At 37.9% G+C, this 144179-nt stretch overlaps 1 protein-coding gene across 2 annotated transcripts; it reads right to left on the bottom strand.

The window, feature by feature from the left end:
* Positions 1-57362: 57362 nt before the first annotated feature.
* Positions 57363-131515, bottom strand: ICOS (inducible T cell costimulator). 2 transcript variants are annotated; one of them, XM_066345376.1, is made up of 5 exons: positions 131384-131515; positions 64565-64894; positions 63730-63836; positions 61991-62075; positions 57363-59388 (listed from the first exon to the last, which is right to left on the bottom strand). In XM_066345376.1, exons 1-5 carry the CDS (start codon positions 131436-131438, stop codon positions 59348-59350), a joined length of 618 nt encoding a protein of 205 aa, XP_066201473.1. In that variant the 5' UTR covers positions 131439-131515; the 3' UTR covers positions 57363-59347. The 2 variants fall into 2 exon arrangements, with proteins under 2 accessions (XP_066201473.1, XP_066201472.1); XM_066345375.1 differs by lacking the exon at positions 131384-131515 and adding an exon at positions 77925-78005.
* Between the last annotated feature and the right edge of the window lie 12664 nt (positions 131516-144179).

Raw genomic sequence — 144179 nt, 5'->3', positions numbered from 1 at the left:
CTAATTAGAAAATTGACATTTTGAGCAATGGTTGTGAACCATGACATAAATATACCCACCATATGCCCCAGGCAGAGCAAGCCATAGATTGCAGAGGTCATTTCCAGTATGATGATTTTCAAATGTTTCTCAATATATCATTTACAAAGGTTAAGAACCTGCTACTGCGTATAATGCACAAGCAAAATCTACAGGTAGTAAAACCAAAGAATTAAGAATTCTAAAATTAAAGAATTAAAGGGGAATAGAACCTGCAGAGTTGTGACACTAGGAAGAGCCTTTGCTACAGAAGAGCTCCAAAAGTGAAGAAACTATTTTTATTTTATTTATACCTACATTCTACTCCCCTCCCCAAAAGACTTAAGACGTTTTTACAGTGAAAGGTCTGGAATTAACAAAATTATAAAACCACTGAGGCAAGGGCAGAAGAATAATGAAAGGGAGAAGTGAAGATAATTACAGACACTGGTTCTCATCTAGAGATATCACTTTCTGTGATTTTACTTGGGTCTGGGGTAATATTTAGAGAAGGACCACTCAAAGAAGGAGGAGGGATGGCCACTGTGCTGAATTTCCCCATTTTCCCCTCCTGATGCCCTTGCCACCCTCTCTACTCTGCCCCATACCCACAGAGGCTGACCTGTTGGTTTGTATCCACAGGTTCCCTGGCCCTCTGGTGTCTGGGTGCGCTCAGCCAGTGGAACCCTACCAGAGCATGAGAGGAAGAAGGGAAACTGAGGTCACAGTGTTTATGCTCCATTCCCTTCCTGTGAGGGTGCCTTGATTTGCATGAATCCCTAAGCTCAAGTTCACTACTTCTCCCAGAATAGCCTGTTTTATATGACTGTCTCCTTACAGGTTCTCTAATCATCTCTCTTCCCTTTGAGTATAAGAAAAGGATGCCACATTTAGCAAAGACAAATATAAGATGGTTGGTTATATTTGAATTTCAGATGAACAATGAACTTTTAAAAATAAGCATGCCCCATGCAATATTTGGGGTCATACTTACACTAAGAGACTATTCATTGCTTACATAAAATTCCAATTTAACAGGGCATTCTGTGTTTTATCTGGCAATCCTGTCCTAAGGGTACTGTCAGCTGCTAACCCCGGGTTTCAGCTGGTTTCCCTGTATCCCACCTATGCCTTTGGTGTGAATTCCTTTGTTGATAAACCATCCTTGAATTATTCTAATGTGAGGATACCATCTGTTTTCCCTCAGGATCCTGATACAGTCATAATACCCCTTGGTGTTTCCCTGTCAAGGTTATTTTCCCTCAACCGCTTCTCATCTGTTACTTCTTTCAGAGGATTTTTACAAGTGTTCTATGGCAGACAACCCAATGAGACTGAAAGAAGTTCTTTACTGTCCAGAAAATAGATGCTACAGAGGTGGCAATGCTGACATCTTAGCACAAGACTTAGATCTTTGTATCTTGGCTTAACTTTCCCTGAAAGTGGAGTCTGAGACAAAGGCTTGCTATAGAGAGTTTATTTCTGAGGGTGACCTCAGGAATCAGGAGTGAAAGGCAGGGTCAGAGAGACAGGACTGAGGGGAAGCCATGCGAGGAAGTGTTATTGACTATAAGCAATTGATGTTTTATCCTACCAAGACCTTCTGAAGATCTTCATGAATGTGACTCAGACCATCTATCCAGGAGTTCAAAGAGGGAAGCATTTATCAATGACCCTTGTCCCCTAATGTCCTCATGCACACCCTGCATCTCCAGATTAAATATATGAGAGGGAAGAGCCATTTCCTGAGATTTTCATGCTGCAACATCAGAGAGGTCTCAAGCCAAAAAAAGGGGATGAGGGAGAATGGTACATACCTAAAGTGAAGTGCTGTCCAATACTGCCCAGTGGCAACTTCCTGAAAATGCTCAATGCCTCCCACAGCACTGACTGAAGCCACAAGAATTTTGAAGAGTTAATTAAGGTCCCCCATGCCCATTAGAACCTACTTTTGCATGGAGGTGAGCTTCCAGTTTACCCAAACCAATGCCAAGATATTAATGAAGCCATTCAGAACCTAGTTCATTTGAGGAAACACGTCCTTGGTAAGAAGAGATCTCTAGAGGAGTTGCCACAGTTGGTAGCACCTGGAAGTCAGACACTGTCCAGCACAGGATGTGCTCAGGTGGAGATTAATTAGTTGAAAGGAACCAAACCAAGCTTCTCCTTGAGATCATACATGTGTGTTATGAATGATGGTGACAGTTCCTGCCTGGGGCCACCCATGGAGAGTTTCCAAGTGGATATATAAGGAAAATGTCTGGCTTCTCCAGTGCATCTGCAGTTAAAGGACAATTACTCCTGTTTAAGCACTACAGGGATTTCAAGAACTAGAATCTGTATTAGTCCTGAGCAACAGAATTATTACTTTGTATAGTTGCATAAGTGCTTTTGGGTTGAAACATGGCAGAGTCTACCCTGGCCAAGAAGTTCAGTTGGTTAGAGTGTTTTCCCCATATACCAAGGTTATGGGTTCAATCCCCAGTCAAGGCACATACAAAAATCAACCAATAACTGCATAAATAAGTAAAACAACAAATCAATGCATTTTTTTCTCTTTTTCTTTTTCCCTTCATCCATCTCTCTAAGAATCAATAAATAAATATTTATAAATAAAATAAAAACATGGCTGAGTCTGTTTTTGTTCTTTGGTGGGCATCTTACTCTGCCCACACAGCCAAGACTACCAATCTCAAGTATATTTACAGGACAAACATGAGTAGAATGAAGAATCATAACCAATTACCTGTCTTTTCCTTGTTTTTTTTTTTTTTTTTTTTTTTTGGTTTAGTTTTGGTAAAAACACTTATGAAAAGGAAGACTTGAACTCAATGTAAGCTATTAATCTTGCTCATCTTTGAACCCAAGCCATACTCCATGATCTGGTGTAATGAATGGAAAGGCTTTGTATTAACCAGGTAGGCAGAAAATTCAATGGTTAGATATGGGTATAATTTGAGAGCATTACCAAGATAATATACGTTATTCATAAATCACACTAAAACTCATAGAACCATCCAGTGGCTCCCAGTGGGGAAGAGTGTTCTAGTCTCATTCACTTTCTAGCTTGAGATGAAAGACTAACAGCAGATAATCTTCATAATCTAGCTCAGGATATAACTGCTCCCCATATAGTGAGCCAGAACTGGGCTTCTAATACACCACATAAGCTGTAAATTAGTTTGGATTACTGTCATCATGGGTATAGTTCAATTTTTTACGTTGTGGCAAGTAAAGAAATATGACCAGCATTTTCAATATTTTTCTTCTCCGTGGGACATGTACTAATGTGAAATATAGCCACAATAATTTCAAACTGATCCTCTGCTCCTGATAATTTAGCATTTCAAGCTTTATTTTTACCAAGATACAAAAAAGTCTTAAAAAATGAATAAGATGAACCATTGAAATTAAAAAGGGGAAGCATGGAGAATTGGGGATTAAAAAAATAAGATAATGATTCTTTTCTACTTCTTTTCACATACTTCCAGCATTCAGAGAAGTTGGAAAGTGTGTTAGCTATTAACCCACATGACCTCAAAGATTTGGAAAACATTAAGTCCCTGTGCTATCCTACACCATGTTCCAGAGCACAGAAGCTTTTGACCTATCAGTAGGATTGTGTTCATATCACACACATGGAAAGAGTCTTACTTCAATGGCTACAGCTAAATGACAAGACTACAATAGTTAAGACTGCATTTCATCTGCAGAAAATTTTGATTTGATCTCTTCTTTTTCACCAATATGTCAGCAGCAGATTTCCCCTCCAAAAACTGCTCATCCTGCAAGGTGTTTGAATAAATTATGAATGGGGGCACCTGCCTGGTCTAAGGACTGAATACACTCTGAGTGTGACCAGCAGTTCATATTATCTCAAGGCATCCCAGACATCATACTTTTTCCAAATGCTCTCAGATCATATATACCTTGGTGAGCAAACATAAATGTAAAATATTCAGATTATTTGCCCCTTTGTGATCTGTGCTGCTGTAATCTTTAATAAACCTAGAGATGAGCAATGATAAAAATGGAAGAAATGTTTACCAAACTGAAGACTGCAGTGAAAAAGGGAGAGAGAGCAACAAGCTGTGGATAAATTACCATCAAACAGAATTGGTGCTACAGTCAAAGATGTTTAGACTCATCAATAAGCAGTGTAGCTTGATAAATGCTAAAGGGAATTTAAGAGATTGGTGATGCTTTGGTTTACACCCAGTAAGAACAGAGTGCTGAGCTGAGAAACAACACTTGACTTCTTCCATCAAAGTGTCTGGTCCCAGGACCCAATGAGTCATAAGCGTGAGGTGCAAAGTTTGCAGCCATATTCTTCTCCTTCCTGCTGCATAGAAACCAAGAAAGGGTTAAGGTTTGGAGGATCACGAAGGAACTGGCAAGTAGAAATCCACTGGTGACTTCTGATCTATGCTACAACATGTACAGAGTTTGGAAGCCATCACTACTGTTCTTTTTATTGAATTTATTGGGGTGACACTGGTTAACAAAATTATATGGGTTTTTGTAAGGTCGGTGAATAATGGGGGATGGTCACATGGGGAACTCAGACCCGCGAACTTTGGCTAGGACCGCCCACAACCAAGCATGCCAAAGGAAGCTTTGCAGGAACCCTTTGGAAAAAAGCGACCGTCTACCAGCCAGTGGGATTTCACCATGTCATGTTAGCTCGACTTCCCTAGAGGGACCCCTTTAAATATCTCCCACGCGGTTTAATCCATGCAATTTCCCTGGCCTCCATCTTACCTCAGGGCCAGGGAACCTTTCTGGGCAGGATGTGCTGTACTCAATAAAGCTGTTTATTATTCCACACTTTGCGGCTCCGAGCCCTCTTCCTTCCTTCTCGGAGGGAAAAATACCTTACAGGTTTCAAGTGCACAATTCTACAGTACATCTCTGTACACTGTTTGTATGTTTATCACCCCAAGTCAGGTCTCCGTCCATCATCACTTGTCCCCCCGTACCCTCCTTTACCTCCTTCCATGCCCCCCCCACACTGGCAATTACCACACTGTTCTCTGTGTCTGTGAGTTTTTCCCCTGTTTTTTTCTTTCTTGCTCAATCCCTCCACCTCTCCATTAGCTCCTCCCCCACACACAGCAACTGTCAGCCTAGTCTCTATCTGTGAGTCTGTCTCTATTTTGCTTGTTAATTCATTTTGTTCATTAGATTCTACATATGAGTGAAATCATATGGCATTTGTCTTTCTCTGACTGGCTTATTTCAGTTAACACAATGTCCCTCAGGTCTATCCATGCTGTCACAAAAGGTAAGATTTGCCTCTTTTTTATGGCTGAGTAGTATTCCATTGTGTAAAGGTACCACAGCTTTTTTATTCACTCTTCTATTGATGGGCACTTGGGCTGCTTCTACATCTTGGTTATTGTAAATAATGATGCAATAAACATAAGATGTATGCATTATTTCAAATTAGTGTTTCGGGTTTCTTTGGATAAATTCCCAGAAGTGGATTAGCTAGATCATAAAGCAGTTTAATTTTTAGAGGTAAATCCATACTACTGTTCTTATGATGAGAAAAAAATTGTACAAATTGAAAATCAATGGGGTTTTTTGGACCTAACAGGAAACTTGGGTTGCAGGGAAAACTGCCATCTTGAAATCTGGAGAATTGGGAGTATCCTAAGAAACACAGCCAAGATCTGCTGAATCAGCCAAAAACAGAAGCTGCTGGAACCGTAAGTTGGTAGAGACCTTTAAGTGGAAATTTTGATGAATTGTTAGAGACTGAGTGTGGAGTAACACGAGAGTAAAAATTCCTGGGGACATACTCAAACTAGCTTAAAGGAAAAGGAAAATTTATTGGTTTATGTAACTCAGAAGTTGGAGGTAGAACTTGTTTCAGAAATGACGGGGACTTAAATGTCAGCATTTACTCCAGTAAATGTTTGTCTTTCTTCTGTTATTTCTTTTCTTCTCTTTTTATCCCTCTCTCTCTTGCTCTGTTTCTCTTTCTAAGTCTCATTCTCTCTTTTTGCTGATGTTCTCCCTTAATTGAGTGATGAAAGTGGCCACTGTAACTCATCTTAGAATATTCTGATACGAAAACCCTAGCTGAAAGAGCAAGTTAATATCTCCCAGAGGCCAAATAAAAATCTCAGGAAAAGATTCTGATTAGCTTGTTTGGTCATCTGCTTATTTTTTGCACCAATCACTATTTCTAGGTGGAGGAATGTAATGACTACTCATCCATGAGGCCAGAGACTACTGTGAACAATAGCTCCATTGACACCTCATGGAATAGGCAAGGGAACTTACTTCATGAAAACCAAGGAAGTTGTTGCTAGAAAAAGGGTGAGGACACTCCAGATGACATGAACAACAAATACTCATGATACCCCACCCTTTGATTTCCCAGCATGCATGCTTAATTTTTATTGAATACATGCAATCCTAAAGGTGTTCTCACCTGAGAACTTAATTATTTTCCCAAATCCACATCCACATCCAGCATGTGTGGATCATACACATTGCTGACTAAATCCAGCTATGAAGTCTCACAGCAATGAAAGCTAAAGCTAAATAATGAAGTTAACCACCTCAATGTACCAAATATAAAAGAATAGATGCAGAACCAAAGCAATGGAAACTCTCATTTGGTAAATAGAGAAGAGAAAAAAAAACAAAAACAAATACTATATCCCATATCCTGCTAGACAGAAATCCTAAAAATGCATTGCCCAGGGCTAGAAAAATTCTATGGGAAACCAATCCCATCCCTAGTCTGCTTACAGTGAGGTTCTCCCTTGTCCAACAAACTCCATGAGTCCAGTGAGTTTAAACAAGAGTGTAAAGGGGTACTCTGGGGTCTCATTAGCAACCTAATTTCCAAGACCTGGTTAGGAGGGCATGTTTAGGGGGCTCAATCTTGGGCTTGAGCATCACAGTTCCCTTTCTTGATCTGGGGTTTCTCAGATAGGCTAACTTCTTAAAACCCTAGTAAGCTGTAAATAGAGTCAATTCTGGAGAAACTCGATTAGGTCAGAACCAGTGTCAGAAATGTTGGCCAGTAACATTGTAAATCTGAATCCTGACTTTCAGTTTCTATTTTACAGCAACAAATCTTGGTCCTTTGCCCATGCTTCCATCTCTCTCTTGTACGTGTCCACCTCAGTCTCTGCTGTAAGACTATGAGACAATAAATTGGGATAGTGAGGCAGAACTTATTTAATCTTGGCCCTGAGGCCATATCCCATTGGGATAAGGGGTGTAAGGGTGATTATTACTTTCATTTAGCAAGAGTGACACAAAACAGGTAGTATTTAGGAGAGGTTCCCATATTCTCTGGCCCTTCCTTGGTTCCAATACAATTTCCGGTCTTTTTGTGTAATAAATAGGGCAGATATTTTGGTATTTGCAATTCCACAAATATATGATTGTCCAACCTTTAGTGGTCTTGGCTTTCTGGCTATCAACAGATATAATTATCCTTTCACTGTTGTCAACCCACCAATCTGTCCCTTTCTCTCAGGGCAATAGTGAAGAGGACAAAAGTAACTAATACTCTTCATCATCCTGATATTTCTCTAGCAAATCCTCTGAGGCTCCAGGCTTGGTAGATTCTTAGTCTGAGTCTAAAATCTCAATGACAATAATGGGCCAGCTGCTCTGTTATTGTACAGCGAAGATTTGACCTTCGCCCTGGTTGGAAGGCTCACTACAGACCTCTACTTCACCTCAACTCAAGCATGTAATTCCACAACGTGGGGGTCTGTCACTGGCAATGCCCTGCTCCTAGATACCAATTTCTATGTTGGCCAAACCCACGTTGCTTGCAAGTGAAAGAATTCTAAGGCAAACTAGCTTAAATTTTTAAAAAAAATAATTAACTTTTAACATAGGTTGAGGAAGCTTCAGCCTTAATCAGGTCTGAGGAACAGAGAGGTTCTCAGGTCTCCACCTGTCAGCTCTCTTCTCTCTTCAAACTGGTCTTTCCTGGCAGAGGGTCCTCCTCTTGTGTGGTGAGGACAAGACTCTTGGCAACCCCAAGCCCACAGTTTTCTGGAGCAGATATCCCAGCAGAATGAAAAACCATCTTTCTCATAGCATCCAGTCTTGTGAAAGATCCCTGACTGACCCTGACTGGTCATATATCCACCTTACAAACTCATCCCTGTTTCTTGGTGAATCACTTACAAATAAAGGGCCCTCTCCATGGCTAGGCATTTGGTAAAAGGATGGGGACTTTTGACTGACAGCCGTACCACCACCACCACCACCACCACCCCCACATAGTCCCTAAAAGCAGAGTAGATCCTGTTGTTAGAAAGAGCAGCAAGGAGACACAGGGCAGACAAAAATGATACTGATTTTACTACACTGATTAACTGCCTGCCTGGGGCTGAGATTCCTAAACTCACACGCACACACTGACTTGATGGAGAACCTGAGACTTTAGGATCCACAAAGTATATCCACGCATTTCTTTTTAAATCCACCAAAAGAAAAAAATGGTTGTGTTACTCATAAATATGTCTGATGCAGGTTTGCACCAAACACCATCAGGAAGAGTGATGCCTCAGGGCACCAGAGCAGGACCTGGCAGTGTCTGGACATACCTCCACCACAGCCTCTTGCACATCCCGGGGGAGGCCTTCTCTCTTCTAGCTCTGTTGGTGGTAAAAACGCAGGGACGACACAGTGGCTAACACAGGGACTACTTTTTAGAGTGCTCCTGGAGCTCTGATGTTCAAAGCCTGATGTGCTGGTTGTGTTTGAGGGGCAGAGTTAAGGAGCCTGTACAAGATTTATGTTTCTGTGGGCAAGACTGGATTAAGCAGAATTATCACACTGGAGACGGTGTATCCAGAAGTATGGGTTTATTATAGCCAAAAGCACTTAAAGTTTGTAGAGGGTCCGACAGCACCGACTGCCAGATTCCGGAAGAAGTTGGGAGGTGATTAGAGATTGATCAAGACAAGTGGTTCAAGACTAATAACATGAATGATACTGAAATCTCAAGACCTGATATCACGAGTTTTCTGAAAACTTCTGGAGAATAGGCTGAACACTAAAAAGAATCTGGAGGCAAAATCAGGACAATGGATATGCATTGGAGTCATTTTCTAAGTGCCCAACTGCTTTATACTGTTAATTTCTATGTATATTTTATAGATTATGATTTTCAAACAAACCTGTATAATGGTTTAAGATGTTTTGCCTCAAGGCTGTTTTATTGCTTATTTTTATATAATTGATACCCCAAATTACATAGAAGCAACTATCTTTAAAACACAAGGGCTTTTATAGAACACTTACTCCAGCGGTTTTTACTTTTTTTTTTTTTCTTATCACTGAAATGTTTTTTTGTTGTTCCCAAATATAATATCACAAGAAATTCCAATCTGTAAGACAATGTCATTCACCCAACAAATATCTATGTTCCAGATAATGGGCTCAGGACTAAAATGTCAGGAATCAAATTTCATTCTCAGTGCAGCCTGGAATGTCCCAGAAGCCCCTGCTGAGGTCCCTGCTGAGCCTGTCACCTCTCTCAGCAGCACTAGGTTTCCCCCTAGGGTCAGTCCTCAGTTTGTAGAATCCCTGATCTAGGTTCATTCCTCATTCAACATGAGGACCCTGAGGTCAGAGAGCAAAGCATTCTAGTATTATTTTACCACTTAAGTATCAAAAGGTTAAATTGCATCCATGATTTCCCCCTTGCTTTAGATTAAAAAAAAAGTCACAAGTTGCCCACCTTCCTCATAAAAAAAAACAACAAAACTATTCCTCCTATGTTTGCCTTCAGAATTATTTTGCTCCAAGCAGAGAAACACAATCTCTTTTGATTCTTTTTCATTACTCCCTTTATACTGTCATTTTGCCTCTTAAAGAAAATCTGTGTGGGAGGATGAGAGTAGAGTTAAACTGGTAGAATTAAGAAAACAAATAATGGTCCCTGTGGTATAGTGTGACTTAAGGTGAAGAGCAGGAGTCTACATGGATCACCAGAGCATCAAGGAGGGCAGAGCGCTATTCATTAGGGAGGATTTGTAGAGGCCATGGGAAGACTGAGAGAAATTTGTATAATAAAGATATTTTCCTGAACACACATTTTCTTCATGGATAGTCTCTGTCTTGCCACCGTTGCTATCAAAGAACCAAAATTGTTAGTCAAACTTGAGACCAATCAATGGCATTAAAATGGAATATGATATAATTCAAAATACATTAACTGAGTACCTACCACATGACAGGTACCATGACACAGACTGAGAGTCTAAAGGACTAAGAGTTACAGCCTTGCCTCTCAGGAGCTATCTATCTGAAGATGTAGGAAGACTCATATGCAAACAAACATAACATTGAATCATTCATTGACCACTATGTGCTTACTTATACTTACTCTGAGCCAGGCATGGGGCTGGGCAATGAGAAAGAAATCCAGGCCAGCAATACAGGAACATTCCTCCAACTCTTGGCATATGTAGTATGTGGGAGAGGCAGCCAGTCAAGTAATCACTCCAACAATTGTAGAATTTCTTGTTACAGGGCTATGAAGGTGAGACCCAGGAAACTGTAAGAGCTAAAATGGGGCATTTCACCTAGTCAGAGAATTCAGAGAAGATTCAGAGAAGGCTCTCTTCATCTGAGATCTGAAGGAAAACTAGAGTTTGACTAGGCAATGAGGGGAGAAGAGAGCCTTCTAGGCAAAAGAAAATTCTCAGTCAAGTTCAGGGATCAGTGGGAGAGAGTAGAGTGCAAAATTAGGGAAGTGGGATGGAACCTATGGAGGAACTTGTAAGCCACACAGAAGGGTTTTGTCTTTCTCCTAAGGGTAATGGGGAGCCATAAAGGCTTTTTTTTTTAAGTGAGAGGAGAGGAAGCAGAGACTGACTCCCACATGCCGCTGACTAGGATTCTCCTGGCAAGTGCACTAGGAGGCAATGCTCTGCCCATCTGGGCCCTTGCTCCGTTGCAACTAGAGCCATTTTTTAGCACCTGAGGCAGAGGCCATGGAGCCATCCTCAGTTCCTGGAGCCAACTTGCTCTAATTGAGCCATGGCTGCAGGAGGAAAGGAAGAGAAAGTAAGAGAGAGAGAAGGGGGAAGGGGAAACATGGAGAAACAGATGGGTGCTTCTCCTGTATGCCCTGACTGGGAATCAAACCTGGAACATCCACACACCAGCTGATGCTCTACCACTGAGCTAACCAGCCAGGGCCCATAAAGGCATTCTATGTAAGAAGGGCTATAGGCACAGAGATATTGTCATTAATTCCTCCTGAGTAGTAGGGAAGTCTGAAAAAGCTACTAAGAATATAAACCACTTGGGCTGGACCCTGTCAAAGAAGTGTGTGTTTTTCCAGCTCATATAAGTGGGCAAAGCCATCTCAGAGAATGACAATGGTATGAGAAGAGGAAAGGGGGAAATAGAACGTGGCTGTGTTAGGGAAACATGGGATGGGACATTGACATTCTGTTTGTGAAAGCAAATGGTGGTGGGGAGGGGCCGAAGGGTTGTTGAGGGAGGTGTTAGAGATGATGTCAATAAAACAAACAGGGAGTTGAAGCATATGTCAGAAATATGGAGAAGAGAAGGAGGCCCAGGTGTGCAGAAAAAGACAAAGCCAGTTGGCCCAAAGAAGCATTGAACTGGAGTCTTGGTTTTCTTATACTTGCCAAGAATTTTCTTCTCTCCCCCCTCTAAGTAGCCAGCTAGATGAAATTGCCTCTAATATTAATACTATCAGAATTAGATGATTACACTCTGAGAATCTGGCTCTAGCTCTGGACAGGAGTGTCCTCAGAAGGCCAGTTCCCAGCAAGCTTCACTTTCTTCTCTCAGACCTTGTGCCTTGATCACAATATTTTTTTCCCCCAATTCCTTATCTAGGGTTCTCTTGATCCAATGTCATGTGGACTCTGCCTTCTTACTTTCATTCTCGAGTTTCCTTTTCTGAGTTTCTGTTCCTTCAGCTTAACTTCCCAAATTTCTTGCTTGTCATTTTCTTAGTGCCGAAACTGATCCATTTACCTCTGCTCTTTGGACAGTCTGAGAACTGTAGCACCTGAAACATTTTAGACATGAATTGTCACCACATGTCAGTCCCCCAACATCCAGTCACTAACTGAGTCAAACAAACAGAAAGCAGATGATGACATACATTTTTTTTTCCATCAGCTTCGTGGTTCTGGGAAACTGAATTAGGCTGACTAGTTTCTTTTTCAAATAAAATGGGGCCCTGTTAGGGTTTCAAGAGATAATGTATGTGACATGCTTAACCCAGTGGCTAACCCATGGCAAGTGCTCATTGAAGGATTGTTACTATTAAATATTTTGGTAGTGAATATATATATATGCACACTACTTTTATTTTTTATTTTTCAGGAATTATTGTATGGCAACTAGTTAATAAGCTAAACAAGAAGTAAATGACTTAGATCAGATGTCAGCCAACTTTTTCTGTAAAGGGCCAGAAAGTATTTTAAGCTTTGGAAGCAACATACTCTCTCACAACTATGTACTTAAAGCTCCCTTTGTAAAACAAAATCAGTCATAGGAAATAGTAAATAAATAAGTGTGGCCGTGTTTCAATAAAACATTAGTTACAGAAACAGTTGCCAGGCCAGTGGGCCATAAATTGCTGACCTCTGATGTGCATGGTTGCTTGTGTAACAATATTAACTAATGACCTAATGAGTTTATTAATTTGACAAATAGTCATTAAAAACATATTATGCTGACACACAATGGTAAGATAAAGAAATAAATTTCCTAATTCATAGAGATAACAGCTAAGTGGAAGAGATGGACATTAATCAAATAAGCACACATATAAAGTTACAAATGTGATTAGAACTATTAAGAAAAGATATATGATGCTATTAGACTATTTGACAAAGAGATATTTATTTGTTTACTTGTATGTCTTGTGAAGGTTGGTTAGAGAAGTTTCTCTAAGGAAATATTGCTTGAGATAAGAGCTGTGTGACCAAAACACATGTAACACATGGATTAAAACATGACTGAGGTCCTAACCCGGTATCTCAGTTGGTTAGAGGGTTGACCTGACATGCCAAAGTTGTGGGTTCAATTCCTAATCAAATAAGAAGGAATTCTTCTAAGACATATAAGAAGCAACTAATGAATGCATAAATAAATAAGTGGAACAATAAATTACTGTTTCTCCCTCTCTTTCTCTCTCTCTCAAAAAAATATACTACATAAATAAGAAGTTTTAAAAGAGACATGACTGGGAAGCCCTGGTAAAGATTATGATCTTTAGCCTAAAACCAATGGCAAGCCAATAACTAGCTTTAAAGTATGATTGAATTTGCATATTGAAAATACACCTCTCTCCGGCTAAGGTGTTGCAAATGGAGTGGAGGGGACATAAAACATTTCAATGAAAGACATTTCCAATAATGGCTAGATCATTCTTTTGAAAGAGGGAGAATGTGTAATTTGATGATTGGCAAGTAAAATTGCTTTTCATCATCGTGGAAAAGACATTTAAACTCTTTCTGGTCTATGAAAAATAAAGAAAATATTGAATATTTGTATCTTATCAGTGCCAACCTTTGATCCTCTCAATGTTTCTCTTTCAGCAGCAAAATGCAGCTACATTTGCATAAAACTTTAGTCACACACAGTTCTGGTGACCTACTGACTCAACTTGTTTTTCAACTTGACTTATTTTCCATACGTGAAATATTTTGGCTCAGAGAGCAGAGAGGTTATAATAAAACATATCTCTCATTGCTTGACCTAAAAAGCCATTAATCAAAACTCTTTGTAAATAAATTAAATATTTTCAAAGGTAAAAAAAATTCATAGTCCAATTGTTGGTTCAGTTATAAAATGAGGTTTAAAAAATAATATTTTAGGCTCCTTGAATTATCCATGTTCTTTCTAATGGTACAGAAAAACTCTTACAAGGTTTAAAACAGTAGTTCTAAACTGGTTGTGGTCCCCCACATCCCTCCTCCCCCGCAGCCTCCACAAGGGAATATTTGACAATGTTTGGAAACATTTTTGATTGTCACAGCTGGAAAGGGGAGGTTGCTACTGGCATCTAGTGTGGAGAGGTCAAGGATGCTGTTAAACACCCCACAGTATAGCTCTTTACAACAAAGAGTCACCCAAACCAGAATGTTAATAGGGTTAATAAAGTGAAGAAACCCTGGTCTGGAATAATGTTAATCTACCAAGCTTTCGATTCTGTTTGCTCCAGGTCATTCTATAAAGTCTTTCTTCCTTCCTTTCTTTATTTTATTTTTCTCCTCCACCTCCATCATCTTGCTGATTTACCTAGTGTCCATAATTTAAAATAAGATTCCTCAGCTTTTACAGAAGTTACAAAACCTTTCATGGGAGCAGGTCACTTCCACCCTGTTATATAGACCCTGTAATCCAATAATGATTGACTCGGCTCCTGTCACAGCAGCTTGCATCCTCAGTATGTCAATTATCTCTCACTAGGACTCACTCAGCTTCCTGCGTCCATTCCTGTGCGCCCTCCTCCACCAAGGAGCCTTTTAAACATTCAGTTTAATCTTGTTTTTCTCCTGTTTACACACACACACACACACACACACACACACACACACACACACACACACACACACACAAATTCAATGAGTTCCCAAGAGGAAGTTTAAACATTTTATCCGTCTGCAAAACCCTGCATAATCTCTCTCTCGGCTTCACCACTGCCCAGGTTTTTAGTTTCATCTTCTGCCACCCCTCTCCCCAGTCCAGCCACACCCCTCAGTCCAGCCACACTGAATTCCCTTAGCTTTGAGTAGACTTCGCTCTGGTCTGTCTCACAGGCTCTTCCCTCCAGCTGAAATGTTGTTCCCTTTATTTGCCTAACTTCTACTTATCCAAGTCCCAACTTAATTATAATTATAACTGGAAATCTTCGCTGACACCCAGACTAGAACCTCAAGAATATTTAATTATTTATGTATTATCTTGTGCTTAATGTTAATGTTGGCCCTCTCCACCAGACTATACAGCAAACCATGAGTGGCTGTTCAAAAAGAACCTTGCATTTGGGGCTGTTTCTAAAACATTTGATCTTTTATTTATAACCACATGCCATGAACCTAATGTTTTCTCTAAGAAAAATACTTAACTTGGGAAAAATTAGCAGATAATCCTGGCATCTCACTGTAATATCACACAACATGACACATGTATTCATTTCAATATAGGGTCATTCTGCCTCTAATATCAGCTTGGAGACTTTATTAGCCACCCTTTACGCCTCATCATGTGTTCTTCTACACTCTTTACTGTAGTCATTGTGGCAGCAAGCAGGTGGTATAACCTTACCTTAGCTGCTTACATATCTCTGGCTTTCAGCCCTAGGACTGATGTATCGTGGGACACTTGGAGGACCCTGCCTGAGCTTATGCATGTACCACTTAGAAGTACAAGAGATTCAGCACCTTCTAGGGCAAATCTTAACAATGGTTGATGAAGTTAGTGTCCTCCCACAAGCCCTACTGTCCTGAGCAGACTATTCAGAATAAATTCTATCTTCTTCAAAAAGTCCTGTTGTATCAAACCCCAGCTGCCTGCAATGATGGTCAAGTCAGTAATGCATCCTTAAATTGACTTTCCCCTTTCCCTCTTTCTCAATCCAAATAAACTCCCTGCACAAACACCCTTGTCCTGGGCTCTCACTTTGTGAGGAACTAACATACTACTTCTTTGAAAGTCATAACATTGAATGCCTTTGATAATAAAAATAATAGTAGCTGCTAATATTTATTAAGCCAAGTGCTTAATATGAGTCAAATTCTGTGCTAAACATTTATTCTTCATTCTTTCCTAATTTTTACAACAACTCTGGTTTATCTTCAGATCATATAAATCTTTGCCTTTTTTTTTTTTACAACAACAACAAAAACATATAAGGTTGGTACCTCCACTATCCATTATGGTGGTTATAATCTTTGACCCTCAAATCCATCTTTTCCCTTCTCTGCCTTCGGAGGTGGATCCACATGGAATGCCTCCACTAGCTCCCTTGATCTCTGGCTTCTAGTTGGGTTTGGCCAGTTGGAAGCAAGAGCAAGAGACCTGAAGAGTGTGTGGGCAGTAAGGTTTCCAGCTGTCTCTCTCCCATGTTACAACAGGTTGACCGCATCTCTCTCTTAAAGTCACAAATCATGTCAGGTAACTTCTGCATGGAGCTTGCTTGCAGGCTCCTTGTTTTTGCTACTTCTGGAAATTGCCTCATCACTTGTTGCCTTTCCTTAATTCTGCCCACACTTGTAAATAGCCTTTGATTAAATGCTCTTTAAATTACCCAGTCTGTGTGTGCCATCAGTTCCTTCTGCCAGGGCCCTGCCAGATAATCTCTTATAGTTAAGGAAACTGAGGCTCAGAGTAGTCAAGTAACCCACTCATTTCATACCAGTAAACAATAACCAAAAAATGAAATGAATAGTTGAAGTTTCACATGCTTTGGCAGCAGTAGGGAGCATTTCTGATATCCCTCCAAACTTGAAAAAGTCAAATTCGTTGTTGTTCATGCTCGGTCTGCTGGTCACATGCACATTTAATCTGTCTGCATTTTTATCAGGCTGTCGCTCTTCAGTGCTGTGTCCTCATTTTGTAGGTGTATCATCGGGTGTTTTTTTTTAATAATACATGCAAATTTTGTAAAAATATATATTATTTTCTATCTTGTTTTGATCATCTTGACACCACATTTTCCTGTTACACAAACATTTTAAACTGTGGTTTGTCCTCAAAGACCATGCCAATTGAGAGGAAATGTGTCTGTGAGTTGTCTGAGTTATACATGGCCATTTTTGATGAAGTCTGCAATTCTAACAGCTGTGTCCTAAATTAAGAAGAAGATGGGCATTTCTCCAGAGATGAACCAATTCATCAAGAACTCATCTTGCACATAATATAAAACTTTAATAATTCAGCTCCCCTGGGGGGTCTGGCCAGGCTGAAACATGTTGTTTAAAGAAATGCAGTTTGATGGCTTTGAAAATACAAACAAGAACTTTAACTAGGTAAATAGAATGTGGCCAAGCATAGTCCTTAGGAAATCTGCTTGAATGAATAGCTAAGAAAGATTTGATTGGTGTATCAATTATTTCTATGGGAGTGGATGTTTTGATGATGCTTGAGGGTACTTAAAAAGTTTGTTCTCATAAGTAATTTAAACATTCCTCTTGAAATGCTGTTTGCGCTATTAATTTATTTAGCAAATTAATCACAGAATCATAACATTTTAGAACTGAAAGAGGCCTCAGAGAAAATCTAGTGCAACTCTCCTTTTGCATACAGTTTCTTGGATTATTCTTAGCTCCATGCACACAGAACAAGGGCCAGCCCTCCACATGACCCCTCAGGCCAGCTCCTCCTGAGACACTAGCCCACAGCTGGGTGTCCAGCCCAATTGACTCCTTCTTGCTTGCAAAGGGAGATCAAATCATGGCATTAGTGATGTTATACAATACTTCTTTCACTGGTTCCCAAAACAGGGCCTTTGTTCTGGTCGACTTTTTTTTTTTTTGCCAGAACTCAGTGCCTCCAATCCTATGTCCCATACTTCCCAGTCACTTTCACTATGAAAGACGTAGGAGGACTGGTTTCTCAGTGTCCTGCCTTGCCAACTTCTAATCCTTCGAAAACCGTTCTTCATCCTTCGGAAATGGCTTTAGATAAGGTCATTAATAACAGGGCTCAATAACAATATGCTTTGACCTTGGTAGCATATGGAATGGTAGATAACTCCTTTCTTTTTTTTTTTTCATTTTTTAAAAAATATTTTATTTATTGATTTTTAGAAAGAGAGAAGAGAGAAAGAGAGAGAGAGAGAGAGAGAGAGAGAGAAGGGGGAAGAGCAGGAAGCATCAATTCCCATATGTGCCTTGACCAGGCAAGCCCAAGGTTTCAAACCGGCAACCTCAGTGTTCCAGGTTGACGCTTTATCCAACTGCGCCCCCACAGGTCAGGCCAATAACTCCTTTCTTGAAGCTCTTCTCCACTGGCTTCTATCACAGTGGCTTCTTCTACTTCACCCTCACTACTCTGACCATTCTTTCCCAGTCTCTCTTGTTGGCTTTCTGGTTGTTGTCATATTCTCTTATTCTATCGTTCAGTTCATGAGGAACTAGAGTCATTCCACAACTTTCTCAACTTCCTGTAGATTCTTTACTCTTAGATTTAAGTCCCTGGCCCAGATCTGTTTCCTGCACTTCTAATTGCCTACTGAACCCCTTCTGAAGTGTGATAGGCCCTCCAAACTCAACAGATACAAAACAGAGCTATCCTTCCCCCAAAGATGATCCCCACTCATTTTTTCTGTCTGTGAATAATAATATCATTCACATAAGTGCCCAAACCAGAAATATGGGTGTTATTAGATCATCCTATCAGTAGTTTTCCATTGCTCTTAAGATAAAATCCAACTATTCAGTATAATTTGTAAGGGAGATGTGTGGTCACTGCCTATTGCAACAACTTCATCTCTTACAGCTCCTTATCAGTTCTTACATCTGCTCCAGTCAAACAATCCTTTCCAAAACCCTCAGACTAACATTGACTTGTATTCCAAGTCAGTTGAAAAATTATCTCCTCTAATGCCCTGGATGGATGGCTTAGTTGGTTAGAGCATTGTCCTGAAGAACAGAGGTTGCTGGTTTGATACCCAGTCAGGGCACATACAGGAACAGCTCCATGTTCCTGTCTCTCCCTCTCTCTTTCGGTCTCCTCTTTCCTCTCTCTCTCTCTCAAAAAAAAAAAAAAAAAAAGAAAGGGGAAAAAACCTCCTCTAAAAAGCTTTTACTCAGCAATAATCCCCTCTTTTGACAATGCAGTCACTCCTGTGTGCCTCCTCTATGACATTAAGCCATGCATAGCCCAATGCTTGTGAATAAGGTTATTGTCATCGAGAATAGGAAGGAAAAAAAAGTTCCAAGTCACAAAGAAGAAATTAAAGTTGCCTCAATTAGGGTAAACTAAGTAACTAGCTGTGAAAATGGGACATTTTCAGAACTTTTTCCTCTCTCAGATGTCCTTACTTAGGCTACCTCTCAAAAATGAAGTGACTCTGTAGCTCTGTTTGTGCAACAACTTCTCTGCAGCTGCTGAATTCTGGAGACAAACATCTTCGAGGGCTGCTGATCACAACCTGTGAGCAGGGAGTGGAGGGGGGAAAGATGTAGATAGGGGGAGAATAAAGATGCATGTTTCCCTATCTGGTCTCTTTAATCTTTTAAGGCTAGACATGGGGTGGGTGGGGGAAGGAACAAGCTGAAAAACAGAAGGTGCCAAAAAAATCACAGGTAAAAAAGATTTCACAGAACCATCAGCCCAGTTAAGGGTGAAGGCTGGTGTAGTAAGATGGAGAAAGGGATATGTCTGTCCATTTTGTCTACTTACAGCTAGATAGAGTTGTTCTTGTGTCCACGCTGTCTAGCTAAAGATCCAGAAATCAATAACATTTCCAAGTTTTTCAAAGTCATCCCAGTCTATGCTTTCTTTTTCTCACCTTACCTCCAAGACCTGCAGTGACCATGGTTGCTGAAATCAGAATTCTACAGCAATAGCAAAAAAAGCACTCATACGGTGGTCAGTCCTCACACCCTTACCATGTAGACGTGTTTGTTTATTGTATGTTCTATCCTTCAGTGTTTAAACATGTCACACATTTTTATCTAACTTATCTGAACTTTTATGTAAAACTTGATGTAATCAAGTTTCTTGAACCCAAATGTACCTGATATGTGGTTTCTGGGTTAGGAAATATAAATATAAGAAAATTCTAAAATCTAAATTAGGGAAGCAAAGTCTTAACTATCATGTCTCCCAGATGGAGTGTTTTATAAATTTCTTGTATTAAGCAGCAGGATGAGTGATTTACAATCAAATCAACAAAAGCTGGTGGCTTCTTTGTAATTTTACTGAGGAAAAAGGAGGCGGTTCCGCACACAATTAACATCGTCTGATTGAACTGAGAGTTTCTGAATGATTAAACAGCCAGAACTTGACTAAGCCAGAAACCATGTGGTCTCTAACAGAACACCTTCTAAAGAAAAACAACATAAATTTCCAAATGAAATAAATAGATGATTTCTGTAACTTCATAACCAGGACGACATCTCCATTTGCCTTTAGTTCTAGATAAAGTCCCTGAATGTAGGCCACTCTAGCAAGGGGGTAAAATGGGTTTTCAAAGACTTCCTTTTATTTTATTTTATTTTTTTTTTGAGGGCAGGACTTGTGTCTTTAAAAAGAAAACAAATTTATTGGGGTAGCATTGTTTAATAAAATTATATAGGTTTCAAGTGTACAATTCTATAATACATTATCTTTATATTTCATTGTGTGACTTCTTGGAAAGAGAAAATTATCTACTGAAACTGAACCCTCAAATTTATTTTAATAATGTCTCCATTTCAGTTAGGTGAATGGTGGTGAGGGGAGTGAGGTTTGAGTTGCCTGGTTTGCTAGTTATTTAAATGGTTTTGACTTGATATATTCTTCTAATGAGAAAGAAAAGAACACAATTCTCACTAAGGAAAAGGGTACTAACATTTTATGGAGTCTGTCACAGGCTAGACACAGAGGGGAAGGTTCTTCCATATACACTCCCATTTTAGAAATAATAATTCTATTGGCACAGTCATCATTGATTGAAAAGTTCCCATGTGCCAATAAGTGCTAAATGTTTTACACAGATCACTTCCTTTTTAAGGTTTTAGAGATTTAGCCATGTTGTAGCACATATCACTACTTCATTTGTTTTTGTTATCTTAAGATAAAACTAATTCAATCATATGAAAGATAACTGCTGTAACCATGGAATATCCTCTCCTATGGTAATATGATTTCTCCTCGATAGATAATGATTTCCCCACACTCTCTGCAGCCCTCATGTGAAGACAACCCATACTGTAATTTTTAGGACACACAGCACTGTGAATCTTCCATTACTTTGTGTGTGTGTGTGTGTGTGTGTGTGTGTGTATGTGATAGAGACAGAGAGACAGAGAGAGGGACAGATAGGGACAGACAGGCAGGAAGGCAGAGAGATGAGAAGCATCAATTCTTTGTTGTGGCTCCTCAGTCTCTTTAGTTGATTATTGATTGTTTTCTCATACGTGTTTTGATCGAGTAACTACAGCAGAGAGAGTGATCCCTTGTTCAAACCAGTGAACTTGAGGTCAAGCCCGCAATCATGGAGTCATGTCTATGATCCCATGCTCAGGCCAGCGGCCTGGCGCTCAAACTTGTGAGCCCTGCTAGAGCCATATGAGTCTGTGCTCAAGCTGGTGACCTCAGGGTTTCGAACCTGGGTTCTCCTCATTCCAGTCCAATGCTCTATCCACTGCGCTACAGCCTCGTCAGGCTCCTCCATTACTTTCATTTGCAGCTCTCCAGCCAATTGGCTTGGGAATATAACATCCATTTATATATATATATATATATATATATATATATATATATATATATATATATATATATATATATATATTCAATTTTCAGAGAGGAGAGAGAGGGGGGAGAAACAAGGAAGGAGAGAAAGAGAGAGAGAGAGAGAGAGAAGGGGAAGGAGCAGGAAGCATCAACTCCCACATGTGCCTTGACCAGGCAAGCCCAGGGTTTTGAACCAGCAACCTCAGTGTTCCAAGTCGATGTTTTATCCCACTGCGCCCACCATAGGTCAGGCACCATCCATTTATAAATCAAAGGAAAAAGACCCAAAGATTCCAGTCCTGTCTCAGCTCATGTGAGAAGACAGATGAGATTAGGAGAAACTGGTTTGTTTAAAGTCTGCTGGTCCTTGTGTCTTTATCACTATGCCAATTACTTGTTTTACTGCTCCAGGATTTGGGCTTCCATTAATTCTTTCTTTTGATTCTTTTATGCCCATTACCTGATCTTAATGGTAAAGAAATTTAAGTAGAGTGACCAGAATGAGATTATGCACACCATTTCTACCTAGCATTTGGATTTTTTCCATTGGTTTATTAGATAATATAAGAGAGAGAGACTGTCAGTATTGGAAGCAACCTTGGTTAGCATGCTTTTTTTTAAGAGGCCTTTCCAGATCACACAGCCAGTTAGTAGCGGAGCTGAGGTTAGAGCTCTGAGGACAGAGTATTTTTCTTGGTGAACAAAAAAGGTAACACAAGCTGGACCTGTGGTGGTGCAGTGGATAAGGTGTTGACCTGGAATGCTAAGGTTGCTGGTTAGAGGTCCCAGGCTTGCCTGATCAAGGTACATATGGGAATTGATGCTTCCTGCTCCTCCCCACTTCTCTATCTCCTCTCTAAAAAAAAAAAAAAAAAGAATAAAAAATGGTAACACAAATGTATATCAGCATCAAAAGATCTAGCTGTGAATCTTCACTCTAACACTTACTAGCTGTGAGACTTAGCATAAGTTACTTAACTCCTTAGCCATTTCCTCATAGAGATATAAACGTTAAATGAGATAACATAACAAACACTGTACTTGTGCATGATCTAAGTGCTTGATAAATGTCAATTGCTTTTCCAGGTCATGACTCTTTTGTGTTTGAACCTTAAGAAGTCTCTTCCAGGTGGTTAACAAAACCCATGGTTCTCCATTGCCTCTTCCATTTTCAAAGCAAAGAGACTGGTTAGAAACCTGGCTCCCTAGGGTAGTGCCTTTTGGTGAGTTATGATTGGAATGCCAGTTGTCACAATTTCAAAACAGAGTCTGGGGCAGTGTTTTTGATGGACACTGTGTTTCCTTCAGTCTCAAAGATGTTTTAATTTGAGTCCTGAAGCCAGTACTCATCTCAATCCTTGTTATGGTCATCCCAACCAAAGAATCTCTGGCAGACTCTTAGAAAGTGTTTTGCATAGAAAGTAAAAGTTTATTGTTCCCACTTTGTGGTTCCCAAGGGTGAGAATGAACCCAGAATGTAGTCAGAGCTTCCTCTTAAGCTCTAAGCACATTATACTATCAAATACAACCCACTACTTATAATTGAATCATATTATGTATTATGTACAATTTTTTCCAACTGTGAAATATTATCTTAATTTTAATTAGCATGCTTACTCTTCAAAATCTAACTGAAAACTTTCCATGCTATCCAAATGTGTTAGCTAAAAAAACCACATAGCTGTTTGGAGTAATGCTTGTTTCAAACTTCCTTTTTTTTCATAGGTTATTGGCCCAGGATATTTTTACATTCTGTTATTTTCTATATTTGCAACTTCCCATAAATGGGTCTAATAGTTTTGAAACAATTTTCTTCATTTCACAATCTTTTGCCTCATATTGGTAGATCTTGCTCTTCTCAAGGTTGTCCCAGATCCCACCCACACCCACAAGAATTCACCTTCTCAATACATTTATTCCAGACAATAGGAAGAAAAAATTATCAAGACACATCCCTTGACAATTAATTATTCAACTTTTGAGGGAGGCTACGTAAAAACTGAACAATACTCTGTCACTTTATAGGTGACTCATGAAAACTACTTAAAATTCCTAAGTTTCTGTTTCCCCCTCCAAAATGGAGATAGTATAAACACCCATTATAATGTGGTTTTGAATACTAAAAGTAATAATGACTACAATGGGCTTGGTAGAGAGTGTCTAGCACGTATAAGTAATCAGCTATTGTTGACTAGTAGTGTTGTTGTCATCAGACAATAAGGAATACAAAGATACTTAAGACACATTGCCCATAAGTAACAATAACAAGCTAGGCTTTGAAAGATGAAGTGCACTGAGAATGGTAGTGAAAGGGCAAGAACATTCTAGGTAGGAGAAACAATAATAAGCAACGTATGGAAACAGGAATGTTCAAATGTTCAGAAAATCATGAATGACAGGTGAAGTAGTGAATTCATGCCAATGTAGGTCAGAGCCAGATTAAGACCAGCATTGAGTTAAATGTACACTGTGGGGATTTGAGCTTTTAAGATGCACAGCTGTTGGAATTTCCCGTAGTGGTGCCATATTGGGGAGAAACTCAAACAGAAAGTGAATACCTTGTTAAAATTATCTAAATGTAAGGTAAATTGCAGAGATTTGAGTGACTATCTGGAGATAGAAAGGGAAACCACATCTGAAAGACACTTAGAGCGAAGACTGATGTCCTGAGTTAATGGGCAAGGACAAAGAGGAGTGGGGGTGTTATACAAGGAAAAGGGAGACAGACATAGTTTGAGGTTTTACTTCCAGGAGGTAAGGGGATTAGGGTATAGTATCCTTAATGAAATATGGTCATTCATTTAGCCACTTATTCAATAATATTAATTATGTACTCTATGTCAGACCCTGTGCCAGGTCATTGGGATTCAGAGTTGAATACAGCAGTCTTTCAGTCCTTGCCTTCCAGGAAATAACAGGCTAGTCAGAAGGGGAAACTAGCTTGGGAAAGAAAGATGAATGTTTACTCATAAATTGAGAGATCTGAAAAAAACTTAAATGTCATCTAGAGTACTCCTCATGCTGCCCCACCTGAAACAAACTGTGAAGTGAAGAAAACTAAAGTCCAAAGAGAGTAAAATTCACACCTTTACTTACTTTCAGAGCCAGCCCAGAACTTCTTTCTTTCTTTTTGATTTTTAAGGGGAAGTGGTTGGTGAGAGAAAGCGGGAAGGTGGGGTGCTAACCCAGCTGGTGACCGCCATGCTTATGTGAGTCCAAAGGAGAGTTGGACCTCTATCTGGACTTGAGCTTGGTCTGTGGAAGGGTCATGGGGATATGTGGGAATGGGAAGATGGGGAATACATGAGATCTTTTCCAGCTTTACTCTCCCAGACCTTCCTTCTAACAAGTTAGACTGGAGAACGCAGGTGTTTGTAGGAGTGTGTCATGCGGCTTCCTTAGGATTTCTTCTGTAGCTCTCACCCTGAGTATCTGAAGGAGCTAGAAGAGGGACTCAAGGGAGAGCTACAGGCCATCGGAGAAGTTTAGATGCACCACTGATTGCGGGAGTTTTTTCTGCATGTTAGTAGATGGCTGAGCCCAATAGAATGAAAGGCCTCAACAGATGACCTGCCTGTATCATTTCAAAGAACCAGTGCTAAGTACCCTTAACTAGCCCTAAACCCAGAGTGAGACCCTCCCAGCCAGGGAGAGTACAGGTGTCTACATGCAGCTTTGAGGCTACCAAGAGAGCATGCTTCAAATGTGAAGGCAGGACATAGGGACTTTGGCCTTCACACTGCCCCTCACTAGCTGGCGTGTGAGGACCACCAACCTCATAAGGGGAGCCTCGGCTCACCTTCTGTAAAATAACATCTCAAATGTCAGTCCTTTCTAGTAATTTCTCAGCCATCCTTTGAACAAGATGGAAGCTCACAAGGCCTTTAATTTGACCCTTATAGTTATGAACTCAGTTCTGCAGAAACAGGAAGGGGAAGTAGGAGTTCCTTTTCTTTTATGGCTGAATTGTATTCCATTATATATAATAAATAAATAATTTATTGTTTTATTTATATTTTTATATTATTTAATTTATACATATAAATTATATATAATCATATTGTTTTATTTATATTTTTATATTATATATATATATATCTTATTTATCTATTTATCCATAAGTGAACACAGATCATTTCCATGCATTGACTATTGTAAATAATTCTGAAATTAACATGTGGATGCATATGTATTTTTGAGACAGTAATTTCATGTCCTTCAAATAAATACCCAGAAGTAGAATTGCTGTATCATATGGTAGTTTTATTTTTTTAATTTTTAAAGAAACCTCCATACTGTTTTACACAGTGGCTGCACCAAGTTATAATCCCACCAATAGTATACAAGGGTTCCCTTTTCTCCAGATCCTAGTCAACACTTATTATTTCTTGTCTTTTTGATAATAAGCAGCCTAGCAGGTGTAAGGTGGTATCTCACTGTGGTTTGACTTGCATTTCCCTGATAATTAGTGATGTTGAGCACCTTCTCATGTATCTATTGGCTACTTGTATGTCTTCCTTGGGAAAATATTCAGATCCTCTTCCCATTTTTAATTGAGTTTTTTCTACTGAGTTTATAAATTCTTAATGTATTTTAGATATTAACCTCTTATCAGATGTACAATTTGCCAGTATTTTCTCCCATTTCATAGGTTATTTTTTATTTTCTGGATGTTTTCTGTTCAAAAGCTTTTTTTTTTTTTTTTTGCATTTTTTCTGAAGCTGGAAACAGGGAGGCAGTCAGACTCCCACATGCGCCCGACCGGGATCCACCCGGCATGCCCACCAGGGGGCGATGCTCTGCCCATCCGGGGCATCGCTCTGTCGCGACCAGAGCCACTCTAGGGCCTAGGGCAGAGGCCAAGAAGCCATCCCCAGCACCCGGGCCATCTTTTGCTCCAACGGAGCCTCGGCTGTGGGAGGGGAAGAGAGAGACAGAGAGGAAGGAGAGGGGGAGGGGTGGAGAAGCAGATGGGTGCCTCTCCTGTGTGCCCTGGCCGGGAATCGAATCCGAGACTTCCGCACGCCAGGCCGACGCTCTACCACCGAGGCAACCGGCCAGGGCCTCAAAAGCTTTTTAATTTGATATGTTCCCATTTGTTTACTTTTGATTCTGTTGTCTTTGCTTTTGGAGTCAAATCCAAAAATATCATTGGCAAGATCAATGCCAAGGAACTTACTTGCTATGTTTTCCTCTAGAAATACATTGTTTCAAATCTTATTTGCAAGTCTTTCATCCATTTTGAGTTGGTTTTTGTGTATGGTGTAAGATAGTTGCACAATTTCATTCTTTTGTGGCTGTTCAGTTTTCCAACATCATTTATTGAAAAGATTATCCTTTCCCCAGTCTATATTCTTGCACCCTTGTCATAAATTAATTGACTATATAAACAGGTTTATTTCTGGGTTCTTTATTTTATTCCATTGACCTATATATCTATTTTTATGTTAAGACCATATTGTTTTGATTGCTAGAGCTTTGTAATATAGTTTGAAATCAGTAAGCATGGTGCCTCCAGCTTTGCTCTTCTTTCTCAAGATTGCTTTGGCTATTCAGGGTCTTTTTGTAGTTTCATATAAATTCTGGGATTGGTTGATCCATAGTTGTGAAAAGTGTCACTGGATTCTTGATAAAGATTTCATTGAATTCGTAGATTGTTTTGGGTAGCATGGATCTTTTAACAATATTAATTATTCTAATAAATTAGTATAGAATATCTTTGCATTTATTTGTGTCTTCTTCAGTTTTTTTCATAAATGTCTTATACTTTTTTAGTGTATTGTTATTTTACTTCCTTGGTTAAATTTATTTCTAAGTACTTTATTCTTTGTGATTCAATTGTAAATGATAATGTTTTCTTAATTTTATTTCTTATTGTTCTTTTTCTTAAGAGAGAAAAGTGAGCTGGAGCTTTTTTATTTTATTTATTTATTTATTTATTTATTTATTTATTTATTTTTACAGAGATAGAAATAGATAGGGACAGACAGACAGGAACGGAGAGAAATGAGAAGCATCAATCATCAGTTTTTCCCTGCAACACCTGACTTGTTCATTGATTGCTTTCTCATATGTCCCTTGACCATGGGCCTTCAGCAGACTGAGTAACCCCTTGGTCAAGCCAGCAACCTTGGGTCCAGGCTGGTGAGCTTTTTGCTCAAACCAGATGAGCCCGCGCTCAAGCTGGCGACCTCAGGGTCTCGAACCTGGGTCCTCTGCATCCCAGTTCGACACCCTATCCACTGCGCCACCACCTGGTCAGGCTCTTATTGTTTTTTATAGTGTTAGAAATATAATTTTAATGAAACTGAATTTATTGATTTATTCTAATAGTTTTTTGGTGGAGTCTTTAGAGTTTTCTACATATAATATGATGTCACCTACAATTAGAGACAGTTTTACTTCTTCCTTTCTAATTTGGATGCTTTTTATTTCTTTTTCTTGCTTAATTGATCTGGTTGGTACTTCTAGTACTATTTTGAATAAAAGTGGCCAGAGAGGACAGCCTGTCTTATTTCTGATCTTATAGGGAAAGCTTTTGACTTTTCACCATAGAGCATGATGTTAGCTGCGGGCTTGTGATACACACGGCCTTTATTATGTTGAGGTGTGTTTCCTTTGTACCCATTTGTTGAGAGCTTTTATCATGAATGGATGTTAAATTTGTCAAATGCTTTTTCTCTATGGAGATGACTTTTATTCTTCATTGTGTTAATGTAGTGTATCACATTAATTGATTTGTGGATGTTGAACTATTCTAGAATCCCTATAATAAATACCCATTTAATTGTGGTGTATGATCTTTTAAATGTATTATTAAATTCAGTTTGCTAATATTCGTTGAGGAGTTTTGCATGTATGTTCATCAGTTGTGTTGGCCTGTGATTTTCTTTGCTGGTGATGTCCTTGTCTGGTTTTAGTATCAGCATACCGCTGGTCTTGGAAAATGAGTTTGGATGTTTGACCTCCTCTTCTATTTTTTTTTTTTTTTTTTTGGAAGAGTTTGAGAAAGACTGGCATTAATTCTTCTTTAACTATTTAGTAGAATCACCAGTAAAATCCCCTGGTCCTGGACCTTTGTTGATTGGGAAGTGTCTGATTACTGATTTCAATCACCTTATTAGTAATCAGTCTGTTCAAATTTTGTTTCTTCATAAATCTGTCTTGGTAGGTTGTAGGTTTCTAGGAATATCTATTTCTTCTAATATGTCAACGTTTTTGGCATGTAATTGCTCTTATAATCCTCTGTTTTTGTGGTATCAGTTATAATTTCTCCTCTCTCTGATTTTATTTATTTAAATCCACTCTCTTTTTTCTTGATGCATCTAAAGGTTTGTCTATTTTGTTTATCTTTCCAGAAAAAGGTCTCAAGATTCTTTGATGTTTTCTTTAATTTTTGTATTTTATTTATTTCCATTCTGATCTTTGTTATTCCCTCCTTCTCCTAACTTTGATTTTTCTTTTTCTAGTTCTTTGAGTTAAGAAGTTAGGTTGTTTATCTGAGATACTTTTTTGTTTCTTTTTTTAGGCATTTCTTGCTATAAACTTTCTCATATAACTACATTTTCTGCATTCTATAATTTTTGGTATGTCGGATTTTCATTTTTATTTGTCTCAAGTTATTTATGAATTTCTCTTTTGAAAGATTCCTTTGTTGACCCATTGGTTATTTAGTAGCATATTGTTTAATCTGCACATATTTGAATTTTCCGGTTTTCTTCTTATAATATATGTGGCTGGAAACCATAATTGATATGATTTTAATTTTTCCAAATTTATTAAGACCTGTCTTGAGGCCTATCATACAATTTTTCCTGGAGACTGTTCCATAAAAAATTGAGAAGAATGTGTATATTCTGTTGCTTTTGGATGCAAATGTTCTGTAATTGTCTTTTAAGTACATATGTTATAATGTATCATATAAATCTAATGTTTCCTTATTGATTTTTCTGGCTGGATGATCTACTCACTGGTAAAAGTGGAATATTTAAATTCCCTACTATTACTATATTGTTGTCTATTTCTTCCTCTAGGTCCTATGTATATTTTATATATTTAGGTGCTCTTCCATTGTGTGCATAAGTATTTACAAATGTTATATCCTCTTGTTAGATAGCCTAGAACTCTTTATGTCATATCATGCCACCATCTCTCCACACAGAGCCCACATTGTTGGGATCACGTTTTACACTCAATCATCCATTGCCTTATAACATCAGTCACAGGGTATCAAACAAAAGAATGAAAACCCATGTCAAACTGTGAAACAAAGTAAACTATTGTCAATTCACTTCTCATAGGCCAGTGAAGTTTTACCCCAAAAGATTTTAAGTTACTTCCAAGCACCATGCATTCAATGTCTATGGGAATAAGGATATCATTTACAATCCAGATATAAGCCTGCCTCTCCTCTTCCTTCACTAGCTATATCCAAACATTCTTGAACTCTTATCACTCTGATTCTTCAATATTGCTCAAATTGATCATTTTATATATTTATACCACTTCCACTATTACCTTAGTTCAAGCCTTCCCTGAAGCTATCTTCAAACTTTTTTCCTCCCTTACCCCAATCCATATTTTTCACTCTGTCATCACAGAACCATACATGTTGCTCCTCTCCTTAAAAATCATTACTATTTCATAGCCCTGGCTAGTTGACTCAGTGGTAGAGCATCAGGCTGGTATGTGGATGTCTTGGGTTCGATTCCCAGTCAGGACATACAGGAGAGGCAACCATTGGCTTCTCCACCCCTCTCCCCTTTCTCTCTCTCTCTATCTTCCCCTTGGCTTGACTGGTTCAAACTAACCAGCTGGGGTGCTGAGGATGGCAAGTGGAACCTTCACTTCGGGCACTAAAAATAGCTCAGTTGTGACCATGGTCCCAGATGGGCAGAGCATCAGCCCTAGCCAGGGATTGTGGGGTATATTCTGGTTGGGGCACATGCAGACATAGTCTCTCTGTCTCCCCTCTTCTCACTTGGAAAAGAAGAAAAAGAAAAAGATAATTATTAATATTTCTTCATTTACTACAAGATAAGGTTCAATCTCTTTAGGATGACCAGAACTTATTTTCCTTCCAGTAGTTTCTTGCTACTTTTTTACAGGTACTCCACACTTCTACAAAAAAAACACCCACCATTATCCAAACGTCCCAAGAGTTTCATCTCCCTGTGTCTTTGCAGATTCTGTACATTCTGCCTCTTCTCTCCTCTTGCCACCTGAACTCCATCTTTCAATACCCACTTCAAAATTTACTTCCCCTGAGTATAGACATCTATTCCTTATATTTATTTATAACACATACCATGACAAAAAAGAAGGTATAATGTCACAAAGACACAAACTATATAGCAAAATAAAATTTATTGTAAAATTTAGCAAATGATAGAAAAATGAGATGAAGACAGGAGTGTTGTTAGAACATAAAATACTTCTGAAAAGATTCTATGAATTTGCTAGCCCTTCACTGTCATTTACTTAAGCCCCCTGAGGCTTTTATATGTGTATGTGTTTTATCCTTCCTCTAGACCTGGGGTCTCAAACTCGCGGCCCGCAGTAAACTGCATGTACGATTGTGCTTGTTGTACTGATTTTTTTTTGTTTTCAACTGCAGTGAGAAAAGTGTTGCGTAACAGTTGCCTTTTGTAGACCTAGTGCGCCCGCCAAACGGCTGTGATCTTGCTCTGCGGCCCACATGCTGAGTTGAGTTTGAGACCCCTGCTCTAGACCATGAGTTTTTAACCATAAAATATTTATCTTTTCTGTACCTCCAATGCCTCAAATAACGTCTAGCACTTATAAAGCACTTAATAAATGGTTATTGGACAAATAAGCAGATGAATGTTTTCATAGATATCATACTCGTTTTTATACTCCCTTTCAGTACTAAGTAATTTATATATAATATATGAAGTGATAGAAAGAAGTTCAGACAAAAAATATGCAAGTACTTGGAAATATAGTCATCCCTTTTAGGAAAAATAGATTAATCTTTGGAAATAGGTTGAGAATAAAGAATAAAAAACTTATAAGAAAGAAATGGAAAAAGAAGACAGTGAAAAGAGAAGGGAGAGCATCACATAGAAAAGAGTAAGCAGTAGGGTGTTAGGGAAGATAGGAAGAGTGATGAGTCAATAGATATAAATTTTCAAGAGAAGCAAAATCTTATTGAGCTTAATACACTTTGCATTACTGTGACCTTCATATAGTAGGTGCTGAATAAACATTGTTAAACCAGAAGTTGGGCAGAGAAACTTTAAAGTCCCAAGTCAGGAGCACAGCAGGATGATTGACTTCCTTGTCCTCAGGTCTAGTTTGGGCCTTCATATAAACACACCGACCTATTATTTGCTACGTTTATGTTTACATCAGCTTTAATTTATTTCTTGCGACCTGTGCCTCCAGACCATAGAGCTTTCAGAAGCAACCTCTCTATCTACATTTACCTATCCTGGTTGTTAACTCTTTGGGGAATAGGTATTGCTTCCTGATCCTATTTGATTTCTGCAGCTGCCTGACATTCTTGACTAGGATGCAACCTTATGGGTGAGCTGTCCAATCCTGGGTGGTCCCATTTTAATCTGTGCCTGTGTGTATGCCAACCTGTGCAGTACATGGTTCAGTGGCTCTCAACTCCTTCTCCCTGTCCAGCTTTGACCTCTCTTAGATGTGACAGACTTACCAATTAGAATGCTCTTTATCTCTTGGACCAAGTGTTTGGATGTACTATGGAGGATTATGTTACTTTGATTATTTTCCAATGTAGCTTCATTTAAAATCACTATGAATTCTTAAAAGGCTTCCAGCTGGTGACAAAAGACAATGAGTACTTTGAAACACTCTTTATAAAATCTCTACCATGTTTTGTGAGAAATTATACCTAAATGTTTCTGATTTCAAAATAGCTCACTTGTAATCGCTATTTAAGCCCAAGAAGTATTTCAATCTCACTTATAACATTTTGAAATAGTGTTTTTCCACTTTTAAATGTCATAAAAAAGCTGTATCACATATATTCTTATACTAAGAATTAAGTTGTGGCTAATTCAAACATATTCCCATGTTGGGCTTGCCATAAATAAAACTGCTCCTTTTAGGCAAAGTCACTCCTTTCTATCTATTTTCATGGGGACAGTCCCTTTCTCTCCACCCAAATTTCAAGGAAATAAATAAATAAAAAGGCACAATATAAAAAAAATTAGAATGGGAAAGGGGGACTCCCAAATTTAAGTAAAAATTTATACACACTGCCTCTTTCCTAAGCAAGTTGTCAAAGGGTAAAAGATGGAGATAAAATGTATTCTGTGAGTAGGGTGATTTTCACAGTGACTTTGGGAACATTAGTAGTTTTCCAAAAATTTGAGAAGTAAATTGTACAATTCCTGACTATGCACCTTAAGTACAAGATTTTACCAAAAAAAATGTTTTAAATATAAATTTATCTTGTGAATGTAATATATGGTACTTTTGAATACAAGGACTATTCTCTGAACCACGGGAAGAAAATGGAGAGTGGAAGTGCAAGCTTTCAGCAATGAACTAAAACAATGCAGATGCTAATGACCCTTAAAATCACCACCGGGAAAGATTTTAAGAAGTGCTAAAATTCAAAGTGCTGGAGATAGAACTAAAGATTTTTAAATTCTAGAACAGTAAAATTGGAAAGGTAGAAGAGACACCAGGAGCTATTTGTAAACCGGTAAAATGAAACCTAGAGTGTGTCCGACTGTTGGTGAGATGACTGAGTGTGTGACGATAAGGGCACACACAAAAGGCAGCAGGCTCTGAGCCGTAAGACAAATGGTGGGTGAATGTTAAAATAAAATGGTATTGGGTATAATTGTGCTGCAAATACACAGTGGCCTTGCCTGCATGGACCCTAAGCTTCAGTCTGGGCTCCCCTATGGCACACTCCTCGCTCCTTCTCCATGAATATGAAGAATTTGTCAACAATGAAAATTATATATATATTTATTATCATATATATTTATTTATATAATCATATATAATTTATATATGTACATAATTATATATATAAACTGGAAAATTCAAAGCTAGTGAAATCTGTGGGAAAATGCAGAGGAGTGAGGTGTGAAAGTCAAAAAGCTCATGATGATTATGAGAATAGAAAATTGACTAATTTTAGACAGATTGTTAGTAAAAAGTGTATAATCACAGTAATAAATATTTTTAAGCATGCATTTAAAACATATCCTAATCTATTTCTTAAAAATAAAGTTTTAAAGATTCATGTTAATCCAACCTACAGCAACAATAAATACTACCTGTTTATAAAAGCAAATTACACTATGAAAAAAAATGCTTAGCAAGAGCTTCTGCTTTGTTCTTTGTGGGGGTGGCAGAGTTTCTAGATTATAGGCACCAAATTTCAGTCCCATTATGTCTCTGAGCACCATGTGTTGCTTTTGCTGTATCTCTCAGTAAAAATGGCTCTCAAATGGCCCCCATAATCAGCTGTAGTGCAAGGTGCTTTTCAAGAGCACAGCGGGCTGAGTTTGTGGTGGGTGGAGTGCTTGAAATTGTAATAGTCGGTATCTTCAGGCACCAGAGTTTGCTGTTGATAACGAAGATAATAAAAAGAGGGGAAAACCCAAAAACTTCAAATAAACCTAAGCATCAAAAGCTTCAAAATTCAGAAGCTGGTAATTTGAGCTAAGGTTCTTTGTGGGCTGAACTTGACTTAATGTCTCAACCCTGCTTTATTAATAATGCATTAAAAAAAAAGAAATAGAAACCATCTTTTGGAAATCAGATAAAGGAAAACATTAGGTGCATTTGGCCTAAAGAAGAAAAAGTAGGAAAGAGGTAAGTTAATGATCTTCAAGGACATAACATGATATCATGAAAGGGTAGGTGGACTTGTCCTAACAGCTATTCATTAATAGTGTGAGCTATTTTTATTAACAACATAAAGAAATTGGTTTAAATTTCAACATATAAGAAGCACATTCTAGTGAGAATTATTAAAAAATAACTACATAGGAAATATCTATCTCAATATTTTTTAAATGAAGTAGAAGACAGGAGAATAGATAATACTTCTTTTCAAGGTCATGTGTCTGAGCACATCAAAGTTCATCTCACATGTTATTGTGATGTCTTTAAGATTATTTAGAAGAAAAACTATTGTATTTGTTTTGTGTTTCCAAATTCACACTAATGTGTTTTACACAAGGAAGTGAGAAAAACTACCTGTGGCTACAATCTTCTCTTGCTGAACCTACAGCAGCAGAGGATGAGGAGCTTGGAAGAATGGTAGAAAGAATACATGAGAGCGCTCAGGATCCAAGAAAGTCATCTCAGACTCAAGGAAACACATGACCATTGAGTCAGGCAGACATCAGGCACTCATCTTCCCCATAACTCAAGCTGCCCCTCAGAGGACTAGGACTTCTGGGAACACAAATTATAAGGTGAAGATAGCAGCTGCCAACTCTGGCTGTCTTATGGCATGTCATCTGAGCCCATTTGTGGGGCCCCTGCCAACTTTTCTTGTAGAATCTTAAGTCAAGATAGGAAACATGGTTTCTAGAGTTTATTCCTTACCACATTGGCCAAAATATATTTTTCAAGTATATTTCCTCTTTCCCTGAAGCTATCAGGCTCTCTAAAACTTGGGAAGAATAATGACAATGGATGAAAAATCTCAACTATAATTTCTCTAGAACACAACCAGAGAAACCTGTAAATCAAGCAAAAAAGAGAGGATGCCATCTTGACAGTCTCAAAATAGAAAATCGAGACAGGTTATCGAGAGAATTTTAAGGCCTAGGCTGGATAATTTTAAGTCAGGGCTTCTAAGGCAGGAAGCTAGTTGAGATTGAGCTGTGTTTATGACAAAATAAGTTGTGTGTGGATACAGCGGGACATACATACTAAAATGGATCTGAATGAGCAGGTTGTTAGTAGTAGCCATGAAGTTACAGATTGGGCCCTCTGTGAAACAGGCTCTAAGGGCAGTTTACTATCTAGAATGATTATTAAGGAGTACCCTTGAAATAAACACCTGCAATAAAGAAGGAAGAACCTGGGTTGACCGGGGAGAAAAGTCAAGCTGTGATGCAGGTTTCACCGTCCAGTCAGTCCCCACAGGGAGCTCTATACATTTTAAATGGCTCAACAGCAACGTCTCACATTGGGCCCACGTTATTGGATATAGGCTGAAAGGAAGTAATGGGGAAGGCAGCTCTCTGCAGCTGAGGCAACCTCTGAAAGGAATGACGGATAAAAGCTTTTTACTGATACCATTCTCCAGCAGCGAGGGCAGAAGTCTTTCCTTGAAGAGGGATCTGGACAGTGTGGCACACAGTATCATCACCCATGAGCATATATTCCCCGAACAAGTAACCATTAGTATTATTGCTTGGTCTCAGCACTGTATAGCATAGGAATAAGAAAATATATCTGGTCCCATGATTGTTTAAAGCTGGGACAAGGAATTAGGACAGTTTCATTTTTCAAAACAGGTTTTGCTTCTCTCCTCCCCACACAAAATTTACCAGGATCTCAGACAGGGAGGTGCCCTTCCTTTACGTACAGTTGGGTTCTCCATCTCATCGGTCTTCTTCCGCCTTTCTCCACGTATGTGTTACATGTGTATTCCCTTATTCTGTGCATATCCATTGTCCCTCCCCACTGATAACTTCTCTATCTATAATCTTCCTCAAGTTTTCCTTAGTAAAAAAATAAAATTTTAATTTATTTAGCTTGTAAATTTTTTTATAATCATCCATATTCTATTCACCATGAAATGTCTTCACTGCCAAAAGAAAATAAAAAAGGTGGATTTGGGGCTCAGAAATGATAGTTTATTACCAACACTGGTGTCAAAATCTCCTTAATCCAGGATCAGCAAACAATGGCCTGTCGGTTGGATGCTTTAGTAAATAAAGTTTAATTGGAACACAGCCTTTTTTTGTTTACATATTCTCTCTGAATGCCTTCATGCTACAATGGCCTAGTTGAATAGTTGCCATGGAGATGGAATGGTCCACAAAGCCTAAAACACGTATCTGGCTCTTTACAGAAAAAGTTGGCCAACCCCTACACTAAACTCCCAAAGGTGAAGAACCCCATTATTGTGATAATTCCAGTTCCTTCACCCTCAGTAGAGAATCATCTGTCAAGTTACAGCTCTGTATATTACCACTCCTCCTTGCTTCTGTTGCCTCAGCCATTATCTCCCTTCTAGGTCATCCGCTTTCATCTCTTCGGTCTACTTACATACTGCTACTGCATTACTTTTTGGAAAACTCATCTCTGGAAACATTTTGCCTTGTTCAAATACTTCCCCTGACTTCTTCATTTGCTAAAATAATTCAATCTAAAGTCATTAGTGTGTTTTGCCCCAAACTGTATTTTCTGGGCTTGTATCCCATCACTTTAATACACACTTGTCTCAACAAACCCTACTCTTTACTGTCTTTGTGATTTTGCACTGATGATTCTGGTTTAAGAGAATCTATAAAAACAACATCTGTACTCCCCTCCATCTTACGCCCAAATTAAAAACCAAATGAGTAACAGACTCTTAATTAGAGTCAAGAAGATAAAGATCAAAATGTTCAAAATAGTACCACAAAAGCTAGGAGGAGTATGTAGTTAATTTACGCAATAAAAGGGTCAACTGATACTCTGTACTATGCTACCATCCATTCACAATCCTTAGGAAAGCCCTTGGAGTGAAAAATTTGGGACTGCAAAATAAAACAGTACCCAGGGTTTCTGCCTCATATTGATCCAAAATGGAGAAAAAATATTAGAATGTAACACCCCAGTGCTTGTAACTTTGTAATAAATTAGCTCCATCAAATATCAATGTGGAAGAATAGATGTCTCCTACCATCAGAAGGGGTGGAGTAAGAAAAAAGATGGGTAAAAGACAAGGGTGGTAGTTAAGGACTCTCACAATTAAAAGAAAAAAAATGCTTGGAAAAGGGTGGAAATTCCCCCAAACATTTCCCATGTTTTATCTTATCCTTTGGAATTCAACATGAATTATATTAACCAAAACAGTGGCCATCCTCTAAAAGGGAGTAGATCAGTGGTTCATCTGTTTCCACCTTCCTAAATACCACCTACTGTTCCTTTGGTATCCTCCCACGGAAGCTTCAAAATACTCCCAGACAGTACACTTACTAGATTAATTCCAAATCTACACTGTGTTCAAAGTGAAGATTTTGCTCCCTATTCAATTTCACACTGCCCAATATAGCTCACCAAAGGTTAGGCATTATAATTAAGTGGCAACCCTAATATATTCCACTAACACATTTACAACAACATAAGAATGTCCAAAATTTACATATAAACTCTCTCCCATTGTGAAATTTCTAAAATTAATATAAATTCAAACATTAAATTATCTTGCAAGTTCATGTCCTAATAATTTAATGTGCATAAAATTTAATATCCTTAATTCTTACTCCCCAAGGTCTTATTTTACTTAAGCTCAGCTAAAGTTCTTAGTGTCAGATACCTGGTAGAATCTGAGTTCTTTCAACCAGACTGCCGTGGATTTTTATCACTGAAGTAAGTGTGATTTCTTATATTCTCCAACATCTATAAAAATCCAACAACATACCTAGGTCATCACAGCAGGCAGTACTATACTCACAAAATATAAAACAGGACAAATCCCAGCCTCTTGAAAGTTTATCTCAGGTGAAATTGTTTCTTGAACACGATACTTACACTAGACCTACATTAACGTGGCCAAAGACCACAGCAGTGAATCGTGGCACTGAGGGAAGAAGAAGAGAGAGGAGATCTCCGTTTTCATCTCGCCAGGATGTCAGTCAGCTGATGTCAGTTATCTAAAGTTCACGACTATGAAATTAAACCCCATTGGGAGAAATTTTTCATAAGAGATTAATTTCTCCTAAGAGGTTAATGCTACGTTTGAGGGAAAATCCAAGAGCATACTGCCTTTTTTTCCTCAGAAAGAGGTGCTGGAGACATCATAGCCTTCTTAAAAAGTGTCAAAATGTACAGTGGTTACGGCACCTGTAACAAGATTTTCCATTTCCCCTTCAAGTCTCGTACTTCTGGTTCTCAGGTGACATACCTAGTGTGATATCTATTTAGACCATCATGATCTCACCTATTTCCGAGCAAGCCTTACCACTCCTATGACGCAATGGCTGCTACTCCTACCTCTTGTAGTAGAATTGCTTGGGCCTGTGAAACCTTTTTCCTAGAAAAGATACTACCTTACTCACTACATTTTTTTCTGTTGGAGTCTCACTCTCAGTGGATCTCTGAACTGAAGCTTCTACTGTTTCAGAATATTTTCCTCCTGGGCTCTGGTGAAAGCTGGTTTTTCTGCCCTGTAGCCTCAAAACACTACTGTCTTCCCTCAGATTTTGAATATCCTAGACTTTGAGTAGAATTTCATTCTGTTTAATTCTTTTTTCAGTCATAGGACCTGTCTCTGGGGGTTCATTTCTCTCTTCTGATCTACAATTTTTTTCCTCAAAAAGCTCAGTTGTGATTCTAACAATAAAACCTAATGCTTAAATGGATCATTTTCTTATTTATCACAAGTAAGGATACAATGATTTTTGGACTTGAACACCACCAGTTAAGGGACATTCTGGCTGTTCTCAGTTTTTAGTTATTAGGAATAATGTTGCTATGAACATCTGCATAAAGGTTTTTTTTGTAAAAATACATATTTTCACTTCTTTCTGGGAAGATTTCTACTAGAAGAATTGCTAGGTCATATGGTAAGAATATGCTAAATTTACAATAAATTGCCAAACTATTCTCTAAAGTGGTGTTGCCATTTTGTACTCTCATTAGCAATGAGTGAGAGTTCCAGTTGCTCTATATCTGGCCCTCTTTAATTTTAGCCATACCAGTGAGTGGGTAGTGCCATCTTGTTATGGTTTTTATTTGTATTGTCCTGATAAATAGTGGTGCCGAAAAGATTTTTCATTGTGTTTGTTATATATGTTTCATAGATCCAAACTACAGTCGGCCCAGAGCCTGAAAATGGACCTTATGCTGACAAGTAGTTAGCTAAGTGGATGGCACTGGTTGGAATTGAGGGGTCACAGCAAAATACAGATTCTGATAAGTTTGGCGTAGGGGTTTGAAACTCCAATGACTGATAGTAACTATGTCTCTTATGCAGAATACTTACCAGAAGGAATCTTAAAGGCAAAGGTTAATGCTGTCAAGTTATTTTCTTGCTGGAGTAATGATGAGGTAATTACCTAACTCTCAGGATTTTGCAAAATGATGATTAGTACAGCTACAAATAAACTAAAAGAATTTAGTAGGAAACAAAAAGATAGAGTCTGAGTCCCAAAAGTCAGAGATCTAACCCTCATTTCCACTGACCCTTCATTATTTTATTTTAATAATTTTATTTAGAAAATTAAATTTAACAGGGTAACAATGATCAATACAGTACATAGGTTTCAGATAAATGTTTCTATGACCATATCTTCTCATGTGTGGTGAAACCTGGCAGAGGAAGAAGGTTATATCAGTGTCTCAGGGGTCAGGGGTGGAGTGAAGTGTTAGAACACTGGAGGACAGATGAGGTTTGGAGGTAAGGATGAGTCTTGATGAAGAGGAAGGAAAATGAAAAGGAAACTGCAATAGATAAACCTCTTCCATAGAAGGATCCTCCTTTGCACACTGCCTACCCAGACTCTTCTTTATACTCTTCCACCTTCCTCTATGGGAGGAAGAAGATGGACATTAAGAGGAGAGAATGAATGTTTATGGAGAGGATATAGGATATGTCAAGTTGGGGTTGGGTAAAATAAAACAAGTGGGAAAAAAGAAAAACAATGGTGTCAAAAATAAGAGGTACATTTTTTGGTCTGTTTCTGACACTCACTAAGATTTTAATCATGAGAAATCATTTTACTTTTTTGGACTATCTGTAAAGTTGAACTATGGATCATTGGAGGCTCTGTGTTTGGAGAAGAGCCTGTGTAGATTCTATGGTTGTTTTGTTGAATAAGTATTTTCTGTGATAAGATTTGATACCTTAGACCTTGCATTCACTCACATAAAATGGATTATTCTTAGACATTTGAAAATCTGGACAGTTGGATTTCGGCAACATTTTTCTGAAATACAAAATTCAACATGAATTAATTGTTCCTTTAGGATGAAAGAGTGGGTGGTTAGGCAGCACAGAGAAGGGTTGGTAGGCATTTTGATTGTTTTAAATCACTCCTTTGCTCCTCACATACCAATGGAATTTATTCTCAAAGCACGGTTTTGGGAAATGTTAGGCTGGATCCAAGCTTCAACTGGAAAGCAGGCAGTGGTTCTCATATTTTTCATGTTCATTCACTTGGGTTTCTTTATGTTAAAAGAGGAATGCTTCCCAGAAATAACCATTTTTCTTGACTGTTGCTAGGAAATAAATTCAGACCCTACAGCATTTAATATATGCCATGGGATGAAGGAAAATAGAAGATACCCAACCCTGGTTTCCATTAAAGGGAAAACTCTGACCCAAAATGATTTAATTAAGTCTAGCCCACTTTCCTCATAAATAAAGTGAACAGCCATTAAAAGCTTATGTCAACTTCTTTTAAGATTCTGGCAGGTCCTTCCAGATAAAGCATGAAAATAACTTTATTTCACAGTGATGGGGACCCAGAGGTGCACAGCACAGGACAGGGTCCTGGCTCAGTGAGGCAATTGAATATTTTCTAACATAGTTTCAAACTGTTCTGACTCCTGAGCAAAGAAATCTTCTTCAGGAATGTGCTTAGTATCATGGACCAATCAGCAAACAACTAATAGAGTCTGCAGTTGCCTTCAATAGACATAATGAAAAGGAAACTGGAATTGATAAAGTTGAGTTCACTATTGGGTACAAAATTAAAGCCTATGCTGACTTATTCACTCTCCACCTTAGCATGTGCTCTGTTAAGAGTAATAAATGTCAGTAAGGCATGCAATGGGCTGAAGTCTAAACCTAATCATGATTTAGATCATGGCCTAGTGGCCAAAGAAAAAAATTCTAAAAGAGGTAACAATTGAAGCTTTGTCAAGGAAGGGTGTGGAGTTTGAGAAAGAAAGAATTAGAGCAAAGGGTGGACAATCCTAAGTATAAGGACATAGATTAGGAGTGGAAGAAAAAATTCTAGGGGATTCCCACTTTCCCCCAAAACTATGATGGTTAGGGGACTGTGATAAGCTAAATAATGGTACAGGGGCTGCTCAGGTTATGACACAGTTTCGTTCCTACAACAATGATGTAACCTGAATTTTGATGTAAGTCAAAACACACCCTAGCCTAACACAAATGGAACACTTGCACTCTTAACAGTCCAAAATGGCTTAGGTAAGCATACTGGGGGGTGCCAACACCCTCATTTATATGCTGCGTTACTGCGTATTCTTCTGCTGCATGCAACCCAACTAGTTCGTCCACATAGTCTGTAAGTACAACGCTAACAGCATAAACCAAAACACTCATGTTTCAATTATTTAAAATTTTGTAGGAGTGAGCGTCACAAACTTGAAACATTGTATGTTGAGACTGTTGTAACACGAGGATCCTCTGTATGTGAAAAAGACACAAGGGGAATCCAAGATAGCTACAGAGTAAGTGAAAGCCACACACACCTTCCGGCACCAATCTGGATTTACAGCTAAATTATTGAGCAGTCAAACTGAATGACCAACTGAAGGACAGCTAAACAGGAGTATTATATGCAAGGATTTATAGAAGAAGCTACACAGAGACTGGTAAGGTGGAGATGCAGAGAGAGCTAGCTCCTGTACCCAGGTTTGGTGGCTGAAAAGCTGGGGGGATATCTTGGCAGAAGAATCCTTCCTGAAAAGCATGGGGTCTCAACCCCATGCTGGGACCCTCAAATCATATCACCAGAGCTAGGAAGAAGAGCCTGAATAACATCTGGCAGTGAAAATCAGTGGTGACTCTGTCTGCTGGAAAGAGAAAGGAGTCTTCTAGAATCCCAGGTGCTCTCCTAAAGGTCAATGCACAGAAGCTCGCTCTTGAACACTCACTCAGAAACCTGGTAGAAGGAAAGTGACTCAGGACATATTGAAGCCATAGAAAAGATCTGGGTGGCGTGGCTCAGGAAAGAGATCTGAAAGATCAACTACTGAGGTCTGGTCCTGAGACAACATGCCACACCACCATCAGGCACCATCCTCCAGATTAGAAATGCCTATTTTTTGCAGCACCAGCTGGGGCAGAGCACTAGTCCAGTCCTTCAGATTCTGGTTATACAACCTGACCAAGCTTGAGTTCGGTAGAAAGGACTGTTGGCTGCACCCAACGGGGATCTGGGGTATATTCTTTTTCTGGATAAGATATAGGCAGACACTCAGACAGTCATTGAATTGCATAGCTTTGGAATGGGAGATGGGATGCAATCTTTCCCCCTGCCCACAGGTTAGGCAGGTGCCATCCCCAATGGAAGACTCCCTTGTCCGGGTCTCTGGCAGAGCAGCTGAGGAGCTGGGGGAGGCGAGCAGTTTGTTGCTTTCTGTGGGTCTGTGCCACCCTCAGCAGAGGGCTGCCTGGGTTTGCATTCCAAAGTCCCACTGGCCCCATCCATTATTGTGGGTTCTGCAGAAGGAAAGGGGCACAGCTCAGAGCTGGGACCATTGGTACAACCTCCTTGAAGCTTCCTATCAGGGCTTCTGGCAGGAGCAGCGGAGGAACTAGGGGAATATCTGTAGCTTTCTCCCCACCTACAAACCTACACCACCCCTACTGGAAGGCTGCCAAAATTTGCACTTTCAAATCCTGCTGGGCTTAATTCTGCAGGGAGAAGAGGATGGATCAAAGAACTCGAACCTTCAGTGAGCAATTGAGAAGCAATGGGGAAATGTACAGCTCTCTCCCAACCTAAGGGCCAGTGTCACCCCCAGCAGAGCTCTCAGAGCTGGGATATGCAAAGTGCATCCCCCTCAGAGGCTTTAGTCTGGGGAATGACAGGAGCAGCTACAGAGCTAAGGGGAGGATTTGCCCCCTACCACCGCCCAACTGGTGCCAGCCCCAACAAAAAGATTCTTTATATATTTTTTAATTAAACTTTTAAATTTATTCTGTTAACATGGATTCAACTGTCCTACTCAATATAATGCCTTCAATGCCCAAAAACAAGCCCCCTATTTTATGTCCTTGGACCCCCTACTTTTGGCTCCCTCCCTCATTCCCTCTGGGATTTGCTGTTCTGTATCTATGTGTTAGTTATATAATTTCACTAATCCCTTCACCTTTTCGGATCCCATCCCCTCATCCCCCTTCCCTCTGACAGCTGTCTGTTCCTTTGCTCCCTGTGACTCACCTCTGCCTCTATTCTGTTCCTCAGTTCACCATGTTCATTAGATTCCATATATAAGTGAGATCATATGATATTTGTCTTTTTCTGCCTGACTTATTTGACTTGGCATAATAATCTCCAGGTCCATCCATGCCATTTCAAAAGGTAAGATTTCCTTCTTTTTCAGGGTCAAGTAATATTCTATTGTATATATAATATATGCACCAAGCTTTTTTATCCACTTATCCACTGATAGACACTTGGGCTATTTCCAGGTCTTTGTTATTGTAAACAATTCTGCAATCAACAAGGAAATCCATATTTTTTTTTGAATTAGGTTTGGGATTCTTAGGATATACAGGATATATTTCTAAAAGTGAGATACATAGGTTAAAAGGCAGTTCCATTTTTAACTTTTTGACAAAAAATGAAATTGAAACAGTTATCAAGCCATAAGAAATGATGACAGAGTGACATCTACGACAACATGGATGGACCTTGAGAACATTATATTGAATGAAATAAGTAAATCAGTAAAAGCTAAGAAGTGTATAATTTCACATGTAGGTGGGATATAAAACTGAGACTCATGGACATATATAAAAATGAAGTGGTTACCATAAGGAAGGGGATCTGGGGGAGAGGGATGAGGAAGGGGTGGGAGAGAAGGGTGTAAAAAAGGACAAATATAAGGTGATATAAAATGATTTGACTTTGAATGATGAGTATACAACATAAACAACAGTTCAAATGCTATAAAAATGTTTACCTAAAACCTATGTGCTTTTATTGATCAATGTCACCCTATTAAAATTAATTTTCTAAATAAAATTTAAAAATCAAAAGAAAAATTATCAAATAACTCACAGAAGACAAAAGTCCTGGACTGGAAGGATTCAAAGGCAAATTTTACCAAACATTCAAAGAGGACCTAACAGCTATCCTTCTCAAGCTATTCCAAAAATTTCAAGAGGAAGGAAGACTTCCAAGCTCATTTTATGAGGCAAGAATTATCCTCATTCCAAAACCAGGTAAAGATACTACAAAGAAAGAAACTACAGTGTTACCTTGAGATACAAGCAGACCAACATACGACTTTTTAAGATACGAGCAGACCAACATACGATTTTTTTAAGATATGAGCTGTGACTTGGTCCATATTTTTGTTCGAGATCTGAGCAAAATTCCAAAATACGAGTCGTGATTCGGGAAGCTGCCACTAATTGGCGCGTTGGCACACAGGTTCAGTATAGACAGCACATCACCAGCATCTCATTCTTTCTCACGTGTTACCTGCAGAATCAAGTAGAATCTCATGCGCTGTACTTATTCTTGCATCATTTTTGCATTTTTTACTAATTTATTTTGTGTGCTATCATGGGGCTAAAGAAAGTGAGTATAAAGGACAGTGGTGAGAAGAAGAAGAGAATGATGTCGATAGAAGTAAAGCAAAAAATAATAGAAAAACATGAGCATAGTGTACGAGTGATTGAACTGGTAAGGCTGTATGACCACAATACATCTACAATTTATACCATCCTTAACCAAAAAGATGCCATCAAAAGTGCAAATCCAGCAAAAGGAACCACAATTCTGTCCCAGTTAAGGACAAATATCCATGAAGAAATGGAGAAGCTTCTTCTGGTATGGGTGAAAGAGAAAGAACTGGCATGAGATACAGGGATGGAGACTGTAATATGCAAAAAGGCACATATTATTTACAGTGACTTGAAGAAGAAAGAACCATTAACCTCAAAAGAGGCAGCAGAAGATAAGTTTAAAGCAAGTCACGGCTGGTTTGTAAATTTTAAGAAGAGATCTGGCATCCACTCGGTGGTGAGGCATGGTGAAGCTGCGAGTTGATGTTAAGGCAGCTGAGGAGTACATCGCACATTTTGCTGTGCATATCCCAAAGGAAGGCTACATCCCCCAACAAGTGTTCAACTGTGATGAAACAAGATTGTTTTGGGGAAAAATGCCCCAAAGGACTTTCATCACCGCAGAGGAGAAGAAGCTGCCAGGCCATAAACCCATGAAGGACTGTCTGACCCTTGCATTGTGTACAAATGTTAGCAGTGACTGTAAAGTAAAGCTACTGCTAGTGTATCATTCCGAAAATCCTAGAGCCTTTAAGACTCACAAGATTCTTAAAGAAAAACTGAAGGTTATGTGGCATGCCAATGCTAGGGCATGGGTTACGCCGCAGTTTTTTATTGAATAGGTAAATCTTGTCTTTGGTCCTGCAGTGAAGAAATATCTTTAAGAAAATAAACTCCCAATGAAAGCATTACTAATCCTTGAAAATGCTCCAGCCCACCCACCTGCTCTTGAAGATGACATTCTTGATAAGTTCAAATTCATGAAAGTCCTCTACCTCCCACCCAACATGACTTCAATCTTGCAACCTATAGATCAGCAGGTCACTTCCAACCTTAAAAAGCTTTACACAAAGCACTTGTTCTGCCGCTGCTTTGAGGTGACTGAGAATACAAATCTCCAAGCTCCGAGAGTTTTGGAAAAATCACTACAACATCGTGATATGTTTATGCATTATTGACTTGGCATGGCAAGAGGTTACAAGAAGAACCTTGAACTCAGCATGGAAAAAGTTATGATGTTGTTGCAGACAGATACTTTTAAGGATTTGAACCAGAGACTGAGACCAAGGTAGAAGCATTGGAGGAGATTGTGTCCTTCGGAAAGTCAATGGGTCTGGAGGTAGACGAGGGTGATGTAAATGAGCTCATTGAGGAACATGAGGAGAAACTCTCAACTGAGGAGTTGAAAGAGCTACAGATGATGCAACATACAGAGCTTCTGCAAGAGATTAGTAGTGACGAGGATGTAGAGTCAGAGGAAGTGATTTCTACAAGTGAAATTAAAGACTTACTGGCAATGTGGGAGAAGCTTTCAAGTTTCATTGAAAAAAAACACCCAGAAAAATTTCAACTGGTCATGCTTCAGCACTTTTTAATGACAAACACTTGTTTGTCACATTTCTGTAACATTTTAAAAGGTAGACAAAGGCAAACCTCTTTGAATAGATTTTTATTCAAAAGTCCTGCAAGTGAAAGTGCTGAAAGTGCAGCCAAAAAGGCAAAAACAGGTGATGATTAAATGAAACATACCTAATTTTAAGCTTAGGTTAAGTTTAAAGTTAAGACAGTGGATTTTTTTTATAATTAAGTTTATGTGGTTTCATTTTAAGTAAAGAAATTGTAGTTTTAGTTTTGTTTAAAGTAAAGAAAATGCAGTTTTAGTTCACATTTAGTGTTAAGAAAGTGCAGTTTTAGTTTACATGTCTACAATGCCTGCATCCCTTCCTCTCTCCCTCCTCCTCTGCCATTCACCTCTGTTAGTCACACTCATCTGTCTCTAAGATAAGAATACAGTACTAAATAACACTTTTTTCTTTTATGTCATATATTTTTTTTATGCATTGGTAAAGTATACATGTGTGTTTCTTAATTAAAAACATGTCTTTTTTCATAATTTAGGATGGTTTGGGGGTGTTTCACAGGGCTGGAATGGATTAAATCTATTTCAGTTATTTGAAATGGGAGAAATTTGTGTGATATATGAGTTGACTGGCCTACGAGCTCAGTTATATGATGAATTAAACTCATATCTCAAGGTGCCACTATATATGCCAATATCCCTGATGAATATAGATGCTAAAATTCTCAACAAGTATTATCAAACCAGATCCAGCAATACACTGAAAAGATCATACCTTATGATCAAGTCGGATTTGTTCCAGGGAGGCAAAGCGGTACAATATTCACAAATCAATAAATGGGATTCATCACATAAACAAAATGAAGGAGAAAAATCACATGATTATATCAATAGATGCACAGAAAGCACCCATTAGTGATCAAAACTCTGAGCAGAGTGGGAATACAGAAAACCAACCTCAACAGAATAAATGCCATCTATGACAAACTGACAGCCAATATCATACTCATTGGGCAAATATATAAAAACAATGTCCTTAAGATCAGAAACAAGGCAGGGGTGCCCCCTTTTACCATTCTTTTTCAATATAGTTCTGGAAGTCCTAGACACAGCAATCAGACAAGAAGAAGAAATAAAAGGCATCCACATTGGAAAAGAAGAAATAAAACTGTCATTATTTGCTGATGACATGATACTGTACACAGAACACCCTAAAGTCTCTGTTAAAACACTACTAGATCTGATAAATGAATTAGGCTAGGTGGCAGGATATTAAATTAATATTCAGAAATCAGTGGCATTTTTATATACCAACCATAAACTGTCAGAAAGAGAAATTAAGGAAACAATCCCCTTCACTATACCAACAAAAAGAATTAAGTACCTAAGAATAAATTTAACCAAGGACATAAAAGACATGTTCTCAGAAAATCATAAGACATTGAAAAAAGAAATCAAGAAAGGTACAAACAATGGAAGCATAAACCATGTTCATGGATAGGAAGAATTAACATCATTCAAATGTCTATATTACCCAAAGCACTCTTTAGATTCAATGTAATTCCTATTAAAATACCAATGGCATACTTCACAGATCTAGAAAAAATATCCCCAAAATTTAAATGGAACCAAAAAATAGCTTCAGCAATCTTAAATAATAGACCCTGAATAGCTTCAGCAATCTTAAAAATGAGGAACAAAATGGGAAGTATTAAACTTCCTGATATCAACTTATACTACACAGCCATTATCATCAAAACAGCTTGGTATTGGCATAAGAACAGGCATACAGATCAATGGAACAGAACAGAGAACCCAGAAATAAACCCATGCCTTTATGATCAGCTGATGTTTGACAAAGGCATATAGAGTGAAGAGAGTCTCCTTAATAAACAGTGTTGGGAAAATTGTTTAGGTACATGCAAAAAAATTATCCTTACCTGTGGTAGCACAGTGGATAAAGCATCTATCTGGAATGCTGAAGTCGCCGGTTCAAAACCCTGGGCTTGCCTGGTCAAGGCACATACATATGAGAGTTGGTGCTTTCTGCTCTTCCCCCTTCTCTCTCTCTCTCTCTCTCTCTCTCTCTCTCTCTCTCTTTCTCTCTCTCTCCATCCCCTCTCAAAAATGAATTAAAAAAATGAAACTAGACCACCAACTCATACTATATACAGAAACAAACTAAAAATGGATAAAAGACTTAAATGTAAATCATGAAACTATAAAAATCTTGGACAAAAACATAGGCCGTAAAATCTCCGATATCTCTTGTAGCAATATTTTTGCTGATACATCTCCACAAGCAAGTCAAATAAAGGACAAAACAAACAAATCAAACTAAAAGGCTTTTGCACAACAAAGACACACAATGGAAGAACATATTCACCATATGTCTGATAAGGAGTCAGATGGCCAATAGGCATATGAAAAAATGTTGGTCACTACTCATTAGAGAAATGCAAATTATAACAATGAGATACTACTCAGACCTGTCAGAATGGTTCTCATTAACATATCAACATACAAGTGCTGGCAAGGGTGTGGAGAAAAGGAAACCTTCCTGTACTGCTGGTGCAGCTACTGTGGAAAAGAATATAGCCTTTCCAAAAAAAATTTAAAATGGAACTGCCTTTTGACCCACCTATCCCACTTTTGGGAATATATCCTAAGAATCTCAGAACACTAATTCAAAAGAAGATGTGCACACTTATGTTTATTGCAGCATTGTTTACAATAGCCAAGATCTGGAAATATCCCAAGTGTCCATCAGTGGACAAGTCAATAAAAAAGCTTGGTATACATACACAATGGAATACTATTTAACTGTGAAAAGGAAAGAAATCTTACATTTTGCAATGGCATGGGTGGACCTGGAGATTATTATGCTAAATCAAATAAGCCAGATAAGAAAGACAAACATCAGGCCCTGGCCGGTTGGCTCAGTGGTAGAGCGTCGGCCTGGCGTGCAAAAGTCCCCGGTTCGATTCCCAGCCAGGGCACACAGAAGAAGCGCCCATCTGCTTCTCCACCCCTCCCCCTCTCCTTCCTCTCTGTCTCTCTCTTCCCCTCCCTCAGCCAAGGCTCCATTGGAGCAAAGATAGTCCGGGCACTGGGGATGGCTCCTTGGCCTCTGCCTCAGGCACTGGAGTGGCTCTGGTCGCAACAGAGTGATGCCCCGGAGGGGCAAAGCATTGCCCCCTGGTGGGCAGAGCGTTGCCCCCTGGTGGGCGTGCCGGGTGGATCCCGGTCGGGCGCATGCGGGAGTCTGTCTGTCTCTCCCCGTTTCCAGCTTCAGAAAAATTAAAAAAAAAAGAAAAAAAAAAAAGAAAGAAAGACAAACATCAACAAGATGGTGATGGAGTAGGCGGACATACCAACTTCCACCTCCCAGAACTAAAGTGGATTACAAACTAATTTGAAAAACATCATCTGGGAAAACCAACTTTGGACTAAACTAAGAGGACTCTTCAACCAAGGAACACTGAAGAAGCCACACCGAGACTGGTAGGAAAAGCGGAAATGCGGAGAGGGCTGCCCAGCTCCCCAGAGCCAACGGAAGCCGGGAGAGACTCTTGTGGCAGGAAGTGAGTTTAGCAGAGAGAGGAGGGTCCTGAGTCCCAGGAACAAAGCCCCAGCCTGCAGCCTCAGAGCCTAGAAAAGGCATATGGACAGTATTTAGCTGGAAAGAAGCAGGATACTGTTTGTGAGAAAAAGACAGATTTCTCAGACCCAGGATTCTTCTTAAAGGGACCGCACAGAAAACCTCTCTCACAACCACTCACCCGGGGCTCCAGGGGACAGGGAGAGAGGAGAGGACTGGAGTAGCAGGAAGAGAGTGTAATCTAGGAGGCACAGGGAGAAGCATTTTGAGAGACAGCCACCCTAATCTCTGGGACAAGTCACTCCCCAAATCTGAAGTGAATATTTCCCCTGGAAACAGCAATACCAGCAAAGGGAAGCAGGACATCAGCCAAACAAGCTTTCCCGCAGCACTCAGAGCAGAGTCACTTAGAAGGAGGGAGCTTCCGGGACTACAGTAGTGAGTCTTAGGGTCTGAGTTGCAGTGCCCTCACCCACGCGGTGGCTGAGGGCTCGCCCGAGGGCTGGTGGTGGCGGGACATGAAAGCATGGTTCTGTCAGCAAGGGCAGAAGCCGGCTGGCCACCACAGAAGCCCAGGTGTGAGCTCAGTCTTGCCCAGCTGGGGACAAGAGGACATGCAAAAGAGGTCAAGCCCAGCTGCGGCCGCCTGCAATCCAGCCTGTGGGGGGGGGGGACCCCAGAAGGGGTGGAGACCTGCCCTTGAGCAAGGGGGCAGAAGCACAGCCCTGTCCAGCCCGCGGAACCACAGCTTGTGGCCTGATTGGGAGCCGGCTCCTCCCACAGGGGTGGAGCCAAGAGCCCAGAACAGGCAGAGTCCCACTACTGAGTGTGGGCACACACTCCTGCGCAGCCTGTGGAGCCAAGGCTTGCAGCCGTCCCATGAGTGGGCTCCTCCTGCAGGGGCGGGGCAAAAGCCCAGAATCAGGCAGAGACCCACAGCTGAGCAAATGTGCTCACCCCTGTCCTCAGGGTCGAGCATAATGACACCCATAGGGGTGGGGCCAAGGCCACCGAGGCTTGTACACCCAAGCACGTGATCGCAGCCACTGTCTTGAAGGAGAGGCAGAAAAAACAGCAACAGCCCCAGTGGGCAGGAACCGGCAACACCCATACCTGAATGCCCTAGGCAGTAACAGCAGAAGGGGTGGTGAGCCTGCAGACAGAACACACCTAAGGAACACAGAGGCTACACCCAGTGGACTCCAGTGGCCAAAACCTTCTTTTACATAGACAAAATCAGAAAGCAGAGAAATGCAACACAAATGAATCAAGAGAAATCCCGAGAAAAGGACCTGAATGAGTCAGATATAACCAAATTACCAGATGCAGAGTTTAAAATAATGATTGCTAGGATGCTCAAAGATTTCAGAACAACAATAGATGGTCATTATGAACACCTAAATAAAGAGATAGCAAATATAAAAAAGGACATTGAAATAATAAAAAAGAATCAGTCAAAAATGACAAATACAATATCAGAAATGAAGAACACAATGAAAGGAATAAAAGCAGGATGGATGAAGCTGAGAATCGAATCAGCGAGTTAGAGGACAAGATAAATGCACTAAAGCAGAGGAGAAAAAAGAAAAGAGACTCAAAAAGTCTGAGGAAACTCTAAGAGAGCTCTGTGACAACATGAAGAAAAATAACATCTGCATCATAGGGGTTCCTGAAGAAAAAGAGAAAGAACAAGGGATAGAGACTTGTTTAAACATATCATAGCTGAAAACTTCCCTCAATTAACTCAGGAAAACATCTCACAAGTTCAAGAAGTACAGAGAACTCCATTAAAAAGAAACCCAAAGAAATCTACACCAAGACACATCATAATTAAAATACCAAAGCTAAGTGATAAAGAGAAAATATTAAAAGCGGCTAGAGGAAAAAAGACTATCACCTACAAAGGAGCCCCCATAAGGATGACTTCCGACTTCTCAACAGAAACACTTGAGGCCAGAAGAGAATGGCAAGAAATATTCAAAGTAATGCAAAACAAGAACCTACAACCAAGACTGCTTTATCCAGCAAGGCTATTGTTTAAAATTGAAGGAGAAATAAAAAGCTTTCCAGACAAAAAAACCCCCTCAAAATTCACTACAACCAAACCAAGGCTGCAAGAAATGCTAAGGGGCCTGTTGTAAACAGATCAAAGGAGAAAAAGAATGTAGCAAAAGAGGAATACAGTTTTAAAGAATAAAATGGCAATAAACAATTACATATCAATAATAACCTTAAATGTAAATGGATTAAATGATCCAATCAAAAACATAGGGTAGCTGTGTGGATAAGAAAACAGGACCTATACATATGCTGTCTACAAGAAGCACACCTTAAAACAAAAGTTGCACATAGACTGAAGATAAAAGGATGGAAAAAAATATTTCACGCAAATGGAAATGAAAGGAAAGCTGGGGTAGCAATACTTATATCAGACAAAATGGACTTTAAAACAAAGACTTTAGTAAGAGATAAAGAAGGTCACTACATAATGATAAAGGGAGCAATCCAACAGGAAGATATACCCATTATAAATATCTACGCACCTAATATAGAAGCACCTAAATATATAAAGCAAACTTTGATGAATGTAAAGGGCGAGATCAACAGCAATACTATAATAGTAGGGGATTTCAATACCCCATTAACATCACTAGATAGATCCTCAAGAAAGAAAACAAAGAAATAGCAGACTTAAAGGACATCCTAGGTCAACTCGATTTAATAGATATCTTCAGAACCTTTCACCCTAAAGCAGCAGAATATACATTCTTTTCAAGTGCTCATGATACATTCTCTAGGATAGACTACATGTTAGGGCACAAAAGCTGTCTCAACAAATTTTAGAAGATTGAAACCATATCGAGCACTTTCTCTGATCACAATGGCATGAAACTAGAAATCAACCACAACAGAAAATCTGAAAAATACTCAAACACTTGGAAACTAAATAGCGTGTTATTAAATAACGAATGGGTTAACAATGAAATCAAAGAAGAAATTTTAAAATTCCTAGAAACAAACGATAATGAGAATACATCAACTCAAAATTTATGGGACACAGCAAAAGCAGTCCTCAGAGGGAAGTTCATAGCATTACAGGCATACCTCAAGAAGCTAGAAAAAGCTCAAATAAACAACTTGACCCTGCATCTAAAAGAACTAGAAAAAAGAACAGCAAGTAAAGCCCAGAGCTAGTAAAAGGAAGGAAATAATAAAGATCAGAGCAGAAATAAATGACATAGAGGCTAAAGAAACATTACAGAGCATCAGTGAAATCAGGAGCTGGTTGTTTGAAAAGGTAAACAAGATCAATGAACCTTTAACCAAACTCACCAAGAAAAAAAGAGAGAGGACTCAAATAAATAAAATTAGAAACGCGAGTGGAGAAATAACAACTGACACAACAGAAATACAAAATATTGTAAGAAAATATGATAAAGAACTGTACCCCAAAAAAGTAGACAACCTAGATGAAATGGACAAATTCCTTGAAACATATAATCTTCCAAAAATTAATCTGGAAGAATCAGAAAACCTAAACAGACTGATTACAACAAATGAGATAGAAACAGTTATCAAAAAACTCCCAACAAAGAAAAGCCCTGGGCCAGATGGCTTCACAAGTGAATTCTACCAAATATTCAAAGAAGAACTAACTCCTATCCTTCTTAAGCTATTTCAAAAAATTCAAGAGGAAGGAAGACTTCCAACCTTCTTTTATGAGGCGAGTATAATTCTGATTCCAAAACCAGGCAAAGACAACACAAAGAGAAAATTATAGGCCAATATCCCTGATGAATTTAGATGCTAAAATCCTCAACAAAATATTAGCAAACTGGATCCAGCAATATATGAAAAAAATCATACACCATATTCAAGTGGGATTTATTTTTGGGAGGCAAGGCTGGTACAATATTCGCAAATCAATCAATGTGATTCATCACATAAACAAAAAGAAGGACAAAAACCACATGATAATTTCAATAGATGCAGAAAAAGCATTTGATAAAATCTAGCACCCATTCATGATCAAAACTCTCAGCAAAGTGGGAATACAGGGAACATACTTCAACATGATAAAGACCATCTATGACAAACCCACAGCCAACATCATACTCAATGGGCAAAAATTAAAAGCAATCCCCTTAAGATCAGGAACAAGGCAGGGGTGCCCCCTTTCACCACTCTTATTTAACATAGCCCTAGAAGTCCTAGCCACAGCAATCAGACAAGAAGAAGAAATAAAAGGCATTCAAGTTGGAAAAGAAGAAGTAAAACTATCATTATTTGCAGATGATATGATATTGTATATAGAAAACCCTAAAGTCTCAGCCAAAAAACTACTAGACATGATAAATGAATTCAGCAAGGTGGCAGGATATAAAATTAATACTCAGAAATCAGAGGCATTTTTATATACTAACAATGAACTGTCAGAAAGAGAAATTAAGAAAGCAATCCCCTTTACCATTGCAACCAAAAAAATAAAGTACCTAGGAGTAAATTTAACCTGGGAGATTAAAGACTGGTACTCGGAAAATTATAAAACATTGATAAAAGAAATCAGGGAAGATACAAACAAGTGGAAGCATATACCGTGCTCATGGTTAGGAAGAATAAACATCATTAAAATGTCTATATTACCCAAAGCAATTTATAAATTCAATGCAATACCTATTAAAATACCAATGACTTACTTCAAAAATATAGAACACATATTCGAAAACTTTATATGGAACCAAAAGAGAACACGAATAGCCTCAGCAATCTTGAAAAGGAAGAATCAAGTGGGAGGTATCACACTTCCGGATATCAAGTTATACTACAAGGCCATTGTACTCAAAACAGCCTGGTACTGGCATAAAAACAGGCATATAGATCAATGGAACAGAACAGAGAACCCACAAATAAACCCACAGCTCTATGGACAACTGATATTTGACAAAGGAGGTAAGAGTATACAATGGAGTAAAGATAGCCTCTTTAATAAATGGTGTTGGGAAAATTGGACAGCTATCTTCAAAAAAAATGAAACTAGACCACCAATTTACACCATTCACAAAAATAAACTCAAAATGGTTAAGAGACTTAAATGTAAGCCGTGAAACCATAAGCATCTTAGAAGAAAACATAGGCAGTAATCTCTCCGACATCTCTCGCAGCAATATATTTGCAGATTTATCTCCAGGGGCAAGTGAAATAAAAGACAGGATAAACAAATGGGACTATATCAATCTAAACAGCTTTTGCACAGCTAAAGACAATAAGAACAGAATAAAAAGAGAATATATTTGACAATATGTCTGATAAGGAGTTAATAACCAAAATTTATAAAGAACTTGAAAAACTCAATACCAGGAAGATAAACAATCCAATCAAAAAATGGGCAAAAGAAATGAATAGACACTTCTCCAAAGAGGACATACAGATGGCCAATAGGCATATGAAAAAATGCTCAACCTCACTAATCATTAGAGAAATGCAAATTAAAACCACAATAAGATATCACCTCATGCCAGTTAGAATGGCCCTCATCAATAAAACAACACAGAATAAGTGCTGGCTAGGATGTGGAGAAAAGGGAACCTTCTTGCACTGCTGGTGGGAATGCAGACTGGTGCAGCCACTGTGGAAAACAGTATGGAGATTCCTCAAAAAATTAAAAATTAAACTGCCTTTTGACCCAGCTATACCACTTTTAGGAATATACCCCAAGAATACCATAGCACTGTTTCAAAAAAAGAAATACATCCCCATGTTTATGGCAGCATTGTTCACAATAGCAAAGATCTGGAAACAGCCCAAGTGTCCGTCAGTGGACAAGTGGATTAAAAAGCTTTGGTACATATATACTATGGAATACTACTCAGCCATAAGAAATGATGACATCGGATCCTTTACAACAACATGGATGGACCTTGATAACATTATACTGAGAGAAATAAGTAAATCAGAAAAAACTAAGAACTGTATGATTCTATACAGAGGTGGGACATAAAAATGAGACTCAGAGACATGGACAAGAGTGCGGGGGTTACGAAGGGGGAGGATATTGAGAGGGTTGGGGGAGGGGAGGGGCACAAAGAAAACCAGTTAGAAGGTGACGGAAGACAATTGGACTTTGGGTGATGGGAATGCAGCATAATCAAATGTCAAAATAACCTAGAGATGTTTTCTCTGAACATATGTACCCTGATTTATCAATGTCACCCCATTAAAATTAATAGAAAAAAGATAGACAAAGATCATATGACCTCACTTATATGTGGAACCTAATGAACAAAGTGAACTGAGGAACAGAATAGAGGCAGAGCAGGGCCGCAGGGAGCAGAGGGACAGCTGTCAGAGGGAAGGGGGATGTGGGGATTGGATCAGAGAAGGTGAAGGGATTAGTGAAATTATACACATAACACACAGATACAGGTAACAGGACAACAAATCCCAGAGGAAAGGTAGGGAAGGAGTCATGGGGAGGGAGGTAAAGGTGGTGTAATGGGGGGCACGTTGTTGGGTGGTGAGGGTGTAATATTTAATGGGACATTTGAATCCATGTTAAGACAATGAATTTAAATTTTTAATTAAAATATTAAAAAATATATATCATGGGGACATCTGGCAAAACTTGAATGCAGTTTTAGAATCAGATGGTAGCAATGTATCACTGTTAACTTTTTGATATTGATGGATTGTGGTTATGAAGGAGGAAAGTGTTCTTTCTTATAGGAAATACATAGGATTTAGAGGTTATAAGACAATAGGTCAGAAACTTACTCAGGAAAAGAACAGTCATTTAGCTATACTTCCAATTTTGAAAATAAGTTTGTGGTTGTTTCAAAAATTTTTTATAAAAGAAGAAAACAGAAGAAAGGAAGGAAGAATAATGAAGGAAGGAAGGGAGAGGGAGGGAGGGAGGGAGGGAGGGAGGGAGGAAGGAAAATGAAAATAGTGACTTTTCTAAGCATTGCAACTGACTTCAAGGACAATGGCAAAGTCGCTAAAGTAATCATTTCCCTCCCCCAAGAAAACACTGAAAGGTATTTTAAGTTGCTGAATATTAAATGTTTATTATTTTGCTTCCTACTACTGCTGAAATCCATTTTGTAAGTAGCTTCTCTTAAAACCAGTTTTATTTCACAGAAATGGTATCTTTCAATCATTTACTTTGAAATGTCCCAGGATGAGGATTGTTCAGAGCCCAGCTTGCACAATCAGGACACAGGAAGGGTCTCCCTCCCCCACTCCGAGCCCTGACCAAGAAAGCTGCAAATAACTCAGGGAACACTTCTGCAAAGCCAGACGGGTTGTTTCAATCAGCTGAAAACAGAGAACACTATACTTGATTCAAATTACAAATTCAGTATTGTACTGTACGCATCCAGCATTACACATGCTTAAAATAATATAAACATGCATAATGACACACCGGGTTTTACTTTCAAAAAAGTAAACTCTAAGCAGGCAACTACAGATTTTAAAATTACTAAATAACCCCATTTCACCTAAAGTTAAAAATGTTGTTGAATACACATTGGCTGTTTCAGAAGTCTTTGGCATGCACAAAAGAAGTAGAGAAAATATCCAGGCTACAAATAATCATGTTACATGTATTTAAGAATCTTTCCAACCAAATCGTATTCAAAGGAAAACTATCTTGAAGGGCCGGGCCAGTTTCCAGACTGAACGGTTTCTACGAGAGGCAATCATGCTGATGCTCCCTGACACAGCTGTGCTTCTTCATCGATCCTGGAAGTACAACTGCAGGCTGATTCTCTTTGGTCCCCAGGGTGACTTCAGCCTCTGGAGGCAAGAGCACCTGGCGGTCCCTAACTCAGGGGAGTTTCTCAGCTGTTGGAATTCCACTCAGGTCTGGATGGCTGCTCCAGGCTGATAAGGGTCATTTCAACCTGCCGAGCAGGGAGGCAGGACAGCTATAGTTTGGCAGTGACCTCCAGAAACTGCAGTTTTGATGCTGAATAGATCATTGGCTCTATCCCAGGAAAATACTTGACAGTCATACATGGTTTTATTTGTTCATTTGTAATTGTAATATGATCTACAAAAATAGCCTACCTTGTAACTAATAGCACCTTGAAAACATAGATAATGGTAGAAAACAGGATCATAAGATAAAGTCACTTTTCATTCTGGCCATTACGCTACCACTAATACCAACAAGCCAAGAAAGTACACTATTTTAACTGAATTTGGAAAAAAGAAAAGGTGTCTTTTTTTGGAGCAAAATATTCTTGTAGGAAGAATATAGGTAAATCATATTCATTGGGCTATGAATATAAATGTATAATATATTATATGTAACCTATATTATTTGTGTATTTTACTGAGCGGTAGAGGAGAAAATGTGGACATAGCTCCCTACTCAGAGTGTCTGTCAAATAGTCATGTAGAAATATTATATATTAAAAGTAAAATTAGGACTAGAAGGCATCTAAACTCTTGGGGGAGTGGTGAACTGGGGTTCAGAAGTTGGAGAATATACTCTGTACTAATGTATTAGTACACTATATTTACACGTTGACACCTTGGGAATAAAATAGCTACAGTTTTGAAGTATCTCCTTCTACTGTCTGATTTAAAAAGGAATGCTCATCCTACAAGAAGAGGTAGTTAGTCTGTTACTAAAATGCGAACAGTTGCCGGCCCTTGGCTGCCCATTTGTTTTGTAGATTTAGTACCCTTGGCATATTTTTAAAAATGTTTGTAGATATGTTTGTTTTACTGGTGGGTGCATTGCTAGAAGCAGATGTGAAGACAGTGATTCCATCCCAGCGTGGTCTATTTGTCGAGCACGCATAAGCCGGGTTTTCTATAAAGCTAATTGCAAGAGGATGTTTGTTTTGATAGAACGCAACAGTCCTGAGGCAGTCTGTTAACACCCCTGTTGACTGGTAGAGTCACTGGTCCAGACTGAACAAAACACCAGTAAATGATGTACGTAGTCAGATTGAGCCAGACTCTCCATGGTCCAGGAAATGAGGAAATCTTGCACTTCAAGTAGGGAGGAGATGGCCAACGTGGTTCATGCCCGGGTGCCTGAGAGTCCCAAGTTACGAGTAACATCTGCAACAAAAAATTCAGCATAAATTTTTTAAAAGCTCTTCATGTGCCAGTTCCCTTCAACAAGCTTTCTCCTTTTCTCTGCCTCTTATAAACACATGTGTGTGCATACATGCACAGTACTCCCCATTCAAACTTCTTTATCCATCAAGACCCAGCACCGGTTCTGCATTTTCCATAGTTTTAATCAGCTAACTTTCAACTCTTAGAGCAGATGTTATTTGAACTTTACATGTCACAATTGAGTATGCTTGACACGGTCATGTGACTGTACCCTCCATGCAAACATATCACCTCTGAAAACAAGGACTGTCTTGGGTCTTCCCTCCCTCTACCCAACACACATTACTCAGCACAGTGTGATTTGTGATTCGCATAATAATCATTCAATATTTGACAGAGGTTCTGAGTCAGTCTGCTTGGAATTGTGTATGTGTAATGCCTTCAGAGTATAGAGAAGAAAGATCCTGGCTCCTCTCAAGAAGCTTACACTCTGGACATTTTCACAATTATTTGTTTAAATTTAATTGCAAGATATAAGCCAGGTTTGGTAGGCTAGGCATGATTTCAGAGCCGCAACTGTGGTAGACAATCCTACTCAGGCTGACTATTCTAACGCAATAACACATTTCCATCAGACATTTATCTGCTTTTCTGCCTCAGAGCTTACTCTGAAGACTTGTGAGTCTGCTCATTCCAAGTCCAGGGCGCACAACTCAGGGACCAGGGAGATTAATGTGCCCTCCAAACCAGTGGGGATGGGAGTCAGTGAATAAATGCCCCACTTACGGGAAACATCTGGACACCCTTCAGAGGTCTTATGGCCTCTAGCTGAGATCTCAGTAACACAACTTTCATTTGATTTTCCTCCCTACCTGCCTCACTCTCTCTGCTCCTTGACCCCCTCTGTGGGGGCAGCTTCCACTTAAACTACTTGCACCCAAGTCTCTGTTTCAAGGTCTGTTTTCAGGGTTCCAAACCAAGACAGGCACATTATTATGAGCACAAATATTGGGAGAAATGTTTACTTTTGTTTTTCATTAACAAAGTTATATGAAAGACAAGCTTTTTGCTCATATCAAAGCTATGGTATTCAATTTCTAGGAAACAAAGTCATTGAACATCAATTTCTTGCATCTAAAAAAAATGAGATGGACTAAAGGAGGATTCAGCTCCCTTCCCATGTGTTAATTCTAGGATGAGAGATGTTTTGTGTGTTCCTTTTTTTTTCTGACAGAGACAGAGAGTCAGAGAGAGGGACAGATAGGGACAGACAGACAAGAAGGAAGAGAGTTGAGAAGCATCAATTCTTTATTGTGGCAAATTTGTTGTTCATTGATTCCTCTCTCATATGTGCCTTGACTGGGGCGCTACATCAGACTGAGTGACCCCTGGTTTGAGCCAGCGACCTTGGGCTCAAGCTACTGAGCCTTGCTCAAACCAGATGAGCCTGCGTTCAGGGTCTCGAACCTGGGTTTTCTGTGTCCCAGTCTGACGCTCTATCCACTGCACCACCGCCGGTCAGGCTGTGTTTCTTTAATATAAGTTCTTCACCACTGAGTTGTGGCAAAAGTGTAATAGCTTCTGTCTCATTATGTATCTTAAATCATTGCTACCTCAAAAGCATAAAAATTATGCATTTTCCATAATAGATGCTTTAAACTTTCTGAATGCTACTCAAGTTAATGACAGTCAAGTTGACAACACTTATTCTGAATGAAAAAGGTCAAATACCACCTAACTGGCCTTCTGTGGACATCTGAGTTCTTTAAACCTGCAGATTTTAACAATATCCTCACCAATTCCCCTTCTTCCTCTGGGTAACGCCAGCCCAGAACTCTCTTCCAAATCCCAGTAAAAAAAAACCCTCCATATATCGATATTAACTGATAGTCTGTAAACCTCATTGAATGACTTAATAAATTTTTTAACAAGAAAGTCTTAGACTCATCCTAATTTTTATTTATTTATTTATTTATTTATTTATCTATTTATTTATTTTGTGGCAGAGACAGAGAGAGTCAGAGAGAGGGACAGAGAGGGACAGACAGACAGGAAGAAAGAGAGATGAGAAACATAAATTCTTCATTGCGGTTCCTTAGTTGTTCATTGATTGATTTCTCATATGTGCCTTGATTAGGGGCTGCAGCAGATTGAGTAACCCTTTGCTCAAGCCTGCGACCTTGGGTTCAAGCTGGTGAGCCTTGCTCAAACCAGATGAGCTCGTGCTCAAGCTGGCAACCTCAGGGTCTCAAACCCGGGTCCTCCACATCCCAGTCTGACACTCTATTGACTGTGCCACTGCCTGGTCAGGCTCATCTCAATTTTTAAAATAACAATTAGAATATTTCCTCGACACAATAGTGATTTATAAACTTTGTTCATTATTACAAACTTTTGTTCATTTTTAATAGCAGTTTTAAAACTTGTTTTCAATGCACTGTAGAAAATGTAAATTCAGTTAAAATAAAAATTTACTTTTTCATGGAAAATACTAAACTTCAGACTTAGAAGCATTTTCCCTTCCTTTAAAGTCATAAATTAAAAGTCCAAGCTTACTGGGAAGCATGCTCTTCCTTTCCCAAACCCATCGATGTTGCTATACCTGTGAATCCAGGCTTCTTAGCCGTGTTCACTGCTGCCATGAACATGTATTCACTATTAGGGTCATGCACACTGGATTTATATTTCTGAAAGAAAAAGTCAGAACATGGTTTGTCATTTGTTCTCCATCTCCGTCCCTGTCTTTTTGTTGTTGTTGTTCTCTTGTTTATTAGTTTATTGTTTTCTATTCTTTATTGAAGTGGTGTATGTGAGAACTATATAATGGGGCTTAGGTTCCTGACTTTAAGCTAAGTAGAAAAACAATATGAAAAGGGCTTGAGGTCTTACTAGTTGGCTCAGTGGTAGTGCATTGGTCCAGTGTGTGGATATCCTTAGTTTGATTCCCGGTCAGGCCACACAGGAGAAGCGCCATCTGCTTCTCCACCCCTACCCCTCTTGCTTCTCTCTTTCTCTCTCTCTCTCTCTCCTCTTCCTGCAGCCATGGCTCAATTGGAGTGAGTTGGCCCCATACTCTAAAGATGGTTCCATAGCCTTGCCTTAGGCACTAAGAAGAGCTTGGTTGCTGAGCAATAGAGTAACACCACAGATGTGTAGATTGCCCCTTAGTAAGTTTGCCAGGTGGATTCTGGTTGAGACACATGTGGATGTGTGTCTCTCTGCCTCCCCTCCAAGAAAGAAAGAAAGAAAGAGAAAGAAAGAAAGAAAGAAAGAAAGAAAGAAGGGGAGGGAGGGAGGAAGGGAGGGAGGGAGGGAGAAAGAAAGGGCTTTAAATAAAAAGAGCTTTCTGCTAAACTAACTTCCTCACTTTTGCCTTTATTGTTTTTCCCATGATTAGGATCATGGGACCTATCTCACTGTCTTACTTCTTCATCTCTCTTTTCATATTCCATTCTGGCACAAATATACACACTGTCTGGCCAGTGATCACACTATGGATACACTTGAGTGTTAGCATACTTTCCTAATATGCAGGATGGTTTAAGTTTTTTGAGAACTTGTAGTGTAAAAGACCAAAAAGAAAATACTTCCAGCAAAGAAAGATTTTTGTTGTTGCCATTATTGTTGGTTGTTATCTTTCTGCATTCCTTTCCAGTTGTTTTCTTTATAAGCAAGGAGTCCTAATAATCTACCATCCAAAGAAACTGGCCATGGACTTCTCAGCTATTCCTGGTACCTTATAAGACTCTTTTCCTGATTATCTTTTAACTGACCAATTGAGTGAAACATAATTGTTTCATCTTTTCCTGACTCTTAGGATGCTTAGAATCAAACATGCAACACACATTAAATAATTTGTTAAAGTCAGAAGCATCTATTTTTATGTTTTTATCTGGGGAATAGAACTGGCAACCTGTGCTTTCTGGGACAATACCCCAACCAACTTCATTATCTGGCCAGGGCTTTTTTTTTTTTTTTTTTTTTTTTTTTTTTTTTTTTTTTTTTTAGAGAGAGACAGAGAGAGGAAAGGAGAGAGGGGGGAGGAGGAAAGAAAACACCCATTTGTTATTCCACTTTGTCGTCCATTCATTGGTTGCCTCCCTTGTGTGATTCCTGACCAGGGATCAAATCCATCAAATTATTTTTTAAATGAAGCAACTGAAAAATAAATAAGCTTCTGGTCCAAGTTAGTGGTTTAACTAGTAGGTATATCTTGAGAAATAGAAATTGCCTACCTGTTGATCAACTTATCTTGGCAAGAGCAACATGTACTTTGATAAGTGAATAATCACTGATACCCCTCTGTTAGAGCAGATACAAGAAAGGATAGACATTGCTCACCTTTTTGGTAAACCAGCATAAAAATATGCATGCAAAACTGTAGATTGCAACAAAAGCTGCACATCCTACGGGTAACCAGAACTTCAGTTGGCAACAAAGCTGTGATTCTGGGTTAGAAAAGAAGATCTGTTAAGAAAAAATTCTGAAAATCAAATATCTTTCGTCGTTGCTGAATTACAAGTTCTTTTACCAAATTTAAAAGAGTTATTTAATCAAATGAGCTTGTCTTCATTACTACCATGATATCCAATCAGCAGTAAATAGATCATGTTAATATAGCAAAGATCCAAAAACTAAAATCTAAAAGACTTTATGCACATATATGTTTACAAATTTGGTTAATAAAAAATGACGTTTTGTCTATATTTTGCAAAAGAATAAGTGAAAAAAGTAATGACATAAAATATCATTTTCAACACTCTCAATGCATTCCATAAACCCAGCATAATCAAAACCTTGAGCCTTAAATGAAAAGAAGTAATAACATTAAACTATGGGGTTAGGTATTTGTTTATATTTTTCCTGATTTTGAATGGCATATGTGTTTTAAAGACAACCTGTTTCTAACTCAGCAGTCCACATGATTAAATTTCATATTACTGATTAAAACTACTTATTCATAATAAATTAAAAAAAACAGAAATAAACATAAAATAAAAGACAACACAAAACAAATAATAAATCATTCCTTGCATATTTTCATTATAAGTGATTGCTATCAGTTGCACCTAAATGAACTCCAACACAAAAGATAACTTGTTTGTTTTCATTAGTGAGAAAAATTCTCAAAATGCATATGTACACTTACATCCAGAAGATGAAAACAATATCTTACCACGAACATGCAAATATTCTTTGTGAAGAATCTCTTGAAAAGGAGGAGGATCAAATATTAATAGTTTGCAGTAGTAATAGCTGTCAAGAGAACTGTCCAAGTTATTCATAAAAAGAGAGACACTGTAATTGGATAGCTGACAGAATTTCTGATTCTGAGTGGACGCTGCGTTTCCATTTCCATCTGTTTTACTGACATCACAGATTACTTGCGTTCCTTTCAGCAACTGCATTTTAAATTGCCGGACACTCTCAGGGCATTTGCATAAAATTTGTACACCTCCATTGTGAAATGTAAACATCTCAAAGGAGGTGGAAACATTGATTTCTCCTGGATAAAAAGAAAAAAGCCAAAGTGATACTTTATAAATATGTTGCCCTAATAATTATATCTAAATACAAAAGTAATCTCTTCGTACAATCACTTCTATTGCACCCAAATGAAAGAACTTTACAACAAAAAAGGAACATAACAATAGTGAAAACTATACCTAAGCAGAAACTTGCTTGTCATACATGAATATATAATATGCAATATGTTAGATAATATATTTATGAAGTATGAATCAGATATGGTTTCTGCCCTTTGGCAACTTCTGTATTGGAAACGGATGGTGAAAAAATAAAAATGTAGTAATGCGCCATAATTTGTGCAAAGAATGGAGTACTAATCAAATAAAGGTGGTGGGATCGGTTCTAATTTTGACCAGAGAATCAGAAAATGCCACTTTGAGGAAACAACTTTAATATTGAAATTGACGGAGGATTAGCATTCACTCAAACATGGAGAGGTTAGGGGAGAGAGTTGGAAAATACTGGAGTCAAGAAAAAAAAATTTAAAGTGCAAATAGCTTAAACTAAAAATAAGTGATTGTATTTAAATATATATTTACATTATACCCCCCTGCTAGAGCGTAAAAAAAAAACAGATGAGTCTTCAAATGCTAGAAATGTTTCTACTCTGAACCCTCATCCATTGAAAACTAAATCAAGGTCTGATGAGAAAGGCCCCAGAATTTTGCTGTTTCTTTTATTTTATTTTTTTAACTTGAAGCTAGAGGTTGGAAGCCAAGGTTGTTTTGGTGAGCTACATAAGGATCACAGAAGTAAGGCGTGGCTACAGATTCTGAGTTATTACACTATAAATTCAAAATGGTTTTTTCTTTTCTTTTTATTTAAATTTTTTATTATTTATTTATTTGTTTATTTTGAAAGAAAGAGAGAGAAGAGGGGATAGAGAGTGACAGGCAGACAGAAAGGGAGTGAAATGAGAAGCAGCCAGCGACCTTAAACTTCAAGTCAGCAACCATAATGTCATGTCTGTGATCCCTCACTTGAGCCAGCGACCCTGCACTCAAGCCAGCGGCCCTCTGCTCAAGCTGGTGAGACCACGCTCAAGCTGGATGAGCCCACACTCAAGCCCACAACCTTGGGGTTTCAAACCTGAGTCCTCAGCATCCCAGGGTGATGCTCTATCTACTGTGCCACTGCCTGGTCAGGTCTTTTTTTTCTTTTCTTTTCTTATGTGAGAAAGTTTTATGCTGAAATTGTTTGGAAAATTTTCATCACAACAGTTTTTTTACTTGTTTTAAAATATCTGTCTTTATTCTGAAATATTTGTGTATTTTTGCTTTTTATCATTTAGATTTATACTTGTTTTATGTAGGAAGCATACTATTTTGTGTTCCTCTATTCTCACTTAATATTGCATCATAAACCTTCCATTTTGACATGGACATCATAATTATCCTTTTTAATGATTGTGTAAAAAGCCATAATATTACTCTATTGTAATCTGTTAATGCATTCTACTAATGTTGAATATTGGGGGTTTTAATATTTTACTTTTATGTAAATATTACAACATTTAGTAAAAATGTTTAAACATTGCTAGGACACTGTATTGCCATATTGCTGAAAGAACTACTCCAATTTATGATGTAACCAACATTATGCGGAAAATTCATTTACCACAACTCTACTTGCACTATTTGCCTTAATTTTATTTAATATTGCCACAGTTAATTATTTTTCTTGATATCTGTAGGCTTCAATTTATATCTTTCATATTACTAAGAAATAGATTTTCAACTTGAAGTTTCTTGTGAATATACACTCAAGTATTCTGGTTATCAGTTATGGTAGTACAGATTATCCAAACTAATTCCCACACCCAAACAACTAAAATGCTGAGTAAAATATCTGAAAATATTATTTAAAATATTATAAAGCTGACACAAAGAGAAGAAATTACTACATCAAATTTGAAGATCCAGAACCCAGAGAGATAAGCAGAGTTTAGGAGCTGCTTTTACTTTGATAGCAAATGCTGTTGTCCCAGATTCAAGCTTTTGTTTCCACATTTCAACTCCCAGAGTTTGAAAAGTGATTAATCTAGTAGAAGACTCTTTCCTCAATAAGCTGTGATCCTAAAAGGTTACATTCTTGGAGTACAGGTAAACCAGTCTTCATGCAGATTATAATCTGCCTTTGAATCACTTTAAGCGTTCACAAAACTTCAATTCTTATATTTGTTTAAGATTATTTTGGATTATTATCACCCCCTAACCTTTTGCAAACACAAATATAAATTATTTCAGGAAGAAAAGACTTATATTCTAGGCAAATCATATCTACAAATAATTTTTAAATACAGTGACCAGCACACCATAAAAAATAATCAGATACAAATAAAACAAGATAGCAATAGAATTAACAAACTACAGAAACAAACCTAAAATAATCATGTTTTTGAATTATCAGATTCACAAAATATAACAATTGAGTTTACTATGTTGAAGAAAACCAAAAACAAACTTTTAATATCCAGATCATAGAACACTTGAAAACAATCAATTAATTTGAAAAAGAACCAACTAGAACTGGCAAAAACTACACTAACTCAGATTAAAAACTCAATGGAAAGGTTAAGAGAATTAGAACTAAAGAGAGAGTTGATGAACTGGAAAATAGATTAGAAAAATTATTCAGAGTGCAGTCATAATCCACATATTCAAGAATCCCAACAAATCACAAGCAGATGTTTTTAAAATATTTACATTGACTGACCAGGTGATGGTGCAGTGGATAGAGTGTTGGCCTGGGACACTGAGGACCCAGGCTGGAAACCCCAAGGTTGCTGGCTTGAGTTTGGGATCATAGACACAACCCCACGATCTCTGGCTTGAGCTCAAAGATCACTGGCTTGAAGCCCAAGGTCACCAATTTAAGCCCAAGGTTGCTGGCTTGAGCAAGGGGTCACAGGCTTGGCTGGAACCCCCCAGTCAAAACACATAAGAGAAAGCAATTAGTGACAAACTAGGGCACTGCAACAAAGAATTGATGTCTTTCATCTCTCTTCCTTCTGTTTTTCCCTGTCTGTTTATCTTTCTTGTGTGCATGTGCACATGCACTAAAAAAGTAAAAATAAAAAATAAAATATTTACATCTACATATAACATAATGAAAACTCTAAAAGCAGCAGGAATAAGAAAAACACTGATTTCCTTCCAAGGAGGTAATTAGATTATTAGACTTATAGATTAGTCTATTAGATTGACAGGTGATGTTGCAATATCAATAATAAAAGCCATGGTACAGCGGAATCATGTATCTTCGATGTGCTGAAAGAAACTACCAGTCAACCTAGAACATACGGTCTAAAACAGTGATTTTCAAGCAGTGTGCTGCAAGAAATTTTAAAACATGCAATTCAGTCAGAGGCACTGGCCTCTTTTTCCTTAGATTGTCAAATAAAAAAAATTACAACAATCAGTATAACAATAGCTAATTACAACAGTCAGTATAACAATAGCTATCCAGTATGAATGAATCAAAATAATACCTATTTTTTTGTTAGCTCAGCAAAAAAATATATATATTTTGTGTATGCCACAGAATTTTACTAATTCACTTATGTGTGCCATCAGATGAAAATGTTGAAAATCACTGGTATAAGACAATCAAAGTATTTGTGTAACTTGAAACTTGGATAAATGAAGTATGCATGTTGTGATGACTAAAAGAATAGATGGAGACAGAATATATGACCTAAATGAATACCACAAAGTTCAATCTGAAGGGGTTGAGGAGTTGGAATAGTTGAAATCAGGAAGGCCAACACAGGCAATGGAAAGGCTTCTGTGTGCTGACAATGTTTTACTTCTTGACCTGTAGTAATTGTAGTAATGAGGTAGTGCTCTTTATTATTATTCTTTAACAGAACATTTATGATTGTTACCTTTCCTTTATAGATGTTTTGTTCTAGAATTTAAAAGTTTTAAAAGTATAGAGAAAATAATGCTTGTTTTATCTTTTCAATAGAGGGAATAATACAAACAAAGGGGAAAGAACCAATAGCATGAGAATAGACAAAGTCTGTGTTATGAAAATGAAAGGTGTTTGACTTAGGGACTTATTTGAGTAAATTACGTTGTACTACTACATTGTGTTGATGCTTATGTCTCTACTGTCTGTTGTAGAAGGTAAAATCAGGGAGCAGGTTCTCAAGTCCTTTAGAAATTATCGGAGTAAATTACCCATGGACTTGAGAATGGTAACAAGTGAACCACAAAGACTCTTGGAGTAAAAGTTTCTGTGGTCACTATGTGTACAAACAGACATAAAAGTGTTGCTTTCTATTTCTGAAGATGATTTTGTCATCAACTTCTTCCCCTTTTGTATCAACAGAATGACTTATAACCCAACACAAGATGAAATGCAATGGTTGGTGGTACCGGATGGTAGAAGTCCGATGCAGTGGCTCACAAGGAAACCAGAAGCAAATTCTAGCTCTGGCATTAGCAAGCCTCTGTGACTAAAGTACCTTTCTGGACTTCAGTCTCTTCATCTGTGGAATAAGGAAGTGAGACAAAACATCTTAATGTTCTTTCTAACACTTGCTCTTTATGGATCCAGGACCAGAGCATACCCATATGAGACATTTACAAATAACCAAGAGAGTTATTACTTTGTTATTGGATCTTCCAAAGAAGAAATCATTTTCCCATATACCTTTTTCTGTCCCTGCATCTTACTGGACTGTTCCAGGGATTCAAGAAAAATAAAAATGAATGAAACTATCTTATTTTCCATTAAAGTATTTAGGTAGGTATAGAAAGCCTACCTAAGGTTTTCTTGAGTGACAGTGCCAAGGGTGTGTGCCATCAACATCAGAAGAATAAGTGGAAATCCCAAAGTGTCATTGCTACTGGACATTCTTAATTTTTCATTTCATCATAGTTAATCTAAAAACCACCTAGGTTACCCATTTATTATCAAATGTCATAATAAGAAGCCTGACTTCAGTTTCCACATATACAATGCTTAAGCTCTCCATTCAGAAAACTACTTGGCAAATCTAAGTCTTCAAATTGAATAATTTCAACTAAAGGAACCAGGGATGGTATTGAATCAATTGTTTCATAATTACTTTAGCATCTATAGACTAGATATGCTCAAATACCTAATCATAAGTTCTCCTTAATCTTTGGTGATATTTGAAAAACGGTATCAAATTGAGATTATACCCATAACCATGACTAAAGCATTTAATAGATAGACTAAATTTAAGAAAAATCTGTACATTAATTTCATAAAAAGTACAGAAACAGAATCTTTTCTCCACCCTTCCTGGTTGTTCTTAACTCCAAAGCTAATATTCAACTGGGAGTACTGATAGGATAGCACCATTTTTATAAGTAGAGTCTGTTTTAACCAGTTGGGTGTCAAATTTTTTTGGTCAGTTCCTCTGCCATACCATTAGTTAAAAATTGTGAGGGTCCCCTTCACCAATCTGTTTATTCTTGTTCTTTCTTCCCTTTTATCACTCTTAAAATTTCTTCACACATCACCTCTTAATATAAAGCCATTCCCCCAAATATCCTCTCCCAAACTGTCTATGTTCCTCACTCTCTGCAACACAACATCTCTATCTCTACTGCACATAAATTCTTACATACATTGTCCATGTTTCAGACATCCTGTATACACTCCCATACTCTCATACACATTTCCTATCACATAATTCAAACTTTCCCCAGCATCATGCACAGTCATACCTGGTAAACTTAGAAATCATACATTGATCTGATTCTTTCGTGTACAGACAACTGATGGCTTAGACAGTTTAGATTTGTTGTCTATAAGGTCTCACATAACCTCTTGGGTACATGAAAGATTTGGGGTTTGATCTAAGGTTGGGATGCCACTAGCAACAACCAAGGGAAGTGCAATAGAAGCAGGCAACCACATGAAGCTAGACAATAGTCACCTCAGACTGAGTCTTCCTGGACTACTGTTAAAATCTGTCTACAGAAAGAAAGTCTAATTTCCTGTACCTCTGTCTTATGCCCAGGAAAACATATTCACTTTTTCTCCATCTAAAGTATGATTGTCCAAATCAGCATCCTCTCTCTGGGATTACAAAAGTATACTAACTCTCTGATATCACTCTTGCCCATTTACCATCCAATCTCTTCAAAGCAACCAGAATGATTTTTTAACACACACAATCGGCTAGTGCCATTGTCCTGCTTATAAGATATCTAAGGTTTTCCCATTTCACTTACAATAAAATCTAAGTCCCTACCCTGGTTTCCATGACCTGCGTAACATACTCTTTTTCTCTAAAATTATTTATACCAGTCATTCACTACATTGCAGTCACATTGCTCCTCCTCTTCCTCAAACACAAGAAGCTGGTCCCCCAAGCTTTGAAACTGTTGCCTGGAATGTTCTCTCTGATCTTCACATGCTTCTTACTACTGCAGCAACCACTGACCACTCAACCCAAAGTGTACCCCAAGTCACTTTCTAGCGTATTACCTGAGGGAAAGTATTTATCATTGCCTGAAATCATCTGGTTAATTCATTCATTTGCTTGCCTGGTTACCCCACCATAATGTAATCTTTAAAATCAGGGACTTTCTTTATCTTATCATGGATTTATCCCAAAGTATCTATAAGAGTATCTGGTAGGTAATAGATCACCATAAAAATTTCTTGGGTGGATGGATGAAGAATGGATGGATGAATGGACAAATAAATATGTAGATATTCATAAATCTGGAGAGATTAAACATTGAATATAGAATGTAAGAAACAAAGGGCTCTCAATAAACTCAAAAACATTGGTACGCAAAGACACATGCACCCCCACGCTCATCACGGCATTATTCACAATGGCCAAAACAGGGAAGCAAGCGAAGTATCCCTGATAGAGGACTAGATAAAGAAGATGTGGTACATATATACAATGGAATACTACTCAACCATAAGAAATGATGATATATTGTGATGCACAACAACATGGATAGAACTTAAGAAAATCAGGAAAAGCTAAAAACCATATAATTTCTCACATAGGTGGGATATAAAACTGAGACTCATGGATATAGATAAAAATGAAGTAGTTGCCATGGGAAAAGGATTGGTGAGGAAGGGACTGGAGAAAGACAAATATATGGTGACGGAAAATTATTTGACTTTGGGTGATGGGTACACAACATAATCAACAGTTCAAATTCTATAGAAATGTTTACCTGAAACCTATGTAATCTTATTGATCAATGTCACCCTGTTAAATTTAATTTTATAAATGAAATGATCTATTTAAGCTTCATTTTAAATTTACGCTTATCAATCTAAACTGAGGCCAAAAAAGTGAGTAGCTTGCCCAGGATTATAGCTCATCTGTAGGGTGGGACATGATCCCAAGGTTAGCTACACCATGTAGCCTTTCTTCTGGAAACAAGGACATGAAAATATACACTCAAGCATAAAACACACCTTCTCAACTAAGATGTCAGATTTTAATTTAAATTGTCTCTCTGAGCTTCAAAGAAACAGGTTATTTACCTATAAACATTCCCCAGGTTCTTAAAAATTTGTTTACATGGTTAATGATTCTTCTAGTTCTTTTATGTTTATAGAGGGAAGGTTAGGTTTAAATCTCGTTGATTATTTGATCTCCAGATTGCATAATCATTAAATTTTTCCAATGTACAGGGGTCCTGGGACCAATAACTGTTCTAATGCACCTAGATGTTTCATAACCACAGCATGTTAGTAATTTTTTATATAAACATCATACTATATCTTTTAGCATTTACATTATTAAAAACACAAATAATCAATATATTCTCTTGAACCCTGGTGATGAGTCTTAAAATCTGAATATTCTTAGTTTTTGTTTTGATATCATATCTGTTTACTTCTTGTTGATACTCTCAGATTTTAAGTACTCTAGAGTAGCAATTTTGAACCTTTTTTCATCTCATGGTACTAAATTAATTGCTAAAATTCTATATAGCACACCAAAAAATATTTTTGCCAGTCTGACAAAAAACAAAACAAAAACTGGTTTAATTTTGGTTCATTCACACCAGACAGCTACTGTTGTATTAGTTATTACCTTTTTTATTTGACAATCTAAGGGAAAAGAGGTGAGTGCCCTTGAGTAAATAGATAGATAATACATGTTTTAAAATTTCCTATGGCACACCAGTTGAAAATTGCTGCTCTAGAGCACAGTTACTATATCTTTTTAATCATATGAACTGCTATGTCTAAAGGGTACAATCTTCAACATAGAGGTTCAAATCTGTTAACTATGGTTTTTATAATATTACTGTTGATATCAGTAGACTAATGTTTTCAAGAGAAAAATCAGAATCTTTATATATAGGTAATTTCTTTAGGTTTCCAAATTTTTCATCTTCATTTTTTAGGAGCTGTTAAGAAAATCTCTGAAGAAAATTGTATTCACCTGAGAGTTACACTATGGTTCAAAAGTTTATTTGCTCATTTATTATTTTAAGATATAAACTATTTCATTTCTTGAGCCATAAGATGGTCTTACTAGAACCCATACTGTCAGCACTCTTTGTAAGCAGTTGTATTATCCCCAGTTGAAAAACTTTTGACAAAAACATTCAGAAAATACACACAATACAAGCAATGTGAGACAAATCAGCAATCTGACTTTATTCTTCTTAGCTCAGACTTCTAACCACAATCCTCCCAAAGGTGTCAGAGTAATAGAAAGATAAAATCTCCTGAGGTCACAATTATTGATAGTGCTTATTAAAAACATTTTCTGTAATCAGACAATGATAAGCTTTAGATGAGCATTATACATGAATGTGACATAAGAGACAAAGTACTAAAAAATACAATGTTTATTTTAGATATTTGTAACCTTTGCTCTTTTACTAAGAAATTCTAAAAATGTGCTTTCTATCACTTTTTTTTACCTTTCAAAAAAGCATTGTCATTTCTTATGAATCTACTAGCTAAAATTTTATATATATGCACCATTTCTATATTTGCATTATTAAGCAAAGGTATCTGTAATATAAAGAAATGATTAAAATTGGTAGAAAGAGTAGGAAAAATATTTTTATAAATATTTTATTTATTCATTTTTGAGAGGAGAGAGAAAGAGAAGAAAGAACGAACTGGGGAGGAGAGGCAGCATCAACTCCCACATGTGCCTTGACCAGGTAAACCCAGGGTTTCAAACTGGTGACCTCAGCATTCCACGTCAACATTTTATCCACTGTGCCGCCACAGGTCAGGCACAGTCTAAATTCTTAACATTTGCAGAAAAGAAAGACAAAAGTGTGAAAAAGAAAGTGAAGAGAAAAATTTTAAAAACTAAAGGAGTGCACACTCTCTCATACACACAATGTGTGAGTTGTTTATACTCTCCAAGCAACCCTGTAGCAGAGAATTAAAAAATCCTTGGCACCTCAAGTTAAATGAAAGATTCATTTTCCTCTGTTAAAAACCCTTTTTCTTTGAGAAAATGGAAAAATTCAAGAAATGTTATAAAACTTTGTAGCAAATATTTATAAAGTAATTAATCTGTAAACAAGTTAATTCTTTAATTATTTCCACTTTACTATTGCCATTGATTTGAAATTGTCCTACTAGAGATATCACATGAGATTAAACAGACCCAACTCTCTTCCAGGAAGGAGAGGGAATTTTATCAGTATCCATAAATATTCACATTACTTTCTATCCTTCAGCTGCTGTGTAAAGCGCTTTGGGCACACAGAGCAGATGTTCAGTGGGTGAACTTGTTTATAATTAAGGGTCCAGCTCTTATTTCTACCTAAGAGACCCATACCTTTCTCTCAAACCCACCTCTTCCCTTGGCTCCAGGCAATATTTCCAATTTCCTTTCAGCATCTCTATCTGGAAATCCCCTGACACATCAAGAATAACATTTCCAAACTGAATTCAATATTCACTTACAAACCTAAACCTCTTAAGGGAGTCATTAGTTTGACTCGCATCTCAGAGTTTTCCTCATTTCTTCTTTGACACTCCTGATCCAATTGGTCACCAGGTCCAATTTATTCTACATCAAGGGAATCTCTTGAATTCAATTATTTTTCTCCACTCTTACTGCCAATCCAGATCTTTTCATGTCTCCCTTCATCTGTGAAAGCATCTTCTTCTGTCCTTTCCAACAGCAGTCTTTCCCCTCTGAGTCCCTCCAATTTGCTCCCCAAATTGTACTTCTAAAAAAAATTACACTTCCCAGTTTAAAAATATACATTACATTGTTGTTTATGAGGTAAAAAAAAAAATCAAGTTTTTGGCATGACACAAAATTCTTTGAAAATCTTATAGACTATATATTCAAGTCACATTGAATTTTTTGGCCATTCCTTCTACATTCTTAATCTTATTTCCAAAGGCTAGACTTTTTTACCCCTTTATCTGCCTAGAAACCCTCCTTTATTCTTTAAGAATCATTTTGTATTGGTCTTGAGCACCTGCCCCCCAACAAATACTACAATCTCTATTGTCTCAATAGTACTTTGCTTACAGTAATATACTTATAATGTAAATACACTTAGAGCATAATTATTTTGTTTATCTTTCTCATTTGACTATGAGCTTCATAAGAATAAGGATGGCATCATGGTCCCCTAAATAATCCCAGGATCTAGAATATATTAGAAGCTCAATAATATTAAATAAATGAGTACATAGAAGAATATAAAGGTTGAACATGGCTGGTAAATGTCCTGCAAAAGGCTAAGAAAAAGAGCAAAAAAAGGCAGGGTAAGGAATCCTATTTACTGGAGATTGGAGAATACTTGTTTCCCAGTCCAAAGACAAAGACTCATACTGAATGATTCCCAGCCAATTTTCTGGAGCCTAACAGGTCTAGAAATTATATCTATAAATATCTAAGCTTTCAATAAGCAAAGCTAAGGTGAGAATTCAGGTCCTTCTTACATACTTACATTCTGTTTCTACCAAGAAATGAGAACATGCTGCTAGTAATTTAAAAACTATAATATTCCATTTCATCTGAGGGAATTATTAACAGCAATGGCAAGTTAAGAAAACCATTTTGTTCACTAATGGTAAAAAATAAGAGACTCCAGATCTCATAAGACATTAATAAGTACTCCTAGAAATAAGGAGGGGGAAAAAAGAAAAAGATATAATTTATTAAACTAATGGAAGAAAAATATCCTTGAACTAAAAAAAAAAAAAAAAAGAAATGTCAGGTTGCAGATTGAAAAGGCTTACCTAATCCCAAACAACGCTAATAAAAATAATCACAGAAACAGGAAATCCGGTTGCAGTTCCTGAATTCCAATAAAATAGGTAGCTCACAAGATTCTAGAGAGTCTTTAAAACTGCTTACAAAGGGATGAGAATGGGATTAGCATGGACCTCTCCACGACAACCCTACTAGCCAGCAGACAGTGAGTGAATAGTCACAAACTATTAAAAGAATAATGAGAATCAAATCAGCAATTTGGAATATAAGAAAGCAAAAAACACTTAATCAGAACAGCAAAAAGAAAAAAGAATCCAAAAAAATTAAATATAATGTAAGGAGCCTCTGGGACAACTTCAAGCATACCAACATTTGCATCATGGGTGTACTGGAAGGAGAAGAGAGAGAACAAAAAAATTAAAAACCTATTTTAAAAAATAATGACAGAAAACCTTCCTTAACCTGGGGAAGGAAATAGACATACAAGTCCAGGAAGCACAGAGAGTTCCAAACAGGATGAACCCAAAGAGGCCCATACTATGACACATCATAATTAAAATAAAAGAGGTTAAAGCCAAAGAATTTTAAAAGCAGAAAGAGAATAGCAGTTAGTTACCAAACAAAGAATCTTCCATGAGACTGACAACTGATTTCCCAACAGAAACACTTCAGGCCAGAAGGGAGAGGCAAGAAATATTCAAAGTGATGAAAAGCAAGGATTTACAACCAACATTACCTAGCAAAACAATTATTTAGAATTGAAGGACATATAAAGAGCTTCAGAGACAAGAAAAAGCTAAAGGAGTTCATCACCACCAAACCAGTATTGTATAAAATTTAAAAGGGTCTTCTTTAAGAAGAAGAAAAAAGCAGATGCAAAATATGAACAATAAAATGGCAATAAATACATATCTATCCACAACTGAATCTAGAAAATAAAATAAGTAAGTAGAACATAAAGAAACTCATAGATACAGAGAACATTTTGACTGTTGCCAAATGGGCGGGGGGTTAGAGGGGCAGGTAAAGAAGGTGAAGGGATTAAGAAATACAAATTGATTGTTAGAGGATAATCATGGAGATGTAAAGTACAACGTAGGGAATATAGTTAATAATACTCTAATAACCATATGGTGTCAGATGGGTAAGACATTTATTAGGTACAGCTCTCTTAGTAAATTATATACTGTCTAATGACTGTGTTGTACACCTGAAACTAATATAATAATGAATGTCAACTGTAATTGAAAATAAAAAATGATTAAATAATTTAAATGGTAAATAAAAAAAAGATTGCGGTCCAAGAATCCATCCCCATAAAAGGTGTTTAGTCACCCACTAGAGTAAAAGAAAGATATCTTACTCATGCTAGAATTTAGAGTTTGTAACTGAAGAAAATAATGGAAATCTTCAGATCATTGGATCAGAATATAGATCATAAGACAGGAAAACATAGCAAGAGGAATATTGTCACTGTTGACGCAAGTCCTTTTGCCTTTCATCTTTCTCTAAGAATAGTAAGTCACTCTTCTAGTTTAACCATTAAAAGATAACTTCAAGCCGGTAATTTAAAATTTTAATGGTCTGATAAAACATTTTTCTTTATCTTAAAACATAGAATCAAACGAAGCAGTACAAACTCCATGCCATCAACAGTGACATGGGTGACAAACGCCCTCCGCCATCCGTGTACCTGGGCGCTTCTACAATTGTTCTTATTTAAAAAGAAAACAAAAACCTTGTTTGGTGCCAGATTTTCTACCTTTGATTTCTTTCTACTCTTCTCTTGAATTACAACTTAATAAGAAATATTCAATAGACCACTTACCTGTTAGAACTTCAACCTGGAAGCAGAAGAGAAAAAAATACCAAAGGTCTAACTTCATCTTTGCCCAGAATAGATAAAATCCTCTCCTTCAGTGTTGAAAAAAAAAATGACAGCAAAATTCATGTTCCCAGCTGTTTTCTACTTGCTGGAAAGGAAGTGGTTTTGTGGGGGTTGACATAATGTCACACTATCAAGGCAAAGAGGTGTCTTTTAATTGGTGACAAGTGGCTATATGAGAGCCATTATTGCCAATGGGGATGAAGCATAATTCAAGGATTGTTGATGATTTTGAAGACAGAGGAAAACTCTACCCTCATTCTGGTTCATCAAACGGAAAGTAACACTGCCTCTTTTCAGAACCATACTACTTCTCTTTTTGTTTTCTTTGTATTTTCCCAAAGTGAGAAGCCAGGGAGGCAGGGGGCAGGGCACAGTTAGCAGACAGACAGACTCCCGCATGTGCCCGACTGGGTCCACTCGGCATTCCCACCAAGAGGCGATGCTCTGCCCATCTGGGCTGTTGCTCAGCTGCAATCAGAGCCATTCTAGCACCTGAGGTGGAGGCCATGGAGCCATCCTCAGTGTCGGGGCCAACTTTGCTCCAATGGAACCTTGGCTATGGGAAGAGAAGAGAGAGATAGAGAGAAAGGACAGGAGGAAGAGTGGAGAAGCAGATGGGCACTTCTCCTGTGTGCCCTGGCGGGGAATCAAACCCGGGACTTCCACACACTGGGCCAATGCTCGACCACTGAGTCAACTGGCCAGGACCCTCCTACTTTTCTAAATCAGTAGTTATTGCAGATAATAGGATCTAAAAATAATCACATGATAAATAATATATTTTGATATACAGTGTGTCCATGAAGTCATGGTGCACTTTTGACCGGTCACAGGAAAGCAACAAAAGATGATAGAAATGTGAAATCTGCACCAAATAAAAGGAAAACCCTCCCAGTTTCTGTAGGATGATGTGGCAGCATGTGCGCATGCGCAGATGATAACGTAACACCGTGTATACAGCGGAGCAGCCCACGGCCATGCGAGTTGAGATGTGGACGGTACAGAAGAAAGTTCAGTGTGTTCTGTGGCTCGCTAAATTTGAATTCGTGACCAAAGTGCAACGTGAATATCTGCGCGTTTATAACAGAGTGCCACCACATAGGAATAACATTACTCGGTGGGATAAGCAGTTGAAGGAAACCGGCAGTTTGGTGGAGAAACCCCATTCTGGTAGGCCATCAGTCAGTGACGAGTCTGTAGAGGCTATACGGGATAGCTACCTAAGGAGCCCTAAAAAATCTGTGCATGAGCCCACATCGAACTGCACTGAATAGGTATGAAACTGGGAGAGTTTTCCTTTTATTTGGTGCAGATTTCACATTTCTATCATCTTTTGTTGCTTTCCTGTGACCGGTCAAAAGTGCACCATGACTTTATGGGCACACTGTACTGTATTTCTCTTATGCTATTTGAGAAAAGGAAAGTCTTTGAAATAGGACAAGAAATAAAATCATTACAGAAATTTAAGAGAAGTTATCTGAAAGAGGAGCAACATGATAATCTGAGAAATAATATTTACATGGCAGTCATTGTTGATTATAATTCTCCAAATGATGGAGTCAGTTTTAATCCATGTAAGCCCTGCTCTGCATATTTTGGAGAGTCTGAAAAACCAGAGACTCTGCATTTATAGCCTCAGATGAAAGTTGAAAAGTTTACCCCTGATTTCTCTGCCTCTACAGGGAGATAGATAAACAATAACAACAATAATAATAGCAATATAAATAATTATATTTATATGTACAAAATGTTTTATATAAAATAATACATGTTAATGCAAAAAAGTATAAAATTAAATGTAAATAGTATATATTTAATATGTATAAAATATAATATGAATATAGCTAATATTTTTATGTTTTCACATGTGTTTCCATGGATTAGTTGTATATACAGTGTGGGACAAAAGTAGATTTACAGTTGTTCATATGAAAAATAATACAATAACTAATAAACAATAATACAAGAATAAGCTGTTTTGCATACTCACAACTGTAAATCCACTTTTGCTACACCCTGTGTATTTATATTATGTTTTATACATGTATTACTCTATTTAACCTTCTTAACTATCCTAGGAGATGGGAACTACTAGTCATTCATTTTACAGATAAGTAAAACTGAGGCACAAGAGTATAAAGTACTTGTCTCAAGCTCTGTAAGTGGCAAGGCTGGGACTTGGCGAGTCTGGCTGTAGAGGCCTCACTCCTAACCAAGCAGGTGAAACCATTAGTGCCACGAGTTCTGAGAATACCATCCAGAGGTCTGAACAGTTTCCAGAAGGCTGAATCCAGGCTTGTTTTCTGAGGAGTGACAGAGAAGGAGCAACTCTCAGCCTGCAGTGGTGACATCCAAGTGAAGTTGAAGCAGTTGGATAGGGCAACCAAGGTGTCAGTCCAAAACGTGCAGATTCTAAAGTAGAATCCAGGTGTTGGGCTATGGAATAGAACAAGTAAGGATGCAAAGGGAAAGTAGGAGGCTGATTCTGCAATGATTTCCTTAAGATGCTAAGGTTTACCCAGGCACAATTTTTTAGGGCTCATGGGCCTCAGTAGTAGATATGAGAAAGCTATTTGCGATGCTGAGTCAGCCCCAGCTGTAAAGATTGATCCTCCAGGATCTCTTGGAACCTGCTACACTGATTCTTTCCTTTCCCTTCCACTCTCTCCCCTGGACAGCACCAAGAGGAAGTGCTTCCAGATACATTGTCACTGCCTTGGAGTCCTTTTCCAGCAAAGATACAAGCAGTGGAAAATAATTGACTTTTTTTAACCTTTTTGTGGCCTAGCTCTGGAATGAAATATTGTATGGAGAGTTTCTACTTAATTTGATGAAAGCTGCCACAGATTCTAGAGCTCAGGTGCAATGATGCAGAGGGAAATAGGGTAGGCCTCTAATCATGAACATTTATTGAGCACATACTATGTGCCAGACACTCTGCTTCATGTGAATTATCTCATTCAGTTCTCACAGCTACTCTCTGAGGTATACCCCATTATTATTCCCGTTTTACAGATGAAGAAACTGATAGCTACAGAGACTAAGTAATTTGCCCAGGATCACACAGCCATTAATTGATTGAGCCAGGTCAGACCCAGACAAGGAAACTGGATTCCACGCTCTTAATTACCACACCACACTCTCACATCAGTCTGTATTTATTTAGACAAAAATTACTAGTAACATAATTTTTTGGCCTCATATTTTAGTTGAAGAAGGGTACTTTTAGATCCTAGATGAAGTTTCAAAGCACTTAAATAAAAAAGAGATTTCCTAATAAAATTTAAGTGTGGTGTTTCTATCTCAAGAGGAGAAAAGTGCACAACAATAAATACAATTACTTATGATTTAAAATATTTAGAACACTTTTCATGTGCCTACAAAATAAACTGAGCAAAAATTTCCACTCACCGCACAGGAAGCAATCATGTTTGCTTTTATGTTATTTTTTTTTTTCATTCCATGACTTAAGAAGGTTTTGATTTGTGTGTGCAGATGCCTGGGGCAAAGGCGGGGAATGGAAAGTCTGTTACATTAAAAGTGAAATGTTTATTATTACTTGTCTTCTGGGCACCAGAGTTCATTGATGTTGAGTTCTTGCTTTTCTGAAGTTCCACAGGTAAATACCTTTCTTACACTCTGCTTGAAACTTACTGAAAGCTACATTTGATGTTTAGGGGCCCACACACCAAGGCCTCTGAGTCCAAACAATGAGGTTAAAAAGTACCCCCAAAGTATCTATGTGCCCCTGAACTCGGCTTGCCAATTTGATAGACAAACCTGGAAAGAGAAGGGTTCTTCTTTATCAAAATTGTCTCTCCTCATTCATTCCCTTTATTGTTGCGTGGCAACACCATCCAGTCGCTTAGCCAGGAATCTGTGTGTCAGCCCTCTCTGCTCTGCATTAACTCAATAATAAGCCCTTTTCTTCTTCCTGCTGTCTGCCACATTTTCTTCCCCTTCTCTTGCCAGGGTCACTGCCTACAGTATCTCTCTCCTGGTCTTTCTGTCCCCACTCTTGCTCCATTTCAATCTGCCTCCACACCACAACCAGAGTAAATAATCTTTGCAAAATGTAAATCTAATTCATCTGGCCTCCACTGTTTCACTTCTTGTCAATCAAAGATAAGGCCCAAACCCCTTTACGTTAGACCTCCAATTCAGCTCCATCTCTTGACACATTTGTTTCTTCTTCCTCCTGCACTGGAAACATCAGCCATATGGAATGATGCTGCCTCCTCCAAATTCCCCAAGCTAATGCTTCCTCCAACTGTCAGGAGTCCTCTCCCATCTCATTGCCTCTCCTTACCACTCTTAGTCTCTTTTCTTCTGCAGAAATCCTACCATTCTTCAGATCTCTGCTTACATGTGTATCAATTCATCACACACACACAAAAAGCCTTTCCTGTTCCATTCACACATGACCAACCACTTCCATAACTAGTGTCCATTAGGTAGTTTTTCTGCATCTTCTTAAAGCCCTTATGCAGCCGCCATTCTGTAATAGAATTCATCCTGCTACTGTAATGGCCTGTTTGCACTCTTACAGCCCCCCCACTGCATTGTGAACATCATCAGAACAAGGACTGAAGATGCCTTCTTTGCAGCAATACCTGCAATAGCCAACACAGTGCCTGCTCCCTAACTATGTCTTCAATGAATGAGTGTTTGAAGAATCATTGACTTTCAAAGGAACTATATTATCTCAGGAACAACTAACACTGCTCCTTCAATCATAATGCATAATGTGAGGAGAGAAAATTATCAAGATGTTTTAGTATTTCACATTGAAATTAATTCAATAACTATAATAATTATCCTCATTTATCTCTTATTTGATCACTTTCCATCCTAATCATCAAATCAAAAGAACATTCTGTTTCAACAGCCAAATCATATTTTCTCATTTAAAAGTTATTAATTAATTTATTAAGCCTAGAAAACTAATTGCACGTTTCCATGAATGGTAAATAAATCACAGTATAAGATATGACTCTAAAGTAATATGATTGATTATTTTTAACATAAATATCCCAACTTGGTCATGTTGGCAGCAAAGCTTTCATTCTGATGATGATGCCATTGTTCAGCATCATAAAGCACCTCACTGGACCCCATTTTCCCTTCATCCTCTACAGGGTTCTGGATCCCTCAGTTATATCTTTTTTTTTTTAGGTGAGAGGAGGGGATAGTGAGGCAGACTCCCGTATGCACCCTGACCAGGATCCACCCAGCAACCCCATTTAAGGCCAATGCTCTAGTACTGAGCTATTTTTAGCACCTCAGGCTGATACGCTCCAATGGAGCTATCCTCAGTGACCAGGGCCACGCTTGAACCAGTCAAGCCACTGGTTGTGGGAGGGGAAGAGGAAGAGAAGGGAAAGTGAAAGGGAGGGAGAAGCAGATGGTTACTTCTCTTGTGTACTCTGACTGGGAATTGAACCCAGGATATCTGCATACGGGGCCAACACTCTATTCACTGAGCCACCGTCCAGGGCCCCCTCAGTCCTGCTTTTGTTCCTGGACTGCCTGCCATCCAAAGCTCCTTCCCTTATTTATGAACATGAGAGTATTTCTGCAATCATTAACACATACAAACACATTTCCTCATATCCTATAACCCCTGCCATCTACATTTCTCTTTTCTTTCTTAGTAAAGACAAGTTCACACTTAGCTTCGACCCCTTGATGCTTCTAAGATGATCCTCAACCCACTGTAGATGAATTTCTAACTCTATCATACCCCTGAAACTGCTTCCCCAAAGCCCACCCATGAACTCCACATTGCCAGGTCTCACCACCACTCTCTAGCCTTCCCTTCCTTGACCTTTGTAACTCATTTGATGCTATACTTACTGTATGTTGAAACAGTACCACCCATTCCTGACTGACTTACCAGAACTAAGGGCCATTCTGCATATTTTAGGTTGCTTTACATGCTTCTACTCTGATTTCTTCTATGTTAAATTTTAGATCTAAGTCTCAGAAGAAAATCTTTATCCTCTTAATTTTAAACAACACTTCATTGAAACCCCTCTGTGGTCCCTAGGTATGGTCAGAATTATTGCTCTCTTCTTTTTTACTCACATCTCAGTTGCCTTCCAGCTTGGGTTTTTCTGCCAGTTGTAATCCCTCTCTTCCCCTAAATGTTAATGTTATATTGCCCAGAACTGGAGCTCTTATTCTCAGCTTCCTTCATTCTGTCTACTCCTCCTGAGTGATCAAGTAGATAATGTCCCTTGTTAGTTAAAAAAATTAAGTGGGCTAAAATACCAACACTATTTTTCTTCTGTGATCTTAATCTGATACTAAAAGCTATTTCAAAAATATTTGAACCATAATTACATTGTTAAAGTGAGTACCTAATTCTTCCAAAAGACTAAAACTCAAACACTTACAGATATTCAAGGGCCAACCAGTTGGAAAAAATGAAAGAAGTAGACCTGGTATAAAGCAATAAGGAGTAGTAAAAATTGAGGCAAATTAAAAAAACACAAAAATTAGAAGAAGCAGCCACTTAGATTCTATGTACAGTGCCACAAGGGAATGTGAGTCCAATATAGACATATCTTCTGATTTTTTTCCAAATAAATATGAAAGTCTAGCCTTTGTGGATATATTCTAATGTTTAAATTTTTCAACTTATTTAAAACATTTTTATTAATTTTAATGGGATGACATTGATAAATCAGGGTACATATGTTCAGAGAAAACATCTCCAGATTATTTTGACATTTGATTATGTTGCATTCCCATCACCCAAAGTCAAATTGTCTTCTGTCACCTTCTATCTGGTTTTCTTTGTGCCCCTCCCCTCCCCCCACCCTTTTCCTCTTCTTCCTCTCCCCCCCCCATTACCATTACATTCTTGTCCATGTCTCTGAGTCTCATTTTTATGTCCCATCTATGTATAGAATCATATAGTTCTTAGTTTTTTCTGATTTACTTATTTCACTCAGTATAATGTTATCAAAGTCCATCCAGGTTATTGTAAATGATCCTATGTCATCATTTCTTATGGCTGAGTAGTATTTCATAGTAAAGACAGCTTCTTTAATAAATGGTGTTGGAAAAATTGGACCTGCAACTAAATGAAACTAGACCACCAACTTACTCCATTCACAAAAATAAACTCAAAATGTATAAAAGACTTAAATGTAAACCGTGAAACCATAAGCATCTTAGAAGAAAACATAGGCAGTAAGCTCTCCGACCTCTCTCACAGCAATATATTTGCTGATTTATCTCCACGGGCAAGGATAAACAAAGGGGACTATATCAAAACATTTTAAGTACAGTGTGAGCCAACACTATAAGAAGCAAACAAAACACATCTGAAGATCCAGTTTGGCCCATGGACTGTCGATTTTTAACCTCTGCTTCAAAGGATAACACGCATTTGAAAGTACCTACACATATATATGCATATAAATTCAGGAAATCCTTGTTCTAGACTTGTCTGTATCATTTACTAGTGGGGTGGCCCTGAGCAAAACCAGGGCCTTTTCTGGCAGTTTATTCATTTGTAACCTCAGAGGATTCTTGCGCAGACCCAAAGGTAATGAATGGATAGGAAAGGTCTTAAGAACTATTACATGATACCAAAAAAAAAAAAATCTGGCTCTTATAATCAAATTTTGACTTAAAATTTTATGACTTTTAAATAATTTTTGATATTTTAAAAATATCTCATTACATTTCAACTTATCTTGAATTTTTATACATGGGATTAAGATTGGTAAACATTTTGAAAAAAAAAACAAAAAAACATGACAATAGCTTCACTGACCTTTGTGGATGCCTATTCAGTGTAAGATTTTAATAACCTCTTAGAGTAATTAATGTATTTTTAGAAAAATAAAATGATCACTCTCCAAGTCTATTTAATGCATTCCATTTCAAAACTGGTCTTTTGTTTCTTTTTTTCTTTCTTTGCAAGCAACTTAAGGGCAAAGGTAGCATCTTCTCCAATTTCTGTTTAGTACCTAGATGCCCTTCACCCAAGTGTCTCAGATCAGCTAGAAGACAGTACTGGAATTCAGTAGATATTACAGAGATTAAGTTAAATTATATTAGGTTTCTTGGGTGAGCTTTTTGCGAACGGATGACACCTACTGGTATAAACTGATAATGTGCGTTTTCTTTTCAAGATGAAAAAGAATTGTTCATTTTTTTAAGCCAAGAGAAAACACAAGAGAAAGAAAACTACATCCAGCAGAGTCCAATGCTGTCAAAAGCATAATTACCAGAAGTATCCATCAAGGGTTTTATAAAATCATGAGAAAATGTTCAAGATACAGTAAGTGGAAAAAAGCAAGTTATATGTATTACATGTATGTGAGCTTAATGTTTAAATTTTTATAGAAAAATTTACAAGCAGGCATATATAATACCATACATAAAAACTATAATAGACAAAATTCAAAGGGGAGGCACCAGAAATTAATTTGCTAGTATTACAAATTATGTTTCCATTTTGTATTTCTGCACTTTTGAATTTTTTCCTATGACCAAGTATCATTCTCATAACAAGAATAAACAAACACAGTGTGTGCTTGTGTTTGTGTGTGTGTGTGTGTGACAGTTCTTTCTTCCCTAAAGATTTTATTAAATTACCTTATACAGGAGAAAGCAGGATACCTAAAACACAAAGGACAAAAGTGATTAAAACGCTTAATAGTGAGCTTGAAATTTTGCCTGGCAAGACCTCCAATTTGTTTTTCTTTTTCAAAAATATCCATTGTTACCTAATTGTTTTTCCACTTACACCTGAGAATCATTGTCATATTTTTACAAGTTCTCCCTGTCCAACTTTCACACCTCAAATTCCACTGATATTTGATTCAATACTGTATTGAGTGCCCAGAACTTTGTTACTACTTCACAAGTCTAGGAGCATCTTACAGCCCAGTAGTTCTTAGCTTTCATAAACCACTTTATTTAAAAGTCAAATGAAAGTTAAACAGATATAAAACTAATTTTATACTTTTATCAATGTTCACCTTTATTTCTTAATCACTATCTCATGCTTTGAAGAAGCTTTGGTGACTATAAAAAATTAACATGTCACAAGAGTTTTCCCCATTCTCTAGTGCTGAACCATTTGAAGAAAGAGGCAAGGATCTCATAATGGCTAGTGGGATTTGACAGAAAATTATATGAGCAATAAGAACTAAGGCACATGGATAGCTGTGTAGGACTCATGATGAGTCAAGAAAAAAATAAGAGATGGCTTAAAAGTTTGAAGAAGAAGATAGAGCAGAACCTTGACAATTAAAGTAGATTAAAAGAGTATAAAGGACTGTATAAGTTAACTCACATTTGTATGGCATGATAGAGTTTACATAATATCTACACATACATTGTGTTAAAAACCAATGACTTTCACAGAACAGGTAGAAATGGAAACCTGTATTAAAGAGAAGTTAAATGCTTTACCTAAATTAGCTAGTCCAGAACTCATACATACTTGTTTATAGATTAGTGCTCTTATAAAGGTCTGGATAGAAAGAGAGAGAGAAAAAAAAACATGCTAGGCTTATAGAAGTTTGTTCTGGAAGCTTGGTTCTATTTCACTCTCTGAGTTTACATTTTCCTATGCCAAAAGAAGGCAACTTTAAATAATCTTGTTCTCAACCTCTTCAGATTATAGAACATTAAATTGTCCAACCTTTTTTTAAAATTTTTTTTTATTAATTTTAATGGGGTGACATTGATCAGTCAGGGTACATAGGTTTAGAGAAAACATCTCCAGGTTATTTTGACATTTGATTATGTTGCATACCCATCACTCAAAGTCAAATTGTCTTCCTTCACCTTCTATCGGGTTTTCTTTGTGCCCTTCCCCTCCCCCCACCCCTCCCTTTCTCCCCCCCTATAACCCCCACACTCTGTCCATGTCCCTGAGTCTCATTTTTATGTCCCACCTCTGTATGGAATCATATAGTTCTTAGTTTTTTCTGATTTACTTATTTCACTCAGTATAATGTTATCAAGGTCCATCCATGTTGTTGTAAATGATCCAATGTCATCATTTCTTATGGCTGAGTAGTATTCCATAGTGTATAGGTACCACATCTTCTTTATCCAGTCATCTATTGAAGGGCTTTTGGGTTGTTTCCATGTCTTGGCCACTGTGAACAATGCTGCAATGAACATGGGGCTGCATGTGTCTTTACATAACAATGTTTTTGAGTTTTGGAGGTATATACCTAGTAGAAGGATTGCTGAGTCATATGGTAGTTCTATTTTTAATTTTTTTAATTTTTTTAAAATTTTATTTATTCATTTTAGAGAGGAGAGAGAAAGGAAGAGAGAGAGGGGGAGAGAGAGAGAGAGGAGAGGAGAGAGACAAAGAGAGAAGGTGGGGAGGAGCTGAAAGCATCAACTCCCATATGTGCCTTGACCAGGCAAGCCCAGGGTTTTGAACCGGCGACCTCAGAATTTCCAGGTTGATGCTTTATCCACTGGGCCACCACAGGTCAGGCTATTTTTAGTTTTTTGAGGAACCACCATACTATCTTCCATAATGGTTGTACTACTTTACATTCCCACCAACAGTGGATGAGGGTTCCTTTTTCTCCACAACCTCTCCAACACTTATTATTACCTGTCTTATTGATAATAGCTAATCTAACAGGTGTGAGGTGGTATCTCATTGTAGTTTTGATTTGTATTTCTCTAATAGCTAGTGAAGATGAACATCTTTTCATATATCTGTTGGTCATTTGTGTTTCTTCCTGAGAGAAGCATCTGTTCATGTCCTCTTCCCATTTTTTTATTGGATTGTTTGCTTCTTTGTTAAGTTGAGTTTTATGAGTTCTTTGTATATTTTGGATATTAGGCCCTTATCTGAGCTGTTGTTTGAAAATATCAACTCCCATTTAGTTGGCTGTCTGTTTATTTTGTTGTCAGTTTCTCTTGCTGTGCAAAAACTTCTTAGTCTAATGTGGTCCCATTCATTTATCTTTGTCTTCACTTCCCTTGCCTTTGGAGTCAAATTTATAAAATTCACTTTATAACCAAGGTCCATGAGTTTAGTACCTATGTTTTTGTGTATGTCATTTATTGTTTCAGGTCTTGTATTTAGATCTTTGATCCATTTTGAATTAATTTTAGTACAAGGGGACAAACTATAGTCAAGTTTCATTCTTTAGCATGTGGCTTTCCAGTTTTCCCAGCACCATTTGTTGAAGAGGCTTTCTTTTCTCCACTGTGTGTTGTTGGCCCCTTTATCAAAAATTACTTGACCATATACATGTGGTTTTATTTCTGGGCTTTCTATTGGTCTGAGTGTCTATTTTTCTGTCAATATTTTTTCCATTTCATTATATCTTTTTCAATTTCCCTTAACAATGCTTTGTAGTTTTCATTATATAGGTCCTTTACATTCTTTGTTATGTTTATTCCTAGGTATTTTATTTTTTTGGTTGCAACCATGAGGGGGATTATTTTTTAGCTCATTTTCTGATGTTTTATTGTTGGCATATAGGAAGACAATGGACTTTTGTATATTAATTTTGTATTCTGTGACCTTACTGTATTAGTTTATTGTTTCTAGTAGTCTTTTTGTGGAGTCTTTGGGGTTTTCGATGTATAGGATCATATCATCTGCAAAAAGTGAAACCTTTACTTCTTCTTTCCCAATATAAATGCCTTTTATTTCTTTCTCTTATCTGATTGCTCTGGCTAGAACTTCCAGCATTACGTTGAATAAGAGTGGAGAGAGTGGACAACCTTGTCTTGTTGATGATTTTAGGGGAAAAGTCCTCAGTTTTATGCCATTTAATATGATGTTAGCTGATAGTTTATCATAGATGGCCTTTACTATGTTGAGATTTTTTTCCTTCTATACCTATTTTGTTGAGTGTTTTAAACATAAAATGATGTTGTATTTTATCAAATGCCTTTTCTGCATGTATTGATAAGATCATATGGTTTTTGTCCTTTGTTTTGTTAATATGATGTATTACATTAACTGTTTTACGTATGTTGAACCATCCTTGAGATTCTGGGATGAATCCCACTTGATCATGATGAATTATTTTTTTAATGTGTGGTTGAATTCAATTTGCTAGTATTTTATTTAGTATTTTAGCATCTGTATTCATTAGAGATATTGGTCTGTAGTTTTCTTTTTTTGTGTTGTCCTTGCCAGGTTTTGGTATGAGGGTTATGTTATTGTCCAACCTCTTTGATGTTAGCTTTTCGTAAGTTATTTAATATAAAAATATAAACAAAGTTTTGGCAGGTGCTATTATAAAGCCATGGAAATTAATGTCACATTTTATTACTAAAACCTCATCTTAAGTTCTTAGAATTATTTTGTGACAATTTTACTAGGTTTATTTTCAAGATACTGTGAAGCCCAACCTGCATCTCCAGCCCAGGTAATGAGTAGTTACCTCAAGTGGCATATTGAATCAAAATCCTCAAGGGACAGAATGCATGTAGAGTGAGGACTATGAGGAAATTGTCTATTATACTAAGGGTAGTCCAGAAGAGTATTTTTAAATATTGGTTTGCCATATATTATAAAGTTATAATAATTACATAATTTTGTACTGTCACAAAAATAGACAATTCAAAGAAAAAGGATATATATTCAGAGCTAAGTACCTATACATATAGGAATTTAATGTTTGATAAAGGCAATGTACTAGATATGGTTCGGTTGCAGATAACAGAAACCATTCTGTTTAGTTTAACCCAAGCAGGCTTTGTTACCAGAGATTACAAAATTTCAGAAGGACTGGAGAAGCAGATTCTGGGCTGAGCATGCAGAAATAATTCCTAGTCCCTAGACTTACATGGTTTTTCTATCATGATCCTAAAGGTTGCCAAGGCCACTGTTGGAGGCTGCCATATCAGGAATATACTGACTTTAAGACATCCTACCTCTGCCATAATTTGTGCTAGTAAAATAGATGATTTCCCCTTTTCTTCCATTATGTGATCCCAAAAGTAAATGTTGTTGGTTGTACCAAAATTACATCTGAACCATAGCTGCAAGAGATCCCAGAAGAGTAGTTATCAGATTTACTCTAAAATATAAGAAGGTTCACTTGGAGGTTGAAATAAAATTTGAGCAAGCCAATTTTCAGTATCTACCAAACAGCATTTCACATCAGCTAGGAAGGAAAAGTTTTTGAAAAAAATGGTGCCAGAATATTTGGATAGCTAAGTGGGAAAAAATTGTTTAAATCTACACCTTACAAAATACATAAAAATAAACTGCATATGAATTTGAGTTAAATTGTACAATTCACATTAATAATAAAAGAATAAAAAATTATATTCTAACTATAAAAATAATTTCATAAAAACATTAATGGATTGTATCAAAATAAAATTTTCTACACATGAAAATAAGGATCCTAATTCAAACAGATTAGAAACAATAATTATAAGAGGCAAATAATTTTTTTCATATGTAAAATGCTTAGGCAAATTGATTAAAACAAAACTATTAATACTTGATAGATAGGCAAAGCATTTGCATATAGAATTGACAAAAGAGGGAAAATGTAAAAAGATGTCCATAAAACAGTAATAAATCAAAAGAAAAATGGGGTCAAAATATTAACATAAAAAAACCCTAAAGACAAAAAGTCATTTTATTTTATTTTGTGTGTGTGTGTGACAGAGACAGAGAGAGGGGCAGACAGGAAGGAAGAGAGATGAGAAGCATCAATTCTTTGTTGTGGCACTTGAGTTGTTCACTGATTGCTTTGTTATATGTGCTTTGACGGGGGAGGGAGGTGCTACAGCAGACTGAGTGATCCCCTTGCTCAAGCCAGTGACCTTGGGCTCAAGCTGGTGAGCCTTGCTCAAACCAGATGAGCCTACACTCTAGCCGGCAACCTCGGGGTCTTGAACCTGGGTCCTCCAAGTCCCAGTCCAACACTCTATCCACTGCGCCACCACCTGGTCAGGCTGAAAAGTCATTTTATTTTGATGAAAAGTACAATTCACAATGAAACTCTAGTGGCCATAAAACTTCACATTTACAGGGGTCCTTGGGTAATGCAGTCTTGACATACAACGTTTCAAGTTTACAACACTCACTCCCATAAAAACTTAAAAAATATTGAGATATGAGTTTTTCAGCTTATGCCATCAGCATCGTACTTATGTGCTATGCAGGCAAATTAGTTTGGTTGTGCACAGTAGAATAATAGCAGTAATGTGACATGTGTGTTTTTTTTATGTTCTAGATTATAATTTTATAACTGTGTTAGGATAGCTAAGTGACAGGCTAGGATGTGTTTCAACTTACACCAATATTTGGGCTACATCGCTGTCATGGGAAAAAAAACTGTGTCATAACCCAAGGACTCCTTATAAATACCACTGAAATATAGAAAATAAAAACTACCAGAAATACATGAAAAATTGACAGAAACACATTAGTAACAGATTATTTCTGGACTTGAAGAGTTAAATCAGAAAAATTTTAAAGATAATATTTGAATAACAAAATTATAGAAATTAATTTATTGAATATATATTAAATTTTTTGTCTATTAGAGAATATATCTGTTTTTTAACACATCTAGAACATTTATAAAATGACTGTGTACTAAGACTCAAAGAAACTTTCAATGTAAATCAAAGGCAGCTAATATATACTTTCTTTGATTACTATGCAATAAAATTAAAAATTAGTAAGAAAGTGTTAAAACATGACTTAAAATTTTCAAAAATCACTTTAATTACTTTGGTCAAAGAGTAAAAGTAAATTTCAGTTATAGACTAGTTGGGGGAAATGATAATAAAATAAAACTTATCAAAACATGTTAGATGTGGCTAAAGCTATAATTAGGCTAAAATGTATTCATGTAACTTTAGTTTTTTATTATAAAAAATGAAATAATGCTAATGAATTAACCATTTAAATCAAGAGATACAGAGAAAAAACTAAACAAGCTTTTAAAACACAGAAACATAGAATTAATATATATTTTAAATAAAAAAATAGATAATTAAGAAAGAGAAACTATAATAAATTGAAAGTTGTTTTTGTTTTTTAAAAATATTAATTTGAGCCCTGGCCGGTTGGCTCAGCGGTAGAGTGTCGGCCTAGTGTGCGGAGGACCCGGGTTCGATTCCCGGCCAGGGCACACAGGAGAAGCGCCCATTTGCTTCTCCACCCCTCCACCGCGCTTTCCTCTCTGTCTCTCTCTTCCCCTCCCGCAGCTGAGGCTCCGTTGGAGCAAAGATGGCCCAGGCGCTGGGGATGGGTCTGTGGCCTCTGCCTCAGGCGCTAGAGTGGCTCTGGTCGCAACATGGCGATGCCCAGGATGGGCAGAGCATCGCCCCTGGTGGGCGTGCCGGGTGGATCCCGGTCGGGCACATGCGGGAGTCTGTCTGACTGTCTCTCCCTGTTTCCAGCTTCAGAAAAGATAAAAAACAAACAAACAAACAAACAAAAAAATATTAATTTGAGCATGCTTAACTATAGGAATCACCTAAAATTTTAAGGAAGCATGACTCTTGCTATTATCCAATATTTAGAAATATATTTAAAAGAAATAGTGCTATACATTTTTAAAAAGAAGAAAAACAATAATCAGATATTTGTTGTGATATGATTGATTACCAAGAAAGTCTAAGAGAATGAACTAGACTGTATGATAATTAAAAAAGTTTAGTAAGGCAGCCAACAACAAAATAAATATAGTAAAAATTATAGTTTTTTCATATGTCAGGGGAAAAATGAATAGTTAGAAAACTATAAGAAGAAAATAACAATAAGTATGTATAATCTTTATGAAGAAAGTTATGACTTGCTAAGGGACTTACAAAAATATTTAAATAAATGGAAAAGCACACCAATGCCTCTGGAAGACTCAATGTTATAAAAGTATTAATTCTTTCCAAATTAACTTATAAATGAAATGTTTTTCTAACCAAAATACCAATTGGATTTTTCATGTTTGAGATTCCAACCAAATGATCCAAGAGTTCTTTTGAAAGGATAAAGTTAAGAATATCCTAGACAATTAATGGACTGGAATGTGAAGTGACAAGCGGGTTGAGCATTAAGAATAGGTATAAGCATTAGTTAAACCAAATACAAAATCTAGGCATAAATCCAAATAACATAAGAACTTAGTAAAATGATAGATACACAGAGTTTCAAGTCAGTGGGGGAAATTTGCATTTCTCAGTAAATAAGGAATTAGTAATAACTAGCCTACTATTTAGGGAAAAAACTTAAGTTACAGTACTACATTATTAACAGAAAAATAAATTGATGATTCTAAATTAAATGTAAAAATAAAATTATAAAATAATTTGAAGAAAATGGATAAACTCCATCATAGTTATTTCTCAGACATTTATTTCTCTGTATCATCTATTTGTGTGTGTGTGTGTGTGTGTGTGTGTGTGTGTGTGTGTGTGTGTGTGAGGGGGGGACAGAAAGAGAGACAGAGAGAGGGACAGATAGGAACAGACAGACAGGAAGGGAGAGAAATGAGAAGCATCAATTCTTCATTGCAGCATCTTAGTTGTTCATTATTTGCTTTCGCATATGTGCTTTGACTGGGGTGAGACTAGATCAGAGGGAGTGACCTCTTGCTCAAGCCAGTGACATTGACCTCAAGTCAGTGACCTTGAACTTCAAGTCAGTAACCTTTGTGTTCAAGTCAGCAACCATAGAGTCATGTCTATGATCCCACACTCAAGCCAGCGACTCTATGCCCAAGCTGGTGAGCCCATGCTCAAGCCAGATGAGCTTGCACTCAAGCTGGTGATTTTGGGGTTTTGAACCTGGGTCCTCTGCATCCCAATCCAACACTCTATCCACTGTGCCACTGCCTGGTCAGCCTGTATGATATATTTTTAATCAATATTCATGAGTTAGAAAAAATAATAAAGACATTTTTGTAAAAATATATAGATAACTAATTGCCTGATAACAGTGTAAAGAAATTACCCTAAACCAAAAACAAAGGAAAAATAAAACATAGTGGAGAAAACTAGATAAATTAAATTTATAAAAACTCACAAGTTTTCGTGCATCAAAAAATCTAAAATTAGACATCAGAGTAATGATGGCGTGAGAGATAGTTCTGACCTCTCCCCTTGAAATTTCAACAAATTGAACAACTATAATGCCGTGAAGAAACCTCTTCTGGGCTCACAGGCATGTCTGAAAGATCCATGCACCAAATTGACTGAAGGTGGGACAGGTTGAAAAGGGGGGTGAAAAATAAAATGTACTTGCAATTGGCTCTGGAGAGGAGAGAAGCAGGAGTGACCTGATAGTTTTCCTTTTTCTTGCTGGAATGAGAAAGGGAGACTCCTATTGCTTAAGTTTTGTTTTCCAGAAAACAGAGAGTAAAACCAAAAGTGCCTGGGCCTCCTTTAGCCAGGAGGATGTGGAAAAATTGAGGGGAAGTGGTGGAGGTGCTAAAATAAGGCAGCGCGCTGTCAAGTGCCAAGTCAAGGCCGAGTTCCCACAGCCTGCCTGTGGCCTTCACTCTGCCCTCAAAATTTAGCCTGTGTTCTGCCTGCAGTGCTTGACCTACACTGTGTCCATAGCAGGGCTCTCTGCACAGTGTCAAGGAAGAACAAGGTGTGCCCCCCCACCTTCCCAGACCCTGTTTCCTTCCCCTCATGGATACGAAGAGTGGCAGTGGCAGACCCCACAACTGATTCTCCAGGGCCACTCTGTCCCCTGACAAGCAGAGGTGTTTCGTATCTGATCCCTTGGTCTGTTGAGACATGAGGAGGAGCACCCAGAGACTGGAAATCACCATTGCTAGAGCCGTAAAGCCACAAAGCTATAAAATCACAAAGCTATAAAGCTGAAGCTGTAAAGCCCTCACAACATGCCCTACCCACCAATACAACTGCAGCCCTGCCTGAGTGATTAGGACAGAACATAGTAATAGAGTTCTGCTCAAGAACTTCACAGAGACAAAACTTATAGTACAGTGACACCTATTGGAAAAAAAAGTAACCTCTCAAAACTGAAAAAAAATTTTTTTACTCATTTATCTTTCCATTTTTTGTTCTCTTTTTCCCATCTGAATTCCATTATCTTTAATATTTATATATTTATTATAAATTTTTGTGTTTTGTTTTTTATTCTTTTTTTACTCTTTTTTCTTCCTTTTTCTTCTTTTATATATGAATTTTATTTTCTTCAAGTTTTATATTTTTATTCATTTTTTTGGTATTTTGTCTGATTTTGATTTATTCCTATTATTTTTATTCTTTTTTTCTTGGTCTTTGTTCTTTGTTTTCTGTGTTTTTTTTCTTTTCTACCAATCATTATTTTTAGAATTTTTATTTTTTCACTGTATTGTTTTAATTTTTATTTTTAAATTTTTAGTTTGTCCTTAAAAATACCACCCTCAAATGCTCTCAAGAAAGAAGAAATCAAATACCATAGATACACAAGACAGAGGCATAGTTCAGAAAGAAAATGAAAAATCTCCAGGAAAAAAATCTCAATCACATGAAAACCTTGGAGTTAAATGACAGAGAAATCAAAATTGAAATTCTAAAAAAATACTCAATGAGATGCAAGGAAACACTGATAGGCAATTTAATGAGCTCAAGAAACAAATTAATGAACAAAAACAGTACTTCACCAAAGAGATTGAAACTTTAAAAAAGAATCAAACAAAGATTAAGAACGCAGTATATAAACTGAAAAATGAAGTAGCAAGCTTAGCTAGTAGAACAGAGAAGAGAATCAGTGATATCAAAGACAGGCAACTAGAGATGCTACAGAGAGAAGAAAAAAGGCTAGTGAATTAAAAAAAAATGAGAGAGCTCTACAAGAATTTTCTGACTCCATCAAAAAAATCAGTGTAAGAACAATGGGTATATCAGAAAAAGAAGAAAGGGAGAAGAGAATAGAGACCCTATTCAAACAAATACTTGAGAAGAACTTCCCAAACCTATGGAAAGAGTTAGCATCTCAAACCCAAAAAACAAACAGAATGCCAAGTTACCTCAACTCAAATAGACCTAATCCAAGGCACATCATAATAAAATTGTCACAAATCAATGACAAAGAAAAAATCCTCAAAACATCTAGGGAAAAGAAGAATATAACATATAAAGAAAGGCCCATTAGGTTATCACTGAACTTTTTGCAGAAACTCTACAAGCTAGAAGAGAGTAGACCCAAACATTTAAAGTACTGAAAGAGAGGAATTATCAGCCAAGAATACTATATCCAGCAAAGCTACCCTTCAAATATGAAGGAGAAATAAAAAATTTTATAGACATAGAGAAGCTAAGGGAATTTATCACCAGAAAACCCCCCAATCCAGGAAATACTTAAGGGGTTATTTAACCAGATACAAAAAAAAAAAAAAAAAAAAAAAAAAAAAAAACAAATCAAAACTACAAGTAAAAGCTCCAACAAGGTCACAATAAAAACAAGGATAATCTGTGACAGCAATAACATAAAAAGGGAGATGATAAAGATCAGCTGTACCAAAGGAGGATGGAGTGCAGAAGCACTTATAAGACAATGGACTCTTGTAAATATGACAATTATTCTCTTAATAACCTAATGAAAAAGCCACTACTGAAACACATAGCTTGAAAAAATAAGAAAAGGAGAAAGAAGTGTGGAATACCACCAAACAAAACACCAGACAGAAACAAACAAACAAACAAACAAAAACCCCAGAAGAACCAAACAAGACACAGAGCTACCAGAAAGCAAAACATAAAATGTCTATAGGAAATCCTCAAGTGTCAAAAATTACCCTAAGTGTAAATGGATTGAACTCACCAATATAAAGTCACAGAGTTGCAGACTGGATCAAAAAGCAAAACCATATCATATGCTGCCTTCAAGAGATACATCTATGCTTCAAGGACAAAAGTAGACTCAAAGTGAAAGGTTGGAAAATGATTCTCCAAGCAAATAATACCCAAAGAAAAGCAGGTGTAGCCATACTCATAGCTCACAATGCTGACTTCAAGACAACAAAGGTAACCAGAGACAAAGACGGACATTTCATAATGATAAAGGGGACATTCATCAAGAAGACATAACATTCTTAATATGTAGGCACCAAACCAGGGAGCATCAAAATATATAAGACATTTAACTAATCCAAAAATGGAAACAGACAAAAACATAATTATACTTGGAGATCTCAACACACCATTGAAAGTCTAGATCAATCATCCAAACAGAAAATCAATAAAAAAAATATTGGCCTTAAATGACACACAGGACCAAATGGACATAATAAACATTTATAGGACATTTCATCCCAGAACTTCATATTATACATTTTTCTCCAGTGTACATGGAACATTCTCAAGAATAGACCATATGTTGGGCCACAAAATGAACATCAACAAATTCAGGAAGATTGAAATTATATCAAGCATATTCTCTGACCATAATTTTTTAAAATTAGAACTCAATTATAAAAAGAAAATAAAGAAACCCACAAAAACATGGAAATTAAACAATATACTTCTAAAAAAAAATGACTGGGTCAAAGAAAAAATAAAAGCAGAGATCAAAAGATATTTACAGACAAATGAAAATGACAACATAATATATCAAAATTCTGGGATACAGCAAAAGCAGTAATAAGAAGAGAGTTTATGTCATTACAGGCATATAAAGAAACAAGAGAGATCCCAAGTAAACAAATTAACATCACATCTTAAGGAACTAGAAAAAGAAGAACAAAGGCAACCCAAAGTTAGCATAAGAGAAAGGAAATAATAAAAATTAGAGCAGAACTAAATTAAGTAGAAAGCAGAAAAACTATAGGAAAAATTAATACAGCAAAGAGCTGGTTTTTTTGAAAAAATTAGTAGAATTGACAAACCCCTGGCTAGACTTACTAAGAAAAAAAGAGAAAGGACTCATATAAAAAAATTTGAAATGAAAAAGGAAAAATTGCCACATATCATAGATATACAAAGAATCATAGTAGAATACTATGAAAAATTATATGCCACCAAATTCAACAATCTAGAAGAAATGGGTAAATTCCTAGAACTATACAATCTTCCTAGACGAGTCATGAAGAAGTGGAAAACCTAAACAGACCCATAAGCAGGGAGGAAATAGAAACAACTATCAAAACTTCCCCAAAAATAAAAGTCTAGGACCAGATGGCTGCACTAGTGAATTCATAAAAGACATTTATAAAAGATTTGGTTTCTATCCTTCTCAAAGTGTTCCAAAAAATAGAAGAAGACACAATACTTTTTAACACATTTTATGAACCCAACATAACTCTCATACCAAAACCTGGCAAGGACAATACAAAAAAGAAAACTACAGACCAATATCTCTAATGAATATAGATACAAAAATCCTAAACAAAATATTAGCAAATAAAATACAACAACACATTAAAAAAGTAATACATCACAATCAAGTGGGATTTGTTCCAGGAGCATAGGCTGGTTCAACATATGTAAATCAATTAATATAAAATGTCATATTAACAAAACAAAGAACAAAAATCATATGATCCTATCAATAGATGTTGAGAAGTCATTTGATAAGATACATCATCCCTTTATGTTTAAAACACCCCATAATTGCCAGACCCTTGGTGGCGCAGTGGATAAAGCGTCAACCTAGAATGCTGAGTTCGCCAATTCAAAACCCTGCACTTGTCTGGTCAAGGCACATATGGGAGTTGATGCTTCCTGCTCCTCCCCCTTCTCTCTCTCTCTTTCACTCTCCTCTCTAAAAAATGAATAAGAAAATAAATAAAGATAATATTTTTTTAAAAAACACTCAATAAAATGGACATAGAAGAAAAATATCTCAACATAATAAAGGCCAAATATGACAAATCATCATACTAAATGGTGAAAAACTGAAAGCTTTACCTTTAAATCAAGAACCAGACAAAGCTGCCCACTCTCTCCACTCCTATTCAATATAGTGCTGGAACTTTTAGCCAGAGCAATCAGGCAAGAGAAAGAAATAAAAGTCATTCATATCAGGAAAGAAGAATTAAAAGTGTCACTTTTTGCAGATGAAATGAACCTTCATATAGAAAACCCAAAGATTGCACTGAAAGGCTATCAGAAACAATAAACCAAAACAGTAAGGTCACAGGATACAAAATCAGTATGCAAAAGTTTATTGCTTTCATATATGCCGATGATAAAACCTCAAAAACGAACTAAAAAAAACAATCCCTTTTACAGTTGCTACAAAAATAATAAAATATGTAGCAATACAATTTACAAAGAATGTAAAGGATCTATACAAGGAAAACTACAAAGCTCATTAAAAGAAATTGAAAAAGACACAATGAAATGAAAAAATATTTCTTGTTTATGGATTGAAAAAATCAACATAGTTAAAATGGCCATGTTACCCAAAACAATATAAAAATTTAATGCAATTTCCATCAAAATTCCAATGTCATTCTTTAAAAAAAATGAAACTAAAAAATTAACAGGTTTGTATGGTGATCCCAAAGAGCCAAAGCAATCCTGAGGAAAAAAACAAAGCTGGAGGTATTATAATTCCTGACTTCAAATTATACTACAGAGCCACGATAATCAAAACAGCATGGGATTGGCAGGAAAAATAGACACACAGACCAATGGAACAGAATCAAGAGCCCAGAAATAAGACCACATATATATGGACAAATAATCTTCGACAAAGTAGCCAAAAACACACACTGGAGGAAAGAAAGCCTCTTAAATAAATGATGCTGGGAAAACTGGAAAGCCACATGCAAAAGAATGAAACTTGACTACAGTTTGTTCCCATAAAAATTAATTCAAAATGGATCAAAGACCTAAATATAAGACCTGAAACAATAAGTTACACAGAAGAAAATATAGGTACTAAACTCAGGGATCTTGACTGTAAAGAACAATGTATAAATTTGACCCCAAAGGTAAGAGAAATACAGGCAAAAATAAGTGAATGGGACTATATCAAACTAAAAAATTTCTGCACGGCAAAATAAACTGACAACAAAACAAATAGGCAGCCATCTAAATGGGAGATGATATTTTCAAATAACAACTCCAAGAAGGAATTCATATTCAAAATACATAAAGAACTTATAAAACTCAGCAATAAAAAAAAGCAAGCAATCTAATTAAAAAATGGGGAGAGTACCTGAACAGACACTTCTTCCAAGAGGACATACAAATGACCAACAGGTATATGAAAAGATGCTCATTTTCACTAGTATTCGAGAAATGCAAATCAAAACTATAATGAGATATCACCTCACACCTGTTAGATTAGCTAGTATCAACAAGACAGGTAATAACAAGTGTTGGAGAGGCTGTGGAGAAAAGGAACCCTCATTCACTGCTGGTGGGAATGTAAAGTAGTACAACCATTATGGAAGAAAGTATAGTGATTCCTCAAAAAATTAAGAATAGAACTACGATATGACCCAGCAATTCCTCTACTGGGTATCTACCCCCAAAACTCAAAAACATTGATACATAAAGGTACATGCACCTCCATGTTCATCGCAGCATTATTCACAGTGGCCAAGACATGGAAACAACCAAAGTGTTCCTCGATAGAGGATTGTATAAAGAAAATGAAGTACATCCATACAATGGAATACTACTCAGCCATAAGAAATGGTGACATAGTGACATTTACAACAACATGGATGGACTTTGATAGATAAGAGTGCTGTGGTTACCAGGGGGAGGGAGATGTGTGGGCGTGGGTTTGGGGGGAAGGACATAAAGAGAGACAAATACAAGGTGATGGAAAATGATTTGACTTTGGTTGATGGGTATACAACATAATCAACAGTTCAAATGCTATAGAACTGTTTACCTGAAACCTATGTACTCTTCTGGATCAATGTCACCCGAGTAAATTTAATTTTCTAAATTTAAAACAAGCTAAAATTAAAAGTCAAATGGCAAAGGCAGAAAAGATATTTGCAACTTATGTACAGCAAAAGGCCAATGTGATCAATATGTAAGACTTTTTACAAGTCATTTCATAACAAGGTGGATACTTCAACTTTAAAACTTAAATTAAAAATCTAAGTAGGCAATTTATGAAAGAAGAAATGCAGAAGTCCAAATTCACATTAAGAAAAACAAAGTTCATTCTCACCAGTAAGCAAGGAGAAATGAGATACATAAAACCATGAGATACATTTTTGTCCTACCAAGTTGACAAAGATATTTAAATAGTATTTTAAATATATTAAATGATATTTGAAAAATATTAAATTAATCTAAAAAATATTAGATGAAATCTAATGTTTGGTTTTGGAAAGGAAATAGGTAATGACATTTTTATCCACTGCCAGTAGGAATGAAAATTGATACAACCTTCTGAAGGGCAACTTGATAATAAATATCAGTCTTATAGCGCACCATACAGTGTCCTGATCAAGCAGCACTTTCCCAGAAGGCCTACTCTACCACTTTATCAGACATTTCAGACATGTCAGGGCCCCGTAGAAGCTCACATGGACCCCAAACCCATATACAGCTATGCATCTACATTATAAATTATGCCCAAACTCCAAACATCTAGATTTTTAAAATCTGCTTTGTAGGTATTTGGAATCAACCAAATAATTGAATGAATGTGATTCTTATAGTTGTTTAGTATTAGATGAGCAAAGATTGAACAGTAATTGACAGAGTATTTCAGCTTTGAAAACTTGCCTTGCAAATAGCCTTAAGAACATATTTATGACCTGAAAGAGAATAATAGCATAATAAATAGAAATCGTAATAAGAACTAGTCTGCTTTACTTTCCAGACTGACAGAAGCAGGTCTTGGAATATAATTCATGTAACTTAAAGACATATAAGAAAAAAGAAGCATTCCTAAATGTGCTATATTTTCCATAGCTGTAGTAGACTTGCTATTATCATATATTTTTTAAAAATTAATGCTACATATTCCTGTGGATAAACTATATCTGCACTTTATATCATTTCATCAAATAAGTGATATTCCTTACAACTAGGTAAGATAGGTGGCTTCTATTCCCAAGAAAACACTCCAACTGATGGCCTATAAGTAATTCTACTTTTCTGTTAATAATTGTATTTTCAATGCTAATCCCCCATCCCTGAAGTGCATCACTAAGCACTAAACTCAGGCCATCCAATAATAAATCAGATGTGTAGACCTCAATATGAAGTAGTATTGACTTTAAGATCACAGAGAATAGATTACTCAGGAGTTTCTTTTTTTTTCTTTTTTTTCTTTTTTTTATTTTTCCAAAGCTGGAAACGGGGAGAGACAGTCAGACAGACTCCCGCATACGCCCGACCGGCACACCCACCAGGGGGCGAAGCTCTGCCCACCAGGGGGCGATGCTGTGCCCCTATGTCTTGACCAGAGCCACTCTAGCACCTGGGGCAGAGGCCAAGGAGCCATCCCCAGCGCCCGGGCCATCTTTGCTCCAATGGAGCCTTGGCTGCGGGAGGGGAAGAGAGAGACAGAGAGGAAGGAGAGGGGGAGGGGTGGAGAAGCAGATGGGCGCTTCTCCTGTGTGCCCTGGCCGGGAATCGAACCTGGGACTTCTGCATGCCAGGCCAACTCTCTACCACTGAGCCAACCGGCCAGGGCCAGGAGTTTCTATTACAAGTTACAGAAACCCAATTGGCTTAAGAAAATAAATCATGACTCATCAAACTACAAGTAAGTTCAAGGGAATATCATGTACAAATAGATCTAGGAATCTACCTTTATTTGCATTTCCTTTCTGCTGTTTTGTGTGTTGGCCTCATTTTGATACCGGTTATTCCAAGGAACACTGGGTTTATATCTTCCCACCTTTGCAAATGTGACAGTTTATAAACAGAGGGTGTGGCACTAACAGAAGTTCTGTATGATGCCCTAGAGACTGTTGGGGGCATGTGCAGTTTGTGTTGTGTTTTGTTTTGCTTTTAAGAATCCCTGTAGCATACCTGACTTCAAACTATATTATAGGGCCACGACAATCAAAACAGCATGGTATTGGCAGAAAAATAGACACTCGGACCAATGGAACAGAATAGAAAGTCCAGAAATAAAACCACATATATATGGTCAAATAATTTTTGATAAAGGGGCCAACAACACACAATGGAGAAAAGAAAGCCTCTTCAATAAATGGTGCTGGGAAAACTGGAAAGCCATATGCAAAAGAATGAAACTGGACTACAGTTTGTCCCCCTGTACTAAAATTAACTCAAAATGGATCAAAGATCTAAACATAAGACCTGAAACAATTAAGTACATAGAAGAAGACATAGGTATTAAACTCATGGACCTGGGTTTTAAAGAGCATTTTATGAATTTGACTCTAAAGGCAAGAGAAGTGAAGGCAAAAATTAATGAATGGGACTACATCAGACTAAGAAGTTTTTGCTCAGCAAGAGAAACTGATAAAATAAACAGAAAGCCAACTAAATGGGAAATGATATTTTCAAACAACAGCTCAGATAAGGGCCTAATATCCAAAATATACAAAGAACTCATAAAACTCAACAACAAACAAACAAACAATCCAATAAAAAAATGGGAAGAGGACATGAACAGACACTTCTCCCAGGAAGAAATACAAATGGCCAACAGATATATGAAAAGAGTCTCATCTTCTTTAGTTATTAGAGAAATGCAAATCAAAACTGCAATGAGATACCAGCTCACACCTGTTAGATTAGCTATTATTAACAAGACAGGTAATAGCAAATGTTGGAGAGGCTGTGGAGAAAAAGGAACCCTCATCCACTGTTGGTGGGAATGTAAAGTAGTACAACCATTATGGAAGAAAGTATGGTGGTTCCTCAAAAAACTGAAAATAGAACTACCTTATGACCTAGCAATCCCTCTACTGGGTATATACCCCCAAAACTCAGAAACATTGATACGTAAAGACACATGCAGACCCATGTTCATTGCAGCGTTGTTCACAGTGGCCAGGACATGGAAACAACCAAAACACCCGTCAATAGATGACTGGATAAAGAAGATGTGGCACATATACACTATGGAATACTACTGAGCCATAAGAAATGATGACATCGGATCAATTACAGCAAAATGGTGGGTTCTTGATAACATTATACGAAGTGAAATGAGTAAATCAGAAAAAACTAGGAACTGCATTATTCCATACGTAGGTGGGACATAAAAGTGAAACTAAGAGACATTGATAAGAGTGTGGTGGTTACGGGGGGGAGGGGGAAAAGGGAGAGGGAAAGGGGGAGGGGGAGGGGCACAAAGAAAACTAGATAGAAGGTGACAGAGGACAATCTGACTTTGGGTGATGGGTGTGCAACATAATTGAACGACAAGATAACCTGGAATTGTTATCTTTGAATATATGTATCCTGATTTATTGATGTCGCCCCATTAAAAAAATAAAATTATTTAAAAAAAAAAAAAAGAATCCCTGTAGCAAAAGAGATGCAATCACCTGTGGGTCCCAGAGGTTGGCACCCACAGGTGACAGCCACCCCAGCCCAACCATATGAACTAAGAGGTGGGGGACATTGGTCCCTAAAGAAAAATCAAGGTGCTGTCACTGGAAAAAAGGAAAAGGAACATTGGGCGGACAAAATCAGCAGAAATCTGCAAAGATGGGAAAGTGTTTCCTTCCCTTGACAATGGGGATGAAATAAATGTTCAAGGCACAGTATGGAAACGCATTGTGGTAGGATGTGTATAACCAGACATTTTGACTAAGTCACTGGCAGTGATTAACAGAAGCTTTCTCTTAGTCATTTCCTTTTTCAAAATAGAGGAGAAAATAGGAGCCAATAATTAGCACTCACTGTTTGTTCAAGGGCCTTGAATAGTTACCCCACTTGCAACAAAAAATACCACTTTGAGTGAGAAGGACTTTTCCACTCTGCTCTGTGCTTTGGGAGGTTGAACCTACTGACTACATGAACTCCCTCAACCTCTGGCTTCCACTAGCTTTCAGCTGTGAGAGCTCTGATGGGAGAAGGTAGGGCAGGAGGAAAGTAAAGGCGAGTCGTTATTCCCTGGGCCGCTCTTCAAAACCATAGCTTCTATTAGAAAGCCCTCCCTCACAGCTATGGGCACTCCCACAACTCTGTCTGTGTTCTGGTAACCTTCCCTCTCCTTGATCTTTAGATCTGGTAATGGCTTCCCTCCGGTAAATGCTTGCCCCAGTATGTTCTCCATCTCACACTGGTTTTCTCTAACCCTCTTTACACCTTTTAAATAATCTCTTTATTAAACTTTTTTCAGTGACTCCCGCTCGAGTTTATTGCCTACTTCCTTTGAGGAGGGGAGGTGCCTTCTAGAGCTAAAGACCAATTTTGTAAAGAGGTTAACAGTAATGCCTGGCTATATATGTATTGTTAGTGCAAGGCAAAGGCCTTCATCTCACCCTATCCCTCACCTATTGATCTACTCATTGATGGGTGAATTTCCTTTAAGTGGAGATAAAGCCTTTCATTACACTATTATAGAAAGGAACATAATGTATGCATTTCCTTGGCTTAAAGTTTCTTCACTCTATAAATGATTGATAGCAGATTCTCTCTTTAGAGATAACACTGGTGATAGAAGGAGATAGAACAATGAGACAGTCTGATAAGGACAAAAAAGATGTTGTCAACACAATGAAAGATCAAGGGGGAGAAAGACATTGTATACCAAAGATAGACTTTTTCCATTTATAACTTCAAAGACTAACTCTAAAGCTAAGCATCTCTTCTCTATCAGCCTAGAATAAATGAAGTTACCCATGGTCAGGGACTGAATTGTGTCTCCCTGAAATTTTGTATGTCGAAGTCCTATCCCCCAGTTCCTCATATGTGACTATATTTGGAGACCGGACCCTTAGAGAAGTAATTCAGGTAAGATGAGGTCATGTAGGTGTGCTCTGATCCAATACAACTAGTGTGCTGATAAGAAGAGGACATTAGGACCGACGTGCACAGAGAAGAGACAACGTGAAGACATAGGGGGAAAAGCCACGCTCCCTGGGAAGGGGTTCATGAAGCACTTTTCTGGGCTCTAGTCATAACATAAAGGGAAAATTTCACAATGCTCAGGGCCCGCAATGTCTTATAAACGAAGGAGGAGAATTTCCACAAATTCTTTGTAGTGAGAATCCCCTTAGGTGTCATCAATATACATCTACAAAAGGAAAAGCAATGGTCTCCTCAATGTGAAGAGAACCTGAGACGAGATTCTGCTGGCAGCTCATGCTGTTACAAACCGGCCTGGATGTCAGTCATGTCCTTCAGGAGTACTGGTGGCAGGCTCTGCCGGAGTTTACTGCCGCCTCTGGAGCCGCTGGCCAGGTCCAGTCCCAAAGCCCGCCTGACCAGGTCCAGGCACTGTCTGGTGGTTACTGATCTCAGCCGAGGCTGACCACCGGCCTCTGATGGAGATGTCTTACGTTAACCCACCTGCCAAAGCCCTGGGTCACACAGGCACGCCTCTGCACTGTGTGGACATTTCCAACAAGTCCAACAACCAAAGGAGCTCTCTCAGTGGGTCCGACGTGGTGGACATGAGGTCCGGGAAGTTCTGCACATGCGTGACACCATCTTTCATCAGCACCTGCAGCAGGTCACATCTGATCTCTGCTTCCACAGAGATCTTAAAGAGACTGAAAAGGAAAAGCAGCTGCTGCTGAAAAGGCTGTGACCAAGAAGGAATTTCAGGGTGAATATAGCGCTTCAGCTCCTGGGTTTACTGCTCCTCAACCCAAGGTCGCAGACTGATCTGAAGGTATGCAGTGTCCCTGTGTGACTGTTCAGCAGTTTCCTGCTGACGCCTGGAGCACCCAGCCCGCCACTGCAGACTGGTCTGCAGCCCCCGCTCTCAGGCCACTGAGTGGGTAGGAACAGCCACTGAGCAGTCTCAAGCTTGTCTTCCACAGACTCTTAATCAGAAAATGGATATACAGTTGGCAGAAAATACAGTTACTAAAAAATATATTTAATTAAAATAAAAGCCAAGGGTTGAGGCCTGGAATAGATCCTTTCCTCATGGCTCTCAGAAGAAGCCTATCCCGCCAACACTTTGATCTTGGACTTCTAGTTTCCAGAACTATGAGAAATGTCTGTGGTTTAAGCCACCCAGTCTGTGGCACTTTCGTTATGGCAGCCCTAGCAAACTAATACATTTACCCCCATGGCTTCTAAGGTAAAGGATTCTCTTCTGGAACACAAGCAAACGAAACAAACAAACAAAAAAACCCAAAATAAAAATTCCTTCTCCACCCAACCAAGAAAATCAAAACAATCCATTATTTTAATATCATGAAGCTGCAACTTACGCATATAAATCCTAAAGGGAGGTAACCATCAATATACGTCACTAGAGCCATTATTTAAGGCAACAAAGTTGCCAGTGCCTTTAGCCATTTTTTTGGAACTAGCTTATGGTTGGACTGCTGCCCATCCTATCAAATATTAGGACAAAGCTCCATTTCCAAGCAAAGGATTGGCATTTTAAGACATAACATGTTATTTATTCTCACACAAATATACTATATAAGGACCACTGAACTTAGAAGAATTAAAATTCAACTGACATGAGAAGAAAGAAAGAAAATATGGTAAGATAAGATGCCTGGAGAGCCCTGTCTAGATAGCTCAGTTTGTTAGAACATCATCCTGATACAGCAACATTCCATCACCAGTCAGGGTGTACTCAGGAGTCAACCAGCGAACACGTGAATGGTGGAGCAAGGGCCGGTGTTTCTCTGTCTCTCTCCCTTCTCTCTCTAAAATCAATCAACAAATAAATATTAAAAAAAAATAGAATCCTGGAGTGTACAGGTCAGTTCCATACCTAACCTGTAGGTGTTGCTACTCCAACAAAAGTAATTTATAAAACCTTGCCTAAAACTCTGGGTCTGCTCGAGCCCCACGCCCCTAAATTTGCAGGATTTGCTTGTTAAAGATTGTAGTTCCTTGTTGGTCAGTGCCTTGCATGAACAGGGGAAGTACATCTTAACAGCAATGGAGAGCAAAGCAAAGAAGGGCTCCCAGTCACATTTAGTTTTTCTCTCTACAGGAATAAACACACGGTGGGGCAAAAGTAGGTTTCCAGTTGTGAGTATATGAAACAGAGTTTATTATTGTAGTATTTATTAATTATTGCATTATTTTCCATACACACAACTGGAAACCTACTTTTGCCCCACCCTGTACTGCTACGGTACCTCCTACTTCTTTGCAATCAATGAACAACTAAGGTGCTACAATGAAGAATTAATGTTTCTAATCTCCCTCCCTCCTGCCTCTCTGTCCCTATCTGTTCCTCTCTCTGTCTCTCTTGCTAAAAAAAAAAAAAAAAGCAACAGAATTCTCCTTCGATATTTGTGCTTGGGAATTTGTTACCTTAGAATAAGCGTAAAAATATCAAGTAGTCTGTGGAATGATTAAAAGAACACACACACACACACACACACACAAAGAAAACCAAATTGCTGAAATTTTACAGAACTCAGCCTCAAAAATGGAATATCATGTGTGACAGAAACCCCATTAATGGAACCATCTGTTTGTCTTATTTTAATCCCAAATTCCAGAGTTATTCATTCTTTTCTTTTCTTTCCTCCCCCCCCCCCTTTTTCTTTAGTGAGGCTCCGTGTTCTTAACAATACGGTAAATTTAGAGGAGTGAGTTTTTCTTTCAAGTACATAAAATTGTAAGTTTTGCCTCATTCTTAAATGTGATGTTCATTACACCCCGTGCCCAGGAATTTTTCCAATGGACTACAACTTGATTTCAAAACACAAAAACTGGATTCTCTTCACAGACTCTTGCTGGCTCCAAACGCTGCAGAAGCAACAGTGCTTCTTCATCCAGAGGGTTTCTGGATTGGAACCCAAGCTTCTGGTTTTACTAGTTACTGGCCGGGATGGAAGGGACTGCATTTCGACGTTCAGTTTTCTCATCTGTAAAATGAAGATAATGCCACTACCAGCATCGTTCGTTTGTTGTGGGAATTAAATAACTCAGTACAAGTAAAGTTCTTCCACTAGTAATTGACATGGTTTATTTGTTAGGTAAGTCCTGTCTGCCTCTGGTGTTGCGGGGCGGGGAAACAGCGCCTGAGTTTTCACCCCTTATCTGCAAGTTGCTGCTCTAGCCTCCCACGCCAGTCGAACAGCCAATCAGTGGGCTGGGGATGCCTGTGTGAATCAAGGGGTGACCTGCGTGGTTAGCGGTCAAACCTCGAGCTGCCTTTTGGGGAGACCCTGAACTGAGCCTGTGGTGGTGGCGGTGAGGTTTTGTGACACCAGCTTTGTTGGTGGGTTGTGTTTTGACGATGCAGAAATTGATTACCTGTTTTTTGTTTTTTGTTTTAAATCACTTTAAGCTTTCTCTTTCTTGACCTGTGAAACATGGTAAAAATTTTAAACTATTTCTTATGTGTGCTCAAAAGCTGAATATAAAAGGATGACTGATGGGAAATGTAAGAAAGAAGAAGAGTTGTGAAAGAAGCTAAAACCAGAACTTGACATTATTTTTAGGTCTGAGGTGGAAAGTTGTATATATATGTATATGATCTCATAATGGGAAAGACTTCAATGAATCTTTCCTACCTATCAAACTCCATCTATAACAATGGTAGAAGAGAGGGAAAAATTACTTTTGCCCAAATCATTTTCAAATTGACTGCCTTGTTGGATACATTTATCAATAGCTTCACAGTGGCAGTGTGTGCCCTAAATACCCCCAGAATTTGATGTAATAATATTCTTCAAGGACATAACTTATCCAAGCCAGATTCTAGGAGTATCATCTTTGTGCAAAGAAAAAAATAATAAGAAAAAAGACAATGTGCAGCACAACCTGAAAAACCCACCTCTCTGATCCAAGGAAGACATGGCAAATGTTTGCTCTATGAAGAATAGTTCCCTCCAGTTGCCCAGAATTTGAACCCAGAAATTGTTAAGTAACCTTAAAGGAATTGAAAAATATCCAGGAACTGTGTTGTATATGCATGGGTCTTCTTTTTAATTCTTGATTGATTTTTTTTTTAGAGAGAAAGTAAGAGAGAAAGAAACACCAATTTGTGTTCCACTTATTTATGCATTCATTGGTTGGTTCTTTTATGTGTCCTGACAAGGATCAATCCCACAACCTTGGCATAGCTGGATGCTCTAACCAACTGAGCTACCCCACCAGGGCCTACATGAGTCCTCTTTTGAAGATAACCAGAGAAGCAGAAAGCCCAATGATTCAGAACCTGCATCCTGATTGGTCAGGTCTCAAAGTAAAGTCAGAAGCCAACAGTGATTGGTGGGTGAGAAGAGCCAGAACTTTGGCCAAAAGGTGGGAAATAAAAGAGGAAAATGTAAGAGGGAGCCGAAAAAGAACAGAGGCATGAGAAATAATGTGAAAGGGGAGGGACAGGCAACAACCAGAGGAAGAGAGAACTGTGAAAAGAAAAACAGTCTTTCTAGAGAAAGATTGAATTAGGAAGTTAGTTTATCGAAACACCCCATTCTGCCTCCCAAGACTTAATTGTTTTCTTAGAGGTTTCTTTACAGCAGCACTTCTGAAACTGAGAATTGATCTACAACTCCCCAAATTTCAAATGTTTTTGTAGTCACTTGATGATTTGGGGAAATGAGTTTGGTTTTATGTTCCTGTTTTTGCTATGTCTCAGGGCCACTTGGGCTACAGTTATCTTTTGTTTGTTTGTTTGGTGTGTTTCAGGGAGTTATGGTTATGTTAATACTTGTATATTTATTAATTTTGTTCTTATATTTATATTTAAAAATTAAAAAAATTAATTTCATAACACTAATTAAATGGAAAGCCAGTATTATTTTCCATAAATAAAAGGTAGTGGCAAAAATAAATGAACTAGAAACAGTTAATGCATAATTCTAGCCAGAGAGAGAAAGAGAAAGTTTAAGATTAGCAAACATTGGGGAGGTGTTAAGATATAAGGGCAGTAAATGAGACTTGATCCCTGATGTAATAAAAAAGAATGAAAGAAAACAGAAACAGGGAAAAATATTCTCACTCTGTGAGTCCATGTAATTTAATGAAATGTCCAAGTACCACCTAAAGTCATTCTTTCTCACACCCATCTTAAAACTACAGGTGTTTTGTCTTCTTTTCTCATGATTGGAAGGTGGTTGTGGATTTTGGGAAAGAAAACACAGCTTTTTCAGTGCATCCTGTCAAGGAGTTCATGATGTCTTTATGTCTTGTTATTGCTGATTTTGACTTTTATTTAACAACCATAATTGAACATGGCTAAATAAACACTTTAATTATGTAAGTTGCTTACAATATTGTTCTATTGGACAGTGCTAGTTGATATCAACAGAAAGTAATAAGCATGTGACTTAAAATAACATGTTCATAACATACATAAATTTAATTGTTTTTATAGACAGTTTTGACATATTTTACCTTTTAATATTAATAACAACTAATATTTATTGAGAACCTACTCTATGCCAGATTCTTTTGTAAATACTTCCTTCCATTAAATTACAATATTTAATCTCATCTGATATGGAGATGCCATCATTATCCATGCTATGCAGCCAAGGAGCTTGAACAGCCAAGAGATTGTAAATTGCACAGGGTCCCTTGGATTGTTAGGTGGCAGATTCAGAATTGGAACAGAAGGAGAGAATTCCAGAGCCAGCGTTTATAACCACTATACTTTTTATTAAAGCCATAGAGTCAGTTAAATCAAATCTCACAACTCAAGCTTTCTCAACAGTAAATTCTGTTGTAGCTCTTCTCTCTTTTTCTACATGGGAGAAAGTAGGATAATTGACAGTTAAGCTTCTATGCACTGTGCTAAGAATTCAACACACATTATCTCATTTGATGCTTAGAGCAGTTCCATTTTACAAACAAGAAAACTGACTCAAGAAAATAGCAACTGTCAGAGTCTGGGATTCACACATTTTACTCATTCTCTGTTATGCTCATTCTCCAGTTGGCTCAACTGCTTAAGTATTTCATTTTATCAGATTTCCATTTTTAATTTTAAAAAACCAGTGCTATACTATAGGGATTATATTCATCAGCAGGTTTTATGATAAAATATAACGACCCTGATATGCCTATTCAAGTGACCAAAAAGAGAAAATAATATCACTTTAGTACAAAGTACAAAATTGGTTAGGCTCCAAGTATGTGAAACCTCCTCATCTATGTGAGGAATATAAGGTAACTCTTAATTAGCTAGAATGCCTAATTGAGAGCATCTGACCTATTTGAAATGATCTGGGATAATTTATTTTGCAAGTAGTACAAATACTTAGCATTCAAAGCATAGAAAGTGATTTCAAAATGGAGCTGCCTGTGGTTGAATACAGAATCCATTGTGTTCAAGGCCCACTCCAGTGGCTGAATGACAGATCTTTTTCAGTAAAAGAGTAGAACTAGGCATCACTTCCTAGGGCTATGCTGCTAAAGTGGAAATAGACAGAAATGTGGCCCAAACGGAATATTTCAATGACTCCTGAGCCCAAAGCAGAGCAATGCAGTTGGTTTTCGTTGTTCATTTGCGTTGCCTTAGAAAAAGTAATGAGGTGATTTAAAAAATTTTCTCTGTAATTAAACATACTTGGAGTAGTTGGTGTAGCTCATGTAATTATTGGTGTTAAAAATTTTTATTTCTGCTCGTTTCCTACTTTGAAGTCCCAGGATTCCTTTACGTCTCAGAGCCTTTTACAGTTCCCAAATATAGCCACTAGGGGGTACTGCTGAATCATGCTTCACACAAAATTCACAGCTTTACAATGCTTTTGTTTCTTTTCTGGGGAGGAAAACTCATTTCATAGTCATGTGTGCAGTGCAGTGTAAGGAGCAAGAATTTTAAAAAACAAAAAAAAAATTTTAATACAGTCCCATAGTGCAAATTTTGTGAATTCCTGTTTTGCCATCAGAAGCAAGCAAATCTCAGCAAGAAGAAACCAATTATCTGATGTAGTGATACCCTGCCTTGAGTTTTTCTCTTAAAACAATTTTGTGTTTGCATTGAAGAAGACGACTGCCTATGCACTGTTTGTTTTGCTTTGCTTTGAGGGGTAATGAGAGAGCTTCCCCTCAGATATCTGAGAAGGAATCTGAGATACCCTTGGAGGACTGTATCTCCCAATGTGAGCAAAAAAGCCAGCTGAAATAGATATGTGCCCACTGGGCTCAACATGGTCCCATTGCCACACCCTTGAACTGCAAACACACTTTGTCATCTCCCTCATGAGTTTGTCTGAGCAGTAGTAAACCTGTCCCCCACAGAGCAGGATGAATAACTTGAAATAAAATATGCATATTCCTCCATGCAAGAATGAAACAAAAGGAGGTGGCAGAGGCTGCTGAGAACAGAGCATGGCCCCCATGTCCTCAGATAGGTCAGGAACCGCTTGAAGAGAATGGACAATCAGGAAGCAGGTATGTCCCAACTCACTGAGAACACACATTCCGAAAGTCCATTGGCAGGTCCATGTTTGAAAGTGAGAGAACTATGAAGGACGCTTAGAGACCCAGGGCAGCCAATCAGACACACCCAATCCATAGGCTGGACTATAAGTAATAAGGGCAGAGGGAAACAGACTGTCCTGGCATAAACTATATACCCCCACCACCAACCATACTTTACTTACTGTACTCTCAAAGCAATGCTTTAAGGTGGGTATTATTATCCTTGTTTTACAGATGCGGCTAGGGATTAGAAAGCTCATCAAAACTCGCCCCTACTCACACAGCCAGCAAATGGCAGAGATAAGCCAACTGGCTTCAAAGCTTGTGCCCTTTCACTTTACTGGCCTGTGCCTATCGAGTGCTTTCAGTGTACCAGGCACTCTTCCAAGTGCGTCACCTGCATCATTTCATTTACACCCACAATAGATGTAACAGGTAGGCGCTGTTATTATTTCCATTTTTAAAATGAGGCATTTGAAGCATAGAGAGGTTAAGAAACTTGTCCAAAGTGAAAAACACAGTGACAAAGTCCTAGGGCCTGGATTGAACACCAGGCCATTGGCTCCCGATCTGTTGCTCAGAACCAAACCACCACCCAGGGTATCCACATGGCCCCTCAGCGAGTTCTCAGGCACTGGCTGAGTTATAAATTATCAGGCCAAAAGCGTGAGCCCAAAGGGAAAGAAAAAAGATTGTTCTCCCTGAGCCGGGCATGAGATGAACACTTGTGTAGAGCCTATTATTTACCAGGTTCCAGGCTTAGTATTTATATATATATTTATATATATATATTTATATATATGATATCCTTTGGTTCTCACAATAGTCCTGGGACAAAGAAATAACTATCCTCATGTTCAAATGAGAAATCATGTACCATAAAGTTTACTTAACCTACCCAAGGGCATGCAATGAAAAATACACTAATAAATAGCAGAGGCAAGACTAAAATGTAACATCTGTGTAACTTGGAGCGGTTTCCATGAAGTATTGTTATATGAGAAAAGCAAACTCCAAAATAGTAGAGACCTTGCACAAATCATTATCAAGAAAACATGGTTGGCTACATCTTGCATTGTTAATCTAAGTTATAGGAGAAAATGTGGTAAGGATATAAAAAGTACGTACATCACACATTTCTGCATCTATGAATATTCTCCATGTGCATAAGTAAATGTACACAAATAGTTATGAAGTTTATACAAAAATTACAGTAAGTAAAACTAAATAATTTGAATTAATAGATATTTGATATGGTTCAATAGCCATATCTAATAAAAGTTCTTAGTACAGTTTATGTTATGAATGTGTTGTTTTTCTAATCCTAGATTGTTAACAGAAATAAAAAGTAAGCATTACATTTAGGATTAAGACTTTGGTTGAATTCATATTAAAGTCAGGAACAAGGCTAGGAATCCAACTATTATTCTCTGTTATTCAACATTATTCTAGAAATTCTAATTAATGGAATAGACAAGAAAAAGAATTGAGAAGTAAAAGCATTAGAAAGACACAAACTTTTATGTGCTAATATACACATTACATCAGGGTTCAGGAAACTTTTTGGCTGAGAGAGCCATGAACGCCACATATTTTAAAATGTAATTCCATGAGAGCCATACAACGACCTGTGTACATTACGCATTATCCAATAAAAATTTGGTGTTGTCCCGGAGGACAGCTGTGATTGGCTCCAGCCACCCACAACCATGAACATGAGTGGTAGGAAATGAATGGATTGTAATACATGAGAATGTTTTATATTTGTAATGTTATTATTTTTTTTATTAAAGATTTCTCTGAGAGCCAGATGCAGCCATCAAAAGAGCCACATCTGGCTCATGAGCCATAGGTTCTCCACCCCTGCATTACATTATATATTTGTTATAAACACATCAAAACAACAATGCCTTCACATGACATAGGGCCAACCCTATATACCATTTTTTAAACGGCAAAAATTAACATTGGTGCCATTTTAACTCTACTACATAACACCTACTAATTTCTCCTCCTCCAAGTCTCACTCTATTATGTTTCTCTAAACCGTAAAATTACTATCTTCTTCTTTTCTCTACCCATAATCAACTCTCACTTTCACCCATGGTAGAAGAAAAATGACTCTCCCAAGACACAAACTAACTGACACTAACTTGTGAATGACCATTAAATTTTCCATACTAAATCTCCCATACTGTTCCAAATGTGTACATGTATATACATTATTAATACACTTCATTTTTAATCTTTTTAATAAATATAAAAAATATTAATGCACTTTATTCTTTAGAGAAATTTTAGATTCACAGAACAATTGAGTGGAAATTCTAGTTTTTATATATAACTGTGTCCCCACACTTAGCCTACCTCACCATCAAAATCTTATAAGATAGTGATACACTTGTTAAAATCAATTAACTCGACACATTGTTCTCACCCAAAGTTCAGATTTATAATAAAGTTCACTCTTGGTGCTGTACTTTCTATGGATTTTGACCAAGTATAATGACATGTATTAACCATTTCAGTATTATTATATAGAGTAGTTTCAATGCCCTACAAATCCTCTGTGCTATGTTTATTCAACCCTCTCTCTCCCCTAACCCGGAGCATCACTAATCTTTTTACTGCCTCTGTAGTTTTGCCTTTTCCAGAATGTTATGTAGTTTAGATAATACAGCATGTAGCCTTTTCAGATTGACTTCTTTCACTTCATAATAGAAACTTATATTTCCTCCATGTCTTATTTAACTGGATAGCTCATTTCTTTTTTAGTACGAAATAACTTCCATTGTCTGGATATACCACAATTTATTTATCCATTCAGCTACAGAAGTACAACTTGGTTGCTTCCATGTTTTGGCAATTATGAATAAAACTGCTATAAACATCTGTGTGCAGGCTTTTGTATAGACATAAGTTTTTGATTCATTTGAGTAAATAACAAGGAACATGATTGATGGATTATGTGGTAAGAATACTTTTAATTCTGTAAGAAATTGCCAAATGGTCTTCCAAGTGCCTGTGCCATTTTTCATTCCCATCAGCAATGAATGAAAGTTGCCTCGTGTCCTTGTCAACATTACATGGTGTCACTGTTCTGGATGTAGGCTATTCTAATAAATATGTAGTGGTAACTCGTTTTAATTTGCAATTTCCTAATGACATATGTTGTTGAACATATATTCATTTGCTTATTTGCCATCTCAACACCTTCTTTGGTGAGATGTCTGCCCAAGTCTCTGCTCCATCTTTTAATCAGGTTCTTTTTTTTATTGTTGAGTTTTAAGGCTTCTTTGCATATTTTGGATAACAGTCATTTATCCAATGTGTCTTTGCAAATATTTTCTACCAGTCTGTGGCTTAGCCTTCTCATTCCCTTGACATTGTCTTTTACAAGCAGGAATTCTTCATTTTAATGAAGCGATCCAACTAACATTATCACTTTCCTAGATGATTGATTATTTCTTTCATGGATTATGCCTTGAATGTTGTGTCTAAGTCATTGCCATACCCAAGATCAGCTAGGTTTTTTTCCTACGTTATCCTCTATCAGTTTTATAGTTTTATATTTTGCAATTAGATCTGTGATCCATTTTGAGTTAATTTATGTAAAGACTTTAAGTCTGTGTCTAGGTTTATTTTTTTCCATGGAGATGTCCAATTGTCCCATTATCTTTGTTGAAGAAATTATTTTTGCTCCATTGTATGGCCTTTGCTCCTTGGTCAAAGACCTTTTGATGACATTTATGTGGGTCTTTTTATAGGCCCCCTTTTCTGTTCCATTGATCTATAGTCATGTGTTGATTAATGATGGATTTACCTTCTGAAAAATGTATCATTAGGGCAATTTTGGTATTGAGCAAACATCATAGAGTACTTACAGAAAACTAGTGGTATAGTCTACTCTACACCTAAGCTATATGATATAACCTATTCCTTCTAAGCTACAAACCTGTACAGCATGTTACTGTACAATACAACACAAAATTAAATCAAACACAAGAGAACATGATGCAATCATGAAATTGTCTGGGTCAGCTGCCATTGTAGCACAGCATAGTGGTTCACAGAAAACTTTTTATAAGTTCAAAGAGTATACTCCGAAATAATGATAAAAAGTATAGTAGAGCAAATACAAAACCAGTAGCATAGGCATTTAGTATCATTATCAAGTATTATGTACTGAATATAATTGGAGTAATGTATTGTGCTATGACATTATAATGGCTATGATGTCATTAGACAATAAGACTTTTTTCAGCTTCATTATAATCTTATGGGACCACCGTGGTATATAGCATCCATTGTTGACCAAAAAGTTATGTGATGCATGACTGTATTTGTTTATTCTTTTACCAATAACACACTGTCTAATTACTGTAGCTTTATAATAAATCTTAAAGTCAGGTAGCATCAATTCTTTAACTTTTTTCTTTTCCTTCAGTATTAAGTTAGCCATTCTAGGTCTTTTGCCTCTATATAAACTTTAGAATTGGTTTGTCCATAGACACAAGACAAATTTCTGAGATGCTGACTGGGATTGCATTAAATCTATAGCTCGAGTTAGGAAGAGTCAATACCTTGACAATGTTGAGTCTACCTATCCATGAATATAGACTAGCTCACCATTTATATAACTCTTCTTTGATTTTGTTCACCAGTTTTGTGCTTTACCTCATATAGATCTTGTACATATTTTATTAGATTTATACCTAAGTATTTCATTTGGGGGGCGCTAATGTAAATGTTACTGTGTTCCCCTGCAGTATAAACTTTTCCAGTGTTTCTCAGTTTTTCTTTTTTCCTCATAGATGGGACAGGATGGCTGGAGGACACTAGAGTTGGGTAGTCCCTTCACCAAGCAACTACATGAAAGACTAGAGCAGATTTGAGTTTGGTACTTCTTTCCACCCAGATAAGTGAGGCTCTGATAAAACACCAGCAGATTAGGCTCTGGTGAAATAGTTTCTCCTGAGAGAAGGAGAGTAGAATGTTCTGGCATATTTTCAAATGGTTTCTTTTCCCATCCTACTGTGAATCAAGTGAATTTTCCTCCAAGATTCACTATGAGACCTAATAGAGCTCCTAGAGATAAAACACACAAAAAAAATGTAGGGGCTTCTCTATAACTGGGTCTCCTAGAAGTTTTTAATTTTCTCAGTTTCCACACTGAGCCTCCAGCAATTCATCAGTTACATTGCAGTTTTTCCTATCTTAGAACTGGTTTTCATGGAGGTTCCTGCTCTTGTTAGTGTGATTCTCTGTATCTACCTGTTTCTCCAATTTTAGGGGCAGCAGTTGGCTCTGTGATCTCAACTCTTGATTTATAATGGAATTTATAGAGAGCTGTTAAGTTTTTAGTTTGTTCAGATCCTTACTTGCTATGATGGGATGGCAACTTCTAAGCTTCTTGCTGAATCAGAAACCAGAAGTCTGTTTCTTTCTAGTTTTGAGGAAAATGCTTGATAAACTAAATGAAGTGATAATGAATAGAATTCCAGTCAATGAAGCAAAATTAATGTTAAAACATGCAGATAAATGTCAATTTGGACACCATTGTATTAGTCAAGTTTCTCCAGAGGAAAGAAGCAACTGCGTGTGCGTGTGTGTGTATGTGTGTGTGTGTGTATGTGTGTGTGTGTGTATGAGAGAGAGAGAGAGAGATGGTCATGCAATTATGGAAGGTGATGAGCCCCAAGATTTGCAGTCAGCAAGCCAAACACACAGAAGAACTGACGGTGTAGCTCCAATCCAAGTCCAGAGAACTGAAAACCAGGAGAGCTCACAGTATAATTCTGGTCCAAAGACCAGCAGGCTTTACACCCAGGAAGAGCTGATCTTTTCAATTCAAGTCTGAAGACAAGAAAAAGCCAATGTCTTAGTTCAAAAGCAGTCAGGCAAGCAAAAGGAATTCTCTCTTAATCAAGGGGTGGTCAGCCTTTTTGTTCCATTCATGTCTTCAACTGATTGAATAAGATCCTCACACATTACGGAGAGCAATCTACTTTACACAATCTACCAATTTAAGTTCTCGCTCATTCAAAAACACCCTAACAAACACACTCAGAATGATGTTGTCCAATATCTTAGCACCTAGGGCCTGGTCAAATTGACACATGACAACCATATGGGAATAGGAAGAATTGTCCTTGCTGAGACTCTAGCTTCAGAATTAGCTCCTGGTTGTTCCTGCTTTCATAGCCTCTGCCCTTCCTGTGTCTCTGAACCCACAGATTATTTAAGAGCTCTAGGTGTTTTTGAAGTGGGTTCTAGGGCAGCAGCAGCAACAGCAGGGAGGGACTGACAATGCTGGCTGTTGTGAAAGTACATGATTTCTCCACACAAACGGAGTTGAAATAAGATCCAAAAAGTAAGTACATGGAACGTTAACATGTTCAGAGTGATAAGTAATGCACATATTCATACATATACACAAACTTGTGTACGTGTGTCTTTTACACATAATATAAATAATTACAAAAATTAAAGCCCAAACATATAGCAAAGGGAAATTAAAGAAAAAAAATTAAATCAGATTCTAATTAGCAGAGAGGGAAAAAATATATTTCCCACAAAAGGAATGAGAAAATCAGATGGCATTAGATTACTATGCCAATAACAATATGCCTTCAAAGTTCTAAAGGAAAATTATTATTTTTTTATTTTATTTTATTTTTTGTATTTTTCTGAAGCTGGAAACGGGGAGAGACAGTCAGACAGACTCCCGCATGCACCCAACCGGGATCCACCTGGCACGCCCACCAGGGGGCCACGCTCTGCCCACCAAGGGGCGATGCTCTGCCCCTCCGGGGCGTCGCTCTGTTGCAACCAGAGCCACTCTAGCGCCTGGGGCAGAGGCCAAGGAGCCATCCCCAGTGCCCGGGCCATCTTTGCTCCAATGGAGCTTTGGCTGCGGGAGGGGAAGAGAGAGACAGAGAGGAAGGAGAGGGGGAGAGGTGGAGAAGCAGGTGGGCGCTTCTCCTGTGTGCCCTGGGAAAATTATTTTCAATCTACATACTTATAATCAAGTATAATTGCTAAATTAAAACTTTTTCAGACTTGCAAAGGGATCAAATATTTGCCTTATGCCCATCCTTTCTTAGGAATTTACGTGAGGGTATAATTTAAGAAAACAAAGGTATCTTCTCAATTTCCCCAGAGGTAAAAGAAGGGCCAAAGATCAGGCCTTTGACCTTTAAACTGCTCACCGCAGAGACCAATACTCTAACACAAAGGTCTCGGGGCTAGGGGGTGACAAAGGAAGTGAGACAGACCCCAACTCCTGCCCCCACCTTAATGGGAGAAGCTTTGCTTGAAAGTACTTTTTATAACGATTTCTATGGAAGGTTTTATTTAAAGAAATATTTCTGCAGCTTTGGATAATTCAGAAGCCTCTAGACTAGGCAACCTCAAAAGTCCCCCAGCTTCTAACACTTCACAAATCAGTGAACACAATTAAGTTTGATCAAACACCACCATTTGTTGAAATGTGGAATGCCAGAGTTCCATTTTGCAAACTAAATCATTGCATCCTTCACCAAAAATGAAAAGGCTTTCAGAGATGTGCCACAATTTCTCTCACCCTACTTGAGTCTTTCTCTTTGGTGTTTATTTTATTCAGAGCAGAAATCCTGAGGAAGACAGTTTGATGATACAGAAAGCATAATAGGCGAGAAATCCTTACAGCATTACCTTAAGAAAGGCCGTTAACATCTGTGAATCTTCACTCCGTTCCTTGCACAGAGTTAGAGAACATTTTCTTAGCTCAAAAAGGACAAAACAGAATGCCATTCAGAGCAAGATTCTAAGTCCAATGTTATGAAAATGTATAACTTTTTAGATAAAGAATATATTAGAAAATACTTAACTTTTTATTTCCCTATGCTGAAGACAGAAAAAGCACTTCAGGCTTTCCAAAACTGTTGTTGGCTTGCGCGCATAAGGTTTATCAGCTTTTATCATTATGAACAAGATAATCGTGAAATACTTCAAGTCAACAGAACATTGAAAATGCATAGTTCAAACTCTAGATACTGCATTTTAGTTGTTGTCACTTTATCGGTTAAGGCACACATTTTTAAGCCTGTAGGTCAGTACTGATTTATAGACCTTCCTTTAAAAACTTGGAAAGCTCAACATGTAGTGATGTAAAAATCAAGCAGGAATTTTGGGTGGGCTATCAAAATGTTTTATAATTAGATAGCGGGAATGATTCTCCAGAGGTTATCAGGTCAAGCTTTAATGTCTGAAACTTGTCCAGCATTCCACAGGGACAGAAACTCCAAACTGGATCTCAGAAGGCAGTTCCAAGGTTAAAAACCGCTTCATTTCATGAATTCCTTCCTGTTGCTCAACCAAATGCTCAAAGATTTTAATCCTGCTCTTCCTATTTTAATAACTAAAAAATATTTAAGGTCCATGCCCTTCATATGACAACTTCTCTATTTTTGAGGAATGATATGAAGACTCAAAGTTGAGTAATCTTAAACCTTTCAAGCTATTTTTTTCCCCACCCAAACGTTTTCTTAGTTCATAACAGACAAAAGAGTTGAGAAAACAAGCTTGTTAGATAAACTAAAAGAGAAAAAGAAAAAGGAAGAAGAGACCAAGAAAGAGTGGAGATACAGTTAAGGTGAAGCTAGGAAGAGCTCTAAAACATATGCAGTAAACCCAGCTAATGTAGTTTCCACATATGGTTCCTAGACTCTTGAATTTGACAAAGTAAATTTTCAAAAGTAAATTGATTAAACAGTAGAGAACTTTGTTAGCTTTTGCTTTGCCAGGTAATAAAATTAAATAAATAAAATTTTCAAAACAACAAAGATCATAGTATAAACTACCAGACAAATTCATAGAAAGACTATATTCTCAAAATAAAAGCTGTTCTTTAAATGGAATTAAAAGTGCACTATGTGAATCATGTTTTTCTCATCTAACTTCAGACAAGTGAAACTTGGACAAAAAAAAAAAATACTCTTCCTTCTAGGTCTGTCTTTTGAAAACCACTAGACTACTCCATTGTAAGTATGAAATTAAACAGAAAAGCCCAGGATGCTGCATGCAGAGCACGCTTTCATAGTGCTACATAGAAAGCACCTTGTCATAGAAGACTCTAAAGAGTCTTCTTACAATGCCCATCAGAAAGTGATTATGTTTTCCAAAAGAAGCAACCTACTCACCTTCACCATGCTTTCAGTAGATACAATGGATTTTTGTATATTGGTCTTATATCCTGCAGACTTGAACTTGTATAACAGTACTAATAGTTTCTTGTGGAGTCTTTAGGTTTTCTCTCTATATATATGATTGTGTCATTCACAAAATAGAGTTTTATTTCTTCTTTTCCAATCTGGGTACTTCTATTTCTTTTTCTTCCTTAAATTCTCTGGCTAAAATGTCCAGTACAATGTGGATTAGAAGGAGTAAGAAGAAATATCCTTGTCTTGTTCCTGTTATTTGAGGGAAAGTTTTTGGTCTTTCACTATTGACTGTGATGTTAGCTAGGGTTTTTCATAGATGACCCTTATCAGGTTGAGGAAGCTCCCTTTTCTTGTTAGTTTAAGTGTTTTTTTATCATGAAAGATATTAGATTTTGTCAAATGCCTCTTTTGCATCTATTGAGATAATCTTTTATTCCATTAATATGGTTCATTATATTGATTAATTTTTGTATGTTGGACCAAATTTGCACCCTTAGGACAAATCTCATTTAATCCCAGTATGTAATCCTTCCTATGTACTGGTGAATTCAATTTGTTATTACTTTGTTAAAAATTTTACAACTCTATTTGTAAGGGATATTGGTCTGTACTTTCTTTTTTTGTGTGATATTTTTGTCTGATTTTGGTGTTTGGGTAATACTGACCTCATAAAATGGGTTAGAAAATGTTCTTTGGAGAGACACTGAAGCAGGAAACAATGAGCAGAAGCAATAGAAAGAAGCTGTACCTTTTTAAACAAATAGCTGGCAGCAGGCACTTTGTAGACTATACATAACCAAAAGTATTTTCAGAAAAAAATTTTTTACATATTGTAGATACAAGATACAGGCTAGACAAAAGAAAATAACCATTGTAGCACATAAAATGGCCAATTTTGGTTTATTCTTAATGGGAAAAAAAAACTTGTTTAATTTTAAATTATTTCTTAAATATAAATATGCTCATTGGCCTTGGCCGGTTTGCTCAGTGGTAGAGCGTCGGCCTAGCGTGCAGGAGTCCCAGGTTTGATTCCCTGCCAGAGCACACAGGAGAGGCGCCCATCTGCTTCTCCACCCCTCCCCTTCTCCTTCCTCTCTGTTTCTCTTTTCCCCTCCCACAGCCAAGGCTCCATTGGAGCAAAGTTGGCCCGGGCACTGAGGATGGCTATGTGGCCTCTGCCTCAGGTGCTAGAGTGGCTCTGGTTGCAACAGAGCAATGCCCCAGATGGGCAGAGCATCGCCCCCTGGTGGGCGTGCCGGGTGGATCTTGGTCGGGCGCATGCGGGAGTCTGTCTGACTGCCTCCCCGTTTCCAACTTCAGAAAAAAAATATGCTCATTAATTATATAGAAAAAAATGTTTAAAATTTTCATTTCATAGTCATAGTTCAGTTGTTTTCAATCAATCTTTGTAACATTGTTAATTCTCCCTTATTATCTTGTCCTTTTTTCATTTTTAGTAATAGTAAAATATAGCTGGACATATAACAACAAAGCCAAAGCCTACATTTTTTAGTTACCCTTGCACTTAAGTGTACTCATGAGACTAGCTAGGTTTTGGCCAACAGAAAGTAAGAGAAAGTGATGTACAACTTATAGGTCACAGACTTAAAAATATAGGAATATCCTCTTCCTTATTTTTATTTGCTAGAATGTGGAAGTCATGGTGGAAGTAAGTGCAGCTCTCATAGGCCACAAAAAGGAAGCTATATGTTGAGTATGGTAGAGCAAGAAGGACCCCAGCATCATTGATCATCTTGAATTTCTTCATTAAGACCATTAAGTGAGGGAGAGAGAGATTTTCTTTTTTCTTTTTTTTCTTCTTTTCCAAGTGAGATAGAAAAACAAACTCCCACATGTGCCGTGACTGGGATCCATCCAGCAATCCCCCATCTAGGGCCAATGCTCTGTCTGTCTGGGGCCATGCTTGCAACTGAGCTATTTTTAGCACCTGAGGCAGAGGCTCCACCAAGCATCCTCAGTGCCCTGGGCGGGCTCATGTGCTTGAATCAAACCAATCAAGCCATGGCTGCGGGAGGGGAAGAGAGAGGGAGAGAGAGAGAGAGAAGGAGGAGAGGTGGAGAAGCAGATGGTCACTTCTCCTGTGTGCTCTGAAAATCAAACCTAAGACATCCACATACCAGGCCAATGCTCTACCACTGAGCCAACCAGCCAGGGTCAAGAGAAATTTTCATATTGTTTGATCGACTGCTATTTTGGCCTTTCTTACAGCAGCCAAATGAGTATCCCAACCATTACAATCTTTGTCTAAAATTCCAGGTTTAAAAAAAAATAAAACAGCACCTTAAGAGTTGTTGAAAACTGGTATTTTTATCTAACAGGCTTCAGATTTTGATTATAGTTACAATATTGGTATTACAGAATAAATGAACAAAAAAAGCAAGTAAATAATATTCTTTACTGAATGTTGCTCTGATAGAGATTTATTTATTTTATAATTTTGGCCATTTATTTCTCTCTTTTCACTCAGTCTTGAACGTGCATCAGTCAAGTCCTTTCTCCTCACCCTTCCACCAAAACTGATGTTTTCAGGATCAATAATTACCTCATGTCATGAAATTCTATGGGTAATACTGAGCCCTCATTGTACTCACCTACTAACATCTAACACATTTGTATATGTTCTCCTCTTTGAAACATTTCATTTAGTTTACAGAGCCCCTCACTCTCCTGGATTTCCTACATCCTGAGTAGCTGTTCTTTCTTACTGCATGTTATTGGAGTGCTGCTCAGTCCTTGGAAATCTCTTGTCGATCTACATTCACTTTCTTAGTGATCCTACCCAGTCTCATAGCTTTAATACCATGCAGATATCACCACTCTTAAGTTTTTTTCCAGCCTACCCTGTGTGAGTCCTATGAGGACAGGAACCCTTGTCTGCTTCTTTCCTGGTACATTTCAATGCCTAGAACTGGACTTGCCCTCTGTCAGTGCAGCAAATAAATATTTATTAAATGAATTAATAAATAACTAAAAGCTGCTTTGCTTTATAAATAATCTCTTTAAAGTGCTTGATATTTACTTCCCTCTTGAAAGTCTTTTTAGAGGGCAGGGAAAACAGTATCCTTGCTCAATATACAGAGCATGTGTAGAATAAATTGTAACTACAAATTTCTCATGGCATAGCTAGGCTGTTCTGTTGTCACTATTCTTGGCCAGCTACGCAGACTCTGTGATGACGAAGTCTTCAGTTGGTTCTAAGAATTTATAGCACTGCAGAATAAGGAATGATACGCCAAAGTCAATAATAGTTTTAAAGAAAATGAATGCTTATTAGTATTCAACTCTTCATGTCTGTGAATTCTAATCTCTAAGACAAACTCTTCTAGGGTCATAAACAATGCTCAAAGATCAACACTTTCAAAGGGTATTTACAGTGTCTTATTTGCTTCTAGGCATATTTAACAACCAATTATACTCAGTGGGATACAAAGATCTCAGAAAAGAGCTCATGTGTCTAATTAAAAATATTATCAGTTAAATGCAGGCTCAGTTAGTCCTAGAACAACCCAGACTTAGGCAAAACTAAACCAGGACTGAAATTAGCTTTTCCCCTTAAAAACCATGATAGTAGTGTGCACAAGTTTGTTGAATAGTCTCTGAGTGAGCAGCTCAGATGGGCGAGTCTTTGTATAGCTTTCCATGTGTCAGCATGTTTATATATGTGTGAGAGTGTGTGCCTAAGAGAGCATGTTGATGTCTCTGTTATAAAATACTTTCTTCAAATTTCCAGAGGAAAAAGCAGAGCTAATCGTTACCTGAAAATCTGTTTATAAACAGAGAAAGTACGGCCCTGGCTGGTTGGCTCAGCGGTAGAGCTTCGGCCTGGCGTGCAGGAGTCCCGGGTTCGATTCCCCACCAGGGCACACAGGAGAGACGCCCGTCTGCTTCTCCACCCCTCCCCCTCTCCCCCTCTCCTTCCTCTCTGTCTGTCTCTTCCCCTCCCGCAGCGGTGCTCCATTGGAGCGAAGATGGTCCGGGCACTGAGGATGGCTCTGTGGCCTCTGCCTCAGGTGCTGGAGTGGCTCTGGATGCAGCAGGGTGATGCCCCAGAGGGGCAGAGCATCGCCCCCTGGTGGGCATGCCGGGTGGATCCCGGTCGGGCGCATGCGGGAGTCTGTCTGACTGCCTCCCCGTTTCCAGCTTTGGAAAGATTGGGGAAAAAAAAATTAAAAGACAAAAAAGTTATCTTAAAAAAATTTTAAAAAAATAAACAGAGAAAGCAGAACATTCAGGAGACATACTTTCCATCTGGAAAACTAATTCTCAGAAAGAATATCTTCAGCTCTTGGACTTGGCAGATCATTGCCAGTGCCTCAGTTTGGCAGTGCAGACTCACCCCCACACCAGAGAGAGGTGGAGAGGCTAAGAAGAGGTACTGGTGTGAACTCAATTGGCTGCCAATACAACCAACATCTATTTCTCCCTTCTTCCTTCTAACAGAATGTTCAGATATTCAACCCTGCCCTCCATGCAACTCAGGGGATAGTTGACACCATTCTCAGATCTAGAGGTAGATTGTAATCCATCTAAGCTAAAGGCCAGCAAACTGTTGCTGTAAAGGGCCAGATAATAAATATATTAGGGTTTTTAACTACATAAGACCCTGTCATATATTCTTTGTTTTGCATATTTATTTTTTATAACTTTTTTAAAATGTAAAAACCTTTTTTAGGTTATGGGTTTTATAAAAATAGGCCACAGGCTGAGTTTGACCCATAGGCTATAATTTGCCAAACTTCTGTCTGACCCACAATAACATTTTACGCCCCCTGTCAGTAGCTACTATTGACAAGGGCATGTGATCTAATTCTAGCCAATGAGATGTAAGAGAAAATCTACTGAAGGCTTTTAAGTGAAGTTCCCTCATCTCTTCTGTTCCCAAGACGCTACTGCAACCATATTGCCATATGAACCAATACAAGGAGACAGATACAGAAGGCCACAGGTAGAAACAAGATATAGACACTTAAATGCACTAGTGTTTTCAGTAACCTGTAGTCCAGGGGTCCCCAAACTTTTTACACAGGGGGCCAGTTCACTGTCCCTCAGACCGTTGGAGGGCCAGACTATAAAAAAAACTATGAACAAATCCCTATGCACACTGCACATATCTTATTTTAAAGTAAAAAAACAAAACGGGAACAAATACAATATTTAAAATAAAGAACAAGTAAATTTAAATCAACAAACTGACCAGGACTTCAATAGGAACTATGCTCCTCTCACTGACCACCAATGAAAGAGGTGCTTCTTCTGGAAGTGTGGTGGGGGCCGGATAAATGGCCTCAGGGGGCCGCATGCGGCCCTCGGGCCGTAGTTTGGGAACCCCTGCTGTAGTCCAAAGCCTACATTCTAATCAGTCCAGATGATAATGAATTCTGAGCAGATGAGGGGAAGAACAAAGGGAATCCTTGGAAGGATAAGAAGTCAGACACCGTTTCCACACATTTCCTAGGAGTTTCCCTATCTTTCCCTTTATTCTCATCAACTCCCTCTCAGATTTCATTTTACAAAGATAATTTGAATGAATATTGATCATTATAGTTTTATAAACCATAGGATCAGTGATTAAAGTGACATTAAAGATAAGCTAATACAATTTCTTCATATAGTGGATAAAAAAGTTGGACCGCAGAGAGAAGTAACTTGTCACTAATCATGCAACTAGTTGGTGGCAGAGATGGGATTAAAAACCATGTCTCAAATTTAAGTTTTCATACTAAAACAAGTGATCCAAGCTCTAAACCCTAAGACTATAAACCCTAACAGGGCTTATCATGAAAATCTAAAAATCAAGATTCTCATTGCAACCTAAAGAGGTAAATATAACCACTAGGACACGAGAGAGAGAGAGAGAGAGAGAGAGAATATAAGGAATTAGCTCACACCATTATGGAGGCTGAAAATCCCAAGATTTGTAGTCAACAGCTGGAGACTCAAAAGAGCCCATGTGTAGTTTCAGTCTAAACACTGGCAGGATTCAGACCCAGGAAGAGTTGATGTTTCAGTTCAAGTTCTAAAGCAGGAAAAAAAACAAAAACAAAACACAATGTCCCCAGTTGAGTCAATCAGACAGGAGGAGTTCTTTCTTACTGACAGGAGGGTCAGCCTTTTTCCTAGTAAAGCCTTCAATTGCTTGAATGAGGCCCACCCACATTAAAGAGGGCAATCTTCTTTACTCTACCAATTTAAATGTTGCCTTCATCTGGAAATACACATTCAGAATAACATTTGGCCCAATATCTGAGCAACCATGACCCAGACAAGTTGACACAAAATTAACCATCACAACCTGTCACCACTGAATTTCTGGGATTTCTAGGTCTGGGTAAAAGAGAGACAGAGGTGCACACACAGACCCCAGCACATCTATCTTTGACGATCGTCCCTGACTCATCAGCTTTGAAGGATCGTGGTATCAGAGGAAGAAGAGGTGCCTCCTTTCTGAGTCTATTTTTTTGGAGCTAGAGAAAAGGTGGATAAACTAGTGTTAAAAATAATAACCTCTTTTACAGTAGAATTTGAAATATAAATCCTGACATTTAAGAATAAAATGGAAGTGTAATAAAAAGGTAAGATGTGGTTTTAGAGAAATGTATTCTTAAATCACAAGGATTTTAGAAAGGCAGGTAGTTTTATGAGAATAGAATTATGTGGGTTTTCTAGAAAGCAAGGGTCCTCAAGTTTTGATGACAAGAGCCATTTTTCATTTCCCCAAAGTCTTGTGCTCTCATAGTATCAGTGTCATACAGCAACAAAGGGAGACAGCTATAACATAAAATAGAGTGGAGAAAGGGGCTCTTCCTTACTGACTGAAATTTTGGCAAACCACAGAGCTCTCTGCTTATATACTGCTCACAAAAATTAGGGGATATTTCAAAATGAATATGAAGCTATAAAATATTCCCTAATTTTTGTGAGCAGTGTAGATATAAGGAACTTAGAGCTCCATTCTGAAAAGATTAAAGACACATGGCTGAGATTAATTGGTGTTGACACCTAACACTTTGCAAATGTTCAACAAAACAAAGAAACAGAAGAAAATATAAAAAGGAGCTCTATAGAAGTTACAAAGAGTAATAAGTATACAAAAAAAGAATAGAAGTCATGTCAGCAGTTTCTAATGGGAAGTGAAAGACAGATGAGGAACTCACTATCTAAAGAAATCAAGAGAGGCCCCATGAAAATGAAGGTTCCATTCATGGTCTTAAATAAAATGTTCTCTGAAATTTTTGAGTGATGAACAGGAATGATTTTTAGGCAAAGTACATTTTGCAGTTTCATTGCCTGGATTACATGGCTTAGAGAGAGTCTAATCAGAGCAGGCAGGAAGCTTGGCCATTATTTGAGAATGTGATTCTATGGCTCGTGCCAGCACAGATCTTAGGAAGAACACCCAATAAGACCACAAATGTAACACACCTGAGCAGCAATATCCTGTTTTTTAAAAAATTAAAGAGAGGTCGGTTAATTATCACACTTTAGAGATCAAATCTGGTTCCACCCTTCTAGGCCGACAACATTTTCTACCAAATAAGTATTCGGAAACCTCCCCAAAAAGGGTACACGTGACCTCCATCCCACCTGAGAATTCATCTCTTCACTTTCTGCCAGAGCAAAAACATGGGGTAGGAGGTACCTAATTCTTGAGGCCACAGGACTGGCACACTGTTAGCCTGCCTGCCTTCAGAACTGTGGCAAACGGTAGAAAGATTAGAAACAACATATTTGACATTGGGCTATAAATTAAGTAAAAGAGCCCAAAGTAAAAAATGCTCAATATCTACTTACCATCCAGGCCATTGTCAAGGAACGGAATTGCTATCAGCTGAGCAGAGTTAGCCATTCAGGATCGTCCCCTCCGCGCAACCTCACCACCTCCACCACTGGCGCGTCCCTCCAGGGAGCAGCAGGAGGGAACCGCAGGCTCTAAGCAAAGGGAACTGAATGGATGAGGAGGGGGAGGAAAGTATGGGTGGGGGGCGGTCAGGAATCTTGCCTGATGACTTTCCAAGCCATATTAATACAGAAAAATAGGTATTATATATTAACTCAGGAATATTTACAATAATTAAAGGCTGTGGTGTTTGGAGACATGACTATATAAATTGTATATGATTTAAAAAAAAATCTTTTATGATCTGACCACTTAAAATTAAAATTACTGACAAACCCAAAGGCATTACTACACTGAATCCACACAATAACATTGGGGAGGGGTGGGAGGGATAGGTACAATTAACTTCTCTGTTCTTTATAAAAGAAAGGAAAGTAGGTCTCAGAAATCAATCAAACTGTCAAGCAGTCATTTAAAGGCCTGGCTGGGAGGTAAGGCTGACCCCGATTCCGGTGGGCTTGGTTTGTTCCTCCACCTGCCATTATACTTCTCTTCAAAATTGAGAAAAGAAGAGAAAAGAGAGAAAAAATAATTCAGAAACTTTAAAAGACATTTGTTTCATTTCATGTAGCCTTTTTGTTTGTTTGGTTTTTGCCTAGAATTTTGAAATCTTGTAGGAAAGTGCCAGACATATTGTAAATAATAGTAGGAAATATGCACATGTGTAAGCAATCAAGTGTTAATGCTATCCTGCATTTTTAACAACCCCTGAAATAGCTGCTTATCTACCAATTTTTCGTTTTTCAAGGTCAAAAGTACAGAGAAAGTAGAGCTATAGCTCTCCTTGGTTTTACTAATAAAATGTGCTCCATTAAAGATGACTTTAAAGGCACTGTCGTTTCCAAATCCCTTTGGTTTTCATTATAGCCAGTGAGCGAAAGTGGCAAGAAAAAAGCGACGTGGGAGGGGCTGAGCTCATAACCCTTAGCAGGAGTCGTTTGCAGTCTTAGACTGGACAGGCTCAGTCCCGCGTGCCCAGTGCCTGAGCCAGCACCGGTTCTCAGAGGGACACGCTGAGGTGTCTGATTCTTGGCCAGCAAGGTGCAAATAATGGGCTAGGGGACAAGGGTCCGGGGACTAGGGTCCTCTGCCCGGAGGACCAGCTAGTGCCAATTGACAAAGAACAACCAAGTAAATCTTGGGGTTAATAGGTATTTAGAGGGATAGGTGAAGGCTGTTTGGGATAAGGGAATTGAATGAAATTAACTCTCTGTAGACACGTGAGATGGGGAATGGCACTTGACACAGCCCAGGTCCCCATGCCTCATGCTTCAGAACATGAAACATGTTCGGTGGTAAAGAGAGTATAACCATTATACTCTGGTTCCTCCTCTTGGCAGATCGCTCCCCATCTTAAGGAACTTGCTTATACTGAAAGGATGGAGGCTTTCCGACCATGCGTCAGAAATGGTGTGAGAGAGGCTGATCACATCCTCAGCTCAGCTGGAGCCCTAGGCAGAAAGGCGGAGGTGGTCCCTGCTGTAGAGAAACAAAAACCCAGTATGAGAGTCCACGTCCTCTGTGACCCAGAACTAAGACAAGAAGCCTCAGAAAGCTTCATTTACCCAGCTCCAGGGCAACTTAACTGTGGCTACCCTAAATGTTTCTGAGGAACCTTCAAGCTCTGGAATCTTCCTTCCTGACTTACAGTCATCAATTTTTCCTAACCAATACATTTTCTTTCTTTCCGGGGTATTTTCTAAGCCCATTCCTTATTCCTCAGCATCCTTCTTTATGACTGGACCCATTTATCAAGCTTAATAAACCCAAATCGTAATGCCCCGCTTGACCACTTCATGTCATAATAAATGACCCAAAGAATTCCTTATGTTCAGAGTTTCTGGCGCTGAAAAATGAAATTATCCTTTTTTTTTTTTAAACTCACTTCTCCAGGCTCACATTTTTAAATGAACTACTTGGAGAGGGATTCTGGAAACATGAGGAAGAAACACAGAAGCATATCCCTTCTGGCTTTATTCTACAGTTGTCCATAACAAGAAATGTCCACTTGCACATGGCAACTTGTTCTGATCGAGCACTTTCTCTGCAGTTCTCAGTGCTGGCTACACATTAGAATCACCAGGAGAGCTTTTAAAGACTAATGCCTGTGTCCCGGCCCTGGTGGTTCTGATACAGTTGGTCTGAGTGGGAACCCAAGCAAAAACAGTTTTTAAAAGATGGTTGTAATGAACAGCTCTGGCTGAGAACCACTGTTAACTTCATAAACAGTGCCTCATTGAATCCATTTTTATGAGTCAGAATTCTATGTTCGTGTCTGAGGAAAGCGGCTCAGAGGAGATAGTTCCTTGATTCGTGAGCTGCACTTGCCTGTCACGTACATTTTCTTCCTAACTGACTAGATTGGTGCTCTGACTCATTTCTCAAAAGTCAAAAAAGCCCAAATTTCATTTTAAGTAGGTCTGAACAACTACAACAATTCTCATTCCCTTGCTTTTGAAATGTGCACGGTACTTCACAGACCACTTTCCTGATGCTCTCATTCGATCCTAACACAATCCTAAGGTAAACAAATCAGATGTCATTCTCCCATTTTAAAGATGAGAAAATCAATGCCTATAGAGAGGGAGTGATTTCCCCAGGGTCACACCGAGGGGAAGTGGCAGAAATGAGTCTAGACCAGGTTTCGTATCTCAGACTGGTCTTCTTCACATCCCCCTCTGCTGCCCCTGCCACGTCTGCTCCCTAATCCTCCTGATTCAATAATACAGCCTGGTTTTGTCTATCTTTTATTATACTTCTCAGTCCTACAGTGTACGTGGGTAACCTGGGCATCTCGGTGAAAACGCAGAATCTGAGTCACTGGGTCTGGGGTGCAGCCTGAGACTGTATTTCTAACCCACTCCAAGTGACACTGATGAGGCTGGTCCACAAACCACACTTTGAGGAAGAAAGTCAGAACAAAATAACAATATATGTCCCTTTGAGTAGTACTAAAGAAAAGAATTAAACTCAGCTTCACCCAGCTTCTGGAGGCTCATGAAACAAGACACTCTTATTAGAGCAAGTCATCAGATGCTTGGATGTTCTCGCTCTGGCTGGAATATGTGTTACTCTTTTGTCAGTCAGATCGTTGTCATGCTCATGTCTGGAATCAGATCAACAGCTAGAGTTGCAGCAGCCACTGGCTATAATTTCTCTCTCTCTCTCTCTCTCTCTCTCTCTCTCTCTCTCTGCTCTAGTTCTCAGGCCAACAAGATAATCCCAGGATAGCATTGGGCCATCTGGCCATGCAGCTGGCCTGGGCTTCTGAGTCTGAGAACACAATGATGATTCACTGCATGAAATCCAAGTCCTTAGATGACATCTTCAGTTCCTGGAAATAAACTCACAGGAGCAGTTATACTGACAAAAGGTTTTGTCTTAAAACCCATTAAAATAGTATATTGTTGATATTAAAATTTTTTTTCACAGTTTGTTTTTTCTCCTCAAAATTATAACCTCATTGTTAAATACCTTTATAATATACAAGAATGTCCTAAGGAGCACAAGGGACAAGGACCCCAAAGACATGGGTTTAGTTCCATTCCTGCCATGGACTAGACAACTTAGGGCAAATGTTATGACCTTTCTGTACTTTAAAAAATGAAATTATAAAACTATAGGCTCTTCAACAGTCTTTTTTAGCACTGATTCTAGTTTTATAAAGTAAAAGAAGAAAGGATTTTGGAGAAATTATGTCTCCCTTCCTTCTACTTAGCTCATCTGCCAGCCCCCAAAATATATCCTACATTCCAATTACCCTATAGACTATTTGATCACTGCTCACTATACTATGAAGCTATTCAATCCTAAAGAATCATTTTTAAGAGCTACCCATTTTTATGTCATCCAATTTTTAAAAGGCACCATTGAGAATGCACAGCTATGTCTGAACATGCTAAAAATCCTCTCAATCCTGTGTGAGGTGGATTCTTCTTTCCTCTTAGGCTTTGTCTTCTTGCCCCTCCTTGTGTAGGTATTTTGATGAGTGTGTACATTTATTTCCACTGGGTTGTTAAAGGATAATATTTTAATATAACCACTTATTTTTCCCTCCCAGTACTGTTCTTTTTCACTTCTTCTCTCTGCCCTCTTTGCATGTTCCTATAACTTGCTCTTCTTTGCCTTAGGGAAAGAATGTTTCAGAGAAAAAAAAGCAGAACTACTCCCATTAGTCTTTCTGCCTCTTGTTTAACTAAATTTCTCAGGGTAACGAAGTCTCTCAAAGAAACCTACACAGAGAAGGACTTTCCTCAGCCCCTAAAGAGACAACCCCGAGGGTAAGGGGGAGAGAGGGTAGGTCAGGGAACAGAGGGTACTATACTTCACCCCCTGATGCAACCATCTGGAACCTCAGAGAAAGAAGGGATTGGCTATAGGCTACAAAAGAGCCAATGGAACCAGACACCGCCTCATTCAAAATGCCCCAGCCTCAAACTTAGCGGCTGGGTGTTGTTATTGCTGAGGGATGGAGAAGACAGAAACAGTGGAACTGGATAGATGTTAGAGGACCTAATGAGAACCTACCCCAGTTGTCTTAACATTGTGTAAGATCCAGAAGTATTACACAATTTTGTGAAGAGATAGGGAAACCCCAGAAAGAATTGAGGTTAAAGTTTCTTTCCACTAGCCTAGCAGAATGAAGCTTACAGTCAAACTTTAAACTTTGCAATTGATTAATGAAAATGAACTGAAATACACATATGCCTTTCTAAGTAAGATTCATACTTACTCTATATTCATAGGGTGCTATATTGTATTGCCTTGCACAAGCAGATCTAGTTGGAATCTACCCTTCACAATCCTGGGGAATCCAATGATTGATCATTAAGTATTCCTTGCAAGCTAGGTATCCCTGAGGCACCTAGAGCAATGCATGACGTACAGCAGCCTCTATGAACATTGCTTGCTGGTTGCAAAGTCCAGCATATTTAATGAAGCTCTGAAACAACTCCCTTCTTTATTCTATTGTGCTTGTTTAAATAGGGGAAGATAGAAAACTATCTGAATCAGTAAAATGTGAGCTAGGAGTGGCCCCTTAAAAGTAGCTTTTTCCAGATCCATTTCCTCAGATTACTCCAAAGATCTAGCCAGCAAAAATTTAATTGTTTTCACCAGAGAGCTAACCCTGGGTGGCAGACAGCTGCTATATGTGGTTTTACGAGGACTGTAAGGGCATTAACAGTTTTAAAGCTCTAGGGCCGCTGTGAAATCTGGAATCCTATGTTTTGAAGTAAGAAGTTCACCCTTGGCAGCTGGGCTATAACCAGACATGACTGGGTGTTGTATGAAATTGAAAATAGCTTTTCAACAGCCCAAGGTCCTCATTATTTTTAACATTATAGTTTGTATTTCTAAAAGTAGCCCCAAATTTCTTCCTTTGGAAGGGGTGGTATTATATTGGAAAATAGCTAAATAACCCCCTCCTTAGTGGAAGTTCAGAATAAATCCCAGTGAAGGCATCAGCCTCCCTCTGAGTGGCAGCCATATTGGATTCTATCTGTTGCTGCAGAGGTCTCCCTCCTCCTGGCTAAGAGACACTTCAAACAAGAACTTCTATGTCTCTTCTGAAAGTGACATTTTTTTCACATTTCAGGTCTTTTAACAGTCACTGCTTCAAAGTAATAACTCACCATCTACAAGTTCTGTTTTGTTGCTTTCTTTCTTTTGACAAATATTTCTTTTAATGGAGCTTGGAATTTAAAGTATAAACAAGAATACAGGGAAGGGACATGATTTCCATACTCAGTCACACATGTCAGGGTTTTGATACTGGGTCCTATTTCAGTGAGAGTACTGATGCCTGATGAGAAGGCCTTCCTTATTGAAATTTCAAAGCCTACTTATGTTTAGCTCACTGGACAGATGATTTTACTGGTTGCTGTATACTTTAAACCCCAAGCAAAAAAGAATGAAGGAGTGAGATTAATTGTTACTCTCCAGTTCTAGTAGGATGCAAAGGATTCTACAGACACAAATGACTAACAAGAATCTCCTGTCTAAGTTTCAAAGACACCAGCTAGAAAAGAAGATGCCACAGACTCAAGATTTACTAACAAGTCAGAAACCTGCATATTGGTTATGGAGCAAAGATATATACTATGGAATACTACTCAGCCATAAGAAATGATGACATCGGATCATTTACAACAGGGGTCGGGAACCTATGGCTCGCGAGCCAGATGTGGCTCTTTGGATGGTTGCACCTGGCTCACAGAAAAATCTTTAATAAAAAATAATAATAACGTTAAAAATATAAAACATTCTCATGTATTACAATCCATTCATTTCTTACTGCTCATGTTCATGGTTGTGGGTGGCTGGAGCCAATCACAGCTGTCCTCTGGGACAACACCAAATTTTTATTGGATAATGCATAACATACATGGGTCATTGTATGGCTCTCATGGAATTATATTTTAAAATATGTGGCATTTATGGCTGTCTCAGCCAAAAAGCTTCCCGACCACTGATTTACAATAACATGGATGGACCTTGATAACATTATACTGAGTGAAATAAGTAAATCAGAAAAAACTAAGAACTATATGAATCCATACATGGTTGGGACAAAAAAATGAGACACAGAGACAAGGACAAGAATGTGATGGTAACGGGGAGGGGGAGGAGAAGAAGGGGGTGGGTGAAAGGAAGGACCCAAAGAAAACCAGATAGAAGGTGATGGAAGACAATTTAACTTTGGGTGAGGGGTATGCAACATAATCAAATGTCAAAATAATCTGGAGATGTTTTTTCTGAACATATGTACCCAGATTTATCAATGTCACCCCATTAAAATTAATAATAAAAAAAGAAAAATACTCTCAGCTTACCTACCCTAGGTACTCTTCCACAAGCTTAATTAGCTCACTTGAAATTAGTCATCCTATCTCTGAATGCCCAACGCAGTTACACAGGTCTTTGCTGTATGTGTGATATTACAGTGAAGATAATAATCTTATGAAGTAAACTGAATAATTTAATTTTAAGGGTTGAAAACAGTTTTTGGTACATAGATACACTAAATATTTGTAATCATTACCTCTGAAGTCTCTGAAAGACTTTTTCTTAAATATACTGCTCACAAAAATTAAGGGATATTTCAAAATGCACTTTCAAGATTAGGGACCATGTAGATACTGCAGTATTTTCAGCCTTTTGTATAGTGCATTTTCACCAGTGAAATAAAAGTTGGTTTTGCATCTCATTTGCATAATCAACTTTCTTTGACTTGTTTGCTTTCTGATGTTCTTGTTTAATAAAAAAAAAACTCAAATGCTTCTTTTTTTTATTGCTTCATATTAATTTTGAAATATTTCCTAATTTTTGTGAGGAGTATACACACAGATACAAAGATATCACTTGCCAATATTACAGAAATGCCATTTTCAATAGATGTATCATAATTATTCTAGAACCTGTAAGCTAATTACACATTCTTTGTTAGGGTTTTGTCTTACTGTGGTGAGTCTACCATCATTTTCTACAAGTTCTTTGGGCAAGGCAGCCTTTGTGATTGCCTACTTGCTTATAGTTTTTCTATCAAACAGTCAGTGAGAAACTCATAGGTGTCACTATTGAACCTACACTTAGCCCCATTGACCCAGAAGCCATCCTTCTAGTCTCACTCTAAGAAAGTCCTCTCTCTCAACCAACCAGCAACAAGAGACAATGTTGACTCTGCAGCTAGACAGAGACAATTCAGGGCTCTTCAACTAGATGCATAATCAGTGAGGAGGTGGCAAAGATTTTTAAAGTGTAGCTGTGCTGATAAAAGCTGTCCCATGGAATCTTAAAGAATAGCTACATCTCAACAAAACAGACCATTGTTCACCTGCTCTCCTCTCTGCCCTCTTCTCTTAGACTAAGGCTTTAAGCCAAACAGACTACCAACAGTTATATTAGCAGTAGATTTCTATAGTAAGGAGGCTATAATTCCCACTTAAAAGTGGTTGTTAGAATAAGCAGAACATTTATAAAATTGGGACAGATATCACATCTCTATGGTGACTACAAAATCAAGCTTCTTCCTATTCAAAAATGGTTGCTAGAACCTTGATTGAACCCCACAGGTTCCCAGGTTTCCAAGGTTTCCTGACAACAGGCAGCTCAATTAATTTCTGACAAACATTTGATAGTATTTTTTTTAATGAGGCCTATCTCCCAGCTCTTTCTGATCCTGAAATCAGAGCAGTTCACCTTATACCTCTAGATGTGGACTAACTGCAATAATTAAAGTTGTAAACATTTACTGAATTCTGACTTCTTAAGCAACCACAAATTATCAAATGGTCTTCTCTTGCCTAATCCCCTCCACATTCCTCACTCCACTAACCCATCTCAATACTTCTTTCCCTTTACAAGATCTCATGCCTTTGCTTTTACTCCATCCTCCCCAGTCCTAAAGCTGTCTTAACTTAATGGCTGTGTGGAGGTAGATGACCAGATTCTGTGCAAGCTTCTTAAAGGAGACAAGTAACCAAGACTATGTTTGTTCAACATGTCCTTACTAAACATTACTCAGTACTTATTCTTTTAGCACTGTGCGGGTATGATAGAAAATACAGCAGAAATATAAGGTATGAACTTGACCTTAGGAAGCTTATAATCATTATTAATCTTCTCTAATGCAAAACACCTCCCATTTTCCTATGTTCTAAAAAATGGTTAGTAAGTTCCATGAGTGTGGAATGATGTTATGGCATAACATGCTGACAATAAGTGGATGCTAAATAAATTCCCCACTTTCCCAACCCCAGCCCAGCAAAAGAATTAAGTATCTCATATAATAAGTGAGTCTTCTAATGAAAAAAGGCATCAAATCATGTGATGGGGCTGTCAAATGCATGTGTATGCACAAATGAACTAGACTTTCCTAAATTATTAATTTGAAGACATTTTTCTAATTCTTGAAAAATGGGCCAAGGTCAGAGCATGTGTCCCTTTAAAAAAAGCTAACATCTGTTTCTTGTAAGTCATTAAGTGGCAAAATGCCACTCTGCTGCTTCTATTCACCTGTTGTTTAACTTGGCTCTGTTTTCAGCAGTTTGAATGGTATTCTCTCAGATAGACAATGTGTTTACTCATGTAGCTGTTGCTATTCTCTTATTAGAAACAGAATTCTAATGTCTAGAAGGAAGGGAAACACCCAGAAGAAAAAAATTAAGCATATATTATTTTTTTCTTAATGTTCTTTTCCCTTACACAAATATTAAACTCATCATACGCCTGAGAACATCTTTAGAGAAGGTATAGTTACCAAAAGAATAAAAGACTATTCTGAGATTGAGTCTAGGTGGATGAGGTCCTATTCCTTATTGCTCAAACATTGATAGACCTTCACCTGCTACCTCTTTCTCTATGGAAGACAGGATAATGCTTCTGCTCATCTTGTAATGTTAAAAATGGCAAAACAAATGCTCCGACTGTGACAAAATGAATAGTATTTATTGTAATTTTTAGTACACCATCTTTGCATTTAAGGCATCATTTTGTTATGAGGGGAGCCAAAGATTTTGAAAGGTAGCATGGAAAGAAATTGAAGAGCACTTCCTGATGGAATATTTCAAAGGCAATGGAGGGAAAGATTGTTGGGTCCACCTGTTTAAGGGTTCAAGATGAGAAAACTGAATGGCTACTCTTGGGAGACAGGAGTGTGCCTAAAGGACCTATTGAGTCCCTTCAAGCTATAGTACTGAATGATTCCAGAACAATAATGTGACTGTGTTCTCAAAAAGTACAGTGGTGACCAGATTTGCTAAGGAGATAACACAAAGGAAAATTTGAGTAATGAGTGAAGCTGCCTGTCAATCACAAAGGAATTCAATAGGTGAAACAGAAAGAGGTCTCTTGAGAAATAGTTGGCCACAAGGCGTAACACCTCATCAAATTTCTGGCTGTCGAAACCTTCTTGCTATGCCGAGAGGGCTCATTTGCTGAGTTTTCACAGATGTAGAAATATGGACTCAGCAGGTTGCAAAGCCAATTGGCAGTTTCAGTCGTGTCACTTACAAGAAGAATTTGACAACCAATTCAGAAATGAATTGTGCTCCTTTCCTCTCTTGATTAGCACACCTCACCAAACCCATTCTGACTGTTCCAAGTGTGTGGTCTCGAGTCTAATTTGTTGTGGAGCTTATGTCTCGAGTTCTTTCCAGAAAGCAAAGCTCTGGGGTTTCAGGATGGTAGAGTGGGGAGGAGAGGTGGGCAAATATTTTAAAAATCACATGACTTTCCTTTCAGTCTATGATAAAAGTGAACTTTCTAGCAAGAAGAAACTAGAAATACAGCTTGCGTTGAATAAATTTTATTTTCTTGTTTTAAAACTTATAGGACATGAACATTTAGGTTCTTTATCAAAGATGTCATAGAAATAGCACCACAATAATAAAGCTGAAAGTAGACTGAACAAGTAAAAGCATCCTATAAGAAGATCTGGGGCTGGTTTTTTTTTTTAATCCTTTTTCCACACTACAAGAAAAAATATATTAGAGTCATAGACGTGAAAGTGAGCTATAGAAGAAATGGGCTAAGGACACGAGTTACAGAAAAGGCAGGAATTTTGGAGCTTAGGGAAAGAGAGAGAGAGAGAGATACGTACCTTGAGAGATGAAATAAGGAGGAAAGGCGTGGTGGGCACCAGAAAAAGTAAGAGAGAGAGCACAGCAGGACTGTTTTTTAACTTGTTAATTAAGACCCTTAAACCTTGACCTTCTCATCTATACCCTATGACCAGCCTGGCACTACCTACTTCTTAGGGCAGTTATCATGTTCAAAGGAACCACCATTTCCTTTGACTACTGCATTTCAGCAATAAACCTAAAATGCTTTGAAAATAGAAAGGTGTTCCTCAAATGGAAGGCACTGAGAAAATTCAGGCCCAGAGGGTAAATTACTTGCATGAAGCTGGCAGCTAATTAGTGATGGGACTCCAGTCTTCATTTGTAATCCAGCAGTATTTCCTCACTTGCTTTAGAAATAAGCACTACATTCAATCCGTGTCATCTGAAAGGAACTGAAAGAGTTTAACATCAAAATATGAAACAGACCTATTTGAATGGTCCTCTTCCAACTAAAATGACTCAATATCTGCTTTGAAACCAATGTTTGTGTTACTGAACAGTAAGCGTTTGTCCACCCAGTGCTAGCAGAGCCAAACACTAAACATTGAGAACTGCAGTGGAGAAATGTTGGCTATTTTATCACAAATGGCGCCATCCAGGTGAATGGGAGGCTAATGCTCTAAAGCCAAACTCCTCGATGGAGTGCAGATTACGGATTATATAGGGAAAAATCACAAGACACGGTGAGTTAGGGATTGGGGTGGTGCTGGGAGCTGATTGGTTGGAAGTGAGGTGAGGCTAATTAATCATTTCTTCCAGTCTTGCCGACAGCTCTGAGGTTTTTTTCCAGCATCCCTCTGTGGGTTTCATGGGAAAGTAGCCAGGGCTCGGTTCCACTTAGGGCTCAGGAACCGAAACATAACTGAGGTCAAGATGTTATCTTTAGCCTGCTAGAGGTCCAAACCCTGTGACCATTAGTCGGGTCCAAGCTACTGTCTTCTGCTACCTTGAGGGTTGCTTATTTTTCAGGGATAAGGCTAGGTCTCTGAGGGATATCGACAGAGAGGTATACTGTTTCTAGAGCTAGAATGTAAAACTAGTTTTAACCAAAGTCATAAGGGTCCTTGGTTTCCATTGGAGAACAGATAGACACAGCCCTAGGTTAGCCTTCTTGAGTGACATGCCCCTCCTTCCTAAATTATCCACCAAGGAGGCATGTGAATTTTTGCCCGCTCCCTGCCATATCCAATTCTCCCTCTGGAATGGGCCACAAGCTAGGTATGCTTCCAGCCACTTGAGGGACTTTGTTAATGAAATTTTGTCATTGATATTTGTTCTTAAAATATGCAGAATTCCAGAATACAGCTTATTCTTAATATCATTTCCTGAGAAGTAGGTTGTGGGTTCATACCTAATAAGTAAATATTCTGTGACCCTTTGAAATGTGCTTCTTATATTGATCTTAAGTTCAATGGTGCTCTTAGCCCCCACTTTCATATTTAATCAGGAACTTGTTCTACCAGAGGTATTGGTTGAAAACCTACTCTGTGCCTGTCTGCTCATTGCCTAAGCTATTACAGTAGGGGGGGGGGGGAATAAGCAGAGTGTAAAGAATATGTTTTCAAGACCCTACCACCACCAGTGAAAGCCCATTAACAACATACAAATCCCTGACCATGGTAATCTATGCCCAGGATTACACTCATAATTAGCCAAAATGCAACTTATTCAACATAGTTCATTTCCAGGACACAGAGACTTGAAATGTCCTTTCATATGAATGAGGACTGCTCCTTAATTCTACCTCCAGGTTCTTAACAAAGGGAGAAAGAGAGGATGGAAAAAATAAATTGACCTTTCAATAAGTCATTCTTTTATTTCCAATATAACTTAGGGTTTCTTTTCTCTTAAGCACCCGTCTTTTAAGTTACTGAGCTGAATCAAATAACAGCACCCCAGCTTGGCACGTGCAATCACAGGCAACCAGGGATGGCCTTGCACTTTCTACAGATCATGCACTGTGTATATCCCCCAGATTTATTCAATTTGATCAACATTGTGGATAGTTTGCTCATCCCTGAGTCTTTTGCTGAGGTAGTCACATACACCCAGGCATTTATCACCTGGT

The sequence above is a fragment of the Saccopteryx leptura genome, chromosome 7 (assembly GCF_036850995.1).
Source record: "Saccopteryx leptura isolate mSacLep1 chromosome 7, mSacLep1_pri_phased_curated, whole genome shotgun sequence".
Lineage (NCBI taxonomy): Eukaryota > Metazoa > Chordata > Mammalia > Chiroptera > Emballonuridae > Saccopteryx > Saccopteryx leptura.
The sequence above is the reverse complement of the archived record's forward strand: the minus strand, read 5'-3'. Positions and strand labels throughout refer to the sequence as shown.

What these genes read in the sequence shown, in the direction of transcription:
- ICOS (XM_066345375.1), bottom strand. Translation starts at nt 77,982, where the DNA reads ATGAAGTTAGACCTTTGGTATTTTTTTCTCTTCTGCTTCCAGGTTGAA. An exon ending in AGAATATTTGCATGTTCGTG is followed by an intron (nt 63,837 to 64,564) that starts GTAAGATATTGT and finishes TTTCTAACCCAG; the next exon opens with AATCACAGCTTTGTTGCCAA. An exon ending in TATGCTGGTTTACCAAAAAG is followed by an intron (nt 62,076 to 63,729) that starts GTGAGCAATGTC and finishes TTTTTCTTTCAG; the next exon opens with AAATATAAATCCAGTGTGCA.